General features: G+C 48.8%; 2 protein-coding genes and 1 pseudogene across 4 annotated transcripts; 2 read left to right on the top strand and 1 right to left on the bottom strand.

Moving 5' to 3' along the window:
• Positions 1-14487: 14487 nt before the first annotated feature.
• On the top strand, positions 14488-21741 carry LOC149332359 (uncharacterized). The gene is made up of 3 exons (XM_089555735.1): positions 14488-14801; positions 17764-18040; positions 19801-21741. Exons 1-3 carry the CDS (start codon positions 14522-14524, stop codon positions 20123-20125), a joined length of 882 nt encoding a protein of 293 aa, XP_089411861.1. The 5' UTR covers positions 14488-14521; the 3' UTR covers positions 20126-21741.
• Positions 21742-27295: 5554 nt separating this feature from the next.
• Positions 27296-90900, bottom strand: LOC149332357 (uncharacterized). Of its 3 annotated transcripts, XM_089557264.1 has the most exons (6): positions 90845-90900; positions 88052-88143; positions 48409-48656; positions 40996-41105; positions 39359-39479; positions 27296-28117 (listed from the first exon to the last, which is right to left on the bottom strand). In XM_089557264.1, exons 1-6 carry the CDS (start codon positions 90856-90858, stop codon positions 27941-27943), a joined length of 762 nt encoding a protein of 253 aa, XP_089413390.1. In that variant the 5' UTR covers positions 90859-90900; the 3' UTR covers positions 27296-27940. The 3 variants fall into 3 exon arrangements, with proteins under 3 accessions (XP_089413390.1, XP_089413392.1, XP_089413391.1); XM_089557266.1 differs by lacking the exon at positions 40996-41105; XM_089557265.1 differs by lacking the exons at positions 27296-28117; positions 39359-39479; positions 40996-41105 and adding an exon at positions 46219-46702.
• On the top strand, positions 81154-83346 carry LOC149332358 (cyclin-dependent kinase 9 pseudogene; annotated as a pseudogene).
• Positions 90901-107757: the final 16857 nt, after the last annotated feature.

Here is a 107757-nt window from a genome sequence, read left to right as displayed (position 1 = left end):
GGCCGTCCTATAGTCGCGGGGTAAGTCTACTTTAGCATCGTTATTCGTATGAAAGTTAATTCCGAGCCTGGTACGAATACTCCTGCCAGTTCTGGAATTGGCTAATCGCGCTGTTTGAGCCATTAAATGGGCTTCTTTCAGTTCATTGTAGGTGTTATGTATTCCTAACCTCATAAGCCTTTCAGTTGAGGCATTTAGTGGGAGTCCTAACGCAGCCTTATAGGCCTGCCGTATCATACTATCCAATTTGTCCTTTTCTGCTTTCGAAAATTTGAGATAAGGGGTGGCATAGAGTATCCTGCTTAGCGCAAAGGCCTGCACTAGTCGGCATAAATCTCTTTCCCTCACCCCTTGTCTGCGGTTAGCTATGCGGCGGATTAATCGCGCCGTTGCTTCTACCGTGCGTTTTAGCTTAGTGAGTGTATCAGTATTCTTTCCATTTGTTTGTAAATACAACCCCAGTATTCTCATGGTCTGTACCTCTTTGACAGATCGTCCATTAACATAGACGTTTATTTGCGGGGGGGATGTCGTGGTACGCCTACCTCTTTGTTTACGACGGATCACGAAGAGTTCAGATTTTTGCTCAGAACAAGTGAGGCCGGATTCCCATGCACATGCCTCAATGATGTCTACTGCTGCTTGGAGTGTGTCTTCTATGTAGCCTTCGCATCCTTTGGTTACCCAAAGTGTGATGTCATCATAGAACGTGTGATGTAGGTCTGGTATTTGTGCCAGTTTGGGGGGAATTTTGATGAGGGAGAGGTTAAAAAGGAAAGGGGACAGGACGGAGCCCTGTGGCGTTCCTTTACTTCCTAGTGTGATTGGGGCAGACTCTATTGTTCCGACCGTTATCACTGCTGTTCTGTTAGTGAGGAAGGATCGGATGTAGTTGTACGTCCTTTCTCCGGGGTTGATTTCTGAGAAGTTTGTCAAAATGGCTTTGTGGGTGACGTTGTCGAAAGCTTTAACAAGGTCTAAACCCAATATTGCTTTCGTTCCTGTTCCCTCGTCAGCTTCAATTATGTCCTTGTTAAGCTGCAAGAGTATGTCCTGGGTAGATAGTTGGGCCCTGAATCCTAACATTGTTTCAGGTAGGAGGTTCATGTCCTCCGCATAGTTTTGGAGCCTATTGAGGATGACATGCTCCATGAATAAATAAATAGCAGCGCAAGGAGACAAGGACAAGAAGAGACAACAAGGACGGCGCCGTCCTTGTTGTCTCTTCTTGTCCTTGTCTCCTTGCGCTGCTATTTATTTATTCAAGTCATGTACCAACACGCCCAATTTTCCGCATTAATCATGCTCCATGAGTTTGCCTAGGCATGATGTTAATGAAATTGGGCGTAGATTCTCAGTGCTGAGTTTCTTACCCGCTTTAGGAATAAAAGTGATTTTCGCGTGTTTCCACTCTGGTGGTATGTTGCCTGCATGCCAGTATTTGTTCATAAGGTCTGTAACCGCCGCGATCGACGTTGCGTCTAAGTTCCTGAGAGTCTTATTTGTTACTTTGTCTGGTCCTGCCGCAGATGTTGTCCGCAGTTTTCCAATTGCGTACCAGACCTCTGCGTCTGTGATGTCTGCGTCTAAATTTGGATTAGGAGTCCCCCGGTAGTCTGGTTGAGTGGTACCATCATCCGTGTTTAGATAACGTTCTGCTAGCTCTTTGATTAGGTCTTCAGTTGTACCCTCATATTTATGTATGAGTCTGTACAGTTGACTTTGTTGCACGGGACGTGTTTCCCCCAAACCGGAAGTCGCGCCACGCTTTGTTTTCAAATTTGGCGCCACGCGTTGGCTCCGCCCACACTTTCGGTCACGTGGTGCCAAATTTCCGGCGCTTTTTAATTTTGGCGCCACTTTTGCTGCGGCCCCGTACATTTTTTGGACATTTTTTGCTCTAAATTTTACGAAACTTGAAGCGCTTGAAGGTACGGACAATAGCGCCCGCGTTGTCTGCTTCATATCTGTCCGTTTTCAAGCTCTGCAAGTTTCGTCACTTTGAACAACTTAAGTTTAAGTTAACAGTGCGTTAACGAGAATTTTTTGACAGCGGATAAAAAAAAATGAGTTTCATGAGCTAGAAGTTTCTATCTCCACAACATAAAGCGGTTAAGTTTGCCGTAAGTGCCGACATGCGTGCATGGAACGATTTTACGGCGGGTGGTCGGCGATTTTCACCCGACGACGCGCACTCAACGCCCAGCGTTAAAAGAAAAAAAAAATTAAACGCCCGCCGCCACCGATCTGGACCTGGCGATATGACCGCCATGGCCGACGAGCTATGCACCGATTTCGACACGGAAATGTGGTTGACGTGAAAATTAACACTTAATCAAGCACAGAATGTCTATTTGCTTAGAGAACCCGACTTAAACTGGGGTTTAAACTGCTGCGTCTCTTCTCTGAAGAGAAAGGTGTCGAAGAAAGACGCGCAGCTGGCAGGGGCGTAGCCAGGGGGGTGTTTCTGTGTCAGAACACCTTCCCACTCCCCACACCACCTTTTCTACGCTATCGCACGACGTATGACACTCCTTTTAATTGAAGACCCAGTTCGCCCCAATTAAACATGCGTTTTCATGTCAGCCCAATTTTTTATTCTTTGCAGTGTCCTAAAATCATCAATACTATCTCGAAAATAATGTTTTTTAAGCGCCTCTGCGGTCGGGCGCAGACTCTCATGCATGAGGCAAAAGTTTTGACAAATTTCGTTCGCAGTTGCTGGCTTTGTTGTAGAGCAGAAGTTTTTTTTGTGTTGTTGTATATTATGCGAAAATATTGTAAATATCCGCGATCTTTCGCACGAGTGTATTTTTTTTTTTTGCGAGAAAATAATTGTTCTGAAGTCCTCGGAGTCCCGTGTGCACTTGTATATTTATGAGGAATAACGTCCTCGTTCATTTACAGTGCATCACGCTTGCTTAAACCAGCTCCTTTAAGAAATCAACTGTATTAATCAACCAAAAGCTTGAACGTCGATTGTTCCTGCCAGCAGTTACCTCTCAGGCATACCTGCTGAAAGACAAATTTTTAACGAACGTCTCTCACGTGAAAGCAAGCCGTGAGGGCTAAACTTTATACGATGGCACGTGAATAATTGATCCGTTGGGCGTGGAAAATTTAAGTTGCTACTTACGAGGCAGTTGCTCTGCTTGAACTGGAACGGGAGACGAAACGATGAAGGAAGAAATGCCATCATCCGATAGCGCAAGCTAGCGCCTCTAGGCTGTATTTTTTTTTCTCGCAACATGCGGCGGCTCAACGGACGCAAAAGCCTTGAATCGCAACTCTGTTATCTTGGCTGTGATGCCGTCGGACATCACACGTCTTAAGCTCTGAACACGAATTAGCCTGTGTGGTAGTAAAAAGGGGGTGATATACGGAATACATGGTCATAGAAAAAAAAAACTTCCTCTTCAAAACATGCGAAGTACTAGCAGATTTTAATCGAGGTGGTTATCTCCTCTATTTGCTAACCTCAAAACCCATCGCTAACTGCATGCATCCATAGCTCCTGTAGTTTGCTCTGGGAAGATGCCTGCGTTGCCAAAAGTGAGCATTCCGTATATTTATTTATTTTTATTTACATGATACTGCAGACCTTTTTGGTCCAAGCAGGAAGGGCAAAAGCAAATAGAACATCTTACGTACATACATATGTTTAAAATTCATGCGTGCAGATATAAAAGCACTCCGATATACATCTTCGTCACATATAAAATAGTCATAAATTCACGTTTCAGAAGGGCATTTTCAGGGGTTAAAAGACATTTGTAATGGCCTCTTTGAAGTTAGGACAAGTAAAAACCTCTTCCGGTAGTGAGTTCCAATCACTGATTGTTTTCGGAAAAAATGAAAACTTATGGGAGTTTGTTTTTGCGAAGTGAGGAGTTAAGCTGTAGTTGTGTGTGTGTCGCGTTTTTCGAGCTGATGATGGAGTAACATAAGGACTTGCCGAGATGCCAAACTTTCCCTGAATTAAGCAGTACAAAAATTCTATTCTTGCTATCTTTCTTCGGATGCTGAGAGGTTTTATCTGGTTTGTTTGCATAAGGAGAGATGGAGATTCGGTGGTTTTATATTTATTATAAATGAAGCGCACAGCACGCCTTTGAACTTTTTCTACCTGCACAATGTCCTTTTTCGTGTGAGGGTCCCATACCACGGCAGCGTACTCGAGTTTTGGCCTAACAATGGATTCGTAAGCTAATTTCTTTACATTGCTTGGTGTTCCCCTTAACTTATGTCTTAAATATCCCAGTTTTTTCATTGCAGAAGAAGTTATATGACTGATGTGGTCACTCCATGTGAGCTGGTCATTAATGATTACGCCTAAGTATTTGTACTTGGTTACCTGAGTCACAGTTGTAGAATTGAGGGTGTAGTTAAACATTTGAGGCACCTTCTTCCTTGTGATACGCATAAATACAGTTTTTTTAGGGTTTAGTGACATTCCCCATTTCGTACACCAAGATGAAACATCATTTACAGCAGTATTAAGCAGGGCTTGGTCCGAAACCGAACGTATTTCTTTAAATAGCATACAGTCATCAGCAAACAGATTAACCTTTACATTTTCGTCAATGGCAGAAACTAAATCATTTATATAAACCAAAAACAGTAGGGGACCCAACACACTCCCTTGCGGAACACCTGAGGTGACCTCGAGAGGAGGGGAACTAAAACCGTCAATTTCCACATACTGTTTTCTATGCCGTAAGTAAGCAGCAATCCATTTTATGAGTGGTGGAGGTACTCCTATTATTTTAAGTTTGTGTAGTAGTTTATTGTGCACAACCTTATCAAATGCTTTACTGAAATCGAGGTAAATGACGTCTACTTGTCCGGACTTATCTAATACGGCACTAAAGGTATGGATAGCTGTGACTAATTGCGTAACAGTTGAAAATCCCTTTCTAAAACCATGCTGACATGGACTAAGCGCTGAATTTGTATTTAGAATCTGCATTATATGATTTGCAACCATGTGTTCAATGAGCTTACATGAAGAACAAGTTAAGGAGATAGGACGGTAGTTCCCCACCGAAAAACGGTCCCCGTTCTTGTGAATAGGCACGATTCTGGCTGTGAGCCAATCAGGAGGTAATGAGGCTAACATTAGTGATTCACGGAAGATTTTGCATAAGAAATTGGCTAGGGATTCTGCATAACGTCTTAAGAATGCATTTGGAATACCATCAGGACCAGTAGAACACTTTGGATCAAGTCTGAGAAGCATCTCCACGATGCCCTCATAAGATACCAAGATAACAGGCTCAAATGAGGAATTAGGAACAATGTTCAGATTATTAACACCATCGTCATCATCGTTAATGGAAAACACAGAATGGAAATACGAATTAAAATGCCCTGCCATTTGTTGTGGACATGTTATGACCTCATCATTCACAATTATCTGCTGAACAGGCTGAGTGGAATCCCGGAGGTGGTTCCAAAATTTACTAGGATTTTTTTGCATAAACTGCGGGAGGGTTTCAGTGAAATAACGTTGCCTGGCCGACTGGATGCTAGAGGACAAATCCACCATCAACGCGTTTAAGGAACTTGATTTGGGGGACTTAGTTCTTTTTAGGCGTTTAATCCTCCTCTTCAAATGAATAATATACCGGCTAATCCATGGATTTGTTTTCTTCAAGCGTATCTTTTTATCTGGAATAAAGTTATTAATGCAATACTGACAAAGCTCTTTCAGTTTTGCCCATAATTCTGGCACGTTCTCGGCTGAGAACGTTTCAAATGCCAGTTCTAAGTGGTCCAGTACAGACTCGTCTCTTGCCTTTGAATAATCTTTAATGATTTTGTGTTTGATTGTTTTTGTTTGATGGCCTTTCGATAGAGCAAAAGATACAACTACTATCTTATGGTCAGATATGCCATTGTATACTACGGTTGAAGAATCAGAAATCGAGCGGTTTAAAAACACTAGGTCGAGAATAGAGCTGGCAGATCCGCTTACCCTAGTTGGTTCCAAGACGACTTGTTTCAGATTATGAGCAAACATAATATCGCAAAGAAGGCCTGAGTCATGCATTGATTCGAAATTTTCAGTACACCAATCGATGCTGGGAACATTAAAGTCACCAGCAAGAATTATGTTCTTCTTGACAAACAATGAAAGGTGATCCTGCAGCCTGCCCAGGTAATCAGCGTCTGAATTTGGTGGCCTATACAATGCGCATAGTATGAAGGTACGGCAGTTGTACGTGATTTCTAGAAATAGGCTTTCATGATTTTCGATTTGTTGTAGAAGTGTAGCTTTAATGTTTTGTTTTAGTAACACTGCGACGCCGCCTCCACGTGATGCCCTATCACGTCTGAAAACAGAGTACGACGGAGGAAAGATACAGCCACTACTAATATCAGGGCAAAGCCAGGTCTCTGTTATGATGGCTACGTGCGGATTATGATTAAGCAAGGCTATTTCGAGGGGTTCAGTTTTATTAACTAAGCTTAGCGCATTCGTGTTCAGAATAATAAAGTGTGGAAGATATGGTTCTCTGGAGGTTGAGCGTCAATATATAGTGATCGAAGTCTTCCCCGGTGCTTGGGCAGCACACAATTAAGCTTGCCCCTAAATCGAAGTGCGCTGCAGGGAGTTGACTCACTTTTTACTTCCATGTAGGCTAATTCGTGCTTAGAGTGTAGTATGACTTCACAGAGCGAAATTAAGTCTTCGTGCCGAAACGTTGGCTAGTGGACTGAGGGTCTCCCTCGACACTTGTTCACTTTGTTTTCGGCTGTCACAGAGCGAAACGTGACGTCATATGCACATACTACATAGTGAATGACCTCTCCAGACAGTGCTGTCGCGCATGTCCGCTTTTCAAGACAATTATGGTCCCCTGTGGGAACGGGCAAACGGGCATGCGCCTCACCCAGTGGTGCATTTCTATGACTACATGTTTTCGACTTTGTTTCATAAGGACGCTTTCGACCTGTAGGTAGGTTTTCATTCAAGCACTAGCGAAGAAGCGTTACTGATGTGTTCTCCAGTCGGAGTCTGAGGCAAAACTGTTTATTGAGCGAAAGCGTACAAGCGGGGCAGACAGTCGGGATAGAGAGAGAGAGTGCAGAGAGTTCAGTGTCCGCGTGTAGCTTCGTACATGCATATGGTGCGTGCCAGGACCGAAGAGCCGCGGAGACGCGGGGATGAGGTGTTGAGCGAAATACGATGCTCAGGCTAGACAGAAAGCACTATACGGGAAGCGGCGTTTGGAGCGGCAGTAGTGTGATACACAATTGGAGCGGCAGCACCACGATACACAACACTCCTCCCCCCTTAGACGTAGTAGTCTCGGAGGTGAGAAGGAAACTTCCTCTCTCGGGCGGAGCGTCGAGGAACGGTGCCGGTCGCCGGAGGAATTCTGTCGGAGGTATCCGCGTTCTCTGAGCTGGAGCGGCTGTGCCCGGGTTCTGGTGAGTCGGCGTCTGGCTCGGCCGAAGTTCTAGCGGGTTGTTCGTCCTGGTCTTCTGACTCTGAATGCGGCTCAGGCATTTCGAGTTCAGGTGCACGGTGAGGAAGATCGGGTAGGTTATAGTCCCTCTTTCTAAGGTGGTCGACGTGCCTACGCCAGGACGTACCGTCCAGGAGTTCGACTTCATAGGACACAGGTCCTTTGCAGGAGCGGATGATCGCGGGAAGCCACCGAGACCCATGTGGCGAAAAATTTCTAGCAAAGACTGAGTCACCAGGCTCAAACTTGCGGGTTGGTGCAGCGCGGAGCTTCCGCGACAACTGGTCGCGTCGCAAGTTGCCTTCCTGAGAATCAGGGTGCAAGTAGTCTAGGGCGGACTTTAGCTGACGTGAGAACAGTAGCTCCGCCGGGCTTCTTCCTGTAGTCGTGCAGGGCAGCAAGTGCTGCTGGAACAGGAAACGACTGAGCTGAAGTTCGATGTCGCCCCCTTTCAGTCGCTTAAGAGCTGTCTTCGTTTCCTGAACGAAGCGTTCGGCCTGTCCGTTAGAAGACGGGTGGTAGGGTGCGACTAAAGCTTGACGAACGTTGTTCCTGGCGAGGAACTGCCTGAATTCAGCTGATGTGAATGCAGAACCGTTGTCAGATACGACGACGTCGGGAAGTCCGTGTATGGCGAACAGCCGTCTGAGTTCTCGGACAACAAGTGCAGCTGAAGTTGTCCTCACCACAACGACCTCTAGACATTTTGAGAACGAGTCCACGACGATAAGAAATGTCTTGCCTTGGACTGGTCCAGCGAAGTCCACGTGCAGCCTAGACCACGGTCTCGTAGTCTGCTCCCAGGGATGGACTGCAGCGCGGGGTGGAGAATTCCTGGATTCTTGGCAGGTCTCACACGCACGGACGGTGTTCTCCACATCGCTGTCGAGTTTCGGCCACCAGACGTAACCTCGCGCGAGTCCCTTCATGCGAACGATTCCTGGGTGTGATGAGTGAAGTAGCTCAAGCACTTCCATGCGGAGTTGCGGTGGAATCACGACTCGGGAGCCCCACAGAATGCAATCACAATAAGCGGAGAGTTCGTCGCGGCGCACGAAGTAAGGTTGGAACTGGTCCTCTACCTTTGCTGGCCATCCGGTACGAATCCACTTGAGTACTCGCGACAACACACGGTCCCTCCTTGTCAGCTGAGAAATCTTGGATGCATCTGCAAAGGCTTCTGGGGGATTTTCGAGCAGCAGGACATCTGTCATGATGGGACTTTCGGCATTTGTGGAGGGCAGCGGCAGGCGGCTGAGTGAATCAGCATTGCCCATTTGACGTCCCGGTCGGTAGATCAGCTCATAGTCGTACTGTGCGAGGAGTAAATTCCATCGAAGCATCCTCGGTGAAAGTGCGCTAGGTATTGGACGACTGTGATGCAGCAGGCCCAGCAACGGCTTGTGGTCAGTATAGACCTTGAAGTGTCTGCCATATAGATATTGGTGGAACTTCTTGACACCGGAAACGACAGCCAGAGCTTCTCGGTCTGTCTGAGAGTAGTTCCTTTCGGTCGAGCTCAAAGTACGGGAACCGAATGCAATTGGAGATTCGTGTCCGGTAGAGTCTTCGTGACTAAGGACAAATCCAATGCCGTAGGCAGACGCATCGCAGGCAAGCGTGAGTGGCTTGTGAACGTCGTAGTGGACTAAGACATCGGATGTCTGTATAAGTTCCTTGGCGTGCTTGAAAGCGTCGGCTTCTTCTTTGCGCCATCTCCACGTCTGATCCTTTGCAAGCAGACGGTATAGAGGCTCGAGGGCGTGAGCTGCACCGTGCAAGAATCTGTTGTAGAAGTTGAGCAGTCCGAGAAAAGACTGAAGTTGCTGCTTGTTCCTTGGACTGGGAGCTTCTTTAAGAGCTTCGACCTTTTCTTCGGTCGGATGAATACCGGCAGCGTCAATGCGGTATCCAAGGAAGGTTACTTCCGGCATGCCGAAGGTGCATTTCTCTCGGCTCAGACGAATGTTGTCGTCACTTATGCGTTTCAGCACATCTCGCAGGTGTTTGTTGTGCTCGTAGGCATCTTGACCTCCCACTATAATATCGTCCAGGCACACGTGTACCCCAGGTAGTCCCGAGAGGAGCTCTTCCATGTGGCGCTGAAATACGGCTACGGCGGACGACACTCCGAACGGCAGGCGAGTAACTTTGAACAGTCCCCGGTGCGTATTGACTGTTAGCAGATCGGCTGTGTCACTGTCCACGGCAAGCTGCTGATAGGCTTGATTGAGGTCTAGTTGTGAGAATACAGTGCACCCCGCAAGGTTTGAAAAAAGCTGATCGATGGTTGGAAGAGGATATGTTTCCATCTTGATTGCTTGGTTAACGGTGCTTTTGTAATCACCACACAGCCTGTGTCGCCCATCGGGAGGATCGCACAGGCTGGTAGACGCCTTCCTGTACAAGAACGTCGATGGCTTCGTCTACCTTGGGCAGTAGAGCCACCGTAACTTGACGTGCTTTCCTGAAGATGGGAGCGATTTCAGCCTTGAGCTCGATACGAACGGACGGTCCCTTGCTTTTGCCTAGTCCTTCAGCGAAGACTTCTGGGTATTCAGAGACGGCCTTCAGCAAAGTTAGCGGAACTTCGATTTGAGATGCGTGGTTTATTCCGCAGAGCGATATTCCCAACGCAGAAAACCAGTCTCTCCCCAACAGGCTGGTGCCATTCCCTCGGACAACGAGAAGTTGAAGTCGAGTGCTCTTCGTTCTGTATGAGACGGCAACTTCCAATGATCCCAGAATCTCCAAGCTTTCCCTTGTGTAGGAGCGCAGCTGTAGAGAGGATGGCCTTAGGTCTTGCCTTGAGAACCGAAGTTTCTCCATGGTCCTCTCGCTGATGATGGTGCAGGCGGCCCCGGAGTCAACCTCCATGGTCAGAGGCCTACTGTTTATCAGGACGTCCGCGCAGACCGCTGGAGAAGTGATGGTGTTGGCACCACTCGTAGACTTGCGGTCTTGAATTTCCCGATGAAAGCTGACTGAAGCCGTAGAGTTTACGTCTTGAGCTGGATCAGCTGATTGCAAAATTTGATGGTTGCGTCCACGAGAGTACTTGTTTTTGCGAGAAAACTCCTTTCGGTGTTGACCAGGCTTGGAAGTTTTTTCTTTTGCTGCCTTCTTCCTGCAGGCCTTCTCCAGGTGCCCTTTGTTGCCGCAGTAGCGACAGATGGCGGAATGATAGGAGCAAGTACGAGCGTCATGCTCGCCGGTGCAACGCCAACATTGATGACGCGGAGGATGGGCGGGCTTGCCGTCCGGGCGCTTGGGGTTCCGTTGCAATTGATGCGTTTCTGAGGGGACCCTTGAGCGGCGAACCTCTTCTGTCTTGGCTGCTGCTTCTTCCGCAGCACGTGCCAGTAGGATGGCCTTCGACAGCTTGAGGTCCGGTTCAGCCAGGAGACGTCTTTGGATAGGCTCTTCACGCAGGCCACAGACTAGGCGGTCGCAAAGAAGCCGATCCAGCCAATCCCCGAACTCGCAGTGGCGAGCTAACAGTCAAAGAGCGGCGAGATATTCCGGCACCGATTCACCAGGTTGCTGGTCTCGCTTGTTGAAGCGTCCCATGGTGACGGAAGGTTGCCCGATGAAGTGGGTGTCGAGCAAGGAAACGATTTCTGAGAAGGGAACCTCCGAAGGTGCCTTGGGTGCGCAGAGCGAGCGCAGCAGAGTATACGCGTCGACGCCGCATACGCTGCAGAGAAAAGCCCGTTTCTTCTCATCGGACTGGATGTCGTGGGCTTGAAAGTAGAACTCGAGGCGTTCTAAGTAGACTGGCCAGGAGGAAGGCTCGGCGGGCGAGAATTCTCCGATCGTGGCCGAAGGCAGAAGCGCTGCCATGTCGACGGCCGTGAAGGGCTGGAGCGGATCCAGGAGCTTTGCCTGAGGCGGTCAGTATTGACTGCAATTGCGCGCTGGGGATCACGGCGATCCCATCCTCGTCGCCAGTGATGTGTTCTCCAGTCGGAGTCTGAGTCAAAACTGTTTATTGAGCGAAAGCGTACAAGCGGGGCAGACAGTCGGGATAGAGAGAGAGAGTGCAGAGAGTTCAGTGTCCGCGTGTAGCTTCGTACATGCATATGGTACGTGCCAGGACCGAAGAGCCGCAGAGACGCGGGGATGAGGTGTTGAGCGAAATACGATGCTCAGGCCAGACAGAAAGCACTATACGGGAAGCGGCGTTTGGAGCGGCAGTAGTGTGATACACAATTGGAGCGGCAGCACCACGATACACAACAGTTACCTATTTTAGCTGACTAATGTGGATTCTGGCGCTGAAGCTAAGGTTCGGAAGATAATGCCCGAAAAGAGTCAGATGCGAAAATTTCTACTCACCGGTCGTTAATGTTGTCGCTGTTGTTGCTGTGCGGAGAATGAGGAGTTTTGCGTATCAGTGAAAAGCACGCTGCTAAGAACCTTACGACGCACTACACATTCAGTTTAAACCCACGTGACATCCTTCCAAAAGCCTCAGCGAACAGCGCGTGGTTAAGTAATATATTAACGCGATATCATTTAGGTTGTCGTCTCACAAAAGGTTTCCGGCTTCGCTGTCACGAAATTCCATGATTAGGCGAGAGAGTTCAGCTGCCCATGTGACGTCATCACAACTTGCTGCCCACCTTTGCAGCTGACAGTCTGCCCACTGGTGGTACACTCTGAACAGGAATATATGGGTGTAAGCTGTCTTCAAGCGCACATCCTAGAGGGCAGCTTACTCCCTTTTTACTCTCGTCTGCTTAGAGTGTAGTTAAATTAATGATTGGTCGAGAGAGGTCATGTGACCTTGGACACTGAAACTCCCCTGGACGTCTTTTAGACATTCTAGACATCTTAAAGACGTCCTATACGTCCGCAGGACGTCTATGGGAGTTTTAACGTCCATTGGGAGGAACAGGGGAATCTTCACGAGTTTTAATAGAGTTTCAAGATTTACCAGGCCAAACTAAAAATAAAGCTGAATCACGCCCTGGGCAGCACAGAAAAGAAAGCAGAGAGACGTAATCGATAACAGTGCGGAAATGCTTTTCTTACGGCCATCTTGGAGCGTTCTTAAAACACAGCAGTTTTCACTTTTACTGCACAAATGTATCAGGGATCGCCGCTTGGCTACGAAAGAGATTCGAGATAAGGGCGATACGGTGATTAGCGCTGAGTCCTACCAGCATGCTGTCATTTTGCCGATACTGAGTTCGCATTATCTGTGCAGCGTTGTTGATAAGTTTTTAACGGCTCGTATGTTTAGTAGTCGGGCATTATATTGATTTCATTTAGCGCTAATGCCATGTCGACAGAAAACACGAACACGGGCAATCAAAACTAATTTATTGAAGGTTGAAATCCATAGAATATGCCAGGCGTTTCGGGAAACCCGCCATTAATTCTGAACAAGAGGCGAATCATGTTATAACTTAAATAGAGAGCAGTTGGTAACACTGACCGCGGTACGCGACGCCCCGTATTATTCCGCCGACCAATTACAAAAAGTGAATAAAATCGGCTTTTTAATGTTTGACTTTACCAAACTAGCCAGAGGCGTCAAAATTCTTGAGCATGTAGTTTTGCCTCATGATTACCACTTCGTTTAGGTAACAAGAAAAACTTTAACACCGGTCCACTTTTTATCACGGGCAATTGTGTTCGGCGGTCCTAAATATGGCGGGAGCTTCACTGCAGACGAGTTCTATCAGACTATAGTAAAGTGATTAACTAAATTTTAACAGATAACTTTTTAACTATTATAGGTATATGTGCCTGTTATCAATTTGTTATTTATAGCTGGTCATTAGTAATATCCATATTAGCTTTTAGACTTTCTAAAAGCTTCGCTGCTTCAGCCGAGGCGGGCCAGAGAAGGTCACGTGGTATGTATGCCAGCGAATGACGCGATTTGATAGACGTCGCTGTGTGCGCTGATTGCGCTCGAGCTTCCGCGCTCTGTCGAAGCCACACGTGGCATGCGTCAGCTAACTGGGCTACGTCAAAAGAGCTACTACCGGGGATATAGTTGGAAATCCTTTCTTGCAGGTATTGGCGAGCGATGTCGTGAGGCTGCGTCGTGAGGGGCTATAGGAATGGTGTCAACCAAACGCAATGGCTCATAATGTGGTCTCGTGTTTGCAACGGCCTAAGCGTGAGGCGGCAGCAGTTTTTAGGTGCTCTGTGGAACAATGTCAGGTTGCCTGTTCTTGCATAAAAGACTGAGCAGTGAAGTGTGCGGGATGCAAGAGACAGGGAGAGAAAGAGTGAGATTAAACTTTATCAATATAAAGTAATTACTTGGATGGTTCACTCAGGTCCGGGAAACTATTGGCGAATACGACCCTCCAGGCCTGACCGATCAGCTGGCGCTGAACTCTGTGATCCAGATTCGCCTCCCACTGAGTTCCTGTAAACTGTACGATTTATACGTGTCTCGGGACAGTTCCAAGCCATGTGGCGGGTGTCGGAAATTTCCCCGCAGGCCTTTGTTGGGTATTGTGTGGGCCAAATCCTGTTGTGTCGAGCCGGGTTTGTCAGTGTGCGGGCTTGAATGTTTCGCCATATCCTGACGGTCTCTTTAAAACTGTACCTCGCCACACACCTGGCAAGCATCCCGTAGCATGCCGTAGTGGAGGTCTCACGAATAATTTCGACCACCTGGGGATCTTTAACGTGGTCGAAATTATTCCGAAGACCTCCACTACGGCACCACTTTCTCCCTTTCTTCTTTCACACCCACCTTCCTGCCTTCCCTTACGGCGCGTTTCAGGTGTCCGCCGAGATATGTGAGACAGATACTGCGCCATTTCCTTTCGTCAAAAACCAATTTACCGCCTCTGTTTCCAGCCGCACTGGGTCAACAGCCAAAAACCGGAATCAACTACCTGGACACCCCGCGAGTCTCACGCCACTCTCCACAGTTCCTCGGCGCCGATATCTATACGCTGTCGTCGTCAAGCGGCGGAATCAGAAATGAATTGATTCCCAGCATGGCCTCCGAGATCATACGCAAGCGTGCGGATGACCTCGGAGGCGATGTCCCCAGCCTCGATCCTCCAAAGATGACGAGCAAGCACTTCGCCCTTGCTCCCCGCGCGGCGTCCACTGTCTACGCGGACGCGGCGGCCGCGCTGTCCAAGTTGGACCTCCCGAGCAGGGCGGCTCTACTCACTGCGTTCAGCGCGGGTCTTCTGGGAGAACTGCCGTGCCCGGAATCCCTGGCGCTCCCGGAGGACGTGCCTTCGACGGCGCGCAAGAAGCCGCGGGCGTCGTTCTTCAGGGCGCGCGAGAAAGGCCGTCGTGGCAGATATCGTCGAAGGGTTGGACCAGACAAGGCGCCTGGTACGTGCAGTTCCTCTCGCCGTGTTCTTTCCCTTTTAGCGAAAGGAGACATCGCAGTCTAAATCACAGTCACGGCAGACAGACAAAGCACAGAGTGCAGACCAAGACGAAAATTAGGGAAGTAAAAACATAAAGTGTGCTGCACATGCCAGAACCATGGAAATAAAACATGTGAGTTTGCCTCCTAGGGATTACATGAAGTTAGCACGTAGCAAACTAAGAGCCAAATGGCAAGCTTCTTGGGAAAATGAAGGAAACAACAAGCTGCATACTGTAAAGCCCATTTTAAAAGAATGGAAATCATGCCGCCATAAAGAGCGTTTTATCGAAGAAATTTTATGTCGTTTACGCATAGGTCACACGTCACCCATAGCTTCTTATCAACCAAAAAAGACAAACCTGTGTGTGAAATGTGTGGTGAGGAGCTCACAGTTAATCACATTTTATTTTCTTGTTCGCATCTCGAAGAACCTAAAAAAAATTTTTTAGTGTATTTTTGTCGTGTCCGGTCGCTGTGTTGAATGCAGCGAAAGACGCACACGGTACTTTAAGACTTCGTTTATTTAAAGCCGATGAGGGTGCGACCAGCGTCGACCGAGGCAGGAGCCGAACTGGTCGCCCGAAGAAAGGAGGGAGCGGAGAAGCGTCCACGGGAGGGAGTGGCTTCCCAAAACAGGAGGAGGATGCGGGGGCGCACCATGGGGGGGCATCTGGCGACAGCGTGCGACGAGGGGCAAGTGGTCGTTAGGAGGAGGATGCGAGTGGTCGTTAGGAGGAGGATGCGAGTGGTCGTTAGGAGGAGGGTGCGGGGGCGCACACACACAAAAGCAATAAGGGGACACAACACTTCCTTCCCCCTTAGAAAGTTGCCTGGTATCGTGCAGGGGGTCGGCGCTCACGCGTGGAGGCGCGCTGGCTTTGTGCGCTCGGGGGAGAAACACTTGTAGGCTGGCTGTTGTTCGCTGTGTCTCCTAGGTCTGTCCTGGGCGAAGTCTCTTCTTCCGGGAAGAGGTGCCAGGCTATGTGGGAAGATGGTGCACGTGTTCTCTCCGCTGGCGGACAGCTCTCAGACGGCGTCGTAAATCTACGCAGCTGGTTGAGATGTCGGCGTGCTACTGTGCCATGTATGTTGACGAGCCAAGAGCGCAGGCCTATGCGTCTGACAATTGTAGCTTCCTCCCAGCGTGGCTTTTTCAGAAACTGTCGGGCGAGGACGCGCTGCCCCTCATTAAGCGTGCCGCAGCGCGGAATTGCTTTTTCTTCCCGGAACGTCTCTGCCTTTGGCTCGGGGAGGATGGCTGTGAGCTGGGTTCGCATTTCACGCTCGAACATCATTTTCGAGGGGGTCTCGCCTGTTGTGCTCTGAACCGTCGTGTGCTGCTTGAAGAGAAAGCGCGCAAGGCGGCGCTGCAGCGAGCCTGTCTGATCTCTTTCAAGGGCGCGTTTTAGCTCGGCTACGTAGCGCTCGGCTTGTCCGTTTGTCGCTGGGTGGTAGGGGGCCGATGTAACTGATGAGATCCCGTTGTCGCGATAAAACTTGAGGATCTCCGCAGACACAAACGGTGTTCCGTTGTCCGACACTACCTTGCGTGGCAGGCCGAACGTTGCAAATAGTGATCGGAGGTTGTCAATGACTGCTGCCGAAGTCGTCTGTCCCATTTGCCTTATCTCAAGCCACTTTGTGTAGGCATCTACGACCACAAGGAAAGTGCAGCCCTCAATTGGTCCTGCAAAATCAATGTGCAGTGTGTGCCATGGTGTGTCTGGCTTTTCCCATTCTGGGACAGGAGCTTTCGGCGGGGCGCTCCGGCTGCTCTGGCAAGGCTTGCATTCTCGCACCACTGTTTCGATGTCGTTGTCAATGCCAGGCCACCACATGTAGCTTCTGGCACACTTTTTCATTGCAACGATGCCCCGATGTCCGGCGTGCATGAGAGACATAGCTTGTGCGCGTAGTTCTCTCGGCATCACAACTCGGGACCCAAATATGATGCAGCCGCGATGGGTGCTCAACTCTGTAGCTCGCCTGCGGTAAGCGTCGAAGTTGTCCCCTTTGAGTTTATGCACGTTGCCTTGTTGAACAGCTGTGTAAACTAGCCACAACAATTTTACAATGAACACATTCCATTTCATCCCGCATTGCTTTTAGGCGAGCAAACACTCGTCGAGTTTTCGCTTGTTTGTAAGTTTCTAAAGAAAGCCAATGTTTTAAATCTAATATAATGTAACATCTATACACTTCAATATAACATCATCTAACCTTGTGTTTGGCGCATGATAGCCACAGTTGCTTATGCGCCATAAACTCCATATAACTAACTAACTAACATAATCAAATCATCATCATAGTCACTCTACAAAATCGCCGCTCGAAACCGCCGTATATGGTGGACGAACTACAGCTCACTAAACCCCACCCGCTTCTTTGTATACTCGCCCCGAAGTTGAAGAAGTTTTAAATGTCATAAAAAACCACAGCCATTGATTGATTGACTGAAAATTTTATTATAATGGAAATTACTGGAGCCTTGGGTGGTCCGCCAATTCCGGCAGGCCACTGGCCTGCGCCGTAGCGCGGGTCCTGAGAACCAGTCCTCGTTGCTGGTCGGGGTCCTCGCTGTGCAGAATGGCCTCCCACTGCTCCAAATTGGGATTCGGAAGCCTGTCTATGGCAGGATTGAATTGGCATGTCCACACCATGTGAAAAGCTGTCGCTATTTCTCCACAGTGTGGGCACTCCGGTTTGTAGAGTGAGGGGTACCATTGGTGGGGTTTAAGTAGAGTTACGAGAGTGTCTGTTTGTAGTCGGCGAAGGGTGTGTTCTTCTGCCTTCTGCTTTGTGAGGTGTGGGGTATGTCTGTCTGTTCTGTCTGTAGGCAGGATGAATTCCACAAAATTCATCACTCCAGTTTAACATACTTTGTTATCGCCTCTCCCCCTCGGCCTTGCGTGGCTGGCGCAGCGTCGACGGTGGTCGGTACCAACAGCCTGGGTCTCCCGTTGGATGCCTGCGGGTTCGCCGCCAGCGCTCGCAGCGACCGCGGGGACAGCGTGGCGCTGAAGCTGGTGCAGACGGTGCTGGACAAGAGCCACCGCATCCTGCTGGACGTGGCCGGCAAGATGCCCAACCTGGTGCCCCGCATGGACGCCCAGGAGTGCCTCAAGAGGACCGTCTGCGAGGCGCACAACAAGCCGGGCCGCTACGGGCTCATCGGCATCGCGCTGCAGTTCTTCTTCCCGTGAGTCCAGGGAATCATTCCATCCAGGGAATCCTTCCTTCCAGGGAATCATTCGCATCGTCTGCCGAGAAGGAACACTTTCTCTATTCGAGGCAAAGAAATGACACCATATATAGTTGTTTACCGCCAGCCGCACCCCGGTCCAACGAATTTATGGTTTTATGAGGGTTTAACGTCCCAATGCGACTCAGACTATGAGGGACGCCGTAGTGAAGGGCTCCGGAAATTTCATAGCCTGAGTCGCTTTGGGAAGTTAAACCTCATAAATCAAACCGTAAATTTCGATCACCTGGCGTGCAGTGAATCGCGCAGTATACTGCGCGATTCACTGTGTATACACGGGCCCCTAACATTTCGCGTCCATCGAAATTCGACCGAAAAAGAGAGAGGGAATAAACTTTATTACTGTAAAGTAATTGCGCGGGTGGTTCGCCCAGGCCCGGGAAACCATCGGCGAATACGGCCCTCCAGGCCTGACCGATCAGCTGGCGCCGGAATTCGACCGAGGCGGTCGAAATTTTAAAGTTCACGTTTAAGAATCCCAGGTGATAGAAATTTCCGGAACCCTTCACTACGGCGTCCCTCATAGCGTGAATCGCTTTGGGACGTTAAAGCCCCGTAAACCATAAACTCGTTGGGCCGGGGTGTGGCTGGCGGTATTCAATTATATAGTGTCATTGCAAGTACAGCAAAGCTTCCAGCCCTCCTGGGCAACATTTTGAGGGAGAAGTACGGAGGTTATGAAGAAACGAATAGCGCCCCAAGCAGCACAGATAATCGGATCAATATTGAAAACGTATTCAGAAAGGTCGGTCCTACGAAGGACTGGAGTGAAAACATCCGTTTGCAATGTTGGGCCAATTACCTGTTTTGCGGGGGACAGTACCCAGCAAACCAATAACCTCTCAGAGACGTCTAGCTAGACGTCTCTTAGAGGTTTTTGGTTTGCTGGGTAACTGCGTTAATCGGGGTGGATATATACTTCAACCGCGCCGCATGGCGTGGAACGGAAGAGGTGAAATGGGGAAGCGATAAAAGCTGAAATAAGGGCAAAACGGTGAGTGTGTGTATGTGGGGGGGAGGAAGGCTGTTTTCCTCCGCAGAAATTCCCTCATCTGTCGCTGTATAATTGTGAATAGGATCCTGAACGCGAACTGAACATTGTTTCATATCGCTCGTGTACGTGTGCGCAAGGAGACGGAACGCAGAGGACAGAGCTTTGTGTTTAATGTGCTCTTTCTTATTTCTTGGATAGTAGGCAGTCAAGATAAATCTTTGACGGTACAGCACGTAGGAAGGCAGGTTAGAGGAATGGAGCTTATTCCTCTCGTCCCCCTGATAATTTTGTGCTGGTTCTGGTTCCTTGATTCAGTGCGCTAGTTGTGACGTCAAAGCTGAGAGTCGGGTACAACTCAAGAGAAAAAAGTGGCGGATGCCTCTCCAAGAGGGTCCTTCACCCAATGGCGCTGATCGATTTTCAAGACGTACGTTTATTTTGATTAAACCGTGGTTAATCCCCTTTCGTATATATACCACCCCCTTCGGTGTCACGCTGACAGGTCCAAGGGTGGTGGTAACCACCACGACATGAGAATCGGTCGGCGCCATTGACTGAACGACCTCCTTTGAGGGGTATTTGCCGTTTCGCTGTTGGTTGAGTTGTATCCGACTAATCAACAAACGCCAGTTCAGCCGAATTGCCCCCTTTAGCGATGCGACACGTCATGGTGTGCACGTCGCCGTGTCTCGCGTCTCCGCAGACCCTTCCGGCCTGGCGACGCCGACGGGACGCGCATGTCTCCACTGCAGTTGGCGGCACGCTACGGCCGCGATCCGAGCGCCGACTGCGGCCGCCAGTACGACGGCTGCTTCCTGGGCCTGCTGCAGACCATGCAAGGCGCCGTCGACTACTTCCTGCGCCGCCAGCAGAAGCAGCAGCTGGGTTCAGCAGGCGCCAGACCAGTGTCGCTCATGGGGCTCCTCTCCAGCATTGCCGGACAGCAGCAGCAGCAGTCACGTCCTCCAATCGTCTGGGGCTCCAGCGGCTACGGAGTGGTCGAGCCCATTACCGCCCCTCCGCCGTAGCCGAAGTCGCGGACGATGACGACGATGGACCCGCTGGGTCTACTCGCTTTACACTCAACAGGACACGGAGTGGTAACACGAGATCCAGTTTTGTGCGTCTCGTGTGCGTGTTAGGTTCCACGCATGTGACGTCTACATGCGGGAAGAGGCCGTGAACAACCTAACCGTGACTCGAGATGGAAGACACCACGACCGGTGACTGGCCACTGGAAGTCTGTGGGGCAGTGCTCCTGTGACTGATGACTCCTCACTGTGCCATCCGTTTCAGAGCGTTAGCTGCAATACTCGCATTATTCAAAGTCGCGTTAGTAAGAAACACAAGGTCAATCAAGGGGCACCAGTGGGTGGTGCCATTGGTACACAGATTGCGGACCACCTAATTGGCGTAGAATGTTCGGAGTAGTGTCAAACGATTCAGCGTGTTACGGAGCATAAGGTTACTAGCCGAATCAAAGCATAGCTTATTATCATAGGGATTCGCACCGACGACCTTTGGCTCTCCAAACCGTGACTTCTTGAATCTTTAAACGTCCGTTACGGCCAAACTAACTGACGTAGTACATTCGATGTGGTGTCAAACGATTTGTCTTCTTGCGCTGTATACGTTGGCATCGAGGAAGTAGATATCCGGGTATAACCAAAAATGTCTAGCGGATGTAACGAAGATGGTGAATGACGCAATATTATTTCGACATTGCTAACGCTCGATACTCATACGCTGCCTCAGCGTTTCGCTCTTTTTTTCTTCTTGGAAACGAGACGCGGGAACGTTCTCGAGGCCTACCAAGAATTTGAAGCTACGGAGATTGGTTTTTCTTTTGAGAACGGCTCGTTACAGGCGCTCATCAACGCTGTTTTGCATGTCACTTGAAGCGCCCGCACTGCAGCATGCCCGCATGCGACCGAATGATGACCGCAGGAGAAAGCCCACGCTGCAGGCATGTATAACATGACACAGGGTATAGTAGAAGTAGTAGGAGTAGTAGTAACAACATAAGCAACTTTATTTAGGACACAAGCATCCAGATAGTTCGGCGGCCTGTCATATCAAGGCTGCCGTTTGTCCTGCGGTGAAGAAGACTCCAGCGTGCGGGACAGAGGAAAAGACAGTGTGCAGAATTCATGTAGAGGGAGGGACATAAGGGCATGAGAGGACAGTTCGGATGTGGAAAACGAAAAGTTGAGCGGAGTTACGAGGGCATTGGTTTGGATTTTGCGATGGACTCGGGATTGGAGGATAGGCTGTAAAGAATAGGGTAGGTCGCTGGAATACAGGTAAAATCTTCTCTAAGTTGTGTGTAAGGTTGTTTTAGGTGTGTTTGAGTGCGTATGCCTCTACTGTTAGTGAGATGACCAAGGGTATCGCTGGAGCCCGCGGTTATGGAAATTGCGGCCGGTCTGATATTGCACAGCTTATTTCTGGCTCCAATATTTGCACATAGGGTTACTGCGATAGGCACAGAGTGTGTCAAATAGCCAACTGCGTGTAAGGAATGTCGAAGTCTTCCGCTGTACAGCTAAACCTGACGCGTAACGTGACGGGTAATCCGGAGCAACACCCCCGCTGTCACGTGTGGGGTTTTAAATGGGGAGATAAATACGTTCTCCCCGTTTAACCGCGGCTGACATAGTTCAAAACCGCGCAGACCCCCCCCCCCCCCCCCCCCCCCCCCCCCCCCCCCCCGTGGTCGTGAGCGCTACCGAGCGCACGCCGACCACGGCGGGCCTTGCTCTGAGGGAACAAAGGAACGACACACTGGCTGACACAAACAAGGCATTTATTGCTATAACAACAATAACGCCAGCTAGCAACAAAATACACTGAGGAATCGAGGATGTCCGACTCACCAGCACGTTTACGAGCGAATGATCGCCCACGGTAAGCGGGAATATCTCCGAGGCCGGACGGGACGAGCTGAGGGGAACATGTTTCCACACGAGGTCGCCGCCGGCGGTATACATTTCGATCACTAAATGTACGGTATGCTTATATATACGGGAACGTAGACGCAGTTCCACCGCAGAACATAGTAACTTGAAGTTAGCAATGAACGAAGGCTCCTAAACGCAGCACCGGAGGTCTTGGGGTGAGCAAGTAGAGCAGATGGGAACCTCCGTTAAAATCTCCGTAGAACTTCTCTGCAGAATCTCCGCATGTGTTGAACAGGCAATTTGTTTCCGTTGGCAACCGTAAGTATTCCGCATTCTGAGTTGAAAATCTACACCAGGGCTTGGGCGCCACTTTGACTTTCTGAAGCACGACCCCCTCTATAGAGGAGGTCGTGGTCTGAAGTGCGTTTTCCGCACCACTTTGACTGCCTCTGTGGCACTGGTGATGTCACCGCTGGATGACGTCACATATAATTAATGACCAGTTATCAAGTAATTACCAATTAATTACTAATTACTGATCAATGATTAAATGCGAATTAACTGCTAATTAATGACGCTCAAGCTTCGCCTTTAGAAGTGGAACGCGACAGCGTGTTGTAGCGCTGCCAGGGAGTCCACGGAACGCCACCACCCGTTCGGCGCGAAGCCTTGCCCTTTGAACGCATGCTTTTTGAGGAAAGGAAATGGCGCAGTATCTGTCTCACATATCTCGGTGGACACCCGTCAAAAGCTAGACACCTCTGCTGACAGCCTTCTGTCGACAACGATGAGGGATTAAAGGCTTTCGCCTTAATATACCCTGCGCTTAAAAGAGCGCGCACTAGAGGACAGATTACTCCCTTTGTGCTCCCATATATGCTTAGAGTGTACTTTCCTCATCGTCTTCCCTCTTTCCGCCACCCTTTATGCGTCACGTCTTCATTGACGGAACGCGAAGGCGGTGTCAACGTCGGCTCAAAAAGCAGGCTCTGCATGGAGCACAACGTGCGACGCATTTTGTTTTGGTGCGGAAGCACTACCTCACTGTCAAAGCTGGAAAACCCGAGGTATGTGTGAAGCCTGAACCTTTGACCCTTGTCCTTGACCTTTGAGGCGGTGTTGAATCAAGGGCTGCCGTATACGTCCTACTCGGTTTAACTACGTTAAAACTCTACCATATTTTGGGGGGGCCTGGTATCGAAGTTGTGCCATTCTCCTCAACAGCTGATAGACTTGGATACAATGACAGTGCGGGAAGAACGAGTTCAGAGCTTGGTGTCTAAAGTGCGAACGCTGTGTACGCGAGCTAGGGACCCCGGAATGTTTTTTTTTTTGAGTGCGGTAAGGGGGAGGAGGTCAAGACTTCGTTTTTTTTTTCAATGTTATGTTGTAATTCAATTTTTAAACATATATTTCCTTATTCTGTACCGTTCAAAAGGTATATGTATATAAGATATATTGACATGGGCAGCTTTATAAACGTGGATACGCTAAAAGTGCTCGACTGCATTAAAAAGGTTATCGCGCAGCACGTTTCGATTCTGGTACTCATGCTCATGAACAAGGGTCAGTCAATCAATGACTTCTCTTGGTCATTGATTGGTCTAGGTTACTGAAACGAGAGACTCCAAGACTGGCTAGGCCAACTAGCTCAACCACACTATTCTTTACATTAATTCGTACTTATTCGTACAGTAATAACGTGCTGAATGGAAGAGTTTGCCAGAAATCTGAAATCTGAGTGCAAGCATTTGGAGACTGGGAGGGAGCACTGCCCCCTCTGGAGAAATCTGGAGTGAGGAGGGACGCGCACCCCCCGCCCTTTCCCCTCCCCCCCCCCCCCACCTAACGGCCCCCACCCTGTTCCGGACTCCCTGGAACGAGCCATATGGCAGCCAAAAAATTCAGGGGGCCCTTGCAGTCTTTATTGGCATCCGTGGGTGGCCTCATTACTTAGAATCCCCGCACTCTGACGTCTGTCGACAACGATGAGGCATTAAAGGCTTTCACCTTAATACTCATGGCGTTGTATACGTCGCAGTTTGGGCGAGTTAGCAACGCTGTAGCAGGTTGCAGCTTAAGAAAACAGCAGTTGCTAACACAGTGCCACCGTCCGCGGCGTCCTTTACTCCGTTAGCTAGCCACAACATTAAACAAAGTAACTTTTAAGGCGAAAGCCTTTAATGTCTCATCGTTGTAAGCAGCAGTTGTCGACAGAGAATGTCACGCTTTTCAGTTGGTCGAAACGGTCGTGACGTCACAGTGCGCCAATTTTAAACGGGGCCAATTGTACTTTGGCTAGTAACCATGCAACCAATTGAAGGGACCATATAGTGATGCTCCAAGTAAGTGGGACTGCGCTTAGTTAATTGCTTAAATACCCAATTAGCCTAATTAACTTCTCTAGTCAGGCCATATAAATAAATAAAACCTAGTAAGAAATTCGTCGAGCTCGGGAATCGAACCCCGGTCTTCGGAGTGCGAGACGAGCATGCTATCCACTCCGCCATGCCAGCTCGATGGTTTGGAATGAACAAAGGCGCGTCTAGTGAATACGGTGTCTTCACTCACTCTTATCCTCCTCCATTCCCCTCCGGTGAGGTTTAGGTGTCCACCGACAAATGAGAGACAGATACATTTCCTTTCCTCAAAAACAAATTTACCGACGAGCGAGGCGTAGAACCGAATGGGCGATGGCGTTCTATGGACTCCCTGGCAGCGTTGCAAGACGCTCTCGCGTTCCAATCTTAGAGGCGAAGCTTAACATCTTAACCACACATCAGTGACCACACTTTAGGTCAAAAAAGTGCTCCCCCCCCCCCTCCCTGAATTTTGACGGGTGTCCACCGAGATATGTGAGACAGTTACTGCGTAATTTTCTTTCCTCAAATACAATTTTCATTTACTTCATTACGGGCCATCTTCGTCTTTCTTCTTTCACTCCCACTTCCTCCGTTCCTCTACGGTGCGGTTCAGGTGTCCACCGAGATGACAGAGATTAACTGCGCCATTTCCTTTCCTCAAAAACCGTTGCGTTGAAACGGCAAGGCATCGCGCCGAACGGGTGGTGGCGTTCCGTGGACTCCCTGGCAACGCTACAACACGCTGTGGCGTTCCACTCCTAAAGGCGAAGCTTAAGCTTAAGCTTAATTAGCAGTTAATTAGTATTCAGGTATTAATCAGTAATTAACCATTAATTAGTGATTTGTCATCACTTAGTAATTAGTACTCAATTACATGTGACGCCACCAGTGCCACAGAAGCACTGAAAGTGGTGCGGAAAACGCTTTCGCATCTACGCACTTTAGACAGTCAAAGTGCCCCCTGAATTTTAACGTTTGAATTTATTAGACGAAGCCGGTATCGGAATTCTAGACCTTCCTAATGAGATAGCTGTAGGAAAAAACACCTATAACTACATCCGATCGTTCCTTAGGGACAGGACGGCTATCATTACTTTTCAGGGCATCACATCCGATGAGTTCCCCATGGGATGCAGAGGAACCCCACAAGGGGCTGTCCTCTCCCCATTTCTCTTTAATCTGGTAATGAGGGACCTTCCCCGCAAGCTTAGAGAGATAGAAGGCTTAAACATCAGCCTCTACGCAGATGATGTAAATGTCTGGCTAAACAAAGGAGGCGAATCAGAAATGAAAGAAAAGCTACAGAAGGCAGCGGATATCATTAACGAGCATGCGAAATGCGTGGGTCTCAGCTGCTCTCCGCAAAAGTCGGAGCTATTTGTAGCAATGAGCAAGCGCAGTCAAAGGATACCGGCAATCGAGGTTACACTTGAAAATAGAACGATACCAATTGTCGAGGAAATAAGAATCCTAGGCATGTATATTAACAGAAAAGGGAAAAACAAAAGTACGCTAGACAAGCTCAAAGCGCAAGCTGAACTTGTCGTCAGAGCCTTCAGAAAGGTATCTAGAAGGGGGGAAGGACTCTCAGAGTCCAGCAAACTAAGACTCACGCAGGCCTTCATCGTTAGCAGGATATGCTACGCAACCCCATTCCTGAAAATAAACAAAACCGAAGAAAAGGCATTAGACACAATCATCAGAAAATGTGTCAAACGAGCGCTAGGGCTGCCCATTTCCACGTACAATGATATACTGGAGAAAATGGGCCTGCATAACAATTGGAGAGAACTGACTGAAGCGGTTAGAACATCGCAAATCGAAAGGCTAACATCCACACCCGCAGGAAGGAAATACCTACAGCTAGCGAAATGGGCAACCGTAGATAGCACAGTGAACACCAGAACAGATCTGGGAAGAGAAATAAGAGAGCATCTTATTATCGCTCCCATACCTAGAAACATGCATCCCATCCACGACAAAGGCAGAAGGAAAAGCAGGGTCGCACAGCTGACTGCTAAGCTAGGCAAGATGCCACAGGGAACCGTGGCCTACACTGATGCCGCGGTAGGCACGCTAGGAGACACCGTCTCCGTAGCCGTCGGGGACTCAGGCAGAACGTTACGCGTTGTAAGACACCTTGACTTAAAACCCCTTGTGGCGGAGGAGGTTGCAATAGCGATCGCTCTAACTCAGCCAGGTACCAAATACGTAGTAAGCGACTGCAAAGCCGCAATTAGAAATTACAGCAAGGGACGCATCCACGAAATGGCGGCTAAATATCTAAAAGACTTTATCCCAGCCCACAATATTCAAATTATCTGGACCCCAGCCCACTCGGGTCTGGTTGGAAACGAGGCCGCCCACAGGCTCGCCCGCTCCTCTTTACCCCGTGGAGCCGTGGACACCTCATACGAATTCAGCACTAAAGAGGAAACCAATACCTTTAATAGCATCACAGACATTCAGAAAAAGAACAAAAGGATCTATCCTCCTCCGGATAGATCGCTTAGCTCGGCTGAGGCCTATGACTGGAGAAGACTCCAAGCTAGAAACTTCGCATCCCCGCTCTGGAGGAGCTGGACAGGAGGTGACACGAGGGAGGATGCGGAGGTGTGCGAGTTCTGCGGGCATATCGCTACACTCGAACACATACTATGGAGATGCCCCAGTGCCCCAGGATATGGCAGAATCAATAATGCAGAGGAATGGGAGACCATACTCAGAAGTGCCGACCTTAGCATACAACGATACGCTACCCGCCTGGCAGCAGAAGCTGCGCGACTATACCGTTGCTAGTCTTCCAGCTGCGACGCTGCCCCTCCCCGGACGCCTGCGTGCGGACCCGGAGGGGCACGGGTCTTCTTCTGGCGGAAATAAAGTTTCTTCACTCACTCACTCACTCCTAATGTGAAGGCTTTTCTAGGCTGTGTTGGTGGTGCAGACATGTCACCAAAACCTGCCCGCAGCAGTTGTGACGTTCTCAGAAGAGGTAGAATCAAAAGAGTGCATGTAATCGAAAGAGAATGATGTGAGGATCTGCGCAAATAAAAAAATTATCGATAGGATGATTAGAGAAAAAAAATGTCGAAAAACCGTCGAAATAGCGCGGACGTCGATAAAGTGAGTGGACGGGGAGTAAGCGTGAATTTCAGATGGCAACATCCATTTGTATTAAACATATACTGAAGACAGAAACAATTGTTTTCTCCGAGATTTTTTTTTTTTTTCCCCAAATAATGGTAAGTCGACATTGTAATTTCTGTCCAGTTTCTCGCAAGTTGTTCTCAATTCGTGAGATATGCGAAAACTTGATCGTCACGAAAATTAATTCATTTACGTGATTACAATCTCAAAACAGTAACAAAGCTGTCAAACAATCCCGCTCCTATTGGTCGGCGCGGACTGGTGGACATATCGACCAATTGGAGCAGTGCTAATTGATCCGTTTGTGATAGGTTTACGATTTCATCGTTCCGTAGCCTGGATAGGAAGTTTTTCAGTGCGCTTCATTATTTCCTGCGTCTTCTTTGTGTGCAAAAGAACGGTGGGACAGTTGCGATAGCAGCAGTCGATTATTTTATGCTCGTACGTGTCCAGCCCTCCTATAATCACTGCCGAGCCGTGACTTGGCCAAGCCGTAGGCAATCTTGACACGGCTGTAGGGTTTTTTTGGATTCTGGCATTCCCAGTACACGTCGAGCTCCACGTTGTATAGTGCCCAGCCGTCCGAGGCTTGTTCCATGTACTTGTTCATCTGCAGGCAAGGAAACGGGCGAAAATATCGTTACATCACGTTATGGGTCAAGGCGTATGGCACCTCAGGAGAGGCAAGTTCAGGTCAAGCCTCATCATCGCCATCAGCCCGACTACGCGCACCGCAGGACTAAGGCATATCGCTAGCTGCGCCCCACATTCTTAATCACATCCATCCATCTAACTTGGCACCGCGCTCCTGCCACGCTTGCCTTCTCTTGTAATCCACTCCGATTCTTTTAAGGACAAGCGGTTATCTTGCCTTCGCATTGCATGCGCCCTGCCCAAGCCCATTTCTTCCTCTTGATTTCGACTATAGGATGTCATTAAGCTGTGCTTGATCTCTGACCCACTCTGCCTTCTTCCGGTCTGTTAACGGTCTCTTAAGCCTAGTCTGTTAATTTTGATTTAAGATAAAGTGAGGCGTGAGGCGACGTGTGCGTGCGTGAGTGTGTGTGTGTGTGCGTGTTAGTGTGTGTGTGCACGTGCGTGTGTGTGTGCTAGTGTGTGTGTGTGTATGTGTGTTAGTGTGTGTGTGTGTGTGTGCGTGTGTTAGTGTGTGTGTGCGTGTGTTTGTGTGTGTGTGTGTGCGCTTGCGCGGAGCCATCGTTCTTGAGATAATTTTTCATTCACCCTAACAATTCCTTCATAGAAATGCAACCTCACTTCAATTAGTGTAACATAACTTTCAGGCCTTTAACCACCTTACCTGCCTTTCCGCCATTAGTCCTAAAAGCGCTTTCTCTCTAGGACTTCAGGGACCTGACGGCGTCTGGATGGATACTGAAACATTGTAGCGAAGTGCACTTAAGAGGAAATGTTAGTGCCAAAGATACTTCTCCGTGCCAAAGATACTTCATACTACAGCTCTGCAAAATATGCAGGCTGAAAACGATCCCAAATTAGGAAGAAAATAAATGGCTCTTTATAGAGTCGCGTGGCAGAAAAACGAAGCGGGAAGCTTCGAAATGACGTTCCACTTCACGCGGTCGAAATAATTTCGAAACCGCTCTCTGATCGCTGCCATTTTAACATGTGAAAACTTGTTTCGCGCAACCAAAACTACAAGCGTTTTCACGCGACTCGATTTCCAGCGCCTCAATACGTACGCACAGACATAATGCCGTTTCATCTCTGTTCGTGGTTTCACAAATAGTCTCTTCCTTGAGGGCTTTTTCCTTGGTTTTCTTTGGGCAACTGCAATAAGCTTCGTATATATCTATTATATAGAATAGATATATACGAAGCTTATTGCAGTTGCCCAAAGAACAGTATATACAGCTGCACGGCGATGCTATATTTACTGGCTTTTGAATTATGGATTAAATTTAATTAGTTGATTTACTAATCATTACTAGCCAACTCGTTTTGTACGTCATATTCGAGAGCAAACTGGACTGTACAAATTCCACCGCTGGGAGCAACTGCCATCGCAGGGCGGTGGCGCATTGCGTAACCGCTGCGCCACTGCATAAGGAGTGGTATGAGGACTCCCAGGGATATTTGAGTGTAAAGTAGAGAAAGACCAATTCTGCATATATTTGTACGCCGTGTTTTAAAGATTGGTTGTTGAGGGAAGGAAATGGCGCAGTAACTGTCTCACATATCTCGGTGGACACCCGAACCGCGCCGTAAGGGAAGGGAGGAAAGTGGGAGAGAATCGCACTGTATACGAAAGCTGCAAACATTGTCTCATTTTTTACCAATGCATTTTTCACTGAGGCCTGAGCATCGCCGCGCAAAGGGTCCCTTGAGTGATTCAGCTGTGTACATATTTAAATTAACTTATAAATATTTATTGGGCAATGGCTTGTAGCGAAGGGCCGAATTAAAATGCCAAAATTGCTAATAACTCGAACTCTAATTAGGGTAATCAAACTAACTGCATATAACTGTATGCGTATGAAAACAAATTTTAATACGAATTTTACCACAAATAAAAAAATAATTTACGTCCTGCTTCCACTCTTACTTGCCTCTTCACATTTAGCACACGCCCCGCCGCGGTGGCTCAGTGGTTACGGCGCTCGGCTGCTGACCCGAAAGACGCGGGTTCGATCCCGGCCGCGGCGGCTGAATTTCGATGGAGGCGAAATTCTAGAGGCCCGTGTGCTGTGCGATGTCAGTGCACGTTAAAGAACCCCAAATGGTCGAAATTTCCGGAGCCCTTCACTACGGCGTCCCTCATAGCCTGAGTTGCTTTGGGACGTTAAACCCCAATAAACCAATAAACATTTAGCACACGTTGTACAGGCCATATTTTTGTCCTCTTCACGGCTGCAGTCCCTTTGAATGTGATGTAATATCACAACAAAAGAGAAGTGTCTGAGCTGAATAAGAGCTGTATTTCAGGACCAATTGCAACGGCTTCCGACGCATCGTATCGCGTGGCAAAACAGGTCGTTGCTAGAACTTCCTTAAAAACTTATTTTATTGGGAGAGATAAAAAGCTAGCTGTGCAGCTAATTTCTGCTTGTCTTAAAGGAGCAGGGTTGTTCGGAAAGAATGTGTCCTAAACGCTAAACAGGCACAAAAAAAAAATCTCTGCCTCTCCCGTAAACGAGAGTAGAGTAAGCATGAAATGTTTACCGGCCTAATCGAACCGCACCGTACAGGAAGGGAGGAACGCCACCACCAGTTCAGCGCAATGCCTTGCCATTTGAACGCAAGGTTTTTTCAGGAAAGGAAATGGCGCAGTAATTCTCTGCCATCTCGGTGGACACCCGAACCGCACCGTAAAGGAAGGGAGGAACGCCACCACCCGTTCGGCGCGATGCCTTGCCCTTTGAACGCAGCGCTTCTCCCCCGGATCACGTATGACAACGAAGTGTAACGTGGCATTTATGTGCTTTATGCACGCGTTATTAGAAATCGGAAATTATAATTCCGTGCATTATCAAACCCACAGCTCCACTGATATCTTGATAAACATTGAGAAGGCACTGGCAGCAGTTATTTTTTGTCTCATTTGGAGACCAACCGGCGCTTGCATGCCGGTCGCGTAGGAGGGCTTAGAGAGTCTCGTTGTCTCGTACGGTACCCGGATGTTCTCGTTTCAGAGCCCGGATGAGTGGATTTCAGTGCCCGGATGACTGGAATTCAGTGCCCGGATGACTGGATTTCAGTGCCCGGATGATGGCTCTCGGTCTCGGCGTGACGTCACCATACTGCCGACAACGGGAGCTAAAAGCATTTCATGCTTAAAAATAAGCAGTATCGGTGCAGTCATGTCGAACCTCGTAATTTCGTGTATGGCGAAGTAAGAGATATGAAGTATGAATAGCGATTAGCCTTGGGAGCTTCCGTTGACTTACAAGGGTAGATGTGTGGGCTTGAAGATTGTCTGTCCGTGCTTCTTAAAACAGCTCCAAAAGATACCAACGCAGACGTCTGACCACGAGGGAAATAATTTAAGCTCAAAATTGCTTAGCTTTGGGTGACCTTTGCGTCAGCCCCACTTCTCTTGCTTTATCAGGAAAAGAACGGGCGCATATGGCAAAGCCCGCGATGCGCAATTAGCTTTTTCCTTTTTTAAGGCGAAAGCCTTTAATGCCTCATCGTTGCCGACAGAAGGCAGTCAGCAGAAGCTTGTCAGCAGAGGTGTGACACTTTTGACCGGATGGATGGATGGAAACAACTTTATTACACCAAAAAAATCTTCCAGGGTGGTCCCCTACTGGTCCAGGAGTCCACGGGCTTGCGCTTCACGTAAAGCCCGATCCACTAGCCATTTCTGGCCACTGGGCTGAGCGGTCCGTAAAGCAGCCTCCCAGGAAGAATGAGTGGGATTGGGGATGGGGGGTACTGCCTTTGGGGAAGGACATTCCCAAAGGTAGTGGAAAAGTGTGGATCTGGGCACGCCACAGGTGGTACAATCAGGATGAAAGGTGGGGTGAAAGCATGAGAGACGGCGGGGGAAAATAAAACAGCCTGTGTGTAATTGTCGCCATGTGGCGCTGGATGAGGGCGACAAGGTACTGTGGGGTGGTGGCAGTGTCATGCGGCTGAGTTTGTAGAATGTTGTAATTTGATGATATGTATACAGGACCGATGTAGCCTCTTTCGCAGGGTTGGGTGCCTGATCATCCGGGGTCCGGGAGGAGAGTTCTCGGGCCAGCGCATGAACGCGCTCATTACCGGGGATCGAGGCATGCCCAGGGACCCACGAGAGAGTAACCGTTCGGTCGAGAGAGGTGGCTGTGGCAAGAGTATACGATGTGTTGCCGGCGTCGCCACGCCCTATAAGTAGTGGCGGTACGCGGCCTGGGAATCTGTTGACCGGTGCCCATCGAGATATGTGAGACAGACAGTTACTGCGCAATTTCCCTTCCTCAAATACAATTTTCACTTTCTTCACTACGGCCTCTCTTTCTCTTTCTTCTTTCACTCCCACTTCTTTCCTGTACGGTGCGGTTCACGTGCCCACCGAGATGACAGAGAATTACTGCGTCATTTCCTTTCCTCAAAAAAGCATGCGTTCAAAGGGCAACGCATCGCGCCGAACGGGTGGTGGCGTTCCGTGGACTCCCTGGCAGCGCTACAACACGCTGTCGCGTTCCACTCCTAAAGGCGAAGCTTAAGCGTCATTAATTAGCAGTTAATTAGCATATAGTCATAAATCGGCAATTAGCTATTAATTAGTAATTTGGCATTTCCTAGAAATTAGTCATTAATAATATGTAAGGTCATCCAGTGGTGACGTCACTAGTGCCACACAGGTGGTGCAGAAAACGCTTTCGCCTCTACGCACTTTACACAGTCATAAGTGCCCCCTGAATTTTTTCATTGCGCATTATATCAGTTTGCGACCTCTTGCGCATCAAGCCATGCGAATTTCGACATGCGTATTTATTTATTTATTTATTCAACATACCCCTAAAGGACCTCCTTCGAGGGCATTACATAGTGGTTGGGGGGGGGGGGGGGGTGTCAGTATAAAAAAACACGTATAAAGAACATCATTACCAAGCAAAGCAACAATTAACAGGCTAGGTATAACACGGGAAAATAACGTAGCCCCAGAGAGTATAAATAAAGAAGCAGGTGATAGAAAACAATAATACAAGGTATAGGTTTAAAGTAAACGATAATGCATAACGGAAATGAAAAGTACTACAGTGTACGCATTGGGCACGGAAAGAGCGGAAGTAATCAGATAAGTACAGCAGCTAGAAAAAAAAATGTAAATTTCAATAATAACCGTAGTTGCAAGTCAGCGCTGTGTGTGTTCCTTCCGTCTGCGTGCGTGTCCTTTGCGCTGTTTTAAGAAGCTCCCATTGACGACCATGTATTCTATACATCTCGTTTTTACGAGGTAAAATTTTCCTGCGACGGGATATAACGAACCTTAAGTGAACGTCAGGGGTCATTTCACTTCACTTTATCTCCTTAAAGACCCCACTTTGGGGGTATTACATAAGGGGTGGGAGTACAAATATAGATTGAATATGATTGCCTACATGATATTCATGAAGTGCATATTTAAATTGTTAACAAAACTTGATTTCACACCGAGTATGTCGATTTGTAACGGTGCAAAACAAGTGTCATACCCGTTTTACGCAGGGAATTGACTCTGTGTATAAAGAATCACGCGAAACATGCGCAAAATTTATCCCGCCTCGAGCGTTTCTCGAGCTGCTCATACCTCATACAGGATTCGTTATACATATCTCAAACAATTTGCATGATATTGTATGAAACCCTGCTTTCAATCAAGAGAAAGGAATGAGCTTGAACAGGGCATGTAATACGGAAGCAAAATACGAAATATATGAAATACGAAAGCAAAGCAAAACCTTCTCCCACCCCGCTCTTCCCCCCTTTTTTTTTCAGTTTTGACTTCTTACAGACGCTAGCCCGCGCTGCATCCTCTCCCGACGAGAACGTGTTCCAACCTGTTTTGTTGCGAAAGCAACACTACGCGAGTCGCCGAGCCATTTCGCGGAGCAGAGGCAAGGCCATACTGCGCATGCGCGAGGAGCAGTGACGTCACACGGCACACAGCTGGCGCGCCGCCGCCGTCGCTGCGCAAGTGACTCAGAGGTGCCGCCGCCGCGCTCGCCAGTTGCGCATGCGCAGTAGCGGCGCATGGCTAGCGTGCCGGGGCCGCCGCCGCTGCCGCGCGCTCTCCATCGCCTCTCTCTCTCTCCTCGTTGCTTTCGCAATCCTCCAGGTTTAACCACAGCTAAACCACAGCCAATTTTTTTACTTCATTCCCGCCCTTAGATCCGCCCCTGCTTGTCGGTCTATTATACGAAGCGCGATCCCTCATCAGCCGTGAACTGATAAGCGATTCTAGTTGAGACAAACGGCTTCTCCGACCCACCTTCCGACATCGCTAGTGAGCCGCCCCTTTAAAGGAGTCCCTGTCACAGCGCTTCCACCTTTAGGTTACCTTTTCACGGAGCGTCTGGTCGTTTTCGTAGGCGTAAACGTGGAGGCCCGATTTTTCGGCGGCGACCGCCGACATGCCGTCTATGGTTTGCTTCACCACGACGTCTTTGGTCATGCACAACATCTGCATGTCGACCATGAAGGACTGAAGGCAGCGGTCGCGTATCTTGTGGACCTTCTCATTGGTTTCTGGCAGGAACACCATCACGCCCATCGTCGAGGCGAATAGGATGCGGAAGCGGTCGCCGAATGCCCGGATTCGCCGGGTGGCGTACTCCGCTATCGGCTGCCCTCGGCGGAATGAGGAGAGAGCGCAGTTGTAAGGATGAGTCCGCATAACAAGCGGTACACGTCTTTGCTCCGTCGCTTCAAAGGACATTGCAACCGTTAGGCAGAAGACGGCCCCAATGAGACAAATTCAAAAAACGTTAGAGATCACTGCGCCACCCGCATTGGAGAAATTCGTAAGCATGACGTCACACCAAGATGCCCACTTAAAGGTGCACTGAAGAGGAATCTGAACTTGTTTTTTTGCCGCGGGAACTTGATCTACACGTTCCCAGCATTCTTAGAAACTGCGACTTCTTGCCCTGTATGGCCGATTTCCCTAATTAAATCGAATTAACGGCCGGCTCTCACCCTTTTTTTTTTTAATTCTGCCTCGTACGGTGGGCGGAGTCGACCAACGCGTGGAGTGCCTTTCACCCAGTCCCGTGGCGGCTTGCCGCTCTGCCATCGGCGGAGTAATACGTAGTAGTCCGTAGTAGCAAATAGTCCGCGCGTATTTTTATTTCTGCGGGCTTTTTTGCGGCTATATTATCTGGGAATGAAACTATTTATTCATAGAAACCTAAAAAACAAAATAAAGCGAAAGCAAAGCCTCCACGGAGCTGGCAGAAAGGAACTTCACGCGTTGGTCGGCTCCGCCCATCGTACGAGGCAGAATTAAAAAAAAAAAGGGCGGGAGCCGGACGTTAATTCGATTTAATTAGGGAAATCGGGGATACAGGGCAATAAGTTGCAGTTTCTAAGAATGCTAGGAAAGTGTAGATCGAGTTCCCGCGGCAAAAAGACAAGTTCAGAATCCTCTTCAGTGCACCTTAAACACTTCCACACTTTTCAGGTCAACTGAGAACTCGTGACCGGAAGTTGAGACCCTCAAACCAGAAATCGATCACTTATTTATTTGTGACGCTGAGTGTGCCGCGCGGCATAAAACGTGGTGTTAGTGACGAGCGGTAGAATACGTTACAAAAACGCATGAAGCCCGGTGCGTGTAAAAAGTCACATAAGCTTCGGGCGTAAATGTTTTTCGTTATCCACACGTGCAAAGTAGAGTCATTGTTGGCAGAGAGGCCTGCCTCTTGAAGAACTCGAGCGCGCACCAGTGAAGTTGCAGGACGTATCCACAGTAGGTGGTGGACATTGGTGTCGGAAGCGGGTGCTTCGCAGTGAGGGCATTTTTGCGGCGCAGGAATCTTGTCACTTTGCCACTGGTTGCGAACTGCAGGCGTAAGGGCCACTCCGACACGCAGCCGCCTCAGAGAGACCCCCTCCACTCGTGATAGGTTGAGGGGAATGGGGTAGGTACACGGGGGAATAAGAGCACGTGTACGCTGCCTGAGGGAGGCTGAAGATGTTAGATGTGTCAGGAGTGGATCACTTATCGATAGATACCTTATCGATACCACAATTAATTGTCTTACTTAATCAAGTTCCATCAGTTGCCCACCTGAGTTTGCAAACTTAGCGGCGCGCTTCGTTTTCAAATTTGGCGCCACGCGTTGGCTCCGCCCACACTTCCGGCGTTTTAAAATTTGGCGCCTTTTTAACTAATTAACCCACCTCAACCCCCCGATTTACCGCATGAGATTTTTTGTTGCTCTATCCGATGGTACCTTTCTTTTTCGCATAAACCCATTCGCTCTGAGGTAATCGTGCGGACAAACTCGTGATGGCAAGAAACATAGGCATACAATGCCTCTTGCTTTCGCTCACGATAATACGTGTGAAAGAACCCAACAGTCACAGTCTCTGAAACCTACGACACCACAGAGGAATGTAATTCTGAAAAATCTTACGTGACGGCTGTAATACGCCGTTTGGCCGTGACCAGAAGCTCTGACATTATAACAGCATTTTTTTTACGAATAGGGAGACGGTCGCCACCGCCATTCGACACCGGAGAGAAGGAGACACTTCTCTCTGCGCACAGAAAAGCGAAACCTCTGTCGACGCTGACGGGAACTACACGCGTGAGGTAATACAGGCGAACCCGGATATATCGAACACCAAGGGGATCGTGAAATAGTTTCGATATATGAAACTATATATCTGTAATGTGATATATAAAAATGGCAACGGATAAGCTTGTTTGCAAAGCTAGAAGTAAGAGCATACATTGCACCCACGCTAGTGATGCGCTTCTTGCAACGACATGCTGACTGCAGCACCTACCTAAGCTGCTTCACAACGAGTCCATTGTGGGCGGTGCTTTGGAACTAGCCGCTGTCTATCATTAGATGTCTGATCCTGTTGCCATTACACCATAAGTAGAAGAATTGCCCATTAAAATTAAGGTACAGCTTGTTTCCGCAACGCCTTCGTCAACGAAGCGAGGGAAGCGCACCATGCGAGAGATGCCACTAAGCTTTAGTTAGGTTGGCTTCACCGCATGACAGAGACGCAGCGAGGGAAGCGCCCTTTCACAGCGCTGAAGCTGCCAACCGAGCAGTCTCGGCGCGAGAAGTGTGATCGAGGAACGCCGTTAGGAGAAACGCCACTACTGGCAGACGCGGTGTGCCGCTCGATGTGTCGGACGAGCGACGGAATCGCAGTTCGATATACTGCGCGACATTCCTATACTTTTACATAGGCTATTCAAGGGCACAATCAGTGTGTTCGATGTAGGGAATAATTCGAAATATCTGAGTTTGACATATCCGGGCTCGACTGTATTAGACCGGTTAGTACGACGGTAGCTGTGTAGAGTGCCGCACATGCGCCCCTATCACTCTTTCAGCGAACCAAGCAGTAAGCCAATGCGAACAAGTCAAGGAAGATTAGTTTCGTTTCGTTTTATGGGGTCTTTCGTCACAAAGCGACTCAGGCTATGGGGTGCGCCGTAGTGAAGCACTCCGGAAATTTAGACCACCTGTGGTTCTTTTGCGTGCATTGACATCGCACAGTACGCAAGCCTCTAGAACTTCGCCTCCATCGAAATGCGACCGCCGCGGCCGGGATCGAACCCGCGTCTCTCGGATCAGCAGCCGAGCACCATAACCGCTGAGCTACCGCGGCGGCTGAGTCAAGGAAGAGAAGTGAAGGATGAAGAATAGAAATCGAGGAAGGAGAAGAAGAAGAAGAAGAAAGAAAAGGGATAGCAGAGAGAAGCGAAGCCAAGAGAGAGAAGAGGAGAAAAAGAAAGGAACAAAGAGGTTTAGGGAAAGGGGGAGGGGGAGCGGGAGAATGGACATCACGGTTCTTGTCGAATATTTTAACTAGTTTAGCAAGTAATTCTTTCTCTTCGTAAAACGAACCGCAGTCAGCTGTCTTCTGAAGGCAGCTCTAGATGATTCGAATAAATTGTTTGCCTAAAAAGGCAAACAAAATAGTAAACAAAATTTTCATCAGAAACACTTTTCTGCCTCAGCCATGTGCATGGGAACCGTATCAGTGCGAGAAGATGTTTTCCCTTTGAGCACTGCGTTTCGGAAAACAAAAACCGCTGGAGGGGGTTTGTCAAACCTCCACCACATAAAGTGTCCACCAAAGAATATTGCTTGGACGTAACGAAAACATTCCGCTTTTGAAAAATTAGGCCTGGAAATGGGACTTCTAAAGGATATCTGCCGCCGCTGTAGCTAACTGGTTATGATGCTCGGCTGCTGACCCGAAAGACGCGGGTTCGACCCCGGCCGCGGTGGTCAATTTCGATGGAAGTGAAATTCTAGAGGCCACTAGCTCGAGTCGCTTTGGGAAGTTTACCTCTATGAACGAAACCAATCTGTAGGATATCTACGACCAGGGACTCCGGAACTTTCTTTTTTTGAGTGGAAGGGCAGAATATTGAGTTTGTTCAGCTATATTTATTTATTTATTGCAGGTCTGATTGAAATATTTATTGAATTTTATTAACTGTCTTTGTATTTTTAAATTCAAATGGCAACTTTGTAAAGTTTACCGACTGCACTGAAAAAGCTTGCGCATAATGTTTCAATTCTGCAAATCACGCTCAGTCGATGACTCCCTTTGAGACATGTTTGGTTTAGGTTACTCAAATTGAATGCTTTACGACTAGCTACGAAGCCAACTAGCTCAGCTGCGCCGAGCTTTGCATTAATAACGTCCTAAAACTGAAATGTTTATCAGTCAGATCTGAGTGCAAGGAGCCGGAGATTGTGGGGCGCGGCCCCCTCCTGAGAAATGTTAAAAGGGTGGGGTGCTCCCCCTGTTCCGGAGTCCCTGTCTATGATTTGCTTTTATTGCGTCAGCAATACTGCGCCAGGTTTCGAGCCGTCGCGTAGCTCCCGGCGGTGGCGAGGTCAAACAGATGGAGCGCCGTTGCCATAGCAACCGTTTCAGCCGCGCTCCACCAGGCGGCAGGATCGTCGCTGCGCCGCCGCCGCTGCCGCGCGCCTAGTTGCACGCTGTCGACGCATGTGTCGGAATGTGGAGAGAGAAAGCGGGAGGGAAACGGGGAATAAATACGCGCGTTCGCCTCGGACAAAACAGTTGCTGCTTGCTGACGCAACTGGCCCGGATTAATCAGAGTTAAACCCCAGCTAATTTTTGTGGAATTATTCTAAAATTCGACTTACGTTGTGAGAAACGATTAGCCACTCACCAGCGTCGGCTGGGTGGTGTTCTGCAATTCGTCGATACTTTCGCTGGCTATCGGGAACACGTTGCATCCTATCCTGCCGCTGTGTGCTATGAACGCCTCCATGATGACGGTGTCGACCCCTCTGCAGTTAAGAGCAGAGACACGTCACTCTCACCTGGCTGCCTCGTCATGCGCCTTCTGTAAGCGAGACTTGGGCTCTCTAACCTAGGAGGCGCGATGCAGAACTAATCCTGTAATCTTGTAGCCCGAATGTAACTCCTCACCCCCTTCCTGAAGGCGCCTTTCGATTAAGCGGGACTCTGCACCAATCTAATGTTCAACAGCCTCGCAAGGGAACAACAGTTTAAAATTGGTAGCGAGGTGCTGGAAGTGACCTACTTAGGGCAGGTAGTGGCCGCTTATCCGGATCATGAGAGGGAAATAACTAGAAGAACAAGAATGTAGTGGAGCGCATATGGCAGGTTGCCTCATGTCATGAGTGGCAGTTTACCAATATCCCTCAAGAAATAAGTATACAACAGCTTTATCCTACCGGTACTCACCTACGGGACAGAAACGTGGAGGCTAACGAAAAGGGTTCAGCTTAAGTTAAACGCAGCGAGCAATAGTAAGAGAAATGAAAGGTGTATCATCATGAAACTTGAAACGGGAAGAGTGGGTGAGGGAACAAACGCGTGTTAATGACATCTATAGTCGAACTCAGTAGGAAGAAGTGGGCTTGGGCAGGGCATGTAATACGAATTCAAGATAACCATTGGTCCTAAAGGGTAACGGAGTGGATTCCAAGAGAAGGCAAGCGTAGAAGGGGGAGCCAGAAAGTTAGGGGGGCAGACGAGATTAAGAAGATTCTGGTGTGGGCTAGTTGGTTCATGCTTAATAAACAGATTCACAACAGCGCTACGGAACGAGGACAGAAGGAACACGAAAAACACAGGACAGCGCCCGTCCTGTGTTTTTCGTGTTCCTTCTGTCCTCGTTCCGTAGCGCTGTTGTGAATCTGTTTATTGAGATTAAGAAGTTTGCGGGGATACAGTGGCTGCAGCTGGCAAAGGACCGGGTTAATTGTAGAGACATGGGAGAGTCATTTGCGCTGTAGTGGGCATAGTCAGGCTGATGATGACGATGAATATCTGCCTGTATAGTTCACGTACGAATGGGCCTCCTGAACAACGGTTGAACCGCATGTTCAAAGGTCCGTTGCTAAAACCGCAGACATCATCATCATCACCACCACCATGGTAACATGGTGGTGGTGATGAGGCGCCAACGCGCTTCCGAGACAGCGGTTCCGTGCCGCCATCTTGGAGGCTGCCCCTGCCCTCTCCCGCTTGCGCTGTTTGGCGCTTGGTGTCGTTGGAGTTGAAGTGGCCTCGACTCGCTAAAATCGAGTTCATGTAAACACGCAGTCGTCGAGCTGGGCTGACCTTGCTCAACTCGACCCCTGACTCGACCCGCCGCTGTCGGGTTTATGTAAACGCCGCTACAGTGACAGGCAAAAAACAGGAAGCGACTACAGAGACGGCATCGTAAACTAAATACCACGGTGCAGCACGCATGCATTCACTGCATTTCCTATACACTTCCCCCTGTTCTCCTCTGCTTGCAGCTACCTGCAAATGAGACTGATTTGCGCGTACACCATTTTGATGACTTCCTCGATGAGCTTGTTGGCGACGACGCGAGACGCGGGAGTGACTCCGAGGAAAGTCATGGCGGCCTCCTTGTCTTTCGTGACCTCTTTCAGGACCTGGGAGCGAAGGGGAGGATTATTAAGAGGAACGCGACGATCTTGAGGCGTTCATTCGCTGGTGATGATACTAGAACGACTTTGACCTTCGCAAAATGTTTAGGGGAACATTTAGGGAATTTGACCAACACAGCTCCCGCTTCGAGTTATTGATCAATTCGCTCTCGCCCTTCCATAAGCTTGCCGTCCCGGTTAGCTCAATTGGTAGAGCGACTGCTCCGGTGAAGCGGTGGTCCCAGGTTCGAACCTCCGACCAGGACGAATTCTTCTTTAACCGTGAAGTTTCTGAGAAAGCTGCATAGCTTTCCTTTTGCAGCCGTATGGCTGCGCTTGGGTGGACGTCAATGAGTAATTACTCCCTTATTAAGGAACGTTTAAGCAGCGGACTACTTTTTCGTCGTGGAGGAATTCTGTGCGCGGAGGCTGAATGTGGGCGGAGCTTCACGGCAGACTTGAGTTGTATCCGACTATAGCGACTCGGCCTGCTGCAGTGCTGTGCTGTTTTGATTGGCTCACGTCTTGGAGGGATGTGCATCGTGTTCGATTGGCCACCACCCTGAGGGAGGGGCTGCACCTTAGCAGTTTTAAAGGTGCAGTGAAGAGGAATCTGAACTCGTCTTTTTGACACGGGAACTCGATCTACACTTTCCCAGCATTCTTAGAAACTTCGATTTCTTGCCCTGTGTGGCCGATTTCCCTAATTAAATCGAATTAATGTCCGGCTCCCGCCTTTTTTTTTTTATTCTCCCCGTACGGTGGGCGGAGTCGGCCAACGTGTGGAGTGCCTTTCACCTAGTCCCGTGGCGGCTTGCCGCTCTGCCATCGGCGGAGTAATACGTAGTAATCCGTAGTAGCAAATAGTCCGCGCGTATTTTTACTTCTGCGGGCTTATTTTGCAGCTATATTATCTGCGAATGAAACTATTTATTCACGGAAACCTAAAAAACAAAATAAAGAGAAAGCAAAGCCTCCACGGAGCTGGCTGAAAGGCACTCCACGCGTTGGACGACTCCGCCCACCGTACGGGGAGAATTTAAAAAATAAAGGCGGGAGCCGGACGTTAATCCGATTTAGTTGGGGAAATCGGCCACAGAGGGAAATAAGTCGAGGTTTCTAAGAATGCTGGGAACGTGTAGATCGAGTTCCCGCGGCAAAAATACGAGTTCAGAGTCTTCTTCAGTGCACCTTTAAGGACAGTGTTGAGTGCGAAAGGACGCTCTGGGCCCTGGGAAAGGGGCATATCCAGCCTCTCCTCGAGCCCTGCTGTATTATAAATAAGTTCGCATAAGTTCCCCTTTCTCTCTTGCCTTCGTATGAATGCGACGTTTTTCTAATCCTCGACCCGTCTGTGCTTTGGTGACAACCGCCCGATGTCTGCCGAAGCAGCAGAGGTAATCGATCCTATATTTGAAACATATTGGCAAATACCGTTCCTACAACCCACGTGCTTAAGCCTGACGTCCGACTCGGCCCCCTGCTACCTTTGGGTCCGCTACCGGAGAAGACGCAACGCATCAGGGATCAGCAGGCAGACATTTCCACAGCTCTGGGTATTTTGGCTGCACGGGTGATTATTATCACCGCTGTATGCTGCAGCCACTTCTCATTACTCCTGCAGGCTGCCAGAGCGGGCGGGATGTAGAATCTCGCGTGAGAAATGTCTCGCCGAGTGACGGCCGACGTGTTTCGGAAATTCTGATAAACTGATATGGTTACTGTACTGATGGTGATTGAAAAACTGGAGAACACATTTCCGCCTTTGACATGATAGCGGTGAAAGGATTAGTGTCCATATATGCGGAATTGGATCCATAGCGCACAAAATTGAAGGGGCACAACACAAGCGCTAAACTTCCACTGAACGATCTTTATTTGGCACGGAAAACCTTATAAAGATCACGTAAGGTGAATGGTACGGCAAAACAGCGCTGACGGACGGGACGGAAGAAGACGAGACAGACACATGCGCTGAACTAACAACCAAAATGTTTATTGCGAAAAAGGGGGGGGGGGGGGGGGGCAATATAGCATAGAAGGGAAGAAAATGCGGTGCAAACAAGACAAGGCATACATTCGGGATATCATCCCTGATTAAGAAAAGCGATCTCCTGTGGGAATAGAGCCACCGATATGCGTGAATGTGAAAGGCCTCCGATATCGGGCGCGAGGTGTGATCTCTATACTTGGCGATGATAGTGGTTTGGTTCAGAAACGCCTCACATTCGTCGCAATCTGTGGAATGAATGACCATGTTATTTCGGCTTGACTTGTTTTCAATGTCTTTCGCGTGTTCGTGTAGCCGTTCGTTGACGCACTGTCCGGCCTCCCCGATGTAAAAACGGCCGCATGATCGTGGGACCTTGTAAACCACACCACAACAAGAGTTGACAAATATGTTTCTGTGTTTCTTCTACGTTTCTGTTTATTCTGTCAACGAACGGCTACGCGAACACGCGAAAGACATTGAAAACAAGTCACGCCGAAATAACATGGTCATTCATTCCGCAGATTGCGACGAATGTGAGGCGTTTCTGAACCAAACCACTATCATCGCCAAGTATAGAGATAACACCTAGCGCCTGATATCGGAGGCCTTTCACATTTACGCATTAGGCAACTCATGTTTAAGCCAACCATCGGTGGCTCTATTCCCACAGGAGATCGCTTTTCTTAATCAGTGATGATATCCCGAATGTATGCCATGTCATGTTTTCACCGCATTTTCTTCCCTTCTATGCTTTATATTGACCCCCTCTTTCGCAATAAACATTTTGGTTGTTAGTTCAGCGCATGTGTCTGCCTCTTCTTCTTCCGTCCCGTCCGTCAGCGCTGTTTTGCCGCACCATTCAACATGGACCAAGCAGCCCGACTCAGCCCTCTCCTTGGATCACGTAAGGTGCAGGTATAGATGACTAACAATGATTATCTTGTCAAGATTATCTGTACGGCATCAGAAACCCTTTGTAAATTGCACCGATAACGTTGTATACAGGTTGCCGCTTTCATGTGGCAAGTTGTATATTTGACAGACATGCCGGTTCCTGAATAAGCGACTCAGCGAGCACTACAGAAACGTTAGAGATGAGGGGCCAGGTAATTTGGCTCGTCACTGCCGTGGTCACAAGTGCGCGCCTAAGTTCGAGGAGTTTTCAGTGTTAGGAAAAAATAGTGATAAAAAAATGAGGGAGATAATTGAAGCTGCGGCAATGGAAATAGGGATTGGAAAATTGCGTAAGTGATCCTTCGGTGTCATTATCAAGGAAAGACGACTTTCTTAGATTCAAGGCAGCGGGCGATAGTGTGAAACGTCCTCACTGATTAGAGGCTTGCATTGTGTTTTTTCTCATTCCGTGACACATAATGAGCTTCACAAGATAATCGTTGTTAGTCATCTATACCTGTACCTTACGTGATCTTTATAAGGTTGTCCGCGCGAAATAAAGATCGTTGAATGGAAGTTTAGCGCTTGTAGTGTCCCTTCAATTTTGTGCGCTATGGATCCTCATGTTGACTACCTACTAGCCCGAACCCTGACCCTTCATCGGTGGGGCTTGTGGGAACTAGGTTGCTACCTCTAGTGACCAGTCATTTGACTGCCACCTGATACGGTGTGCAGTTTGCTCACAATCCGGTACGCAGGTTGTGATGACACCAAAAGTTCACCGTGGCCTTTGCGGTCCACCTCCCGCCTAGGGGGTTCACCTAAGGTTGCTTCTTTGCGGACTCTTTCGCGGAGTTTTCTCTCATGGCCAACGACACTGACGACTTAACAGCTCACCAATTACCATGAGTCATTTGTTTGGGACGTCCACCACCCCTGACGTCGCTACTCCACGAAGGTTATCTTTATACTTCAAAAAGCCGAAGGATTTCAAGTGGCACAGGGTTTAGTCCTCGGGAAGTGTCTGCGTTGTCACAACTACCAATCCCTGCCACACGGCAAATTTAATGTCATTCCCATCGAATGACGTTCGTTCAAAATGACATTAGTTTGCTGCCACACGAGAAAATATAATGTCATTCGATGAAAACGACATTAGGTACCGAATGAGTTTACAGAACTCATTAGCCAGCGATCTCCGAGCTAATGTGTTCCCTCGACACCAGAGACTTGGTGAGAATATACACCGAAAAACACTATTACAAAAATGTCACAAGCACTGTAATATTTCCGCGTCTGTATGATTATGCGGTCGTTCATTTATGTATATAAAAATGCCAAATAGAATTGGGAAAAAATAAAACTCACTCTCGCTACCAGCCTTGCGTGGTTAACATTCACATGGCGACCCCCAGCTCACCCGCTTCGGACCGAATACTGCGTCGCCGCTGCAGTTTTCGACGCGATAGCTTGCTCTAAACGGTTGTATTCGCTTTTATTTTGTGCATTCTCATCCCTCCGTAACAATATAGGTTTGAAATATTGGTCGCTTTTGAGATAAATTTCAGAAATTCTTGATGCTAGACTTAACTATGTACGGCGTACACTGTCGTCATAGCAACGACCCCGAGCGAAGTAATTCTCCAACTTTGCACTAGAATCTACCTTTTCATTTCATCCAATTGATTTACATTTAAAAAAAAACAAAGCCTTCGAATGCGTTCATTACTGCCGTTAATAAAAGAGAAAAACCTTTCTTCGGCACTCAGTTCAGGAGGTTTGACTTCCTGTCATCTAGATGGCGCCACAGTATGTTATGCTTCTCGCGCGCTACGCTAGTCACTCCCAACCACCGTGCTCCCAACTAACGGGCGGCAGTGCGCGCAAGGTGCGCCCGTAGCATGCGCAAAGCTTTTGTGGACGCACAGCTAATACTGTCTAATTTCACCACAGAGAGCATTTCACAAAATGACGTCCGCCATTTGCCTGCCGGCGCTGGCTGAGGTTTGGCTTGGACTCGTGGTGGATAGCAGTGATCGACACGTTATTGAAATGAGGATGAAGATTTTAAAATCGGTTTCCATTAGCAAAGCAATACTTTTTGAAACGTATTGAAGCATACATCGAAATTTTTATATGCTGTACTCTCTTTTCATCGCAATCGCCATCATTTGCAAATGACATTAGTTTTTGCCGTGTAGCAGCGCGCAGAAAAAATGACATTAAGTCGAACAAATGTCATTCGATGAGAATGACATTAAATTTGCCGTGTGGCAGGGGTATAATATATGCAAAGAGATCACCAACACAGTTAGTCTCCGTGCGGACTAACCGTTCGTCACGAGCTAATAAACTATGCGCTGCAGTTAGCTCCATGTCCCCAGGTTTAGCTCACACTCTATGTACTGAGCCCCGTTGTCGAGCTTTGTGCCGCTTCCATAGTCTCTGCCGGTTTGCGACTGCGGACAACGCCACAGCGGGAGATAAATACAGCGCACAGCGAGCTCCGTGCCTTGAATCCATGATTGTAATGATAAAGGTGGCCCAGGTCGGGGTTGTAGTTGATCACGCCGAACGCCAGGATGTTCTTTTTGACGAACTCTTCCAATTTCGTGGTCGTTCTGGCAAGGCTGTCCAAGGTGCCGCCGCTGCCCTCGCTTTCCATCGCGAAGCTGACGCCACCCGTGACATTCCTGCTGCTCAGGCCCGGGATCATCTGCGTGCGTGTTCAGTGCGGCGCATGGCGCCATTGGAAACAGCTCTACTCCTCACCCCTAAGCCCCCTTCCCTCTCAAGCCCACTAGCCAAGCAGCACAGATATAATCGGCCCAATATCATCCATTTACGATGCTGGGCCGATTACATGCCATGGTATGTTGCCCCCACATCGTCCTCCTCGCGCAAGTTGAAATTCGTGCTGCAGAAGCAAAAAAAAAAAAAAATCGAAGGGCGCTTAACCTCCGCCCGCAAGTGTATGACTCGCCCCGTCAACGGCTCCTCTTGCTCACGCAGACACGGACACTATTTTTCATATTATGTGTCGAATAGCTCCCTACTTGTCCCTTCTGTAACAACCCAAATCCCCAACAAATGGCCTTGAGCAGCCCTTTCTTAACAACCAGCTCATTCATTCATTCATTCATTCATTCATTCATTCATTCATTCATTCATTCATTCATTCATTCATTCATTCATTCATTCATTCATTCATTCATTCGTGTGAACGTGCCTGCGTGGCCAAGGGGTACACGTCTGACTCAAATGACTAAGTTTGACCTTCCAATGCTTTGAAGGTCAAAGCGACCAACCGTCGATAAATCAGGTGTACCTTGCGCAGTAGAGCTTTCGCTAGTCCTATGCGTCGTCTGTCTTTTCCTTCGTCTGCGACTTTTATAACGACAGCTGTTGAGGCCGTGAGCCTCGATTCCCGGCAATAATGCGCTATTTTCCTTTACTTTAAGTATATATACTTGCATGTCCTAATTACGTTTGAGTCATGTTGCGACTTTGTATTCACTATTTTGCTATTTTAATCACTTTTCATTCCGCAGCTCCGCGTTTGACGTCACGAACCTCTTGACCAATCCGGTGTTTGCGTACGCACCAGCAACGACGCCAACTGCGCCGGGGGCTCCGCTGAACGAGACCCTTGACGCATATGCTATTACGTTTTTTTTTTTAAATCTGATGTGACGTTTGCCGCTGTGAAGTAATGCGGAATTGAACGACAGCTGAAGAAGCGCGAGATGCCGATGCCACTCACTGTAGATTTTAGGTACTCTCGGTAGGGGTACCTTTTGCACCTTTTGCGTGTTCGGAACAATCTGCCATTGGCATTCTCTAGCCAATATCAGCGCGAACATTGTCATGACATCATGCGTGACGTCACCGCACTACGACCAACGCATTCAACGTGACGCGTTGCACTTGGTGTGTTATGCCGACGACGACGCTGTAGAAACACAGCCCCTACAGCTGTCATTATAAAAGTCGCAGACGAAGGAAAAGACGCGTAGGACTAACGAAAGCTCTACTACGCAAGGCACACCTGATTTATCGACGGTCGGTCGCTTTGACCTTCAAAGCATTGGAAGGTCAAACTTGGTCATTCTGCCATAGCCGTGATATGCAAAGTATGGGGGCGTATCTAATGACCAACTAGCATGACAACTGACCAGAGGCCATGCGACCTTTGACCTTTAGAGCTGAGATTTGCATTGCCTGATGTGACGTCATGCGATGACGTAGCAATGGTGTCACACCATTCTTCGCTATATAAATACTGTCGGCTTTGCTTTCGCTCGTCCTCTTGGTTCATTCAGCCGGTTTGAACCTCAGTAATTTTTTTTGCAGGCTTCTTCTGTACACCTCGCAGAGTACTATCTCACTTGTGCCTACTCTGCAAAAGTATTTCGGACTCACCCTGTAGTAGCTCGTCCATGACTCTTTGTCGGAGAGCGGCCAGAATTCTTCGCCGATCAGCACGAGGCTGGTGTAGACGAGGTAGTCGCAGATGAGATCTTCGGGCACCACATCCGTCACGTCGCGAGTCACGCTACTCCCGATGGTGCAGAACAGTATGCCGGGTCGCAGCGTCGTCGTGGTGGTGCTCACCGGGATGATGAGCCCGATCGTCGTGGTCTCAAACCTCAGCCCCTGATGCGACCGGACTGCAGCGAACGGCTCCGTCAGCGCCCACAGCATGCCTTTCCACATATAAAAGAGCTCTGAACGGCACAGCCTGTTTTTTTCCCAGGAAAACTAGTACCGAAAATTCAAGCAGTAAGGTTCGTGGGCAAGGTGCGCATGTGGTCGTCGTTGTAGTACTATTAGTAGTTGTTACTACTGCTACTCCTACTACTAGGCGCGGTGGCTCAGTCGTTACGGCGCTCGCCTGCTGACCCGAAAGACGCGGGTTCGATCCCAGCCGCGGCGGTCGAATTTCGATGGAGGCGAAATTCTAGAGGCCTGTGTACTGTGCGATGTAACAGTACTACTACTACTGTTACTGCTGCTACTACTGCTGCTACTACGAGGGGCGTAGCCAGGGAGAGGGCTTATGGGGCTGCAGCCCCCCCCCCCCCCCCCCCCGAAATTTTTTGGAATTGTCACGCACCGCTGACCAAAACAACCACCGGCGCCGGAAGTGAATCTGGATTTTGTCCCCTACAATGTCCCTTTCAGACTAGAAAAGACATTTTGGCGCAAACATTGCTAACTCGGGTTGGATTTCGTGGCAACGCCCATGCACCTGGAATCACGTAACGCAAGCATCGTTTAGCATCAAGATCAAAGTTACCATGCGAATACGAAAATTGAGGACATCAATAACCGATCTTGATTAACCTTGCTTATTGAAAGCCCTGCCCACGCGGCGTTTCCCAACATACACACTCGGATATTGGTTATTTCAACTTGAGGCATCATTCGTGGCTTTCGTTTGTCCTTCTCTTTCCTTTTTAGCTAACTGCTTTTACTTTTTCTTTGAACTAAAGAAATACCCTTCAGTAATTATGGCTTGGTTTGGTTTATGGGTTTTAACGTCCCAAAGCGACTCAGGCTATGAGAGACGACGTATAGTGAAGGGCTCCGGAAATTTCGACCACCTGGGGTTCTTTAACTTGGTTGCAGAATAACTGTCGCCGTGCAGGTAGTTAAAAAATACGTACTTTCGTATTGATTTCTGCATTGTTCATCTATTATGCTAACCATATGGTGCTGTCGCGACCGCAGCATGGCCCAAGTACATATATCGCGACTTCAGCTATGATAGTTTTGTTCTTGCCTGGATCGTCTGTCTTTCCGTGTGTCAAGTTTACTATCTATGACTGCGCGAGATGTTAATTTGCCTTGTTTGACGCATTATATGGAGTGACTTGCTTAGATACGTATATTTAATGGAGACGTACGTGTATTTAAATATTTTGTTGCGAGGTTTTGTGTATACATACAGTGACTGTTTCCATTGACACTTTTTTGTCCTTTATCAAGTTGTATCTTCGCATTTCTAATACTCCATTTTATCTTCGCACTTCTAATGCATATTTTGCACAACTCCTCGTTTATACATGTGCTCGTTGTTGCGACTAAAATTTCGGTGCAATTACTCGTAATACATGACCGGTGACAGCTGCTGCTGCGCAGTACACTGGAACGAAGGACAGCGTCATTGGGATTTTTTTCTGGCCGTTGCGTATGTACAGAAATGTGAAGGTTCTTAACGACAAAGGTTTGGTTTATTTGGGGTTTAACGTCCCAAAGCGACTCAGGCTATGGGGACGCCGTAATGAAGGGCTCCGGAAATTTCGATCACCTGTGGTTCTTTAACATCGCACAGTACACGGGCCTCTAGAATTTCGCCTTCATCGAAATTCGGCCACCGCGGACGGGGTCGAACCCGCGTCTTTCGGATCAGGAGCCAAGCGCCGTAACCACTGAGCCACCGCGGCGGGGGTGAACGACAAAGATTCATTAAAATATTTGTCCTCTACACTTGCTAATTTCATAGCCTTTGCGATTTTCATATCAGCGGCATGCACTGCTTTGCTGGTTTCGGACCGATATAGTTCTAGACTTCGTGTGATATGTTCTTTACTTATTAAATACGCAAATGCATGGAAGCATTAGTATTAGTTATGTGTGCCACGGTTTTTAAGACATACGAATGCATTCTTTTATTTAAAAAATACATATTTCACTTGTCTAGACAGTGCGTAGCGTACGCAATGGCATTGCCAATGGCAACGCAGTTATTATTCTTGCGTTTGATCCCTCCACAAATGCTATGAGGAGGCCGCGCTGCAACATGAGCCCCCCCCCCCCCCCCCCCCCCGAACAAAATTTCTGGCTACGCCACTGGCTACTACTACTGCTACTGCTGCTACTACTACTGCTGCTACTGCTTGCTGCTACTACTACTGCTACTGCTAGTACTGTTACTGCTACTACTGCTACTAAAGGTCCCCGGGAAAGGCATTTTTGTGTTGCCAGTAATTTCGCGTCGGCATTAGGTACATGCGCACCCGAAATAAAAAAAATTGGCAGTGGGTTAGCTCTGGTTAAACTCGAAGGATTGCGAAAGCAGCGAGGGGAGAGAGAGGTGATAGAGAGCGCGCGGCAGCGGCGGCGGCCCCGGCACGCTAGCTATGCGTCGCTACTGCTCATGCGCAACTGGCGAGCGCGGCGGCGGCACCTCTGAGTCACCCGCGCAGCGACGGCGGAGGCGCGCCAGCTGTGCGCCGTGTGACGTCACTGCTCCTCGCGCATGCGCAGTATGGCCTTTTGTCAGCTCCGCGAAATGGCTCGGCGACTCGCGTATAGTGTTGCTTTCGCAACAAAAAAAAAAATGGAATTGTTTTTGAGGAAAGGAAATGACGCAGTAACTGTCGCAATATCTCGGTGCACACCCAAAGCGCGCCGTAAGGGAAGGGATATTTATTACTATGATTTGTGACGCTAAAGTTGCCACACGGCATAAAACGTGTTGTCAGTAAGGAATGTTACGAAACATTAGAAAAAAGCATGAAGTCCGGTTATGTGTAAAAAGTCACAAACTTCGAGCGTAAACATTTTTAGTCAACCACAAGTGAATATTCGAGTCATTATGACAAGATAGACCTGCCTCTTGAAGAACACGAGCGCGCACGAGAGAAGCCTCAGGGCATGTCCACAGTTGCACAGTGGTGTCGGAAGCGGGTGCTTCTCAGTGAAGGCATTTTTCCGGCGCAGGTATCTTCTCGCTTCGCCGCTGGTGGCGAAGCAACCCCTATCTGTCTGCTCCAGGAGTATGCACAGCTCAACACACTGGCAGATTTCCATCGGCAAACCAACAGAGCACGGAAAGTGTCCGTTCCTCCGAGCCCCAGCCGCCTCCACGGTACTATACTGTCACATTACTTCGAGCAAGCCTGCTCGTCTTTAGAAGTCAGGGAAGAGAGAGATAAAGTGAAAGAAGAAAAGAAGAAAGAGGTGCCGTGGTGGAGGCCTCCGAAAAACGGGGGCACTTTGTTGACCTAAAGTGCGGTGAGGCGAAAACCTTAAGCGCAGTGTTGCTGCTTGTGTCACTGATGCGTTAAGATGTTGGGCTTCGCATCTAAGAGTGAAACGCGGCAGCGTCTTGCAACGCTGCCAGGGAGTCCATAGAACGCCATCGCCCGTTCGGTTCTACGCCTTGCTCGTCGGTAAATTGGTTTTTGAGGAAAAGGAAATGTATCTGTCACGCATATCTCGGTGGACACCTGAACCTCGCCGTAACGGGAAGGGAGGAAGATGGGAGTGAACGAAGACACCGTATTCACTATTATAGACGCGCTTTTGTTCATTCCAAACCATTGAGCTGGCATGGCGGAGTGGGTAGCATGCTCGTCTCGCTCTCCAGAGACCGGGGTTCGATGCCCGAACTCGACTACTCGGTTTTATTTAATTATCTGACCTGACTAGAAGGGTTAATTAGGCTAATTGTGTAATTAAGCAATTAACTACACTCAGTCCCACGTACTTGGAGCATCGCTATACATAGCTTGCACGTGACGTCACTTCCGCCTCCATCAAGAGCTTGCGGCCATGCTGCCGAACCACTTCGGCCGTCTCCGCCCGTCCGTCCTGCGACGCCTGACCACTCCTCGGACACTTTGGATTATTTTCTTATCTTTCGGGCGCGATGCCTACTCCACAGATGAATGAACCATTCAGTGCAGGCTACTGCTCTGAACTTATTCGATAGGCGCGCGTACGTTCCGCACAAAAAGTGAAAATTTGCGACGATATAGGTCCGTACACGCTGCGACCGGGAGTCGACGCGGCGATGGGCGTTGATGTGTTCCCTGAAGTGACCCAGGGGGATATCGTGTACTCTTTCCAGCTTTGTGTAATTGGAAGAAATGAAAGCCTTCTAATCAATGGAAGCACACAATGATTTCTACAGTAGGTAGGTGAGAAGCCTGTCTGCGATGCGCCTACGAGACGAAAAGCTCGGCCTCGGCACGCCGCTTTCTCTGCCGGGCGATCCGAACCGGCTTGCCTAGTGCTGTAGCTAGGATGCAGCGACGCCGGACCCAGTCTAGGTTTGTGTTGTCAGACAAATCGGATAGGGTCAACAGCAACATTCACTTCAGGGTGTAACCATTGCTTCCCACGTTTTCGCAAAGATTTAGTTGATGACACAAGCCTCTTACCTGTCACAAAGTGCGCTCCGCACACAAGTAAATTTGAGTTATCGGGGTCCAAATTGTCGCGCTTAATGCGAGCCAGCCGCAGATTGCGCAGATTCGTACTGAGGCATGGAGCGCTCGCACTTGCATGCCTCCGATTATCTGACGAATGCAGATGAACTTCGAGTTAATCGGCTTCTTCTTTCACCTGGAGCTGTCGCTACGGTCGGAGCAGCCAAGGGTGGGACACAAAACCATAGGGCTCTTGCGCTGGAGTTTGAGGTAACGTGGCGGCGCCTGGTGGCAGCAAGGAAAAGCTGGCTGGGTAGTACCAGGTTGGGTAGTAGTGAGCGCTGGCTGTGGCGGCGTACCTTTCTAGCCTGCGTTTTGCGTCGATTCGCACGTTTTTCGGCACTGTTGTGAATGCGGCAAGGCTCGTCACTTGTGACCAACCACGCCGCGGCCTGGCCGTGGCTCAGTTTTTAGAAAACGACGCTCCGTGTGCCTTAGGACGAAATGCAGGCAGCAGAAGGAATCTGCGACGCCGATCCGCCCGAGAGACTTCGCTCAGTCTCGAAAAAGCGTCACCGTCCTTACTGCTGTGTCGTGGGCTGCCACGAGCAAGAAGGTCTGAATCCCAATATCAAATTCTACCGTTTTCCTTCAAGGTCTCACGACGCCGGGCGCGCTGGATAGCTGCAGTTCGACGCACTGAGTAAGCGAACCTTCGCGTTGTGCTGGCTGCTTCGCCTCCCTTGATGTTTGTTTGGTTATCCGCGTTGCTGAAATTCGTTCTTTTTGCACATATAGTCCGGACGGCAAAGCGTGGGATGCAGTGCCGAACACCAGGATATGCAGTCGCCACTTTGTGGGTAACGAGCAAAACAATGCCAGTCATCCCTCATATGTACATACAATCTTCCACACGGTCTACAGCCGGTCTCATCCTCCTTGTGTTCGTCTTCTTTTGGCGCCTACCTCTCTCAAAAAATGTATATGTAGGGAGCAGCCGCAAATGCAGGCGTCGAATGAGAATTTATGCATTCTACAACACAACTTGTTTAGTACATCTCTACATAGGCAGTTGGACCAAGCAAGCAGCAAAAAGTGTACCATGACAATCAACAAACAGTAGGGAATGCGCAACAGAGCCAGCAGCAAAAGGCGAGAAACGAACAGCATAATTCAGAGATCATATCAAGGGAATGCACAACACTGCACAAAAAAATGCATGGTATAATTCATATGTCATGTCAACATCTCACTTCAGATAATCACTATTAAGGCAAATCGACATATCAGCAGGCATGGCTGGTGGTTCACGACTAAAGACCCGGCCACTGAGACAATTGACAATTCGACCGGTGCAACGTGGTGAGGTGGCCAGGTGCGTGCAAATGACCACAAATGGGGGGGGGGGGGGTTGATTAGGTACGAATTCGCTGCGCAGTACGAGCAGCTAGCCCAGCGTCGAGAGTGAAATCTGCACATTGTCGACCTCAAACCAGTACGTATGTGGCAGCGCGGCATCACTGATAACAGCGAACGTGTTCGAGCGATGTCGTTTTAAGGATGAAAAGCTACATCAAGAAAGCGACATGAAGCGCGCAGCGCACGAGCTCGCGCTGCAGCGTTATTCGGCTGCGAGCTCATATATGCTGAAGGAACAGATGGCGGCTACTACAAAGCAGGCATGACTACTTGTTCAGCGAGATGCAGTGAAAAAAGACTGCAGGAGGCCCACCGTTTCGTGGCATGCTGAAAGACCGCTGCTGGCGCGGCGTGTACCGTCGTGCGCTCGAGCAGTCCCGTATACATGTTTGTTTAGCGCTGCTGCGAATTCATATATTGCAAGTATTTCATCGCGTTGGTGCGCTTAAATCTCGAAGCGTGCAGACCTTATATGAAGTTCAACTTCGTACGCGACTCTCTTCTCTTGCGAATGACACCGCGCTGAAACTTAGCCGCTTATTTCTTGAACAGAGTACACGTACTTGGCGTCGCATAATTTCTTCCCTTTACACAGCGCGCCAGCCCTGCAAAAATCTTCGGCACCCGATATTCGCTGTAGGCCATGGCACAGCACAAGCGAAAGTCGCGGGTTCATACTGCCAACGTGCTTTCCGAAGCAGACGCCAGAGCCCGGTACTACCCAGCCGAGGGCAGAGGGCGCTCTTTAGCACCATTTTCGCAGCGCCCCCTGGGCAATGCAAGAGGTCTATACTGAATCTACGGATGGACGAGAACCAACACGATGCGAGCTAACATGGGCAGCGGTAAGCTAGAGGCGGTCTGGCGGTGGTTCGGCAGCATGGCCGACTATAGCAGCCGACGGCCACCGGATGTGACGTCGGTGCAAGCTATGTATACGATCCCTTTAATTGGTTGCATGGTTACTAGCCAAAGTACAATTGGTCCCGTTTGAAATTCGCGCACTGTGACGTCACGACCATTTCGACCAATTGAAAAGCGTGACATTTCTGTCGACAACTGCTTACAACGATGAGGCATTGAAGGCTTCCGCCTTAATAACTTCGGCCACTCGGGGATCACGGGCGCCTTCTGCGTTCAGCCTCCATCGAAACGCGGCCGCCGCGGCTCAATCTAGGCATGCGCGGCTGTCAGAAGTGGTACGTGGTATACATACACACTGAATATATTTACTAATGATCACTCTCCGCGGCACACGTGACTATGCATGCAGCAGTTTGAGGCTTTGCGCATCAGTAAGTCGAATAACTGCATCAGGTTTATACCGAACAAACCAAAGAATACTCGGAAAAAGTATTTAATATTTTCTAGTTATTTATACGTTCTTTATGAAAGAAAACTGCATGCCACCATAAATGAGCTTGGAATGCTATAGCATTAAATTTAACAAATTGCAGTGGAATGCATGATAGCATTATATTTAACAATTGTCGCAGCTTCTGCTGAAAGTGATGTGTGTGTTTGCGACAGTTTCTTTGCAATCGTCGGCCCATCAACCGCCATATTCAGAGTAGACATCCCCTATGCTGTGATGGTGCCGACATTTGCATATATTGTCACGTAGCAGTTGGTGCTGGTAGCTCGCGTCTAGACGGCAGAGGAACGCAAACACCGATAAGATGCGACAGTACACCAAGGCGGCCAGGGCGGAATGCTAGTTTCTTCTTCAGAAGCGAACAGCGTGGCGCACAAGTTGCGTGCTGAACAGCCGCCGAACGGCTATTGTAGACGCGGCATATAGTCTGTACCCTATGTGTGACTAGATTCTCTTATCTAGGTTGCTGTCTGTAGAAACTACGTTGCTCAGAACTCGACGGGCAGGTTGCGATGACGTCACATTGCCATGTGAACTCTCTCGACCAATCAGGGTGGCCCATGAGGGAAAATTGTGGTGACGACACGTCACGTGACCTCTCTCGACCAATCAGCTAAATGCGTCTCGGGCATCGGTGGAGTTCTGGCATGACAACTTCAATGTGTCGCATTAAAGATGGCAGGACGATCACGACTGTGATTAATGCTTTCATCCAGCGCAGCTGGACTATGCATTTGCAGATTATGAATTTGTGATTACTCTCGTCTTGTTCGCGAGGCATCGATGACGTCACGGCGCTGGGGCCACGTGGGCGGCTGAGAGGGCTCTGCGCCGGACGGCTCCGTTTGCGTTGAAGATAGCGGCGCGGTTACAATGAGCACTCGCAGAGCTCTTCGATCACCTCAGCTGTTAAAACTCCTCATAGGTCCCATGTATTGAAATCCGGTGGTCTGATTGGGTCAAAACTCAGGAGGTTTGCTGACTGTCGCGACGCCTGCGGGCAGTAAAAGAAACTGTGTTGAAGTTACAAACTCTAAGTTGGTCAATAGTTATTCACGTTTCCGCGAGACAACAAAAAATCAGCGAAACCGTTGTAGAAAAATGCGTAACATAATTAAAAGCCGGAACAAGCAAGGAAGTGAGCTCTTCGTAAGGTAATGACAACAAAAAGCGATAGATTTTATTTATCGCTTTCGGGCGGCACTGCCATCTGCTAAGCTTCAATAATTGGTCGCTGGGACTAGTAAGGTTTCGAAGCGGAGATTCCCAACCGGTGTAATCAGGAGCTCTGGAGCACTCCCTCAGATGACACGCCTTTGTTCGGTTGCTGTGTGTGTGTGGGGGGGGGGGGGGGGGGATGATTGTTCGTTGTTGGATCTACGGGTGCGGAAGGGTGAAGTTTGAGAGACGATGAGGGGTCGCTGGGGCTCATTTGCGTAGTCAAGCCAAATGCGAATATGTGCGCTAGTATGGAGTGTTTCACAAATTTTGCATCATTAAACATCGCTGCGCTAAGGTGTTTGTCGTGGTGGGCCTTCTTTATAAAAAGTGAGCCACCTGCATGATGGTTCACTTACCACCTGGGTCACGTGACCTTGTGACGTCATCACAACCTGCCAGAAATGTATACATATCCGACGTCAACGCGACCCCGTGGCCTTTTGTGGAAGCGGCAAAAAGAAAGGCTCACGCCATTCTCGCTTGTGACGTGTGACAGTATCGGCCTCGGAATGGCGTCGCGGGACGAAGGAAGGTTATCCACAGAAGAAAAACTGGACGTGGTTGCCCAGCCATGGAAAACAAGGAACTGGCAGCACAGTTCCCTTACAAAAAAGTTTTAGACAGTCTATAGAGTGTCTATAGACTTCTGTCTATAAAGTCTATAGACTGTCTGTAGACAAAAGTCTACAGGCAATACAAATGCCATAGACAGTCTATAGACAATCTATAGAAATATGGCCATACACTTTAGACAGTCTATATACTATGAATAGACAAAAAGCAATATCTATAGGAAGTCAATAGAGTCAATAAGAAGTCTATAGACTGTCTATACACCAGTTCTATAAGGGTTCTGCGCTTCCAAAAACACCTGGGGCGCTGGCTTCCAGCGGCGACATGGTCTGTGAGGATTTTCAACAAATTTCCTTCTACAAGTTCTGTGGCGTCGAAAAGGCGCCGAAAGAGGACGAAGAGTTTGAAATTTGGATGCTTGAGTTCATAAGAGCGAAGCCACAATTCGACAAATAGCCCAGTGTGCCAGTGAAAGCATTAAGTCAGTGTGGAGAGTCCTTTTCAAGCACTGTATGTAGCCTTTTCATGTGAGTTTGCACCACCAGCTGAGTATGACCGACTTTGAACGAAGGTAGAATTTCTGTAACTGGGCCCAAAGATGCTGGCTTTCTACAGAGGGTGATCTGGACGGATGAAGCACAGTTCGGTCGCAGTTCGTCTGTGCACCTGCCCAATGCCCATCAGGGCTGATGTGAACCCTCACTGACTTCGAGCGCACCAACAAAGGTGGGCAGTCAACGTTTGGTGCAGCATTTTCAGCGACAGAATCGTCGACCCTGATTTTTATGAAGAGTCACTGACTGGGAGAAAGTGCGGCTAAGGAATTCTGGAAGGAGTAGTGGGAAGATTCCAACGACACAATGGAGAGCCAGCGCATGCTTCTAGACGTGAAGCATATCTCGATGGAAAGTTTCCACCGCAATGGATATGATGAAACGGCCCCGTCCCATGGCCCCCAAGGTCTCCAGACTTTACCTGGGGCCCTTTAGACTTCTTTTTATGGGGGCAAATAAAAACGAGGTTTTCATTAATGAGCCCTGACAGTGTAGAAGACCTTAAAGGGACACTGAAATGATTTCTAAGGGCACATTGTAGTGCAACAGTTCTGTAGAGGTGGTCTTTGTAGTCATTGGAATCAGAGGATCCGCGTGGATCCTGTAATTTATAAATGATTTCTAAAAATCGCTGCCCACAGTAGGTCGCAACCGATTAGGGCGACATCTCACCGACCACGCATCCCCTGTCCGACGACGTTAGTGGGCAGACTGGGTGAGCGAAGGTATGCTAACGCTGGCCCAGTCTGCCCACATCCAAGTCGGACTTTTGCATTGAGGTGGCAGAGTTCAACTCCTGAGAAAGTTGTAGTAAATATTGAAAGAACAACCTGTATGTGCCAACAAATGTAGTAAACGAGCATGGCGAAACTTTAGCAATTTTTTTTGCTTGAATCCAAGACAAAAGAAAAAAAAACTTTCTCAAACCCTGTGCGCACTATTTGCAATAATTAAGCAAATAATGAACCACATTCTCTGAGCTAAATCGTCATCAGAAGGTCCTGAAAACAGTAAGAAGGTCCTTCAGAGGAAATTTGAGGATGTCCCGAGGAGACACTGAGGCCGCGGACAACAGGACCAAATGAAATCTTGGTGAGGATTAGTGGAGGACGTCCTCAGGACAACACATTGTCATCAAAAATTAATCCTCAGGACTTCCTGAGAATGTAATGCTGTTGTCTGGGAGGGAGCTGCGTCAGGCGGGGCGGACGCGCGCACTTGCCGTCGTCAGGCGAGAAGGAAACTTGACACCCTAAAGTGCCTTGCCCCCAGGTCACACATAACCAATATCATACGACACCCCCGTCAAGGCCCCCGTCCTCTTCCGGGGTCATTGGTGGAGAGTTTTTTTATTCGGGGTGAAAGGCGGTCACGGGGCGTCCGCCCTGTTTTCTGTGGACGAGTATACGTGGCCGAACTCAGCTCACTACAGCCTCAAGGCACCCCGCGAGCAGCGCCACAGATGTTGCAACGCTGCTCGCCTTGTTCGATTTTCGAAGAAGAATCTAGAGTCCGCACCGCGCGCAGGTTGAAGCGCGCGCTGGGACTGACTGGGATAGGGTGCCTCGATGCCACCGCTGGCATCGAGGCACCCTAGACTGGGAGCGGTCGGTGCGCCGCCGTGCTCTTCGAGGGGCATGCCGGTGCGCTGCGCACACTCGTGTTATAGTAAACTGTACTCGTGTACCGCCGCCACTTCGATCCCTTCGCCAACGCGCAAGCCTCTATTCCCGCTATCTGCGACTGCAGCAGAAATCTGCAGGGCCTGCGGAAAGCAAGAAAAGCTCCCGGAGAACTTGATGGCGCTCCACTTGTGGCCTCTGCGGTCAAGCGCGTTGCCGGAGAGGATCGTGGAGGCCACACTCCATTGCCAAAGGTTGACTTTTTCACATGCAGATGGCGCCACCTTTTAATGCTCGTTGGCGTCGTTGGCATTTGAGGCGATTTTGAGGCAGTCGAAGAGGACAAAGACCATGGAGTTTTTTCCTTCCTCCATGACAAAGACGAAGGATTGGTTTGGTTTGTCGGGGTTTAACGTCCCAAAGCAACTACAGGCCATGAGAGACGCCGTAGTGAAGGGCTCCGGAAATTTCGACCACCTGGGGGGAGCGGTGCAACCAAAAAGGCTGTATCGATCACAAAAGTCCGGCTACAACGATGGTAGGAGATCACGCGAGGGTGAAAGCGGCGTTCTGGTCCAATGTCTACACCATGAAGTTCTTTCCTTCCATGGACTGCACCAACACAACCGTTGTCTCGGCGTGTTGCGGTGCACCTGTTTGCGACTTTTAGTTGTGTGTGTTTCGTTTTATTTATTTTATTGTCTATTTTACTTACTACGGCTATAATAGGACACAAATGTGCCTGCTCGCTTCAAAAGGCTATGCTGGGGCCCGATTCTCGATATTCACATTCGCCTGTCGGCGCCATATTGCCTCTCTGATTGGCTGTCAGAAGTGTCAATCGCCGTCAATGGGCGTGTCAATCAGGGTCGGTTACACGAACACTTTTCGCGGTGACGTCGATTTGACGTGGCATTGAAAATGCATTTCCGTAGCGCTATTCTTGGTGCCCGGCTGGTGATATGTGATTGTGAAGGGAAAAGAAGCTACAAGTGGTCCGCGCGAGAGCACTTTCCTAAAACCTGATTGGTTGGAACAATATCACGTAAATCACGTGATAGGCACACATGTTGGAGTGATGTCAGAATGACGTTTCATCACGTTTACGTTGTGCCGCCATTGCAAAAAATGGCTGAAATTCGCCGCCATCATTTCGCCCGGCGAAAGGTACCCGAATCATGCAAATGAGTTAGTGAAATGTTGATTTATACGGCGTTAGGTAGCCGCACTTTAACGGGTATTTATTTCAAGACAAAACTAAGCTTACAAAAGTCTTGTTTTGATTGCACAATGTAATGGTATGGCGTTATAAGAGCACATCTGAAATAAGCAACCCTTGAGAGCGTTAATAGTGAAAGCTTAAGCGTGCAGCCGCATGGGGGCGCTAATTGCTCTCCCGTTGCAAACCCTTCGCTCGCAGTGAGAAATCATCCGTCCGCGCGGTTAGTGAAGCGAAAATTGCTCGAATGGCAGTGCCAAGGTCTATTGAAATAGGTCGCGAAGCCGGAGCCCGAATGCGGTCCAGAACCAAGTGCTAGCGACATCAAATTATGGGTGGAACTAAAGCGCCAAAATGAAATGAGTGGACAAACAACTAGAAGAGGAAAATAATTAGGACATATTTTGTGTTTCAAAAGCATTCAAAAACAATTGCAGTGATTCCTTTTTAAAATATTTTAGTTGTGTGCATTTTGTTAGAAAGTATAGCGCTTGCTTAGTAAAAATTTATGACAGCGTTCGCTCAGAGTAGCGGCAATGGCAGCGGGACGATGCCAAGGTTGACGGTGCTCTGATGTAATACCCTGGTCATATCTTTTGACCATTCTGCTTGCTTTTGTTTGAAACTCGATTCTGCTAGCCCTACTTTTTCCTCGTTGCTTGTTGCTCGAGTTCTTGGTGTGCATCGTTCGTGTACAGTTTCCGCTTTTGCCTTTTGCCAGCGCTTCTGTTTAGTTTCGTTCCGTTGGGTGCGGTTCTGTCGCTTTTGCCCCCAAAGGGCATCGTCTGTGGCCATGGCGCCCCCGTACGCAAAAAAGAGGTGTGCGGTTGCACGATGTGCGAGCGATAACCTGTCTGGCGGCGTCACATTTCATCGCTTCAGCGCGACACCTGCGACATTCAGCGCGACACCTGAGGTGAGGACGAAGGAAAAAGGCACAACGAGAACTGACTACCTAAAAATAGCGTTGGTGGTCGGCACTCGTGTCTTCTTTCTTCGTTCTCGTGTCGGGTGTCGCGCTGAAGCGTCGCGGCGTTCAGCAGTTTATTTTTCCCGCCAAGCAGCACCTGACGCTGACGTCACGTATATGACGTCACTAAAACACGTGACTTCGACGTCGCGTTTTTGTTTTAATTATGACGTCAGTTTTTAGTTGTCCACGCATTTCGAAGACGGCGCTGGCTGCGCACCACAAGCCGCCATGTTTTGAACGTATGGGCTTCTATGGAGCCTACGCTACCATGGTACATCTACCTTGGCAGTGCCGGCGCTGCGATTTGCTGCTCCTTGCATTTATTCGTCGTTTGTTAAACCCTAGAAGTAGGAAAGGTGAGCGACTTTCGAGGTCACCGCGATGCTTTCGAGTTGTATCTGACTAGACAGCTCGTCTGTGCAATCACCTGACGGGGCATATGGTGTGGTGGCTATGCAAGGATGCATTGCGGCGAGAAGTAGTGCCGAACTGTCGAGCTCTGAGGGGCGATCGCCAGCTGTGAAACGTCGCAGAACGGATGGGCTTTGCGCGCGTGATGAGCGGATGACACGACAGGTGTTCGCGCGGCCGAGCAACAAACTCCAGGAATGTGTCGGGCTTCTCGACGAGACATCCGTGTGTGTGTAGCGTCATTCTCATTCCTTTTTCATGCATGCTGCGAATCCGTAATTTTTATTCGGCATTTCGCGTTGCTTTTTTCATCATACTGTTTTTAGTTTTTGCACACGGCTCAAGTTGAGAAAACAAGTTCTAGCATGCTAGTACGTTGGTCGATTTCTTTGTTTTTGGTGTTGATGAATGTGAAAGGCAGCATAGGTGAAATCAGCTGGAAGGCGTCGTTTCCTTAAGTGTGGAAAAAAAAAATGCGTGAAACTCTAAAAGAATACTATACCCTGGCTTAAGCATTATTAGTGAAGCACACAAAAGTGATTTTGCTATTCAAGGTAAAATTTTCATAACAGTGTTACATCATCAGTTACACAACAGCAGGGTGTCGAACCGGAACCGAACCCGAAACCGGAACCGAACCCGAATTTTCGCCCGGAACCGGAACCGAACCGAACCCATAATTTTTTCGCCATCTTGGAACTGAACCCGAACCGGAACGATTCAAAGGAACCGGTTCGGGACCCGGTTCAGCCCCACTTTTTTTTTTGCATTTCGGCATACTTCTTGTTTCCGGACAAAATGAGATGATCTAGCGCATAGATTTAGCGCAACATTTACTTTTGTAGGCGCTCATTGTCTCAGACAGCAGGTTCTAAATAAAACCCCTCATGATGTAGGGCAACAAAGAAAAAAATGGCTCAATGGCTGCGGAGCTCTGCTGCTGATTTCAGAAATACAAAAACCAGTGTGCTCTGTCGCATGCCGCAAATCCTCAGCTGATCTCCGTTAATCTGGAGCCCTCCACTACACCGTATATCCTATAGCCTCAATGTCTACTGGACACTTTAAACCCGCGATATTACTACTAGTATTACCAAAGGAAGGGTGTATAAATTGGTGCAGCTTCTTTTTTTTTAGAACATTCTTGTTTGCACGTGACGGAAATAAGCAACGAAACGCGGGTTCTTGGCAATGGTGGAGATGATCTAATAAGCAAAAAATTAAATACCGGATAATCAGAAGGGCAATGAGGAAATATATGCGCTCGCTGGGATGCGATAGTGATTACGCCCAGAAAGATGCTACTGCGATTAAATGTAACGGCGATGAAGTGATTTCATTACGCCCATTCGCTGAAATCGTTCTGCTTCTGAGAAAAAATTGCTGCCAGTCGCCAGCGCGCGGCTCCATCCGCTGTTATCGCAGTGCTCGACCTTGAATTCTCTGTCTGGCGACCCATATCTACTTCTTGCTGTCATACTTCCGGTTCTTAGTGTCTGACATGACAGGCTTATGATTCTTGGCGTTTTTTTCGCGTACAACGCTTGGGCGACTCGATACTTTGAGCCTTGACAACAATCTGCCTCGGCTATATCGCGTACAGGTGGGTGATGGGGGGTGGGGAGATGGGTGAAAGTTTTTTAAGGTGCATTTTTACCAGTGAATGCCCGGATGTGCGCCCACCGGAGTGTGCATCAAGGATGGAGGCTGCACGCACGCAACCCCCCCCCCCCCCCCCCCCCGCACACACACATAGTGCGGTTATTTTTGGGAAAGCAAGCTATACTATTAACGCAGTAAAAAGAACAACTATAAGAGTACTCTACTCATACTCTATTCTCTGACTCCGAGTGCGATTTGTACGCATGGCGGCGCAACAGAAAGCTCTCTTTACAGATGCCTTAGGCTACTCGGCTATCTTCGAGGCTTCTTTTTATGGTTGTTGCATGGAATATTTGGAACCTCTCTGATCCTCCTCATGCCTTACTTGACAGCGTCGAATACAGCGATCTCGGCATAAGGCCTCATGCCACCATAACTCCCTTTCTCCGCCCGCACATGAAAATTCCAGACGGTGCACACGTCAAGAAAAGGGAACCAGTCAGGAGGTCGAACTTGCGCAGCGTATTCCTCCTGCGCTAAAGTGCACTGTTGTCTGAACAGGAACCTCGTTGAACGCGGCGGTTCTGCGTGTTCATCCATCATGCGTGTTTTCCACACGCTAAGCGGTCCTATCAACAAGAAGAGTTCGCATGGAGTTCCGGAGTTTTTCATCGCAGATATAAATGTTTTAAAGAAATGTATGATGTCAATGGGTTTTTTAAGATACTGCTTAAGTATGTCCCAAAACAACACAGCATTACGACAAAAATATCAAATTATTTCTCAAATTATCTCTCGTTGCTCGCACAGGAAGAAATGCACTGACCACGGCACAAACTTCCCTTTGGCCCGAAGGTTCATCCTAACATGCAGGGTCCATGTCTGAAGCGTGGAAAAGGTTTTTGTGACCGATTGAAATTATAGTCGAGCCCACTTATAACGAACCTGACGGTCACGCGGCTTCCGTTCGTTATATCTGATGTTCGTAGCAAGTGGATTCTTCGTACAACAGCCAAAAATACTAAGGCCGCTAAAAGTGGCGTTTATTATAAAACTGCGTTATGCGTGCCTACTTGTGCAAAGCAGAGCCTGTCGCTGCTCTTTCCAGGCTATCTAGGGCGGTCATTTAATCGTCGTCGAGACCTTGCTGCCAACTATCAAATTTAGGGACGGGTATAACTAATCATGGATGAAGTGTGCATAGCAACTGGTGGCAGGTCGGTCACATAAATGATTCCTGGCAGTAGGGAGAGCTCGCACTTGGTGTTCAACGTCTCCGTCAGAGCAGGTGCTTCTGCGATTTTGTGGTCCGCAGGAATGTAGTTATCAGAGGAAACATCTGGTCGGCTATGGATCAACGATGCGTTGCCAGAAATCTGCATACGTGTGTTTCGAGCTTCTTCTGTCGTTCCTGGGCTGATGCAGCGACGAAGTAGCGCAGCGCTTGTGGAGCAGAATGCATCCGTTGCACTGTCCGCTGTATGACAATGCGTGCATATGGTAGCGGCGCAAAAGATGGAGACGACTGGGCAGGCTATGCTTACCACGTGACCGGCATGGCCAGCAAGGATTTCAAAAGTATCAAATCGCTGCTGTTAGTTGATCTTCGACCATGGTCAGTAGCTTCGTTCTCGACGATGCCCCCGTCTCACGCGCACCGCGCTTCTTCCATTCGGGATGCCTTGCCGAGCCGGCGAACGCGTAGGCAATGATTGCCCTCGTAGGCCATCGACGCGGTTTTCCTCGCGAGCATGTCCAGAAAAGACAGGCGAGCACTTAGTCGCCTATTAAGCATAGATGCCAGAAAGAGGCCGTTTGTAGTTTTGAAAATAAATGCCTGAAACAAGTTGGTGGACAAATGGCGCACGCCAGATTAACCACTTTTTATCACTCTATCAAGGGCGCAAAAAATTTTGTTAACTCAAAGGTTCCCTTTGATAGCACCCCATGAAAAGTCGCATTTGCCAATTTGGTTTGTTTGTTTTGGTTTATTGGATTTTAACGTCCCAAAGCAACTCAGGCTATGAGAGACGCCGTAGTGAAGGGCTGCGGAATTTTCGACCACGTGGGGTCCTTTAACGAGCACTGACATCGCACAGTACACAAGTCTTTAGAATTTCGCCTTCATCGAAATTCGTTCGCCGCGGCTGGGATCGAACCCACGTCTTTCGGGTCAGCAGCCGAGCGCCGTAACCACTGAGCCACCGCGTCGGGGCTGTTGACAATTCGTGTCCGTGCAAAAACGAAGCGTTCTCAACCCATCCAAGCGCGCGTTTTTCATGATACTATTTTTATCAGAAGAGAGGAGGTTGACGTCATCATAATAAGACAATATCGTAATTTCTTACTGTACTGTAGTGAGAAGCCACGATTAGCTGTGTTTTTGAAGATACTGAGCTATAGGGGTTCGGGATACATAACGGGAGTCACAAAGGCGATGTCGAATAGGTGATTTAAATAAAATATGTTTCGTAAGTTCTGGATGTTAGGGAGAACCTGTGCTCCCACGAGGCTCTCGTTGGGCGGCAGATGGGCGGTCGAGGGATTCTCGCACATTTTCTTACCATTTAGTAAAGGAGGGGGGACTGGCAAGTCGGTTTTGAGGCTACGGAAAGGTGTCCGTCTGTAGGTAGGTACCGATACATGGCAGTTTCGTTTCTCAGTGGTGCGCGGGAACGTAGAGGGCGCGTGCGGCGGCAGTCTTGGGGCCCCGTAAGTACACTGTGCACGAGAAAGTCCCAACTGACTCCAGCTTCAAGGGAGGCCTATTAATCGCGCGACGGGGTCTCCCGAACTGCTCAATCAGGAGGGTCTTGTAGATGCAAAATCCACCGGCTTTTCGCCTTACACCCCACAAGGTGGATTACAGCGTACACATAGCCGATTTTCATTAATTTCGAGTTCATTTCATTTTACGGCTCTTGCCGCAAATTCGTCTTTGCTGCGGACAATAAGTAAAATGGGTAAAGTGAGAACACCTCGCATTAAACAATTTTTTCATGCTTAAGTCACACAGTAAACACGACAAAAGGAAGACGGGAGATGACACGAGCGCTGACTAACAGCTGGTTATTTTATTCTAGGAAAAGTATATAAAGGCGTTGGACGCAGGGAACAACCCCAAAAACAGAAGAACAAAAGTTGAAATTTAAAAACCATACTACGCATGCACATCACAGTCGAGTCATGACGTCTTTTTCAACGAAATTCGAAGACTACCTTCCATAGTAGACGGCACTCCCCTATCTCCTGGACCTCGCACAACTGCCAAGAAAGCCTTATACCCCTGTCACACGGGCACGTTAAAGTCCTTTAAGGTAATGTTTCTTTATATTAAGGGAGTTGCGCGAGATGTCACACAGAAAAGTTAAAGGACGTTTCGCTAAAGCAAGCTTTATAATAAGGGAGCGCGGCGATCTCCCTCAGCGAGCTAAAGGAGCATCCTGTTCCCAGTGAGCAACACAATATTTCTCATGGTCAGCATCAATAAACGTTTGGTATATTTAAAAACATGTTAGAACTGCGGAAATTTGGCACGATGTCACCGCAGACACTGGCGGATAGGCGCATGAATAACAAAACAAGCAAAGTGGTCCATGGTGGCTGGGATAGACGCGAACAAGGCTAGATTTATCTAAAACACGTCGTTTTATAAATTGTGCTACTGGGCCGCTGCCTGAGTTTGCAAAAAAAAAAAACATTCTGGGTGCAAAAATAACTAATACAAAAATAAAAATGCTAACTAAACATAATTTTTTGTCGCAAACATGCAAACAAAACCGAAAGTGTTGGCCCCCTGGTGGCACGAGAAGAAAGCAGCTAAAGGTCGGCTCTGCGCCGTGTAGCACCGACACCGGTACTTAAGATAACGCTACCTTTACCGGCTCGCTCGCCTTTATAATAAAGGAGCTTTATGGAGCCTGTGTGACAGGGGTATTACTCCTTGTCTGCCAAACTGATAGATGGTGAAGCAACACACTCATCTACTTCCTTCCTGATCACATAGGCCTCGACCAACTCCCTACATATGCAAAAATGGTTATTAAACACGACACTTGTCTTATCTACTGGGGGAAGCAATCGTTGCACTCGCTGCAATGCTAAGCCAAGTTGTACGACACCGCTACTTTTTTCACCCATCAGTGATGTTCGATCAAATGCTCATTGCTTCCCCACTTAGAAAGACAAGTCTCCTGTTTATTCACTCAGATAGAATTTGTAGAGAGATGGTGGAGGCCTTTATGATCAGGAAGAAAGCAGATGGGCGTGCTGCTTCACCATCCATCAATTTGGTAGAGAAGGAGTCAGGCTTTCCTGGCAACTGCGTGAGGTCCAGGAGATAGCGGAGTGCTGTCTACTATGGAATATAGTCTTCATATTTCATTGAAAAAGATGTAATGACTCGACTATGATGTGCATGCGCAGTACGGTTTTTTAGTTTTAATCTTTGTTCTTCTGTTTTCTGGATTGTTCACTGTGTCCTGCGCCTTCATACACTTTTCCGAGAATGTAATAACCAGTTGTTAGTCAGCGTCTGTGTCGCCTCCAGTCTTCCTTTTGTCCTGTTTACTGCGCTGCTTAAGCATGAACTCTTACCAACTATCACAGTTTTATGTTCTCGTAAAAAAATCTTTGCATTTTTTATTTTGTATATCGATGTGCCAGAAAAATGAAAACGCATAGCAGGGTTGACTGAAACTCATCTGCATTTTAATTTTTTTTTGTCCTGAACCAGTTTGAACCCGTTTGAACCGGTTCGGGGCAATTTCCTCACTGGCGTCCCAGAACCCTCCTCGCAGCGCCGCCTCTCCTCCTCCGCTCTTTTCTCCCTTCTCCTCTTTTTTTCTTTCACGGCTGTTGCGCTCTTCGGTCTATTCCTCCGGCGAGTCTGCCTCCGCGCACCGCCGCCGCGAATCTGCGCGTCTTCTGAACCGCGGCCTGGTCAGCGCGCCTCTCAATGTGCTGACGCATGAACACGTAGGTGGTGGTGGAAACGTTTATTGCCAATGATGTAAATCGTAGGGGGCGCCTGGTTTGCCGCAAAAGTTTGCATGATTACGAGAATTGGTCTGGGTATCGGGCATGCAGCAGTATTGGGTATTGAGCAGTCCGGGTTTGTAGTTGTCGCCAATGTACAGCCTGCGCTATGGTGAGGGACGGAGCGGGGGGTGCGTATTCCCTTCTTTTGTCTCGGTAATACGAGAGAATATCACGGAAGGAGACCAGGTAGTGCGCGGGCCGCGGGCGAACGGACCGTCGTGTGAATCGCCCTTTAACGCCATTTTAAGTACGTGCGCAGTCGCCTTCTTTGCGCGAGGAACGTGCCGGCCACACAAATGGCTCGAAGGGCAACGCGAAAATCGCGAGCCGGCCGCCCTAGAAGCTCGCCAGGAGCAGAACAGCTGTGAAAGACAATACGAGCAGAATCGCTTTATTAAGGCGAAAGCCTTTAATGCCTCATACTGTCGTGAGCAGGGAATGCACTACCTGGTCTCCTTCCGTGATATTCTCTCGTATTACCGAGACAAAAGAAGGGAATACGCACCCCCCGCTCCGTCCCTCACCATAGCGCAGGCTGCACATTGGCGACAACTGCTGCATGCCCGATACCCAGACCAATACTCGTAATCATGCAAACTTTTGCGGCAAACCAGGCAATAAACGTTTCCACCACCACCTACGTGTTCATGCGTCAGCACATTGAGAGGCGCGCTGACCAGGTCCAGAAGACGCGCAGATTCGCGGCGGCGGTGCGCTGAGACAGACTCGCCGGAGGAATAGACCGAAGAGCGCAACAGCCGTGAAAGAAAAAAAGAGAAGGGAGAAAAGAGCGGAGGAGGAGAGGCGGCGCTGCGAGGAGGGTTCTGGGACGCCAGTGAGGAAATTGCCAAAAATCGTCTACAGGAGCTTCTACCGTCAGTACCTGTCATGCCGTCTGATGTACTCATGCGAAGCTACTCGGGTGAGCTCACACAAGTTCAAGGTAGAGCGGATGTCACAGTGCAGTTTCGTGACAGAAAAGCAGTGCTACCTTTATTCCTGACTGGGGAGCGTTCACCTACACTTCTGGGCCGGAACTGGATTCGAGCACTGGGCATTGAGATTGCTCGCGTGGAAGCAGACGTTCATGCTGTTTCTGATGTTGAGGACCTTCTTCAAGCGTTTCCTGAGGTGTTTGAACAGAGCCTGGGAACTTTCAAGGGTCCAGAAGCCACAATCCATGTTCCACAAGATGCTGTACCAAAGTTTTTCAAGCCACGGCCACTGCCCTTTGCCCTGAAGGATGGGGTGTCACAAGAGCTTCAGCGCCTACAGAGGGAAGGCATCCTGGAGCCAGTCACTTCTTCAGCTTGGGCTGCACCAATTGTTCCAGTGGCCAAGAAGGATGGACGTGTCAGGATTTGCGGAGATTTCAAGATTACCATTAATCCAGTAGCTGTGATGGAAAAGTATCCAATTCCAAGAATTGAGGACCTGTGGGCCATGCTGTCAGGAGGTGAGAAGTTCACGAAGCTGGATTTGAGGGACGCCTACCAGCAAATAGTTCTTGACAAAGAATCTAGAAAGTATGTCACAATCTCCACACACATGGGATTATTCCAGTATACACGTCTTCCTTTTGGCGTGTCATCGGCACCAGCCTTGTTCCAAAGGGAGATGGAGAACCTTTTCCGAGGGCTGCCACATGTTGCAGTATATTTCGATGACATCCTTGTCACTGGCTCGAATGACTCGGAGCATCTTCGCAACCTCAGTGCTGTCCTATCTAGACTTCGTGATGTTGGACTTAAGTTGAAGTTCGACAAGTGTCATTTTTTCGTTCGACAAGTTGAATACCTCGGGCACATCATAAGCAAACAAGGCCTGTCTCCAAGTTTGAGCAAGGTATCTGCCATCCTTCATGCACCTGCACCCCGGGGCGTCAAGGAGCTTCAAAGTTTTTTGGGACTTGTGAACTTCTACAGGCGTTTTCTACCAAACCTTTCCGGACGCCTTCGCCCTTTGCATTTACTTCTCATGAACGAGAAGAAATGGGTGTGGGGAAAAGAGCAAGAAAATGCATTCAATGTAGTGAAGCAGTTAATAACATCCGCTCCAGTCCTAGTACATTTCGACCCAGGGAAGCCACTGTGTCTCAGCTGCGATGCCTCATCGTATGGGATCGGCGCAGTTTTGGCACACCGAGAATCTGATGGTCGAGAACTGCCCATTGCTTTTGTCTCCAGATGTTTGTCTCGTGCAGAGCAAAACTACAGCCAACTCGACAAAGAGGCATTAGCCTTTGTATTTGGTGTGGAAAAGTTCCACCAGTACTTGTGGGGCAATCCTTTTACTGCTTATACGGATCACAAGCCTCTACTAGGATTACTGAATGATGACAAACCCATTCCAGTGCAAGCATCACCACGACTAGTCAGATGGGCATTGAAACTTTCTGCATACAAGTACAAGCTTGTGTACAAGCCTGGTCTGGACTTAGGTCATGCGGATGCTCTCAGTAGGTTGCCGTTGCCTGCAAACAACGTGGATCTACCTGCACCTGCTGAAATGTTCATGCTTGAACAAGCATACCCAGGACTGTTGTCACCTGCCATTGTGGCACAAGCTACAAAAAAGGATCCATTCCTGAGCCATGTAGCTCTTGCTGTCCTGCGAGGGGAAAAACTTCCAGCAGGACCAGAAGGAAATCCATTCACAGCAAGGAGCAGCGAACTCAGCCTCCACGAAGGTTGCTTGCTATGGGGTTCCCGAGTTGTTATCCCAAAATCTTTGCAAGCCAAAATCCTAATGATACTTCATGCAGGGCATCCTGGCATTGAGAAAAGCAAGACAATTGCCAGAAGCCACATCTGGTGGCCGGGAATTGATGGAGACATCACTAAGAGTGTAAAGAGCTGTGAAACCTGCCAAGCTTACCTGCGTGCACCGCAACGCATTCAGCACACGCCATGGCCGTTTCCACAGAGGCCCTGGTCAAGACTTCACGTTGACTTTGGGGGCCCATTCATGGGTCATACATTCCTGGTCATTGTTGACGCCTATTCAAAGTGGGTCGAAGTTTTTCCAGTGACGTCAACATCACCGGATGCTGTTATCAATGCTTTGCGAACAACATTTGCGCAGCATGGACTGCCGGATCTCATAGTTTCCGACAATGGGCCTGCCTTTGCAAGTGAACAGTACTTGGAATTCTTGGCACGTAATGGAATACGTCGCATGCTTGTGCCTCCCTACCATCCAGCTTCGAATGGTGCGGCAGAGCGCGTCGTACAGACTGTCAAGAACAAGATCAAGAAGAGTGGATCTGGATCTTTCCAAACCCAGATTTCACGGTTCTTATTTCACTACAGAACCACGCCACATGAAGTCACAGGCAGAGCACCGTGTGAAATGCTCATGGGAAGGATGTTCAAGACACCTTTGGATGTTCTTCGCCCAAATCTACACACTTCAGTGCTGCTGAGACAGTTGAAGCAGAAACTACAGGCCGATAAAGGGTGTCGTTCTTCTCCATTGCCGAATGTGGGAGACAACGTACTCGCAAAGTACTTTCGTCGAGGACCACCGTGGGTACCCGCACGTGTCACGAGCACTACAGGTCAGTCAGCAGCTACAGTCTGTCTCAGGGACGGTACTCTCTGGCATAGGCACGGCGACCACCTACGTCCTCAAGTCGAAGAAATCGTTGAGCCTACCACTGAACTATGGAGGCCTGAACCTACTGGAACACAGGGCGTTTCCAGCCACCCATCAACAGAGTGTGACACCAGCTTGGCTGTTTCTGTGGACTCTGACCTCACCGTGAGTGCTACTAGTGGCACAGAAGAGACAACTGTGAACGTGACTGGTGGTACAGAAGAGACTGCTATGAACTCTCCCAAGTCAGCGTGCAGCACGCCTCAGTTGCGAAGAAGCACGAGAAGCCGCAAGCCAGTGCAGCGCTACTCTCCATAATGTTCTTCTCTTCTTGAACAAACTAATGGGGGAGGACTGTTACAGTTTCGTTTTCATGTTTGTGTTGTGGCGCCACCCGGTGCCGACGGTTTAGAACTTGCGAGGCAGCAAGGCAATAAAAAGGACACAGCTCTAGGAGCAGTTCGTTGCGCAGTGGAGCGCATGCATCATCGTCCGTTTCTTCGAGCCTAGCCGTTGACGGCGACCGCCGAGCCGGTCCGCCTCTCGGCATTGCTCGGTCCACCAACTCGTTACACATCTCTCTTAGGGCGCGCGAAAAACAAACATGTATGACTCTTGTACATTTTATTTACAGGTGTGTTGTTCCTGCCGGTGAAGGTTCCAGCTCACACGAAGTCTGTGCGGGATCCATCCATGACCCGTTTGTGTGCAATCTCTCTTCATGTGCTGCCCGCATGGAAATCGTCCAACTGGTGAGCACGCGCTTAGTGTGCGTGTAGTGGCAAGCATTAAGGAATAACATGTTTGCCTTTAGTAAGATTGCGTACGGCTAATGATATCTGATTGCATTTATATATAGTTTATTCAGCAAGCAAGAACAGTGTAAATAGAACCACGTATGAAAATAATGTAAATTAATCATGTCTGTACTTTTCAGGTGACAGCGGAGATAGGTGTGCGTGACACGCAGTGTTGTTCTGTGGTTTTGAATTTCTGTCAGTGACCACAATGTCAAGGTAGCCCCATTTCGATTGGTGCAAAATGCGAAAGCATGCATATACTAAAAAAACTCAAGGTAGTCATAAACAGTTAAACTTGTGCCCTTCCTTGCAGTGCATTCTGTAGCGGTTTTCTTGAGTATAAAGAGACTGTAGTAATTATTTCTGTGCATCAGTTTGGGAAATCTGCCATCAAGAACCTTTAGCTATATAGAAACAGTTTGTTTTGATACTAATGATTGGTTTTGCAGTGAGCGTATTTTACATTTGTACGTAAAACTAGACTATATTTTAACACGATGTCTAGCTCGGGAGATTTCAGTGCACAGCATTGATTAGTGTGCAGGTGATGGTGTGCATCTTATGCAGATGTGGCAGACCACCCTCACCATGGGGTCTCATGTGCTCAGGAGCCAGGATACCAGATTCATGTTTGGTCACCTCCCAGCTGGTCTGGTTACCCAGCTGGGTGGCCATACCGAGCTCCTGAGGTGTCTGCAAAGGCCATGGTACAGCATGATCAAGAGTTCTCTGCGAAGGTCACCACAGCTTGCATTGTGCAACCCAACATATTCATCCACACTCAGCTGCAGGACCATGACACCACTGGCAAGTGGTGGTAATAGCAGGAGCACCAACATCTACAACAAGGAGGAGGACACAGCACCATTTGGATTCTGCCTGACAGACCGGAAGTGCATGATCAGCAGCTGCGTGCGGGAATTGCACTCACTGCCACGGTTTTCACGTGTAGCTATGCCACAAGTAATCAGTGTACATTCGCTCCGCTTCAAGTTTGATGGCATACTGCTAGGAAGCCGGTGAAGTCTTCATCATTTTGGTGTTCTTCATTAAACTGGACCATATTGGTGGTATGCATGACAGTAGAAATCAGTTTTGTCTGGTGCTGCAGTTTTTTGTGTCAGGAAGTGTCCCAAGTAGGGGTGTGCGAATATTCAAAATTTTCTAATATAATTCGAATATTATATTTTTAGTATTCGTATTCGATTCGAAATCCAAGTATTCGTGTTGTCTCGAATATTCGACCCGACGCGAATATTCGTATCTAGCCGAATATTCATTGTGAGTACCGGCGTTCATTTCGGTCCGCAAGCCCTATCGACAAAGATATAACAACAAGGCGGCGCCCAGAGCAATGCGCATGGACCTCCAAAGGCCATGCCGTAGCTGACTGCGCTGGTGAGCTTCTTTGTGGCTATACCTACGAAGCTGGTGTAGTCAGAGCTGTGCACGAAGTACCTCGCAATACGTGCCAGTTGAGTGCCAAGTGAGAGGGCATTTTCTGTGGCTGGAGGAGTCGTTTCAGCAAGAAGGGAACTATTTCTGCCTGACCATGTGGAGCAGCCGGTTTTCCTTCACGACAACCTTTTATGTTCATCCCAGCAACGCGCGTTCGTGCTGATGGCAAGCTAGCCTTAATCAATGCTGTGTACCAGCCATCTTCTCTGATATTTCCACTCTTCTAAGAATAATGTTAGAAACTGATACTTTTTGTGCAGCCACACACACCTTTTGTGTTCATTTAATCATGGATAGTTGAACTGTGATGTTCTTCGGTGCTCAAATAAATGTTTTGTAGTGGTTAAATGAGTCTGTCCTTGATTATTCGATATTCGATTCGATATTCGGAGCCAAGTATTCGTATTCGATTCGTATTCGAATAATTTGATATTCGCACACCCCTAGTCCCAAGTGTTTTCAACCTACCGTCTGCCAACTTGCTGAGTGCGTGCTTCAACACATGCTTTGGTGATTGTGAAGAAGTGCTTTCCTTCACGTGGTGCCTCCCTATGTGTTCTGCTTGTACACAACGCACATTTTATTTGGGGCTTAAGTTCAGTGAAAGACAGGAAGCCACCAAAATGTTTTCCTTCTAGCACCAGGGTGTTCACTGCACATGCGTTCACCAGTGCTTTTCTGTTTGCTTTGGTGTTTGTTGAGAGCTAGCAGTCCACAACATCCTCAACATACAGCATGGTCGCTGTGTCTCTAGTCCTTTACAACATCTGTTCTTCAGGGTGCAACATGCCTTGTGTGGCACTCTTTGTGTGATAAGATCGCAACATGCTTTGTCTCATGGCATCTGGTTGCCTCTGTGTGCTTGCTTTCGACTGCCTCTTTCACATGCTGCTTGTAGTTATACAGCAGTGAACTATTTTTCCTGAAGGAAAAGTCACGTAATTGTTTCATGGTCATTTTCCCAGATGAAAATGCAAGGCCTGGCCAGCGTCTTCACACGTCTACCCATTCCCATCTTCTAGCTCAAATTTGTACCCGTGACTAAAACCTAGAAATTGTACATTAATTCAGTTGAAGGTAAATGGAGGCATAAATTATGCAGCTGGACGTAATTTGTGTTTCAATAATAAAGCTCCAAATGGCATTTTGTAGCTGGAAGGGCATGATCCGGTTCAATAATTCAACTGGAAATGGATCATAATAGTCGTAGTAGTAGTAATAAACTTTGTTGATCTTTCTGGGTTACTCAGGCGGTCTTCCCAGGTTTGGGATCTTTTTCTCTTTCCAGGATTTGCGGTCTGTGTTCTTTTTCTGTGCTGGGCCATCAACCTTGAATGCATGCATTGGAAGATCACTGCCCACCTGTCCTCCCAGTGAAACTTCGTTAGATCCCATTTTCATTGACATGTTCCCTTGCGTTTTGCTTCATGCAAATTGGGGATGCGGTTTGGTCATTTATGAAAAATCTTAGACAACCTGCTCACCCCCTGAACCCTTAGTGTGACTGGACCATATCAGTGTACGTGCTGCCATTTTTCTGTTTAGCAAAGGCGACTGCTGGCTACTTAAGTTTGCAAACTAGGCAACACTAATGTGCATGTACAGGGTCGTCCACTCTTAGTTGGAATGTGCTAGCGCATGGCCGTGCTCTTTGGAGGGTCACTGCGTCCGAAACGGCTGTGTATCGAAGCAAAGTGGCAGATGACGCGAAGCACCACGTCCAGGTACATCTTCTCCTGCGCCACTTGGCTGCTAAGAGCGACTGTGTCGCACGCGGTGGCCCTCTGAAGAGTGCAGCCATGCGCTAGCGCATTTTAACTAAGAGTGGACGACCCTGTACACCACTGTCAAACGGTTATGAAAGACGAGTCTGTCCCAAAAAAAATTCTTATCTTTGTAGACGAGACATATTCGTCAATGTGTATTGTTGCACTAGGTAATGATTCGCAGTTAGGCTGCATAATGAATTCTAGGATGTATGAAGTTCAGTGATGGAAATAAATTAATTTGCCAATAATGGCTTCCACAAACTTTTCACTCTGCATGTAAAAGACACCTCACCTTTTTTAAGCAAATTGCAACACCTAAGAGGCAATGCAACTTGTCTCGCTCCCCAAAAATGTAGGGGCACAATTAAGCTCAGCATTCATGGGTATCACACAACAGTGTTTATGGCTCCCTGCAGCGGTTTCTCTTCACATACACAGTCACTGTTCTTCATTCGTGTTCACACATTTATCAGAGTTGCCTCAACACAGGTTCCCAATTCTTGTCTTTGAACTCTTCCACACTGCAGTTCACCTACGTAATGTTATTGTAATTAGTTTCTCACTAATTGGCACATCTCTAGTTCACTGCAGTAATTACATTGCTAGGCTTCAAATTAAGCCAACAGCACCCACACATCACTCCCCCCCCCCCTTTGTACCTCAGCAAAGTCAATGTGCCTACACGGTCTAGTTGGTAGCGTGCCTGGCTGGCGATCCAGGGGTCAAGGCAGACAGAAATTTATTAATTTTCTGTACGTAAAATCTATTATTTTATAAAGTGAAGTAGTTTCAGACGTGTGCTGACGTTTGATTCAGATTACAAATCCTCTTTTCAATGACTTTCACTGCAGACATCCACGCGTGGAGCTTGTTTTTTGACGCAATGCCGGCTGGATAACACTGGGTTTTCTGCTGAATGGCAGCCTCTCTCCTTGACAGTGGTGTGTGCAGGCTTTCCGTACCTCTCTTTTCTGGTTCCACATGGCACCCAAGAACTTCTTAGCACTAATTGCGATGCCATCATATACAATACAGCACTAATGATATTACTTGGTGGTAGTGAGAAAAAAAAATTATTCTTATAGTGTGAAAAAAGAATAGCAGCCTGTTTCCACCTGACTTGGTTTGGTTTCATACTTCTGCTAGAACTTTAAGAGAAATTAGCCAGCAAAGCTGTACAAGACGGTAATTTTTCAGGGAGCTTAAATTTTATGCACAGGCACTTGCAATGATTGCAATTTCATTAACATTTTGCAACCTGTTCTATTATTATATTGGTGGTGAATTGCTCCTGTTCATTAATTTAACACTCTCCTCGTGGAAACTCTGAGTCAGACTTGCTTACCATTTTTCAAGCTATCTTAATCATGCTCAAAAAAACAATTTACCCTCCATGTTCACACACCACTAGGCATTTTAAGTGTTCTGTTTTTTTTTTTTTCATGCAGTGGAGTGTAATACATACATAGAGGGGAGAAATATCCAACCTGTCACTTACGCTCGAGCACCAGAGCCGATTTTAAACGCACATATCAGGCTTGCCCAAACAAACCGAAACCTCCTTTCCAAGGGGTGGAATCACAGGAGCGATGGGAGGCTTCTCTGCACAGCTCACAGGCAGAGCTTCAGCTTTGCATCATGGCCTGGGCCTTGAAGGTCGCCGCAGCCAAACAGTGCCTGGTCACCTAAAGTGGCCTGAGGGCCATCGTCGACCTCTTCAACACCCCTTCACTAACCCTCACCTGATCCACCACTGAAGTGGGACTAATAAAGTTATTACCAACCAAGGGCTGTAATAGTCTTCCTGCCAACGCACTTCACCATGGTAATTGTGAACTGCTTCTTTGAACAAATAATCTCTGAGCTGTACACAAGCTTTGTTCTCAGTACAGGTAGGCCCTTTGTTATTGGAATGTGGTAATCTACTGTTGCAGAGCAACTTCGATTAGTCCTCAGTGTCCTTTCAGACATTTGCCGACATTTCAGCACCTACATCTGGTATGGTGTCCTTCACTGAACTGTAGATGTCATATTTTGAGTGTACATAGAGGGTTGTCTATGTTTGTTCACAGTAAAGGAAGGTACTTTGAGAGTGAACGCATTTCATTGAGCATTACTCTCCTGCAGTGTGCAATAGTGGCATCACAGGGTCTTTATTGCATTAGTGTATGGTGTAAATGTTGCCTAACGGCATTGTGATCCACCCCTCAAAGAAAACCAACAATGGCCCTGATATGTATGTGGTCAGGAGTGTGCACAGAGGGAAAGACATGCACTTGCACATCAGGCTAGAAACATGACTGAGGCCTCTTGTAGATTGCTCGTGGAGTGCACAGGGTTTGCTAAAACCAATCCATATCATCCAGTGTTATCATGCTGCATTGAGACCTTTTGCTAGAATACCACTGCTTGTCTGTGATGCTGCCTCCCTCAAATACTGTGGGTCATGTTAGCCTTGCATTTCTTGCCCCATTTGTGTGTTATCTTGCTGCTGTGCATGCTTGTGCTTTTCTTGTTGTGTTGCTGTTCTTCCTTCTTAAATCACCGTTGTTTTTATTATCCTTCAGCTCCTTGACCTGACCCCGAGCCATGTTCAGGCTTAATATGACATGTGCACTAGATAATACGCGTGTATGTGCATGATATGATAATAACTTGCATGCACGTTAAAGAACTCCAGGTGGTCGAAATTTCCGGAGCCCTTCACAACGGCGTCTCTCATAGCCTGAGTCGCTTTGGGACGTTAAACCCCAATAAACCAAACCGATAACTTGCATGAAGCAAATAAAGCAAGTGTCTTGCACACTGCATTAGCTGTTTGTGATGTGGCATCACCCTCCACCTTCATTATCCCCCTCTATATTCGTCCCATTCCCCAATGTTGAGTAGCATATTAAGATATCTATTTCCAGCCGACTTCACCTCTCTTGACATCACACATTGCCCTCTTACAAGGAATCTTGCTGCATTGAAAGGAGCTGCCTGGTGCTGCTGTGGATGCATTACTGTTGTCCTACAGCAAAGGAATTGTAGGGATGGGCATGACAAATTTTGTTTCACCTCTCACATTTTGGTGCGTACTTGCATCACACGAGTGGTGTACCTGCCTATATGCCCTTGGTAAGTGCTGTGTGCTCATTGTTAGACAGAATTAACGAGATTGAGGGCCCTTTCAAACATTGAAATTAAATAGCATTATTGGGAGCCTTTCTTTATTTGAATAAAATAATGTACCTGCAACTCTACGCCATGCATTCGTGAGGTGCTTTTACATAAAGTCCGTGAAGTCTGCTTGCAGGCAGGCTTAGTTAATGTTCACAAAACAAAAGATGAGTGCCATGTCCTATTGAGATTAAGCGAAACGCCAACACTGTGAAATACATGCTTCTGTTGACAGTGGACTTTTAGCTGTGTCTGTTTTTCTTTAAGTACTGGTGGGAAACAATATCTCCCTATTTTGCTTTCGCATTTGACGCTTTTGATAATAAGACGTACGCGCTCATAGCGTTGCACTTGACGCGATTCGCAGTCGCGTTTCGTGCGCGGCCGCTTGCAAACGTAACCAAGGGTAGTGTTAAGTTCTATGCACCTGAAGAAGTGACACGGTGAGGTAAAGCTTTCCAACGCCACTGACGCGTTGAGGTTACGATCGAGAGCCAGCCTTTTCTCCGTCAATTCCTCTCCCCGTGACGCTGATCGCATCTCACAAGTACGGAGACGCGACACGCTACGCGATGGCTTCGGGCAATGAGCGTTCGCTTCATGCAGCACAATTACCGCTAAACAATTACCGCTAATTTCCGTGACGACCGGCCACAGGGTCTTTAGCGTCACATTCAGCACCATCACTGTGCGGCGAGTACGCCTAGACCGCCGCCGCAACGCATTTCACCGTCCATCTCTACGGCGCTACTTTTGCTAACTCACCTTCGCGCCGCAACTCGGCGGTTTTTTTTGTACTTGGCGCCAAGTAGCAGACGACACTTTATTTTTTGTCATACTTTTTTTTTATTCTTCAATGTCGTCATTCTATTCTGCTGTTACGCATTTTCGCACCGCCCCGATTCACACGTCACGGGTACGCCCCGCTCATGGCGGATTGGCGAATATCGAGAATCGGGCCCCTGGTTATGCCACAATATCATCATCATCACTATCGGCAGCAACATTTGTTACCACCTCTGTACAAAAAGGAGGTTGATTATCTATCTGTTGTAACTAGATGTGACATAAGTAGAAGTGACATAAGGTTAGAATTATAGGATTCAAATTGTATTTAAAAAATATGGCGAATTTATAGGCCAATTTATTACACCTCTAAATAAATATATAAAAAAAACGCCAAGCATGGTGGCAACCTGTTTCGAAAGGGACACCGCTATCATCCATCCATCCATCCATCCATCTGTTAGCCCTCGCTACTGTTCGCTACTCTCGCTGGCCTTGGTGGATGCAAAATGAGCTCCAGCACGTGTATCCAGCAACAACAACTCGTGAACAAACTCGAGGACTTCGAATTTCCGTACTGCGACGATGTCGCCAAATACGAGAAGATCGCCAAGATCGGCCAGGGAACGTTCGGAGAAGTGTTCAAGGCCGGACACAAGCAGACAAAGAAGCTGGTTGCCCTGAAGAAAGTGCTTATGGAAAACGAGAAAGAAGGGTTTCCCATCACAGCCCTGCGTGAGATTAAGATCCTGCAACTTCTAAAGCACGAAAACGTGGTCAACCTAATTGAGATCTGTCGCACCAAAGCAACATCCTTCAACCGATCCAAGGCTACCTTTTACCTTGTTTTTGACTTCTGTGAGCACGACTTGGCGGGCCTGCTGAGCAACATCAATGTCAAGTTTTCACTTGGCGAGATCAAGAAAGTCATGCAGCAGCTACTGAATGGCCTCTACTTCATTCACAGCAACAAGATTCTGCACCGTGACATGAAGGCGGCGAACATTCTCATCACCAAGGCGGGCGTGCTCAAGCTAGCAGACTTTGGCCTGGCGCGGGCCATTTCCCTCAGCAAAACGGGGCAGCCCAACCGGTACACCAACCGTGTGGTAACCCTCTGGTACCGGCCACCTGAACTCTTGCTGGGCGAGCGCAACTACGGACCCCCGGTGGATATGTGGGGTGCTGGCTGCATCATGGCTGAGATGTGGACCCGCTCACCCATCATGCAGGGCAACACCGAGCAGCACCAAATCAGCCTCATCAGCCAGCTATGTGGCTCGCTCACGCCTGATGTCTGGCCTGGGGTGGAGAAACTCGAGCTGTACGCCAAGCTCAATCTGCCCAAGGGCCAGAAGCGCAGGGTAAAGGAGCGGCTCAAGGCGTATGTGAAGGACCCATATGCACTGGACCTGCTGGACAAGTTGCTGCACCTGGATCCAAGTAAGCGGTTTGACAGTGACAACGCGCTCAACCATGACTTCTTCTGGACGGACCCCATGCCGTGTGACCTGGCCAAGATGCTGTCACAACATACACAGTCCATGTTTGAGTACCTGGCACCCCCGAGACGCCGAGTGATGCAGCAGCAGCCACCACAGGGACCACACCACCCGGCCAAGGCCCCCACTGATGGGCAGTACCATGACCGTGTCTTCTGACCCGAGCCCAGCTGCTGTGCTTGAGTGTGTCATCAATTGCAGTGACGTGCTAGAGCGCTGGTACTGCTGAGCATCCATCTGGTGTCTGCTGGTGTACTCGCAGTGCGCATGTATCTGTGCTGACTGTGATATTTGAAACTTGCAGACATCCACCATTGTTGGCTGCCCGTCAGCCTGAAATGTGACTGCCACATGTGCAGTTGCGATTCTCTCTGGACAAGGCACTGGGAGCACATGCCTTGCAATTTCAGCTGCCTCCAGGCTTTGGTACAATGTTTTTATCATTATTTATTTTTATCATTATCATCTTAACATTTTATCAAAGCCTAGAGGCAGCTGACAAGATTGCAAGGCATGCACTCATAGTGCTTTCAGGCTTCACACATGTAGTGCCTTGTCCAGAGAAAAGCATGACTACACATGTGGCTGTGTGCCATGTTCCTAATGATAAGAGTAAATAAAATAAAGGCTTTGATGAAATAAGTCTCAGGAAGCTGGCAAGAAGATAGGATGAGCCTGATATACAAAGGCAAAGGTGAAATAGATCACATTAAGTTCTATAAGCCTCTAACGGTGACATAAGTGTTGTATAGAATAGCACAAGCCATCAGAGATCAACTGCAAGGTTAGACTAAGGAGGTGGAGGTTTTGGAAGATCTGAAGTGTGGATTCAGACAAGGGCGTTGATTAGACTCCTACTTGTTTGCAGTCACCCAATGCATTGAAATTGCTGAAGTGAAGGATGGCCACTCTGGATGGTATAATTAGACATCAAACGGGCTTACGACAATGTACACCACGTCCTGTTATGGCAAATTTTGGAAAAAGAAGGTGTGGGCTGTGAAACAGTATGTTCATTAAAAGAAGTTTACAAGGAGAACAATGTAGCTGTGAATTGGCACGAAATGGAACGTGTAGAAAGAATATCTGTGAATTAAAAAGGGACTTTGGCACGGATGCCCTCTATCGCCTCCTATTTATGCTCTACATCAGGGAGAAGATAGAAACGAGAGGATTAGGGTTTACTGTGTCATGGCAGCGTAGGGGCCAAATGGAGACAAGTCACATACTGGCACTGATATATGCCGATGACATCGTTCTTCTAGCAGATGGCGCGAGATGCCTTCTAGACTTGGCAGACATTTGTGGATAAGAGGCGGAAGCTCTAGGACTGACACTTAACGCTGAAAAATCTGGATTCATGGTTTATAATGATGAGCCTGGTCAAATCATGATGCAAAACTTGCAATGGATGGCAGATGTTAAGGTGTACAAGTATCTGGATAAATGATGGCAGAGATTACATGCGAGATCAAAGGGAGGAAATCATAAAGCAAAAAGAAATGCAGCTGTCATGATGAATCGCGTGCACTGCGGATGTAATGAATATGAAGTTATTTGGGGAATCTGGAGAAAAGCGCAATGGTACCAGGCTTGACATTTGCAAACGCTGCGGTGTACTTGGGGTCTGCTACAAATTCAACACTTGAAATAGAGCAGCGAACAGTGGTAGGCTTGCATTGGGGGCACATGAAAACACTACTAATGAAGCATTCCAATGTGATGTGGGGTGGTCAATATTCGACGCTAGTGAGGCAAAAAGTAACGTGCAGTATGAAGAACGGTTGAGTCATGTGAATGAGAAACGAAGCGTGGCAGAAATTCTCAAGTACGTATACCGATGTAGTATCGATACTACAAGGAGACGATGAACTAGATGGCTTGCTTATAATTTCAAATCTCAAAGGGAAGAAACTGATACTAAGACAACCCTGAAACAGAAAGTACACGTGAAAGATATGAGAGTGCAAAACGGGGACACGGACGAGGAAGGGAACAGGACGAGCGCTGCACTTTCAACAGGATTTATTCAGGGAAGAACGTTTAAATAGCCTTTGCTCTTATCCATGCTCTTGATCGCAGACAATCGCCTCTCACAGATCTGTGAGAGGCGATTGTCTGCGATCAAGAGCATGGATAAGAGCAAAGGCTATTTAAACGTTCTTCCCTGAATAAATCCTGTTGAAAGTGCAGTGCTCGTCCTGTTCCCTTCCTCGTCCGTGTCCCCGTTTTGCGCTCTCATGTCTTTCACGAATATGCACCAACAAGCCCAGTTTCAAGTACTTCTTAGTCACAGAAAGTACAGTCCTCAGAAAATACTCACTGGCAAAAGAAAATTCTGGACAAGCTGGACAAGATTAAAAAGGACAGTTCCAAAGGGAGTGGTTTACTTTTCTGAAGCTAGGGCTGGTGCTTGAGGACAAGATGATACCAACAAAAATTTGACACCATGGGCAGTGTTTTGCTGTTGCTGCATGCGAGGTAGGTAAACAACTTTATTGATTCATGAGAGAAACTAGTGAGGGGTGTGGGGAGAGGAAGCAGGACGACGAGGAGCTGCTGTAGATGGCTGGGTACTTCTCTGCTTCTGCGACCCTTGCCACAGGGGCTTGGGTTCGTTAGGGCAATTCAGAAAGATAATGGCAGCTGTGGTGCTAGGACAGAAGTGGAAGTGAAGAGATGTTCACCGTTGGTTATGATGATGACAAGGAAAAGGGACTGTGGCCGTTTGAAGTCTGTGCCACAAAATCGGGTCGCTTTTGGGAAGAGATTTATGCGGTGAAGGCTACATTAGGCGAGAATTAGTATGAAACAGGGCGAGGCCGTAGTAATTGAGAGCCCTTGCACTGCGAGACGTCTGGTTGACTAGTGCTCTGGCTTGCGTGTGAGCGGCCCTGCTACCTGAGTGTTGTTCGCTTTGTGCAGAGGCCCAGAAGTAGGTGATGAGGCGATTAGGAGGGGTGATGATTCTAGGACTTTAGCAGCCAAGGAGTGGATTTTGCGATTGACATGATTAGTAATTGATGTTCTGGAATCTGAGGAAATATACTTAGAAGAGGAGCGTGCGTTCCCTACGGCATTTGCTGCCTCTTCTGCTTCCAGAAAATCTGTCAAATTTGGAATAGACACACCGACAATTGGGTTTTGGAATCTGTCTATGGCGACTAATGTGAAAGCTGGTCGGTTTGAATATTTGGATGAATCTACATAAACTGCCGGAGTATGAGGAGGATTGTTCTTGTGGCTCTAGCTTTCAGCCTCTCTCGATCAAGCTCCTGGCGGGTGTTTTTGGGATGTCGTGGGATGTAGAGATTATTACTGATAGCAGTGGGAGGAGTGGGTGTGGCCATTGTATGGTTGGGGAGGTTTATTCAGAGTCTTTGATGGAGTATCTGGCCTTTTTCGGTATGTGAGAGCCTATACGGTATTGAAAGATATAACTGAATTGCACTGACAGACAGGATGGGAGAGAAGAATCCATGTGCATGTGTTTGTGTTCCTCTCTTCTGTCCTGTCTGTTAGCACTGTTCAGTCATTTCCATCAACATGCAACAACCAGCCCTGTTTTTGGATGGTATTGACCTACGAGGTGCACGTCAACCAGCTCTCGCAGGGTGTTGTGCACCCCTAGTTAAGGAGTTTCTCCATGATCATTCATTTAGAGAAAAACCAGTTTTGTAGGCTGTGTGGATGAGCCTGTTGAGTTTTTCGATCTCCGTGGGTGTGAGGTACAGTTAAAGGATGGAGTAGGTGATTCTGCATAGGCACAATGCCTGAATGAGGCGACGTGTACCTGCTTCCCTCATTCTGCGATGGTGATTGGAGATGCACTTAGTGAAAGTGAAGCAGTGTTGTGAATCACAGCATGGATTAGTTTTAATGTCTCAGCATTGGAGCCGTTGTCAGAAATATTGAGACGTCGAATTTTTTTTTTTCTATATTGAACACATAAATGATACATAAAAATTGATGGGCCCTAGTCGGGCACGCGTGGCAGTGCAGTTGCAGACTTGAAAGCCAAACAGTGCAAATGCATGCCAGTCATACCACGAACAAAGCAAATAAGAAACACTGCTTGTAGCTACTACATATTACAAAGAACAGCGTGCACTGCAAAAACATGTTCCTCCGAGATTCTCACCCTGAGACGTGGCTTCATCACTGCTACATGCACATCGTGCGCACAGGAGACTCTGCCGACTCAGCGGACGGCATTGTTATGAATGGCAAGCAGACCTCCACAGTGCTGAGTTCGTGCAGACTTTCTCTCCTGTTTTAACCGGTCAACGAAACGCTTGCTTTACTTTCAAAAGACCGTCCTAAACTACCTTTTCAATTACTGCAATAGCTGCTTAAAAAAGTCACAACACTGCTGAAATATTTGAGGGTCTATTTCTTGTCATCATTGGCCCTGACTGGACGAGAGAACTCTACCTTTCACAGTGCTGCAAATGACTTGTGAGATGAAGTATAGTATTCTGCTTACCTAGTGTAATATCTTCCAGTTCTGCAATTTGCGTTTCAGTTGATGCTTATAGTACAGCTTTGATCAAAAGTTCCCAGGCCATAGGGTCTGCTTTTCAGCGACATATCCTGCCACTTATGATAGCTGCAAAGCTATCAAGGTTCTCGGAGGTGTAAGCGATATTTGTCCTTTCCTATGTAGAGATTTTGGGCTTCGCGGGGGTGTCGTAACAGAACTTTTGGCTGCCCCTGTACGTGGAAGATGACAACACGAAAGTAGAAAATGTAGGAATACAGCTAGCGTTATAAAAAAAAAAACGAACAAATTAAACAGTTCTTTTGTGCGAAATGGAGCAGCAAACTTTTGTACACAGTTAAGTGAGTTCCTTCGCAGTATTTTGGAATTTTGGAGCAAGTAATGCAGGCCTTCCAGTCGCTTTACGGGCTTTGTTATATCCAATACTAGCGAAACGCTTCCTAAGTCATATCGTATACCTATCAAATGCGATTGGAGAGACTTTTTTATAACTGCGCCAGAACTCTGACTTCTTTTCAAGGCATGCACTACGGCATCAGCATTACCGCTTCGGCGTAGGCACTGCTATAGTGAACTAGATCTAGTTCACTATAACACTGCTATGCATTAGCTATGTCACGGCCAGAATGATGCGGCAACAGCGCCTTGAATTCGCATCATTTCCAGTCCACGCCAGTTCCTCGGCGTCCAGTTTGAGCTTTTCTTCTGGAAGGGGAGGGGACGAAAAAGTTCACAGAAACATTACGAGTTGGCTGTGTGCTGTGGCATTAGAAGCTGCTGACACCTTTTCATCAAGTTTTGTGCCATTCTTTCATGGCACAAAACTTCTTTCAGACATCTCTTCGGGTCATCTAGCTGGTGTTTAGATCATGTTTTGCTTAAGGTATCCATACGTGGTGACACGGACGTAATGAAGATACATTGAAACGTATATTTGCCACTTCCGGCCTCGTGACGTCACTTCTATACGTGGAAATTATGTTATTGATGGCGTATATTTTCCCAATGAAGCTTCTAATGTCATCGCATTGAAAAGAGAAATTACCGCGCCAAACAAAAACAAGGTGCCAACCTGAATGTTGGTCTGCGCATTACTTCCAATAAATTGCAAAACGCACGCATCACACCGAGCAGTGATTAAGTGATTGTCGACGTTATTTTGCGAGCAGGTGGGGGGGGGGGCAGGGGGGTATTCCTTTGGTACGTCCCTGGCAACTCCGCCTAGTTCTCTATACGGCAGAAAGGGCAGCAAAGTCGCACGGGGAGAGGAGACCGGGAGAACAGTGTGAGGACAGACCCCGCAGTGAGCGAGGTGCTTACTTATCATGGTGATCCAGAAGCCCAACAGGCAGAACAGCATCACCACTGCCACGATGAACAGCACCGCTTGTAAAACAAAGCCTTTCATCCACCTGGGCACCAAGGAGAAAACAGCGCAGCGTGTTAACACAACGTCAGAGCTGACGTTCGCAAGAAAAAAACCGTGTGCGTTGACACACTAAATAAGGATTGATCGGAGATGGTTTGGTTTGGTTTATTGGGGTTTAGTGTCCCGAAGCGACTCAGGCTATGAGGGACGCCGTAGTGAAGGACTTCAGAAATTTTGGAAAAAATTACGAATCCTGGCAGGTGGTGACCAGAGAGCAACCTAGGACAGGTGCCCAGGTAGCACCGAACATTAGAATAGTGTTATAAAAATGTTATGAAGGTTGGAGTAATGTTACTTGTTGCACTGTAACTTTACAGTAACATTAAAAATTAACATATAACATAACTTACATAGGAAACGTTAGTTTCACGTTATAAACAAACATTGTTTTAATATAATCTTCTATATTTTATTAAAATGTTAGAGTCGCAACTATAAAACAACATTGCAAATATATTTCGAGCACGGATTTCCAGACATTTTTTCACTGTTCTTAGAGTAAAGATGTTTTTCAACTAACAGTACCTTGTAACCACATCTTTTAGATAGTACTCGCCATAGATTACATGAAGAGCCCCATTATTTTGTCACAAAACTTTATTTATTACCCATTCCCCACTGTCACTCATGGGACATCCCGTAGTATATAGCGAGTATATAAGCTCGACGGCATGGTGTCCATTTGGAGGTAAGTGAATACGAGTTCCATGTTGTGCTGTAGTGTAGTGGAGCTAGGTGTCACTCTTGTTGTTGGTTCTTGCAAAGTGTTGTAAGTTGTGTACCGTCACCACTGGCAGGCCTGCATGCCTGTGCGGGGCTGCTTTATCATTTTCGAGAAAGTTCCATTTATGTTGTTTCCATGTTTCATGAATGTCTGGGGAAGGTTATTCGAACATTTATATGTAACATTACAAAAACATTAGAAAAAAAGGACATTAAGTACATTGAAATAACATTTCAGCATAACAAAAACGTAACATTATCGTTATTTTCGGTGCTATCTGGGTGGGTTATCACGGTCGCGTGCGTGACCTTGCGGCGTCATCACAACCTGCCCACCGGATGGTGAGCAAACTGCACGCAATGGCAGGTAGTAGATAAATTAACGATCGGTCGCTCGGAAAGAGCAAGCTGGGCCGCACAAGACCCACCGCTGGGAGCACCTGCCGTCGCAGAGCAGTGGCGCATCGCTTAACCGCTGCACCACTGCGCCAGGAGGGATATGAGGACTCCCAGGGATATATGAATGTAGAGAATGACCTCCTGCATATATTGGAATTAAGCCATTACGCTGTCTCGTCATACCTTAAGGCGGAGCTAAAGTGACACCTCCATTTTTTTTCGACCATGGAGGGTTGCGCGAGGCCTAGCAGAATCTTGTGCTCTGGGTTGGCCACAGGGTGGACCATCATGGGTGGATAGGGTGACCCATGGCCGATTTTTCTCTCACAACGCCGACGATGACGACGTCATTACGTATACCAACGACAACATAGCAGGCGTTTATAGTGTGTCGTCTATGTGCGCGCCTTCAAAACGCGTACCGAGCATCCACCATGTCTTCGAGTTTACTCGTACGTACTACACCAAACGAATATATGTCAGTCGCCCGCTGCCCTCATGGGATTCAGAGCCCAGAAAGCGGGTCTTGGGACCCGGTTCTGGTCAACTACATATGGCCAGAAGTACGATCGGACCGATACAAACAATGTGAGGATCTAAACCATATTATTTGGGAATATGAGAAGGGTCCAGGAAGTATAGCGGGGATAACAACCAATACTGCATGGGAGTCCCATCTGCAAGACACAGAATAGGAGAACCAATTCAAAGCAGTCCGACTGGCTGACGATGTCGCCAGGAATCAAGAGCTGGCCTGCACCTAAACTGACCGCTCGAACCCTGGGGCCCTGCCCCGAGGTTTAGGCGCGGTCTATTCTGTTGGACAAGTAAAGTTTACTCTCTCTTGGTGGAATAATTTCACATAGGACAGGGAGACATTGATTCAGAAATTACCTCTCCTTTCTAGGTGCTGAAACGGACCGTTGTTAGGAGGCCTTGCGTTTGCGACTTCATCGCGAGTACCCATTTTGGCTGGCTTCGATAAAAAAAACTCACTGGCCAGAGCATTTATTCACATGACAGGAGTGTCTTGGGGAGGACGTGTGCGCCAGACCAAAGGGTTTGATAGTGGCCGCGTTCTAGTCGATGTAAACTGTTTTGCGCTTTCCTTCCACCACGGTACCGTCGAACACACCAAGCACACTGACAAACTGTTTTAACCATGCTTCGAGAACAAACGAAAATGCACATGGGACGAGGGAAGCAGCGATCGAGAAGGTTGGAGAAGGGGGAACTGCAATTTGCCCCATATCGAAGCGTTACGAACTCACATACTCAACGCGAAATGGATTCATTGTAGGTTCATTTTATCCCGCTGTGGGAGAATTTTTGCAGAGAAAAAACGAGACACAAAATATATGGGTTTCAATGGGAGCTTCTAGGAGAAATAGCCAATTCTTTCGTTATACAAACTATTTCGTTTTAAGCCTTTTCGTTATAGCGAGGTTCGACTGTATATGAACAAGCGAAGCGTGGCGCTGGTCTATACGCGCACACCCCTCACCCCTGAACAAACATGGAAGCTAGAAAATAAGAATGGGGAGATGGAAAAGGAAACTTACGGTTCTCTCTTCATTTGAACTGAAAAATAAAATGACGTTTTCTATAGGGAACAAGGCACCGCTGAAGCATATTTTCACATTGCTAGACTTTGGAGGCATTCATATCTGTAAGCATGAAAGCATGTGCACAGCAATTATTCGAAATAGTATGACAAGAGGGTACAAATTCGTCACGGCAGAGCGGAGGGTGGGCGACCCAAAGCTATTGCTTTGCATTTCAATGCGATCGCAATAGGGTTCACCCTGATTGGCTAAGAGGCCACGGGGCCTTATGACAACATCACAACCTGCCCCCCGTGGCAGCTGGAAAGCAATGATTAGCCGAGAGATGTCACGTGACCTCTTGACGTCATAACTACCTGCCCACTTGGTTATACCGGGCGTTTCAGCGAACACTCAAAAATTTTCGAAGATAGGCTTTTTGGAGTATATGGCTTTTGGCTTTTACGGCATAGTATTTTATGGGTTTTGCGGCATAGTATTACCAGTGTTGGCGGACACCGGAAAACCAGTGATTCGTCTTAAGTAGTAATCTGGTCAACTAATTTTTAATAATTAACTTTTTAACTAGTAGAGTTAAGCGCCTAGTTGCAATTTGAGATTTGTAGCCAGTGGTTAGTAAAAGCCATATCAGTTTTTAGAATTTTGAAAACGCGATTACCCTTGGCGCTGTGGCTCGACAAAATTTGGCTTTTTAGACTAGTTGCGTGCAGTGGAGGGGTTGCTTTGCCTGCATGTTTTCGAAAGCGCATGCATTTTCGCACGATGCAGCCAGATTTTGTCGAGCCACAGCGGCGAGAGCAATCTCGTTTTCAAAATTATAAAACTAATTTGGCTATTACTAACGACCGGCTACAAATCTCTAATTGCAGCCAGTTGTCTATCGGTGAGAGTTAAAAAGTTAGTTATCAGAAATTAGTTAACCAGCTTACTAAAGAGAATTCACCGGCTTTCCGGTGTCCGCCAACACTGGCAATACTATGCCGCAAACGCCATATTTTTACCCCAAAAAGTCTGTATTTAAAATTGTTGAAAGTCTTCCCTGAAACACCTGGTATACTATGCAAATGTCAGCATCGTCACAGCATAGCTGATCCTTGCTACTGCAGCTAGCAATCCGAATATGGCGGGTGGTTGATAGATAAACAATAGCAGAGGAACTAACGTGAACGCACTCACAAGTTGCAACAGAAGCTGCGACAAATATGAAATCTTAATGCTATATAACATTCCACTCGTGAGGTGACTTAGCATCCCCGTAGTTTGTGTAAACAGAGATACTACGTTCTTCACATTATAGCCGGAGGACCATGTAGACACGTTCAGAGGACCGTAGCCTGAACACAAATGTCCCACACAAACCTTCAATACATTTCAGTGTAATATGCTTAAAGAATGCGCTCTGCTAAATTTCTCATCAGTTGTAAGTCAGTACAATGCGATTACTCTTCAGATTTTTTTTTGTCATTCTCAAAGAGCCTCAGATGGTTCTAGAGCTCTATATACTTACTCTCAAGGAGCTGTGGCACTACTTGTGCTGCGGCAAGACGAGAGAATAGAAAGTTTAACACTGAAGCAAATAAAACGTTAAGAGAGCACTGCGGCACCCGCACTGGCAAAATGCGTAAGCATGACGTCACACAAAGACGTCGACGTAAAATTTCCACACGTTTCACGTCAACTGAGACGGGTGACCGTAAGTCCAGACCCCCAAACCGGAAGTCGATCACTTATAGATCACTTATCGATCAGTTATCGATCAATTATCGGTACCACAATTAACTGTCTTACGTAATCAAGTTCCATCAATAATTGCCCATCTCTGAACTTAGCGCATGACAGCCTTAGCCGCTTATGCGCCATTAAACCCAACCCAACCCAACACACAACACAGCAACTTCCCATCGGAGTTTTCAAACTTCGTGCCATGTTTCGTTTTCAAATTTGGCGCCACTCGTTGGCTCCGCCCACACTTCCGGTCATGTGGTGCTCAATTTCCGGCGCTTTTCAATTTTGGCGCCACTTTTGCTCCGGCCCCGCCCATTTTTTGGACATTTTTTGCTCTAAATTTGACGAAACTTGAAGCGCTTGAAGATACGGACAATAGCGCCCGCGTTGTCTACTTCATATCTGTCGGTTTTCAAGCTCTGCAAGTTTCGTCACTTTGAACAACTTTAGTTTAAGTTAACAATGCGTCAACGAGAATTTTTTGACAGCGGATAAAAAAAAATGAGTTTCATGAGCTAGTGGGTGTAATATACAAGTTTCTATCTCCACAACGTAAAGCGATTAAGTTTGCCGTAAGTGCCGACATGCATGCATGGAACTATTGTACGGCGGGTGGTCAGCGATTTTCACACGACGACCCGCACTCGACGCCCAGCGTTAAAATAAAAAAAAAATTAAACGCCCGCCGCCACCGATCTGGACCTGGCGATATGACCGCCATGGCCGACGAGCTATGCACCGATTTCGACACGGAAATGTGGTTGACGTGAAAATTAACACTTAATCAAGCACAGAATGGCGATTTGCTTAGAGAACCCGACTTAAACTGGGGTTTAAACTGCTGCGTCTCCTTCCTGAAGAGAAAGGTGTCGAAGAAAGACGCGCAGCTGGCAGGGGCGTAGCCAGGGGGGTATTTCGATGTCAGAACCCCCCCCCCCCCCCCTCCCCGCCTTTTCTACGCCATCGCACGACGTATGGCACTCCTTTTAATTGAAGACCCAGTTCGCCCCAATTAAACATACGTTTTCATGTCAGCCCAATTTTTTATCCTCTGCAATGCTCTCAAATGATCATAACTACAGCGAAAATAATAAGTGCTTTTTTTTACGCGCCTCTGCGGTCGGGCGCAGACTCTGACAGTTTTGACAAAGTTTTGACAAATTTCGTTCGCAGTTGCTGACTTTGTCGTAGAGCAGAAGCTTTTTTTTGTGTTGTTGTATAGTATGCGAAAATATTGTAAATATCCGCGATTTTTCACACGAATGTTTTTTTTTTTTACGAGAAAATAAATGTCCTTAACGAAGCAATTCCTCGGAGTCCTGTGTGCACTTGTATTTTTATGAGGAATAACGTCCTCATTTCTTTAAAGTACATCACGCTGGCTTAAACAAGCTCCTTTAAGAAATCAAGTGTTTTATTCAACCAAAAGCTTTACCGTCGATTGTTCCTGCCCGCAATTATCTCTCAGTCATACCTGTTGAAAGGGAAATTTTTAACGGACGTCTCACGTGAAAGCAAGCCGTGAGGGCAAAACTTTATGCGATGACACGTGAATAATTGATCCGTTCGGCGTGGAAAATTTAAGTTGCTACTTACGAGGCAGTTGCTCTGCTTGAACTAGAACGGGAGACGAAACGATGAAGGAAGAAATGCCATCATCCGATAGCGCAAGCTAGCGCCTCTAGGCTGCATTTTTTTCTCGCAACATGCGGCGGCTCAACGGACGCAAAAGCCTTGAATCGCAACTCTGTTATCTTGGCTGTGATGCCGTCGGACATCACACGTCTTAAGCTCTAAACACGAATTAGCCTGTGTGGTAGTAAAAAGGGGGTGATATACGGAATACATGGTCATAGAAAAAAAAACTTCCTCTTCAAAACATGCGAAGTACTAGCAGATTTTAATCGAGGTGGTTATCTCCTCTAGTTGCTAACCTCAAAACCCATCGCTAACTGCATGCATCCATAGCTCCTGTAGTTTGCTCTGTGAAGATGCCTGCGTTGCCAAAAGTGAGCATTCCGTATATGTAGTGATCGAAGTCTTCCCCGGTGCTTGGGCAGCACACAATTAAGCTTGCCCCTAAATCGAAGTGCGCTGGAGGGAGTTGACTCACTTTTTACTTCCATGTAAGCTAATTCGTGCTTAGAGTGTAGTATGACTTCACAGAGCGAAAATAAGTCTTCGTGCCGAAACGTTGGCTAGTGGACTGAGGGTCTCCCTCGACACTTGTTCACTTTGTTTTCGGCTGTCACAGAGCGAAACGTGACGTCATATGCACATACTACATAGTGATTGACCTCTCCAGACAGTGCTGTCGCGCATGTCCGCTTTTCAAGACAATTATGGTCCCCTGTGGGAACGGGCAAACGGGCATGCGCCTCACCCAGTGGTGCATTTCTATGACTACATGTTTTCGACTTTGTTTCATAAGGACGCTTTCGACCTGTAGGTAGGTTTTCATTCAAGCACTAGCGAAGAAGCGTTACCTATTTTAGCTGACTAATGTGAATTCTGGCGCTGAAGCTAAGGTTCGGAAGATAATGCCCGAAACGAGTCAGATGCGAAAATTTCTACTCACCGGTCGTTAATGTTGTCGCTGTTGTTGCTGTGAGGAGAATGAGGAGTTTTGCGCATCAGTGAAAAGCACGCTGCTAAGAACCTTACGACGCACTACACATTCAGTTTAAACCCACGTGACATCCTTCCAAAAGCCTCTGCGAACAGCGCGTGGTTAAGTAATATATTAACGCGATATCATTTAGGTTGTCGTCTCACTAAAGGTTTCCGGCTTCGCTGTCACGAAATTTCATGATTAGGCGAGAGAGTTCAGCTTCCCATGTGACGTCATCACAACTTCCTGTCCACCTTTGCAGCTGACAGCCTGCCCACTGGTGGTGGTACACTCTGAACAGGAATATATGGGTGTAAGCTGTCTTCAAGCGCACATCCTAGAGGGCAGCTTATTTTACTCTCTTCTGCTTAGAGTGTAGTTAATGATTGATCGAGAGAGGTCATGTGACCTTGCGACGTCATCGCAAGCTGGCTATCATGGCATGTGGCAGCCTGCCCAACGGGTTCGGCGAAGGAGCTTTTCAGAGCGCCCTCGCACGCGCGGACGGACCGGGCTGGTAAGGCCGATTCACACGACGTACCGTTCGTCCGCGGCCCGCGCAGTACGTGTGCATACGTCAGCACTTTGAGAGGCGCGCTAGATGCATGGATGGATGGCGGCCGACAGCGCGCCTCTCAAAGTGCTGACGTATGCACACGTACTGCGCGGGCCGCGGACGAACGGTCCGTCGTGTGAATCGGCCTTAAGTCGCATCTTTGTAGCTGAGGTTATAACGGTGAGCGCCGTTTTCTTGCTGGTGCTGGATTTGCTGTCGAGCGAGTTGGAGGGCGGCCCATCGTGACCAATGAATTGGTCAGATCCCGCAGCAGAGGGTTAGCACTATCTGGAAGCAGCATAGCGTCCAGTATGGTCGTGGCTTCAGCTTATTGGCTTATTGGGGTTTAACATCCCAAAGCAACTCAGGCTATGAGGGACGCCGTAGTGAAGGGCTGCGACCATGTATGCCCAAAACGAAACAGAGTGAAGCACCTCGTTTCTTGGATCGCAGTGTTATATGCGAAGGTGACGTAAGGGAGTATAGCGTCCCAGTTCCGATTGTCCACGTCGACATACGTTATGATTTCAATGTCGGCGATCGTCTTGATGAGCCGTTTGGTGAGACCGTTCGTTTGATAGTGGCCTGTGCCGATCAGTCGCATAACCTCCTAAGTGTCGAAGTGAACTCTCTTCCCTTGTCACTTAAAACGTTCGTGGATGCACCATGACGAAGCATAGTGTTTTGAAATAAGAAGGTCGCAATTTTAGCAGCGGTGCCACGGGGAAGAGTCTTGGACTCACAGTATCGGCCGAGATAACCGGTTGCGACCATAGTGTAGCAGTTACCTCGCGAGAGCTTCGGAAATACGCCGGGCAAGTCAGTACCGACTTGTGGAGGATCAATAGGCTCAATGGGATCAATAGATGTTGGTCGGCGACGTCTTGCGATGTTGCACTCGCGGAAAGTTCTGACGTAACGCTTCATAACTGCAGGAAGCCTGGGCCAGTAGTACTTTTGGCGCATTCGTGCCAACGTTCGCGAAAAACTCAGGTGACCAGAATGTGGGTTATCATGGCACGGCTGCAGTGCTTGATCGCGAAAGGCCGTAGGCACGACGAGCAGATTAACAGCTTCCGTGCGTAGTTTTAGTACAGAACGAAGACTGTCCGCGCGAGAAGATCGGGTTGAAAGGGGGGGGGGGGGGGGGGTACATATCACTTTCTTCGGGATACTCAACGAGGGGCCGTAGTTCCCTGTCGTCTCTTCCTTGTTGAGAATGGACGGGGAGATCATCATCATCATTAGCCTGACTACGCCCACTGCAGGGCAAAGGCCTCTCCCATGTCTCCAATTAACCCTGTCCTTTGCCAGCTGCAGCCACCGTATTCCCGCAAACTTCTTAGTCTCACCCGCCCACCTAACTTTCTGCCGCCCCTGCCATGCTTGCCTTCTCCTGGAATCCACTCAGTTACCCGTAAGGACCAGCGGTTATCTTGCCTTCGCATTACATGCCCTGCCCAAGCCCATTTCTTCCTCTTGATTTCGACTAGGATGTCACTAACCCGTGTTTAATCCCTGACCCGCTATGCCCTCCTCCTGTCTCAACGTTACACCTACCATTTTTGTTTCCATAGCTCGCTGCGTTCTCCTTAACTTAGGCTGAAGATAGCGCCTAGAAAAACAGGAAAGCCTTTGGACTCGTAATGCCATGAAAGGTTATGCGCAAAAAAAAAAAGACGAGACGAAGACAGAAAACATGACAGGACGAGCGCAATCGGCTCGTCCTATCGTGTCTTCTCGGACTCGGCTCGGTTGTCCTGGATAGGAGCATGAGGCAGACAGTCGGCAACATTGTGCTTCTTCCTTGACTTATAGATGAAGGTGACATCGAATTCTTGCAGTCGAAGGATTTCAGCGTGCAAGCCACTCCGAGTGATCTTTGAGGTTCGCCAGCCAACACTGCTAGTGGTGGTCGTTGGCGAGTCTCCAAGGGCTGCCGTACAAATAAAGGGGGAATTTCGTCACTGCCCACGCAGTTGGTAGGCATTCTTTTTAGATGGTGGAATAGTTCGCCTCGGATCGCGATAAGGTGCGGCATGTGTAAGCGATTACGCGTTCGAGACCATCCTGCCTCTACACAAGGACAGCACCGAGGCCGTCGTTTCATGAATGTGTGCAGTTCGGTGTCGGCTGACTCGCCGAAGTGTTCGAGTATGGGCGCACTTTGGGGGGGAGTTCGGAAGTCTTCAAAGGCCTATTGTTTCTCTTGATCCCAAGATAACGTTTCTGCATCTTCTTCGAAGCGGGTTAGGGGCTCGCTCAGCCAAGGGTAGAAAACTCCGGCTTGTTTCCGTTTCAACTACTACAGCGCACCTGACGACTGAAGGTGAACTGATGCTTAAAACTGAATGATACCTGTCCGCGCACGTAGCGCGATAAGGCTGCGGTCGTGGCCGATTTGTCTGAGTGAGCACGATACGGAGCTGCTCTTTTCGATGGCGGTGGTTCGCATCCCGATGGGGAATGAAGTTCTTTTCTTTTGGATACCGTTGCCATGACGATGATACGACAATCTAGTTGGCTTCGCTCCGGCCGCTATGAGAGGCGTGACGTCTGTATTTCCTGGACAATGGTGTGTATGGAAGTTTCCTGTATGGAAGTTTCCTACCTCTGGCTCAGCTATCTCGGATAAGTTCTGCACAAAACGCCGATAACAGGCGCAGAGACCCAGGACAATGGGACGACGATACGACACGATTGACCCAGAACGACGACGACGATACGATACGACGACGATAGACCCAGAAAGCGGCGTATACTCTTCGCTTATTGGTTGGTATGGGAAAAGCAGTCACGGCGGCTGTCTTATCGGGGTCTCCGCTAATCCTCTTAGCGCTTATGATGTGGTCCAGAAACTTCAGCTCTTGGAAAGCGAAGTGAAACTTCGAGAAAAAAAAAGAGAAAGACCGATCGAACGAATGCCTTCGAAAACAGCACGCAGGCGCCTCAGGTGCTCTTGGAACGCGTCCTTTCGGAGAAAACGACAACGTCATCCAGGTACACGAGGCAGGACTGACATCAGATCTACAAGCACATACTCTGTCCGTCATCCACATGAAGGTTGCAGGAGTCCGAACACGGCCCGAAGGCGAGCACCCGGTATTCGTACAAATCGTCCAGGGTTATAAAGGCGGTCTCCTTTCGGTCGTGTTCGACCACCTCGATTTGTCAATAGCCATTGCGTTAATCTATAGCGATGAGAAGTATGTGGCGTGGCGCTGTCGGTCCAGGGACTCTTCAATGTGCGGCAGAAGATCAACGTCTCTTTTGGTAACTTTGTTTAGACGTCTGTAATCAACCCAGAACCGTAGGATTCCAACTTTCTTAGCCACTAAAAAAACAGGCGGTGCCCATTGGCTCGTCGACAGCTGTGCGACGTCGTCCAGAATTTCTTAACTTGCCGGTGAATGGACGGTTCTTCGAAGGGGCCCGATAAGGCGGCTCACAAAATGGATTCTGGATTTCGTCGACTATAATTCGGTGCTTTGTGAGCGGTGTCTGTGCAACCAAGAAGGTCGAGGAAAAACAATCGCGGAATGAGTGGATAATGCTCTCCAGGCAGCGTTTTTGATTATTCGGTATAGGTAGACACACTGTCGCCATGCCGCCGGAGCAGACGTGTTCACATCGGCTCTGTCACTGCTAACCAATTACGCAGTGCTAATTGCCTCGAAACAAAGTTTTCCTTGCACCAATGTGTCCGTGAAGGCGAGCGGCATCGACCGATACCAGCTGACCCTAGAGGTGCGTTTTTCTTTGCCAAATTTTGTGACTTTTTCTACCGCTGCCGTGTGAAAGTGTGCTAGGCCTAAGCTTGTCCCGCGGACGCTAGGCCCAGCACCGTCGCACCGGTCGCCGCCTGCCGCACTCCTCGGCGGCGGCCGAGATGGAGGCGTCCGTTACGACGAGGGAGGCGTCCGCTACGTCTACAATGATTGTAGACAACCAAATGTGCGTTCAAGTTCAAGGCAAAGAGATATCACCAGAGGAATACCACAACGACGCCGGATGGACGCTCGCGGGAGAACGCATGTCGAGGCTGCGCCAGCGGACCCCCGACGGCGGCAAGCCTGACGGACCCGGCGGGAGTCAAACAAGCCCGAAATCGAAATTCCACAAGAACGTCAGAGCCTCGGCCATCAAGGCAGCACGCATGCCAGCCATGCCACTGGAAGAGAGCAAGATAGTCGTCAGACCCAGAGGGGGACTGGACATCGTCAAGACCGGCACCACCACCGTCGCTGCGGCCATACTCGCCGCGGCCAAGATCACGAGCGAGGAAAGCGCCGCGGACACCATCTGCCCCAACACGCAACAGAACATCATGGTCGTCAGTACACCGAACGAAGACAACGCGGCTAGGTACGCTAAAATCCAGGAAATCTATATTCAAGACAACTCCTACGAAGTCAGCGCATATCGCACGGCTCCTCACGACACCGTAAAGGGCATCATCAGAGGCATCCCCATCGATGCGAGCACCGAAGAGATAGATAGGAACATCGTCAACGAGAGAAACCCGCTAGCAGTGGGCGCAAAGAGGATCGGCAGCACGACCACCGCGATCGTGGTGTTCCAGGGACCCAAGGTACCGAACTTCGTCCGATACGGAGTCACCCTGATACCGTGCCGCCTCTACAGGAAACAGATCGACGTTTGCAAGCAGTGCGGCCGAGTGGGACACCGAAAGGACGTGTGCCCGACCCCCAATATCAAGACGTGCCTGGCCTGCGGACTCGCCAACCCCAAAGAAGACCATCGCTGTACCCCTAAATGTAAGCTGTGCGGGGACGAACACCCGACCGGAGACCGAACGTGCAAGGCGAAATACAAGATCCCCTACGTAGTGCGCAAGCGACAATGGGAGCGCCGACAGGCCGAACGCCAGCTGCTGTCGGAGAGCGATTTCCCGCCACTCGACAAGCCGCCAGCTGCGGGAAAGTCAAGGACTCCATCTGAGAACCGCGCACCACATTCCAGAGACAGCAGCTGCAAGAGAAGCCTCAGTAGGAAAAGGTCACCATCACGTGAGCGAGTCAGCTGGGCTGAAGCAGCTAAAGCGAACAATATAAGGAACGCGCATAAAATCACCGAAGCCACGAAGAAAGACGATATAAACAAGATGCGAGAAGCCAACGAGACATTAAGACAAGAGAACGCGGCGCTGCGCACGACCATCAACAGCCTCACGAGAGAGATCGCCGAGATCCGTAAGTTGCTGCAATGCAACAACGAGCCTCCACAGAGACTCACGCCAAGCACAAGCACGACCGACGAAACAACCATGAACACCCAGGAGACAGCCGTAGAGGAACCGGCACCTAAGAAGCGAGCCGTCGAGGCCACGCGCAAGCAAACAGAGAACAATCGAATCGACAACCCCGAGGCCAAATTCGAAGCGACGTTCACCAAACTCGAACAATTAATCACGGCGAACATCGCAGCAGTGACAGCAATGAAACAAACAATGGAGATCTACCAAGCCGAGAACACGAACAGATTCGCCTACATCGAAAGGACCCTACAGCCGATAGTGAGCCACCCGACGTTTGCGCCCCTCTTCGCGCAACACCCACCCAACCAGGGAACCGCGTACACACCAACGCAACCATGGCTGCCAACGCAACAGCAGCAGCAGCCGTAACAGCGTGGCAGTGGAACTGTCGCGGCCTCGGAAGGAAGAAGGCAGTCATCCAACAGCACATCGCACATGCCGCGCGCAAACCAGACGTGATCCTATTACAAGAAACGCTCACCGACGCACCGTCCCTGCCCGGCTACAGAGTGCACAAGGGCCAGCCCGACGGGAGAGGCCTGTGCACCCTGGTCAGGAAAGGAATCACGTTCGTTGAGCACGAGCTGCAAAGCAATATGAAGATCGAGCACACACTCACCGAAATCATCCCGGGCAAGAAGAGAAAAGGAAGCATTTTTCTGCTCAACTTATACAGCAACCCATCGCAGAGAAAACAGAGATTCAAAACAATACTACACAGAGCTAGCACCGCGGCAGGCCGCAACACGCTAATCGTCTGCGGCGACTTCAACGCGATGAACCCAGCCTGGGGCTACAACAAGTACACAGCAAAGGGCCGCGACCTGTACCAAGACGCCACGGAACTCGACTTCACCCTCATCACGGACCCGACGCACCCGACGAGAATCGGTAACTCTGTGTCCCGGGACACCACTCCGGACCTCACGTTCGTCAAGAACGACGTCCGGGGCGCGATCACCTGGCGAAACACGGGAACCGACCTCGGCAGCGACCACACCATCGTGGAAATCAGCATACCGGAACACAACGACACCAGCATCAAAACACACAGATGGGTAGACTGGGATGCCTTCCGAGACGCCAGAAGCCAGAAGACAGACGCTGACGGCGAGATCGAAGACATAGAGACGTGGACGGCCGAAATCACCAAGAGCGTACGCGACGCGACCAAAGAAATTGAAACGGACGCTGCGATTGATAAAGTAGACAGCCGGCTGGCGCATCTTATCGAAGCCAAGCAGTCGATACTCAGTCGCTGGAAGAACCAACGGCTCAACCGCAGACTCAGAAAGAAGGTGGCGGAGGTCAACCGAGCGATCGAGGAGCACTGCCGCGCTCTATGCACGCAACAGTGGAACGAGATCTGCAACGCGGCAGACGGGCAGATGCATAGCGGGAAGACGTGGAACCTGCTGCGGCACCTGCTCGACGAAACGAAGACCAAGTCGCACCAAAGGGATAGACTCGCCAAGCTCATACATCGGGATGTCTCGGTACTGGGTGCTGATGCAGTCACCAGGCGCATCAATGACAAATACCTGCCCACTACGCCCACCGAACAACACGCGCCGTACGGCGGCCTACCCAACGCGAAGCTCGATCGTGACATCGACGTCGAGGAGGTCCGCGCGGCCCTGCACGCCCTCAACAGCCGGTCGGCAGCTGGCCCGGACCTCGTCACGAACAAGGCGCTCAAGAACCTCGACGACGGCTCGATTGAGAACCTCGCAAAATACTTCAACAAGTGCTGGAGAGCGGCCGCGCTACCAAAGCAGTGGAAGACAGCCAAGACCATCCTGATACCCAAGCCGGGGAAGCCACCGGACACGGACAACCTTCGGCCCATCTCGTTCACGTCCTGCGTGGGCAAGGTGCTGGAGCACGTCCTGCTCAACAGGTGGCAAGACTACCTGGAACGAGAGGGGCTGTATCCGGCCACGGTGATCGGCTTTAGACAGCACCTCAGCACGCAGGACGCGATGCTGCAGCTCAAATACCAAATCATAGACAATGGCGGCAGCGCCCGCGACAACAAGGCAATCCTGGGTCTCGACCTAAAGAGCGCCTTTGATAATGTGAAACACTCGGCGATTCTGTCCCAAGTCTCTAAGCTCAACATGGGCGAAAGATCCTACAACTACATCAAGGACTTCCTCACGGACAGGACCGCCCAGCTACGAGCAGGCGACCTACAAACGCAAGAGAAGAAGCTCGGGAGCACCGGCACACCGCAGGGATCGGTCATTTCGCCGATGCTGTTCAACCTGGTAATGATCGGAGTGGCCGAGAAGCTCGCGGACATCGAAGACGTCAGGCACACCATCTACGCGGACGATATCACACTGTGGGTGACCGGCGGCAGTGACGCCCACATCGAGGGCGCTCTGCAAGCAGCCGTCGACGCGATAGAAGACCACCTGGAAGGCACCGGCTTGAGATGTTCGCCGAGCAAATCGGAGCTCCTCATACTCCCACCTACCAACAATGGCAGATGCAAGAGCAGACAACGCGAATGCGAAAAAATCAGAATCGTAACCAAATCCGGCAACGTGATCCCCGAGGTCAGCAAAATCAGGATCCTAGGCATGGTCATCGAAAAGCATGGAAGAAACGGCGAAACCATCGCCCGTCTCACGGCAAAAGCGGCCAACGCTATGCGACTCCTCAAAAGAGTAACTTCCCGGAAGGCTGGCATGAGAGAGGAGAGCCTAATCAGGCTCGTCCAATCCTTCATCATCAGCCACGTCGCGTACGTTGCAGCCTACCATAGATGGCTGCAACACGAACGCAACAAAATTAATGTAATCATCAGGAGAGCGTACAAGGCGGCGCTGGGCCTGTTCGAGTCCACGAGCACGACCCGCCTCTTACAACTCGGGATCCACAACACGCTCGAAGAAATAGCAGAAGCGCAACGGACCTCTCAACTGGAGCGGCTGTCCACGACCAAAGCCGGGAGGAAGATACTCGACGACCTGGGAATAGGACACTCGAACGACGCGCAGACGAAGCTCCCCGTCCCCGAAGAGGTCCGACGCCAGACCAGAATCGACCCCATACCCAAGAACATGAACCCCGAGTATAACAAGGAAAGAAGAGCGGCGAGGGCCAAGGCTCTCATCGACCTGCACGCCAACGACGAGCACGCGCGGTACGTGGACGCGGCCGAATACCAACGGAACGCCTTCGCAGCGGTCATCATAGAGGCGTCGACCGGCGCCACGAAGACGGCAGCGAGCGTGAGAGGCGCCGGAGCGGAACAAGCGGAGGAGGTGGCCATCGCCCTGGCCATTGCCGACGCAGACTGCTACACGGTGCTGAGTGACTCGAGACAGGCGGTGCGAAACTTCGCCAAAGGCCAAGTCTGCAGGGAGGCCGAGCGCGTACTACGAGCGACTAAACTGCAAGACAGAAGAGTAAGAATCAAGTGGTTTCCGGCGCACGCGGGCGACGCGTCGGAACGCAGTGCGAACCACAATGAGACGGCACATGCAGCGGCGCGAGCGCTAACCAACCGCGCCCCGGCAACAGACCGTCCGACGTGGTTCGGAGCCAAGGACCGCATGACCGACTACAGCGAAATCACGAAGGCCTACCGCCTGGCTCGCAGGACTCTCCCACCCCCGCACCCGAGGCTGAGTCGAGCGGAGGCGGTACTACTGAGACAGCTCCAGACCGGATCGCTACCGAGCCCGAGACTGATGCATCGCATGTACCCCGAGACCTACCCGACCGATACGTGTAGAGTCTGCCGGAGGGAGCCGGCAGATCACACGCACATCCTGTGGGACTGCATCAAAAATCCAAAGGAAGCAAGATCAGGAACAATCCCGCCGCGGCTGGAGGCAGCCGCGAAGAGCAACGACCATGACCAACAGCTATGGGCCGTCCAGCAGGTCCTCGGGGCGCTCGAAAGGCAGGGATCCAGCGAGCCGGCAACGGCGAGCGGAGACCCGCGCCGAGTAACGGCAGCCTCGTAGACGACGTAGGCCCTCGTCGGGGCGCGCGAGCGTCCAACTGCAGGCACAAATAAAGTTTACTCCAATCCAATCCAATCGGTATAGGTACGGGTTCGCGTCGGTTTTCATGGGAGCGCTCGGTTCCTGTACTGATGCTGCGAGTTCGGACGACGCGTGCTGTCCCGCGCATTCGCAGAGTTCTTAGAAATACGCATGGCTGTTTTATTAGTCAAACACCGGTTCACAACCAAAATTCTCACCAAAAGTTCGGTTCACCCATTGACCAGGTCAATTCAGTTAGTCCGAGAGTGACACAGGCTTGCCGACCCAGGAGCAGCGACATGTTGTCTTCAGCGATGCCATGATTGCCGGAGCTGTTATCGCACTCTACGGTAACAAACATGTTGGCTCCTGACGGGATCAATGCGTGATCGTCACAGACGCATAACTTAGTCATGCGTGGCTCGGTATCACCGTAAACTGTGCGTTGGGTGCAGACATTAGCTCCTGAAGCTTGATGACGACACCGTACTACCGAAGGAAATCCAAATCGAGTACCAGGTCTTTGAAACACCTGGGTAGCATAGCAAAGCAGCCGGGGAACACCGCGGTCACCACATGGCCACTGGCTGTGCGTGTCTGCGGCCCAGACCGAGGTTACAACGCGTCCTTGAGGTCATCGGGTCAGGTCGTCGTCGGTCGGATCGTCACGACGAATCCTCGGATGAAGCTCTTGATTCGGAGCGGTAGCGGCGGCCCTAGCCCCGGAGGACGCCTTCAGTTTTCCCGATGCGGGAACGTGCCTCTGAACTGGCCAGAAGACGGCGGGCGTCGGGGGAACGGAACCGCGCTGCGAGGTCGATGGCTACACCTTAGCGACCAGTTACTGCTCGATATCCCGTGGTGAATCACCGTAGCGCGGTCGGGGTGTGTCGGGTGAAAACCAACCCAGTTTGCGATAGGGGCAGTTGCAGAGGATGTGACCGGACTCTCCGCAGTGGTAGCAGAGCGGGCGATTGTTTGGCGTATGCCAAGCGTGCGCTTTACTCATGGTGGGACTGGACTCCTGCGGCACGGTGGGTATAGAGCTGCGATTGGGTACCTTAGAGGAGGCACAGAAACGACGGGGAAAAAAGGCTCGCGTCACTGGCCCAGGACTTCGCAGTGCATCACTATGGATGGATGGATAGGAGCGCCCCCTTTGAAACGGGGTGGTGGCAATTGCCACCATGCTCAGCTTTTCTTTCTTTATTATTTTTTGTTTACTGTGTTGGCAATTCTCATTAAGAATCGCCGTCATCTTTACCTACGGTTTCCTACAATTCTAACCTTATGCCACATCTCTGCTTTTCAGCCACCAGCATAGGGCGCCGGCAGTGGAATTGGTGATGGCGAAACCACGCGCCGGATTTCATCTCGGACAACTTCCTTTATAGCAGCGACGCACAAGGCATCAGGGAGCCTGAGAGAGGAAGACGTCAAACCGCTAGCCTCTAGTATGCCCAAGCTTTGCCTTGAGCCAGATAATACAATTCAGCCGCGTGACGGCGCCACTAGAGTGGTTAGTAGTGTGGCTCTATAGCAATTTTTGGACCACTGCCTTCACCAGAAATACAGTTTACATATACATGCAGACGTATTCTGGATACCTTGAAAGCGGGCGCTCTCGGAAATGTGGCCAGTTGAACACCTCAGGGGAAGGAGGAATATTGCGGGAGTATTTCTTAGCGCTATAGATACACTGAAGTTCGATCTCGAAGAAAGAAAACAGCGTGGTGTCATGCAAAGCAAACACCATAGCTTAAAAGCAGCCTTACGGTATGTTGTCACTGTCGTAGCTAGAAGGAGAAAGAAAAATGAGCCAAGTAAGAAAAAAAAAGAATGAACAATACTCGATTTTTACGATTGCACTGTGGCATTTCAATATTTCTACACAGCGCAACTCAGGCGCAAGTTCGGACGGAATTGAAGGGCTCATAATTCGACACACGCAGAAGCTCTTCGGGACGAAATTAAAGGCCCTGAACCCCTCAAGTTATGCAAGGTTAAGTCTATAGGCCGAAATGTAAAAAGAAACTGGAGAGACACTTAGCTAAGCCTAATGTGTATGACGAGCAAGCGTTAATGGGTTAATCTCCGTACATACGGAACTGTTAATTCTCGACTACATTCATAGATCTATGGGTGTACCCATACCCCTCCTGGCGCAGTGGAGCAGCGGTTAAGCGATGCGCCACTGCACTGCGATGGCAGGTGCCACCACCGGTGGGAACTGTGAGGCCAAGGTTTCTCTTCTCGAGCAATCTCTCGCGACCGATGACTAATTTAGCTGCCATCTGCCACGGTGGTCAGTTTGCTCACAATCCGGTGGGCAGACTGTGATGACGTCACAGGGTCACGTGACCTAGTTGGCCCAACGCGATAGCATTAAGCCTCCCGTTGTGCAGAAAATCCGGCCTCGGTGTCGGAGTTGTGCGCAAAAAAATTCCCGGAGAAGCAACTTAGGAGGGCAACCTAGGTCACATGACCTTCTGGCGTCATCATAATCTGCCCACCGGGTTATGAGCAAACTGCCCGCCGCGGCAGGGGGCCGTTAACATGGAGGAAAAAAAACTGAGGAGGGAGCGTCCGGCGACAACCTTGAATCCTAGTCTTAACAAGTAAAGATATAGCAAAAAAAAAGAGAGTGTGTCCCCCCGTGATCGCAGCACGTGATAGCGTGCGGTAAAGTCTAGCTCCGCTGCGCGCGCGCATGCGCCGATTAGCGCGGCAGACTAA

The sequence above is a fragment of the Amblyomma mixtum genome, chromosome 8 (assembly GCF_055824585.1).
Source record: "Amblyomma mixtum isolate Tamu chromosome 8, ASM5582458v1, whole genome shotgun sequence".
NCBI classification, from domain to species: Eukaryota; Metazoa; Arthropoda; class Arachnida; order Ixodida; family Ixodidae; genus Amblyomma; species Amblyomma mixtum.
Note: the sequence above shows the minus strand (reverse complement) of the source record. Positions and strands in the feature narration are given on the sequence as shown.

Bases quoted from the DNA above. Each gene is read 5' to 3' on its own strand.
- LOC149332359 (XM_089555735.1), top strand. From the start codon at position 14,522: ATGACGAGCAAGCACTTCGCCCTTGCTCCCCGCGCGGCGTCCACTGTC. The intron at 14,802-17,763 runs GTACGTGCAGTT...TGGCTGGCGCAG, and splicing joins TGGACCAGACAAGGCGCCTG to CGTCGACGGTGGTCGGTACC. The intron at 18,041-19,800 runs GTGAGTCCAGGG...GCGTCTCCGCAG, and splicing joins GCGCTGCAGTTCTTCTTCCC to ACCCTTCCGGCCTGGCGACG.
- LOC149332357 (XM_089557264.1), bottom strand. The intron at 48,657-88,051 runs GTAAGCACCTCG...CGTTCGCTGCAG, and splicing joins CTTCTGGATCACCATGATAA to TCCGGTCGCATCAGGGGCTG. The intron at 41,106-48,408 runs GTGAGTCCGAAA...CTTCGCTCCCAG, and splicing joins CATGGACGAGCTACTACAGG to GTCCTGAAAGAGGTCACGAA.